Source organism: Varanus komodoensis, unplaced genomic scaffold, assembly GCF_004798865.1.
Source record: "Varanus komodoensis strain SLA01 unplaced genomic scaffold, ASM479886v1 scaffold7_3, whole genome shotgun sequence".
Classification (NCBI taxonomy): domain Eukaryota; kingdom Metazoa; phylum Chordata; class Lepidosauria; order Squamata; family Varanidae; genus Varanus; species Varanus komodoensis.
Genome location: NW_025336480.1, coordinates 16546936 through 16652192, shown reverse-complemented (window position 1 = coordinate 16652192; position 105257 = coordinate 16546936). Strand labels below are relative to the sequence as shown.

The 105257-nt window shown below is 43.2% G+C and overlaps 2 protein-coding genes across 2 annotated transcripts; one reads left to right on the top strand and one right to left on the bottom strand.

Moving 5' to 3' along the window:
- Window positions 1-11025: 11025 nt before the first annotated feature.
- On the top strand, window positions 11026-61028 carry CSF1R (colony stimulating factor 1 receptor). The gene is made up of 22 exons (XM_044454243.1): window positions 11026-11273; window positions 15982-16221; window positions 27824-28072; window positions 28724-28999; window positions 31331-31470; window positions 32040-32196; window positions 34970-35162; window positions 37324-37439; window positions 38341-38458; window positions 39113-39306; window positions 41744-41841; window positions 43362-43488; window positions 43974-44078; window positions 46123-46233; window positions 46668-46833; window positions 47620-47684; window positions 50657-50772; window positions 54018-54140; window positions 54518-54629; window positions 55271-55370; window positions 57445-57550; window positions 58570-61028. The coding sequence occupies exons 2-22, from the start codon at window positions 16149-16151 to the stop codon at window positions 58699-58701; spliced, it is 2877 nt and encodes a 958-aa protein (XP_044310178.1). The 5' UTR covers window positions 11026-11273; window positions 15982-16148; the 3' UTR covers window positions 58702-61028.
- Window positions 61029-62350: 1322 nt separating this feature from the next.
- HMGXB3 (HMG-box containing 3) lies at window positions 62351-87241 on the bottom strand. The gene is made up of 20 exons (XM_044454242.1): window positions 87065-87241; window positions 85762-85909; window positions 83959-84133; window positions 82625-83188; window positions 82020-82118; window positions 80279-80410; window positions 78701-79134; window positions 78217-78392; window positions 77768-77865; window positions 76544-76642; window positions 75552-75701; window positions 73016-73317; window positions 72212-72339; window positions 71828-71959; window positions 69975-70159; window positions 69349-69568; window positions 68310-68443; window positions 67574-67690; window positions 65421-65630; window positions 62351-64216 (listed from the first exon to the last, which is right to left on the bottom strand). Exons 2-20 carry the CDS (start codon window positions 85905-85907, stop codon window positions 63749-63751), a joined length of 3969 nt encoding a protein of 1322 aa, XP_044310177.1. The 5' UTR covers window positions 85908-85909; window positions 87065-87241; the 3' UTR covers window positions 62351-63748.
- Window positions 87242-105257: the final 18016 nt, after the last annotated feature.

Here is a 105257-nt window from a genome sequence, read left to right as displayed (position 1 = left end):
TTTCAGAGGGCACAAAAGCTTGGTCAGGGAGCGTCTCATCTCTTTTCTAAATGCTTGTTCACTGCTTGCTACAGTCCATCTGGAAGTAGATTGGTACTATGTTTTCTGTGCATGCTCCATATCCAAGTCAGACTGTTGTAGGTTCTCCAAGGCAGCAGCTGTTTTTTAAATATATAAATATTTATATAGTTTGCTTTTGAAAGCAATTCAGTGGACTTCCTTGGCTGCATGAAATGGCTGTTTTAATGTGTCTGCATGGATGTGTACTAACAACCTGTGAGTGTAGGTGAGTAATGAAACAGTTTTCTGAACCTTATCCATTGATTGTGACTATCCTTTGTCTTTAAATCATTGTACTGCTTTGCCAGAGGTATACTGAGCTGTTGTCCTCCTTCCTGCGCATGTCAGATTGTAGTCTGTTTAACAAATCCAAGATTCACAATACTGTCATGATTCATCATGGTACATATGCCTGTGTGAAATGAGGAGGACTGTAACTCTGCCTTCCTCAGCCTGGCACCCTCCGGCTGGATTGCAATTCCCACACTTTCCCACCAGCGTAGCCATTCCATCCCGGTCATCGATGCTATACGAGGCAGCCCAGCTACATAACTTTCTCATTGCTAATAGCTGATATGGCTAATCTCAGGCACAGGTGAATTGCTGCTGAGATGAGGAGAACAGCTGGATAGCTTTTGTGTGAGAGGAGAAAACCTGATTCATGTGGGGAGCTGTTGCAGTTTTGCCCATCAACAGTCAGTAAGAGTTGAGTCAACAAGAAAATAAAATCACCCATTCCCAATCCAAGAAAAAAAGAAAAAGAGAAGTGCTTACCATCTTGCATCCTCTCATTTTATGTTCAAGCTTTTTTGTGAGAAGAACTGAACTGAACAGTGAATGTGGGGGAAATCACAGGTATCCCTAACGTGTTGGAAGATAGCATGTGACCTAGCTGCGATGGCATCTTGAGACACTTTAGGTAAGGTTGAGGTTACTCCTAGAGACCTCAGGGATGTGTGGGGCATGACCGCATCCAATCTGGGAGATTCTATATGTTTTGGACTACATTTCCCAGAATTCCTAATCATGGGTGGTCCTGGCTGAGGCTAGCAGGAGTTAAAATTCAAACTTCTGGAAGGCACCATGTTGTGGGAGGCTTATATCCAGCCTGTACCAGTTGCTGGCACTTGACTAATTGGAATGAAAAGCTGGAATGTGGTAAGTCCCATAAAAGTGTGGTTAGGAATACCTGGAATATGAGTCAATGTGACTTTTGTAGCTGAACTGTGAGCTGGTTCTTCAACACCATGAATGCAATCGTTCAGCTTCTGTTTGCCTTTTCTTTCCAGTTCTCTGCATTTATTTTGAATGGGATTCTCTGAAGTTACCTGCAGCTTACCAATCAATCTGTGGGTGCGATTTGTTAGCCCTGCACCAAAGCAATCCTTAATCGAGCACATTTCTGCAAGCAGTAAGGTTCTGGCTAGTTAGGCCTAGAGCTGGCCTGGCACACTTCTGCAAGGGGCATCTCTCCAGACAGAAACCATTGATGTGCCACTGAGTGATCGTTTCCTCTCTCTGCAGATGATTTAGTACTTGTTCCTTCAAGTGAGTCAGTTCTCTTTAAGTTGGCACTTGTTCCTGGAAAATAAATAAACAGAGAAATAAGCTTTTTAAAAACTCTTCTGGTTACAAATATGACTTGAACAAGGCCTTTGAGCTTTGAGGTTTATATATATCCAATGCCAATGCAAAGAGCAGTAGGTGATCTCCACCACTGTCATGCCTCATTCTGGGTACTTTCTCCAGACAGCCTTTTTGGGCCATCTAGATTTAATGTGGGTGGGAGGAAGGGGAGTAACCAGGAATGTCAGTGGAAAACTGTGTGACTCTGTGACCCCAGCATCCTCCATTTCACCCCCTGCCCAACCCTTTTCCCCAGCCAAGGCCAGGTTCTTTGCATACCAGCTGCAAGGAGGCTTCAGCTGGTTCAGACTTCTGAGTCCAAGGTCCAAGCACACAGGACCTAAGAGCTGGAATACGAAGAATCAGTCCTATGGCCTCTCATGTGATGTCCAGATGCCCCAGGATTGCTCCTCAATGATATAAAATCTCAATTACTAACATCACTAAAGGGGTCTATCCCTTTCCTCACAGTCATTCACTGTTCACAAATTGTGATGTAGGGTAATGTACAAATTCTTTCAAGCAGACCCCATTGATACCAGCATATGTATCTTATTCACACATGTCCATGTTACACACATGTTATCAGATAAGAAGTTTTATGTGCTTGAATGTGTGAGAAAAACGTTATTTGGCCTCCCTCAGCACATAGTTTGTGGCTAACCTGCTCATGCCTCCATTTTTATGTTCTTGTATACTATTTAGTGGTTGCAACCATGTGCCTATGAAAACCCTGGCTTTTTCCGGGGGTTTTCTTTTATTCTGGTATCATGTTTTTGCTGCTGTTCTGGTTTTGCAGGGGAGGGGGAATGCCAGGTACTAATGGCACAAGAAATAACAGCATCAAAACTGTATGAAAGTCCCTCTGCTGACACAGGCTGCTAAATGAAAGAGCAAGAGGCCACACTCTCACACAACCCTACGGTCATTCAGCAGCAAATAAGAGTGACTAGGCTCCATGGGGCTTATTTCTGAGCAGGCCTCCCTAGGATTGCATTGCATGAACCCTCGCTGACCTCTGGAACAGCGCTGTGCCAAGCAGGCAGGCTGCTCTTGAACAAGTCCACCAGGGATTTTCATAACATCAAGCACTCCCACTTGGGTGATTCATTGGTTTCATGGGCTTTACATGGACAGGGACACCATAGGGTGCTTTATGGACCCCACTCCATGTCTGGATTCTGACATGCCCCTGGCAGAAGTGAAAAGAATTATTTGCCATTCCAATCTGAAATGTGAAATTTGGAATCCAAAAGGCAAATGTTGACCTCATCATGCAACGGCTCAGTAATTCCTCTTCCTCTTCTTCTTCCTCTTCAACAATAACAACAACAATAGCAAAACCAATAACAACGTTTGTACTACCAATAGCCCAAGCTCCCTCAGAAGTTTACCACTTCGCAGGGAGCTTTGTGTCCCGATGCAAGTAATGTAATGATGCAATAAAATACCAAAAAAGTTTTCCAAAATACAAAAAATTAAAATAAATGAAAAATGTATTAAATAAATGAAAAACAACAGAAACAACATATAATGCAGAGTAGGCCTGTAAAACAACTGGGAGGGGTAGACCACTCAAACCCTTGAATATCCATGTAAGTCTCTAAATGCCTCAGTATAAAGGGCTATCTTAACTAGGTGCTAAAAGGATGGCAATGTTAGTGCCAGGTCAGAATCAATGGGGAAATCATTCCATTGTTGGGGGGCCACCACAGAGAAAGTCCATGCCCTGTGGTGGCCTTCTGAGTCTCCTTCAGAAGAAGGCCCCGCATGTTGATTGCAGCGTCCAGGTAGACTGCAGTTGCAAGAGGCACTCTGTGAGGTATTGTGGCCCTAAGCAATGTCAGCCTTTATAGGTTGAAACCAGCGCCTTGAATTGGACTCAGAAGCACAGATGCAACCAATGCGAGTGGGCCAAAACTGGTGTTAGATGTTCAGACCTGCTGGTCCTGGTTATTAGTCTGGCTGACACAGTTTGCAGAAGACATTATGCAAAGTCTTAAAGGCAGCCCCACAGAAAGTGCATTCAGTAATCTAATTTGGAGATTATCAAAATCTAGATTATGGAAATCATCTTATCCCTGTCCAGATAAAGGTACAGCTGGACCACTAGCCAGAGTTGGTAGAAGACACCTGATGCCACTGAGACTACCTGAGCTTCAGGTCAGAAAGATGGTTCAAGAAGAACCCCCAAGCTATGAATTTTCAAGGGAAGGGCAATCCCATTGAGAACAGGTTGAACACACTTCATACACCCTGAGAAGCCTCCCATTGGCAGCATCTCACACTTACCTGGACTAAATTTCAGTTTTCTAGCTCTCTTTCAATCCAGTCTATCACATCCACAGCCTCACCTGATGAGGTGAGAGAAATAGAGCTGAGTGTTATCAGCATGCTGATAGCAAAACACTCTAAAACTCCGGATGACCCCAGTCAGTGGTTTCATGCAGATGTTGAATAGGATGGGGGACAGAAGAGACCTTTGAGGAACTCCATGTTGGAGAATCCATGATGTGGAACAATGTTCCCCAAAGCCACCTTCTGGAGCCAGTCCTCCAAGAAGGACAAGCATTGCACCTCTGGGTAAACCACCCATCTGGGACAGAGAACTCAGAATTAATGGTATTAACAGCCTTCAAGAGATCAGGAGTATCAATAGGGTCACATTCCCCATGTCTCTCTCGCGGGATAGGTCATCATGCAGGGTGAGCAAAGTAGCTTCAATGCCAAAAGCCATCCACAACATCTCCATAGGTTTCACTTCTGCCTCTTTCCATAGCAACTTGGGAAGGTCTGGAGGGGAATTAAATGCACATTCAGTCCAACAGGACCTCCCCTGGGCTCAGAACCCTCGTTGCAAGGGAGTTCTCAAGCACTCTCACTCATCTGGACTTGGAATGCCCCTTTCAGGCCTCAAGGGTACAGCTGACACACATGGGGCATTGTAGGACTACCAAATGCAATCCTGTCCCACTCTTCATGGGTTTGGGCTGTAATGAATGAATAAGGCTTTAGTCAGGGTCACCCAGAGAATTACATTCATTTCTTCATTTAAGGTGCCTTTTAAAGCCAAGTTCCCATAAGGTGGCTTCTACCAAACTGAAACATGACTGAGTGGAGATCTGAATGCAGGCTCCCCTAGTCCAAACTCAACAAAGGCATACAATTGCTAGACAACACTCTCCGAGCACCAACGCTGACGTTTCTGCCACAGTGGCAGCTACACCATATTGCATCACATGCTAGGTCAGATATTGCAATGCTACTGCTGTCAGTTGTATTGCACTAATATAAGTAACTGTTTGCCCAATGCTAATTGTGGCATGGTGGTAAAAGTGTTGGACTGGGGACCTGAGAAATCCAGCTTCTAGGTCTCCCTCAGCTCACTCTCGGCCAAACCCACCTCACAGGGGGTCAACTGTGGGGTGGAGGAAAGCTGTGTGAGCTGCCCCCCAAAAGAAAAATGGCTGGGATTCAAATGCAAAGTGATGACAATAGTAATACTTACTGGTGTGAATGACTTCCCCGGAAAGCTTCTCTCACCAAGGACCATCACTGGTATTGTGCTACAGGTCCTTTGTGCTAGTACAACATACTTACGTTGGCACTAGTGTCACACTAAACTGCGTGCGCTGGCCCTTCTGTAAATATTTGGCAAATGAGCCACAGGTACATTGCAAGCCTACTTATCTTTATAGTGCCCTGGAGGAAATAAAGTAGCATGAGACTGGACTGCTTAGAACACTTGGGGTATGGGGAGACAAGAAAATGAAGACTTCCTATGATTTTTGCTGTCACCATACAATACCTCACTGTTCTCTAGAAGTCTTTATGAAACACATGAATCATCCGCATGGGAGTTGCCCATTATGGAAATCTGCGGTGGGCCTGTTCCAGAGCGGACTGCCTGCTTTGCTCAGTGCTATATCTCAGCTGCAACACAAAAAATGATCACTCTTTTGGCAGCTGTCCTCTGTCTGGTGAACTGCTGCAGAGGTCAAGGAGGGTGCAGGCAATGCCATCCCAGGGATGCCTGCTCAGAAACGAGCACCACTGAGTTCCACTGATTTTATTACCCTGGTGACGGCTTTCAGAAGCTCCCCACACCATCCCAGATCAGGAGGATGTCTCTTGGTGTGGAAAATGTAGTCAAACCAACTGAACTGGCATAAAAAGGGACTGTGGTTTTAGTGAAGATATCAACCAGTGCGCACCAGTTATGAAACAGGCAAATGATGGGAAAGTCAGAATTGACAAAAGGAAGTATCTGATCTGCATAGCCTCTTCTTAAACTGACTTCCTCGCGATGTGGTGACGGCCACTAGTTTAGATGGCTTTAAAAGGGGATTGGGCACATTAATGGAAGATGTCTCTTAAATGAAGGCATCTGTTAATGGCTGCATGCCATAATAGCTTTATGGAAACTCTGTGGATAGAATGGGACTGATTACAAGCTGTGGGACAGCTGATGCAATAGACAGTTATGGCGCTCAGCATGTCCCCCTGGTGAGCTTTCTAAGTCATCCAGTTGACATCTAAAGGCATCTGTGTATGACGGAATGACCAGCTACAAACTCTTCGTCAGATTTAGCTCTCGGTCTACTTCGCAGAGCACACAGAACTTACATATGACTCTCCACAAATGGTGTGTAACCAATGTGAATGAGGCAAAATAGATAACATGGTTCTATTTGCTTGCTAATTTCTTACTTAGGGCTCAGAAATGCCATTGTTTGAGACGCTAAAGAACTGTTGCCAGCCAGTTTAATCAACCCTGAGCTGGATGGGCCATCTTGCTACTGCCCATGTGCTTCCAGAGGCATCTGGCTGACCACAGATGGAGAGAGTGCCTGCTGGACTGGAAGGGCCTTTTAAGTAACCCAGCACGATAATTCTGACATTCTCATGAAATTCACACTCTTGGTTTCCATTTAAAGGAGAGCAAATGGAAGGTCTTTATGCAGGTGCTTAAAACAAACAAACAAATTGCATGCACTATTAGTTTCATGCATGGGAACCCTCCCTCCAGGCAACAGACGAGGGTATGCCAGGTCATGTCTAAGCTTTTCAGAAGCTGGACTTGCAAACAGAAGTCTGTGTGCAAGCACATCCTAAATTAGGTGGTTCCGCTACATTCTTTGGCACCCATCAAAATAAGGCTAGATTTTTACCAGGGACCAATCCTCCATACCATCGTAAAAAGTTTCCTTGGCACCTTGCCTCAGAAAAGTTCTGTTTGGCCTCAAAAGGTAGGCCAAGCTGAGGCTGCTCTACAACAGGCCACATGGACATCTAGATTTCCCCCAAATCGGAGGTTTGAAACACAGAAATTCTTTACACTACTTGTGTTCATCCTGCCCCTAACAACTACTCTGCCTCTTCTTCCTTTGGCATTACATGCTCTCTTGGAGGGTTCAAGACGCACCCAACTTCAAAGGAACCTAAAATGGCTCAGCCTACCCTGAGTTCCCCAGCATTTTCTTTGGTTGTTTCTCCTACAGCTTGTTTTCGTGCTCAACTAATTTTGTAATGTCTATCCTGCCCATAATTGGTAAAAGGACAAGGAACAGAACCCTGGTGCTCTGGTCCAAAGATAATCATCCAGTTCACAGAAGGCCCTAGAGAAGGAAACCCCGCTTCTCCCATCCCTCTGCTTTGTGATAGGTAATACCTGCACTTCAAACCTGTATTTGTTTTCTAAGGGAATGATCCCCTGGCCCTGAAACGTTGCCTGAGGAGCCACAAGATAGTTTGGATTCCCAGTTCTGGGATTAAACAATGCACGCTCCAATCTTGGGACAGGGAAGTGGCACTCTCAAAGCCAGTGTAGAAAGAAACAGGCCGGCTGCTCTCCAAGGGTGGGAAAGAGAGCAGAGAGTAGATAAAGGGGTGGCTAGAGGGGCAGGTGAGACCTGAATTGCCAGCATAAAGTATTAAAAACTTCCCCAGCCTCCTTTCCTCCCCCTATGAGATGCTGAGTGTGAAGAAGTAGAGTGAGGAGGAAAGATCCCTTCTGGATGAGCCTGAGCTTCTGAGTTGGAAGGTTATAGGATTGCAAGATCCTAATCTTTTCCCTGTCTTGCTTTTCTACCTTTTGAATAGCTACATGTCCTACCTTAGACCAAAGTGCTACCTGGATTTTGTCTTCTATTTCCTCCCCATTCAGGCTATGTGCATTATCAGAGCTTTTCCCACAAGCCTCCATGTCCCCTGAAGAGAGTTATTGCTGGAAAAGACACCACACAGTCAAAGGTTTTATGCTCATGCTCAGTTCAGCCAAGGCTCATATCATAGACAACTCCTTTGAGATTACTCTGAAATAAAGATCCTTCCACTTCCTTACTTTCCATTTTCAACTGTTGACAGCAAGGAAGGTAAATGCTGTTTCTTCCCCATGTCAGCCTTTGTCCAAACTTCTCCCAACACCATTGTCTCATGCACACATCGAGTCTCCTCAGCTTCACCTGTCTTGCTGGTCCTATGCATGGACCAGACAATTGAAAGAAAGCAGACTTGGGCATCTTGGATCTTAATGACCTATCGAGCAACCTAAACATTGTTTCAAGGATTGCACCACTATTTCCCCATGCCACTGGTGCCGAAGTGCACCATGAATGTCGACTCCTTCCCAGCACTCTCTCTCACTCTCTATTTAGATCTGCTAACTTTGCACCAAGCAAGGTCATTGTCATCTTTCTTCCCTTAATCCTGACATCTAAAAATCCATTTCCCAGCATCCATGAGCAATAAGAATGTGTTATATCTTGTTTTGGGCACTATATCCTTAGAAGAAGAATGAAAAGAGCAACTCAGACCCATAGATGCACAGCAAAGATCCTTTCTGTACTTCACACTTTCTGCTCAGAAGAGCAATCCTCCTGCCTTTTCCCCCCCCCCCCCCCCGGTACCAGAAGCTCAATGGGCTTTATCTTCACTTCATAAATCAACAGATCAGGAAAGCTAAACATTTGCATTATTTTCTGTTTTCCTTCTGAGTGGTCCATACTCCCTGTATCCTTCCTCACTTTTTTCTAATATTCCACCCCATTCCAAAGTTCAAAATCACTTGGGATAGGATCTTTCTGTGGCTCTTTTATGCATTTTCTCTCCTCTTTCTTCCAGCAAGCCTACATTTACTCCTACTCCAAAACTCTCTCACAAGCCTGGAAAACAGCTTGCTTTCCCCACTCCATTCCAATTATCCCAAGCTGATGCTTCTCCCCACTGCCCGCTTCCGTACACACAATTTTCCATGCTTCCCAGTGTCCCTAGAGTCAACGTAGCCTTTAAATGTTTGTTATTCTTTTCTCTAAATCAACGTGGTGCAGTGATTAAAATATTGGACTGGAGATCTGAAAGGTCCTGTTCTACTCCCCACTCAGCCTGGAAGCCCCTGGGGAGACTTTGGTCAGTAACTTGCTCTCAGCTAAAAAATACTCCATAGGCTTGCTGTCGGGATAAAAATGGAGGAGACCTATGTAAGCCACCTTGGGTTCATCTCAAGATGGGAAAAAACAGGGAGATACAAATACAATGTAATGATGATAACGATGATGATGGTGGATGGTTCTAATTGTTCTGATGTATGATTTTTGTTCATTTAAAAATTTTCTTTAGCAAAACAAAATTGCATTCGAGGACCTTGTTGTCACATTCAAGGACCTTGTTGCTGTCTTTTACCTCCTTAGCCTTCGGGCTTATCAGGTTTTCCCTCTTGCCCAGAATTCAACATCAACAGATCTCTCGTATATGTGTTTGGTTTTACACACACACACACACGGACTGATGGACAGATGGAGTTCAGAACAGTCTTTTCTGGTCAGTCAGCAACTCTGTCACCAGGGTCTCCTTATATATTCCTTAAATTTTCCTTATGTGAGTGGAAAGGCAGGAGTACTGGTTGGGACTGCATACATGGAGACACACACTCAGATGCTTCTGAATCTTTCTTCAAAGCCTTTCTGGCAGAAGGAGGCTCCAGGGTTGGCACTGAGGAAAAGAGCACCTTCCCAAGAAGGCCGGAGTGTTGTGTATGGACTTGGTGAGCTATTTCTTTCCATCCGTTTATGAATTCACAGGCTTGTGCTTGCTTGATCAGAAGAGAATTATCCAATAGAGTATTGAGCAGTAATCAAAATGTAGATAGTAGAGTTTTGTTTTTGCTGCTGGGGAAGCTTATTCCAATCTATCTTTTCCCAGAACAAGAAGATAAGGCTGTATGAGAAGTGCTTTGCTTCAAAATGGTCCTGACTGGAAGGACATACAGAGCTATGGGGATTATACTCACTACTGGAATTACTCCTCCAAAAGGCTGGAAAAACCAAACAAAGACCACATATTTTTTTTTCCAGTCAAGGGAAAAGATAAGGAAGTGGAAGCAAAATCTTTACATATCCTGAATTCCATCTTAGACTTGTCTATAGGCCTTAAAAGCAGCATTCAGGGTCATAAAAATGATGCTGCTGCCATGAATCATGAAGATAGCATATGCCAAGAGCATGACATCCTCAGAGTTGGTTCAACCACCTGAGAGTGATAATTGGCTGGATAAATTGATGCTGAGACAAATCATGGAACTAGCTGGCAGTGAAGAAAATACAAATAGAGAACAGTCTCCTCTTCGAAATAAGATAAGAAAGGGAGAGGGCCTACCAATTGAAGGGTGGCTCTTTTTATTAACGAAAGCAGTTGAGCATGTTAAATGCTCCTTATCAGAATGTAAGGAGCTTTTAACCACTCTGGTAGACTTTTTTAAGGAATTGGATCCAGGCCCAGGGGAGGAGCCCAGCAAACACAGGTTTCAAACAAACAAGCCAATTGTGAAGAATGGTAAAAGATCTAAAAGAATGACAGTAAAGAAGGAGAGCAATAAATTAAAGAAGAAAAATATTGAAAAAGAAGAACACACATTTTTTAAAATGATGAATGTTAATAACCCCTTAAAGTTTTTAGATAACAGCCTTAAACAGAAATTAGAACAGATGTTGACAAAGGAATTTAAGAATAGGGAAAATGCTGATCTTCTAACTTTTCGCTTCACTCACCTATACTAGCTGAGGCTCATGATTCTGAGAAGCAGGAACCATGGTCACGTGTACTGTCAGGAATAGCAACGTGACAAAAGAAAGTTGCAAATAGTGCAAACTGGGATCTGGCATTGAACCCTCAAAAATTACTGCCATCCAACTACCCTGAACCAAAGGGTCTTCTAGCACAGAATGAACAGGCTTGCTCACTATTGCTGATGCAATTCATGTAGAATGTTCATCTTGCAATCATTTTAGTGTACATGCAGTGGTCACCTTCAGAGGAAACAGCACAGCTACAACTGTGTATAAAAATAGGGCTGCATTCAGTCAGTGGCAGAGTGGTTTCGGGATTTTTTGAGAATGTAGCACCTCCACTGGCTTTAGATGGCTGCATTACCACATGTAGAAAAAACAGCTTCTCTAGGAATGCCCACAGTTTTGGATATTTAATTGACCTGGGTGTGCCTGAAGGACTTTCTTTCATTCACAAAGAGCAAGAGAAGCAAGGGCTGAAGAGGGGTGAATACACCTGCATCCTTGGATAGCAACAAGTACAGGGTAAGTAGACTTCTCTCAGTGATGAGAAAACACATCTAAGCGCTTTCCGTGCTTTGTCCCTAGAAGCACAACCTAGCATGAAAGGAGGATGAGCCAAAGGAGGTCTGAGCATCTGGTCTGGTTTCTCTTAATAGTGAACCTTCTATCACCAAACCTGACCCCTTGACTCATCTTGCTACCACCTTAGTTATTAAGTTTAGAGCATTTTGTTTGCCATTGATAAATGTCAGTGTAGCCCGCAGCAACAAAAAACTTTGGTTCAGCACAGCTTCCAGTGAAGACAGGAAGAGCATATTAACCAAATGACAGTTTTGTATCTAGAGGCCTCTGTGTTGTGGCAAGGGAGTGGAAGGCCCAGATGATGATGCCCAGTGGGCATTTTTTCATAAAGTCCCTCCAGAAACAGAGGAAGCTCATTCACTGCCTCTTAGACTGTCTAAAGATAAGGAACATGATTGTGCTGACCTTTGTCTTTTACAAATGATAAATAAGCTGAACTTAGTTATTTTAAATAGGAGTCTAGAGGGGGATAGGTATGATGAATTTAAATTTTTATCTGGTCTTGGAGCATTCACAATTGACTATTTTATGGTGTCTTATGGTTTGTTAAATTTGGTGTCCAATTGTAAAGTGGGAAGGCAAATTGAGGGCAACTGTTTATCTCTGATCTTGTCTTTCAGTATTGGCAATCATATTGACCATTTGGCCCACAAACCAATGTCAAACATTTATTTATTCATTTGCAATATTTTTATCCCATCCTGCACAATCACATTGTCCCAGGACGGCTTACAGTAAAAATAAGCAATAAGTACACAAGCAATCAAAATACAATAACAAAATATGACTGAGAATACTGATAAAATTCTGGCACTGAAAAGAATATAAAGTCGGCGCCAGGCAAACCTCTCTGAGTAGCGCATTCCAGAGTCGGGGTGTCACCTCCGGGTGTTCACTCCTAACCACCTTCAAGGAGGGTTCCCGGAGCAGGGCCTCTGCTGCAGATCTTAGGGGGTGGGAGGACTCTTACTTAGAGAAAGAAGTAAGAGCTTCAAATGTTAGGTGGGCCAGTCAAGTTGGAGAATGTCTTAACAGAATTACTGTATTCAGAAAGCAGTCTTTGCAATCCCAATGTATTGTTGGCATCACATTCTTCTGAAACAACTCTGGGTCTGTTTCAAAGATTGATCAAAATTGTCTGAATTATAAAGCCCCTGTAAGACATACACCTTCCCCTCTAAGGCCAATGACTGGTTTGATCAAGAATGCATTGTCACGAAAAAGGCCTTAAATTAAAGATATAGGGTTGAATCTAACAACCCTTCCCTGCACAGTAGTTTAAGCTGAAGAGGAGATACAAAATCCTAATCAAAGAAGAAAGAAAGACAGAAAGACAGAGCAAGCACGCAGTCCAGTGGAAGACAATGACCATGCTTAATTGCATCCAGGGTAAATGACTCAGCTACCTTTTGAAAACTGGACTTAAGAGGTTGGCACAATACAACAGTTAATCTGCAGTACCATCTTCCTTTTGATTCTTGGGACTTGTACTGTGATCAGATATACTCAAGAGGGCAAAGTTGTCAACTGGTCACAGAAGCAGTCTTCCTGAGTTGCCCTGTCTCCACCCCCAAGATCACCTGAGCTTCCTAAGGCTAATGTGGAGTGGTGGGCTCCAGGCTTACCGGCCTTATTTGGTTTGATCATTCAGCATTGATCTTTCAATACATTCCAAGGGATTGAGGACTTGCCATTATTGTCCCAATTTTTAAGAAGGGGGAAAGATAAGTCCCCACTAATTATAGACCCATCACTCTGCTGAAAAGCATACCCCAACAGCTGGGGAGGGGGTGCAGCTTTTATTGATTTCAAGTCAGCCTCTCACTCAATTTCTAGACTGTGGAAAAAATTTGAGGCCGCAAATCCAGCAGGATTCCCATATCCACTGGTTCAATTACTGCATTCTCACTTAACTGTGGTTTGACCTCACTCCAAAAGAGAAGTTGTAAAGTGCTTCCTTTAAGTGAAAATTCTCAATTTAATAGAGAAAGAAAAAAATCATATGCTGAAGTTGCTAGCATGCATGCTAAGAATGAATCTTCTATCTGTGCAATTGTGAAAAAAGAAATGTATATGTACAGTATGTGGTGTTTGCTGTTATCCATTATTTCAGGCACCCACAGGGGAGCCTAGAACCTATCCCTGTGGATGTGGGGGCCCCTGCTGTATAGATAGGCACCTTTGAATACTTACCTGCAGCCTTTATGAAGGTACACGCCTGTGGGTAAGATACAGTAGTTTTGGTGACTTAACCAGATCTACAGCAACTTTTAATAGAGTAAAAAGGGGTACATTTTTGCTCCTACTCTGTTCAATTTTTATAGTAATTCTCTGGTCAAAGATTTAGCGGAGGTAAATCCACGTCCTTCCAGACTGGCAAATAGGTCTGTCAGTTCAGACGATGATGCAGTATTATTGTCATTGACAAGCACTGGCTGGAGACACCCAGGGGTCCTCAAGCACTTTGAATAGGGGACCAGTTGAAAGGCTGCGGTGACAGTCGCGGGCCGGTGAGGTGGGGGTGCCTGGGGGCGCGGGCCGGTGAGGTGCGAGGCGGCATCGGGCACGCGCGGCGGTGGCTCGCTCGCTCGGAGATCTCCCAGCGAGTCCAAAACCATCTCCGAGTGAATGAACCGCCACCTCCCCGCCTGCGCTGCGAGGCAGCGGTGAGCGTGCGCGCACGGGAGGCAGGTGGCGGCGGCGGCTTGCTCGCTCGGAGACCATCTCCAAGCGAGCAAGCCGCCGCCTCCCCGCCCGCGCAGCAAGCACGTGCGCGGGCGGCGGCGCGGGCTGGATGGGTGGCCATGGCGGGCCGGATGCGTCCCGCGGGCCCCAGTTTGAGGACCCATGGTCAAAGGGAACTGTTGGTAATTAACTATCCAAGTCCAAGCTCCTGGTTTTTACTAGGAGGAAGATTAAGCATAGATGGCTGATAAATGAGTCGTCCATTGAACAGGTGATAACATGCAGATATTTGGGTGTGAGTGGAGTCAGCTGGAGCTGTGGGTGGGGTGGTCAGACTAGATGGCCTGTGAGGTCCTTCTTGACTCGCTTTGTTTCTATGTTTCAGTCAATGGGCTCATGCAAAACAAACAATGTCATTGAAAATGCGTAGAAGAGTTTAAAGGCACTTCTTGGATTATTATTATTATTATTATTATTATTATTATTTGATTCCAAGGAGGACAGGATATCCCCTGGCTTTGCAAGTATTTACAGCTAAGGTCATAGCTCAGTTGCTATATGGATCACAGATTTTTTTTAATGACAACTACAGTCAAACCTTAAATTTGTGGATTTGATTATTCGTGAGTTTGCCATCAATAATTAAATGGGATGAATAAAAGATTTATTTATTTATTATATTTGTATGCTTCCCCATAGCCCAGGGCTCTCTGCAGAGAAGTGTCATCACCGTAGAGAGAGAGGAAGCAGAAGGGGCAAGGGGGAAGCCTCCAAAGCATGTCTTCTTGTCCCACCCATCTGGAGGGGGAAATTCCTCTGGGATTTCCTTGGTGCAAAGAGGAGGCACTGCTGAATGAAAGGGAGGGTGGGGAATAAGAGCATCAGAATGTAATAAATAAAGGAGGGGAGCCCTGCTGGATCTGCCCAAAGTCTGAGAGAGGGAAGAAGAAGCAATCCAGTGCACATACGGTCAACAGTATTAAGAGTTAAGGTCTGGGGGGTCGGGGCAGAGATATTTATGGTTTTTCCATTTTGGAGGGGGTCCTGCATCCCTAACACTTGTGAATGTGCAGGGCTGCTTGCATAGACAATTTGAAGTCATACAAACTAAATTTCTGAGAACCATATTTGGAACCCCAAGCTGCATGCCAAGTGCAATCCTATGTGTAGAAGGAGGACCAATTCCCATAGGGGCATGGGCATGTAAACTTGTTGATGTTTTACATATTGTGCTATTGTATTTTACATTGCTCTTCTTTGTGCTGGTCTATAGCTGAAACAAAACACGGATGCAATGGCAAGCTTTTGCACAGCTGCCCTAAACCCACATAAACTGAGATTAGCTGATGAGTAATAATTTAAAGTTCAGATTTCACTGTCTTTAGTGATTTTTCTGTACTTTATCGAGGTATTTTAATGACTTCTTTTTATTGTGTGATGTTTTAATGAATTTTTTTGGTGTGACCTGTTTCATTATTTTTGTGTTGCATTTTACTGGTCTATGACTGAAATAAAGTAATTCTCATATATGAGAATTACTTTATTTCCTATATATAAGATACACATCCCCATAAATTAAAGCATGCTTCATAACACATTCCTGTTACCCGGGACACTAGAAAGTGGAGTGTTTGAGCTTCCTCGCAGGGAAGCCAACTTTTTTCAGGTACATGCGCAGCACAGGGCTGCAGGCTTGCTGGACTCCTATATAGGTGGGAGCTGGGGACGGGCACAGCAGGCTGGAACCCCTCAGTTCTGCCTCCTACATGGCCTTCCAAGATAAACAGGCAAATGAGGCTGCCGCTCACAAGCAAGCCATGAACATGGGTAAACCCAACCAGAATGGCACAGAGCATAGAGGCTGGATTGGCAGGGAGTCCTTTAAATGGGGAATTGGGCAGCTGTACCTTCCCTATCTGTGGTGAGTTTCCTATGTCACATGTTGATGCTTTTTTTTTTCTAGAAAAATTTCCTAATGTTGTGGTCACTTAAGGAAAGAAGAAGTTTAGTCACAGAGAAGAATACAGACGAGGGTGAGCTGCAGCATCCATCTTTTCCCAGCTAAAGAAGACCCACCGGGCTCAGGCACTGGCGCTTTTCAGGCACTGCAGCACATTTGACCTGTGCTGAATGGAAATCTCCACGCCAGGGACAATGAGCCCAGCGGTCTTGGTACTCCTGGTGGCAGCTGATATCTGGCATGGTAGGTCTGCTTTTTGCCAATAGTAGAATGGGATATGCCAGCCCAATGCCTTGCAAATGTATTGTGGGAGTTGTAGTCCAACACATCTGGAAGGCACCTGGTGGCGAAGAGTGGGCTAGATAAAGCAACAATCCAAGCAGAAGGTAGCTCTTTAACTCAATTCACCAGAAACATTTCTGAATTGAGCGATTTCATTGCCTTTCTTTGTCCCAGTTAAATGGATTTTGGTGGCAGTTTCCACCCACCTCATCTTTCTCTAATGATTGCAACCCTGTTTTTGTTTTGGTTTGTTTTTGTGGTTTCAAAGTTTTTTATTGTTTTCTACTCACTAAACAAATAGTTATTCCTAAGACTTCAAACATACTGGGTCTTATTTCTCTCTGCAGTTGCTATGTATTTCAGCCCTAATTAAAATTCCAATTCTCTAGCCAATAATAGAAAAAGTCCCATGTTTGGTAGTAAGCTATATCTTCTTTTTCCTTAAGAGATAAAGTCAGTCTGTCCATTTCCGCACAGTCCAATATCTTGTCTAAGATCAAATCTTCAGTCGGTAACTCTTCATTCCTCCAACATTGTGCAAATACAATTCTCGCCGCCGTGATTACATGCAAAGTCAAATATATACTTTGTTTATCAAAATCGTCGGGGAGAATGCCTAGCAAAAATATTTCTGGTTTAAACATAACAGGTCTTTGCATTTCCCCAAGCCATCTATGTGTTTTAACCCAGTATTTTTTTGCTTTGTCACAAGTCCACCACATGTAGTAAAAAGTATCAGGTTTTTGTTTGCATTTCCAACATTTGTTTGACATTTTCGGAAACATTTTAGCTAATCTATTTGGTGACAAATACCATCTATAAAACATTTTATACAAATTTTCTTTATATGAAATTGCCAAAGTTATCTTAACATTTCTTTCCCACAACTTTTGCCACCTCTGCAATTCAATGTTATACCCGAAGTTTTGTGCCCATGATATCATAGTTTCTTTAACTTGTTCATCTTCCATTTTCATTTCTAAGAACAAGTTATACAATCTTTTAATCATTTTTGCATCTGATTTTAAAATTAATTGATCAAACATAGTTTGGTCCTTATAGAAACCATACATTTTAAAATCTTTGTCATGTCTTGATTGTATTTGCACTTGGATTGCAACTCTTGTTTTTTAAACTTGGCTTCACTCTTCCATAACTGAGCAGAATAATCAGTTGAAAGTTCATGTGTGAGGCTGGCTTTGTATATAATGGCCAATTTTGAGAGATGGGCTCTAGGAATGTCTGTATTTTTCACCTGTCCACCATATTGCATACTTAGGATGATGACTGACTCAACTTTGCTCCACGTGTAACATGGAGAGTCGGCCTTCCCATGAAACTGGACGAGGGGCCCACCTCAGGCGGTGTAGTGGGAGGAGTAGTGTGGGAGTGGTGGAGTGCTGCTCCCCACCCGGGAAGGCCAACCATAACTACTACTGCCTGTGCCCATCACCTCCGGCACGCCTTCTGGAGAGTCCCGTCAGCCGCTGTCCTGCCATGGCATTTGCTGTGGCAAGACTGCAGCGGACAGGGCACCTGGAGCAATGCCCAACCTCTTTGCCTTCATGTGGAGCAGGAAGAAGCAGCTGCTGAAGTCTAATGAGAGCCCATATCTGGGTCCTAAGACCTGGGCAAGGTTTCAGCCACACAGCTGCTTCTTCTGGCTGCATGAGAAGGCAACAGAGGGTTGGCAGCAGCGGCAAAGGCAAGTTGGGTTCTCTTTCACTTCTGGTAGGAAGAGAGCTTGCACCAGGGCAGGTAAGATAAAGGCCTTAGGTGTTGGATAAAAGACTATGTTTACATTTAGGGAAGAGAACTGATGTGATGCTATCTCTTCTGGAAGGGATTGGAATCTAGACACAGTTATTTCTTATTTTAGTTTGAAGCTTGTTAGAAAGGAAAACATTAGAGAAATCTTTGGTGCATTTCTGATCAATGGAATGTTTTCAGTCAGTCTCTAGTCATCTCCCCAACCAATCAACAGATTCCTTTTCCCTCTGAAGTATTCACTTTATTTTACCCATGAATGTCTCTTTTACTGTCCCCAAGCCAACACATAATCAAAAATGACCTCTAGTTGCAAATTTCCAACTTCTGTAAAGGCTTCTGAACACAGAATCTAGAGCATTAATTGATTATTCATCCTTTCATTGTACACAGCACTAGTAGGAAGCATCCAAGGTTTGCTAGAACATTGTTGTGGTGCTACAACATTTCAACCTGTGTAGCATTTGGGTGTGCTGGTTTTGCTTTCAAATGCGGCAGAGGCTAAGACTTCAGGACAAAGAAGCGACACACCTGGTTGTCACAGAAGGAGCCTTTCAATTCTAACTGGTGGTCACTGTTATGCAATGCAGCAATGTGGTAAAGTCAATAGCCAGCAGTTACTGGAAGTGCTAAGGAAGTGGGCAAGAAAGAGTATAGAACGTGCTGAAGCCTTGTGTAAAAATTCATTCTGGCCATTATAAGGAATGGGAGGAGAAATATTCCCCCTTATTTTGAAGAAATTGTGGAAGCTGGTTTACATTCCCCTTCATGCCTTATTGTGAAACACACCATTCTATGACCAAATCATGCCTATATAGCTGAACAGCATGACTGCTCTTAGGTTCTGTATTGGTACATTGATCACAAATTATCGAGATGAACTGTGGTGCTAAACATGGAAGATAGGTTAAGGACGTGACACCCCAGATGTCTTCTAAGAGTTCTCCTACATGTTTTGTGCACTTGTGATTCCTCACCCACAGTTGCTTACAGGCTCTTTAGACAATATCATGACCCTCCAGTTTCACTTCTGTTTTTTCAAAAGCACAATCCTGTACTTTTGTACAGCAAAAAAAAAAAAAAAAAGGAAAAATGGAGTCTTAATGGAGGTCATACAGAGTGGAAGAACTTAATAAGGTTTATTTCTGAACAAAGATATTTAGGAATGCCCCTCCTGGGGAGAAGAATGAGACATGTTCTAGGAGGGGCAGGGAAAAGTCAGATACCGTCTCCTCCCAGGAGTGTCCTGGCAGCCATACCAGCACAAAACTGGTCATTTTAATTGTTAATGTTATTTTTATTTTAAAGTTTTTTTTGGCGAGGGTGACTTATTTTATACAGTTACGTGTATTTTATATTGTTATTTATGTATTTTAATTTATTTATTTGTAAGCCGCCCCGAGGCTTCAGCAAATGGGGCGGCCTAGAAATTTTCTAAATAAACAAATAAATAAATAAAACTGAGCTCTGTATAGGAGGCAGCCAACATGGTTCAATATTGATTGAAAGAAGAACAAATGGATCTGCTGTACCTAGTAGTTAAAGAAAATTAAAACTAAGCTACTGGGAAAAGTCTGCTCCAGTTTCACTGCGTATGTACATGATGCATAGAATATGGTTGTGCAATTGTGCTTGTGAATGTTGCCATAGTTTTTACCAGCAATTTCCATGCAATTTTGTGTTCGTTTTAAGCAATTGTGCATTACTAGTAGTAGTTGTAATTTTGAGGATAAGCATTCCCTAGCTACCTCACTACTATCAGTAAGAAGTTAATAAGAAACCCTTCTCCAAGTGCAGCAGGAATTGTTTTCTCCTTCCTCACACACTCCATTTTAATGACTTTAACAAGGATTTCCAGTACTCCATCCAAGACATAGTCTAAATTTAATCTGTTCTAGATCAACAGTTTAAAATTGTGCTTTACAAAACTCCTTAGAAGATTAACAGGAGGTTTTTTTCCCAATGTGGTAATCACTAATGGCAGATAAACTTCCTTAAAAGATTGTTCATCTTTACTGTTGTTCCTCTGGTATGCATAGACATGGCGGCTGTTTGGTGTGTTCTAGGACTAAGGTGGACAGAAAACAGATTTCCAGATGTTCTAGAGTTCAACTTTAAGAATCCCTGACCATTGGCCTTGCTGGAAGGGGTTTCTAGGCATTGAAAAACAAAACATCTTGATATCTATGTTCCGTCCTCTCCTGCGCTAAGAAATTTTCATTTCTCATCAGACTAGAAAGAGGTCCAGGGATGCAGCGTTCCCCAGAAACCTCTGCAACTTGCATGGATCCTGTAGCAGGTGTGTTGGACTGCCTCAGCATAGGACACTGATCCCCTACAGGTAGAAAGGGCCCTATTGAAAATGCCTCTTTAATACTGAGGTGCCAGTTGCCTCAGTAAACCATGAAATACTTACTTTTTTCTATGATGTATGCAATTAATAGGCCAAGAAGGACTTTTTCAACTTGTACATTGTGATTTGCATATAAGGAAGCAACTGGGTTAGAACAATTAGTAATAGAAAAGAAGTTTGTCCTTCTCTCTTTTCTGAATTTTTCTAAGCAGTTTTGTTTCAGTTTCAATTATTATAATATTACTGGCACTTTGCTTTTTCTGACAGTTAACTGTAAAATAGGACAGTTATTTTTATTCCTGTGTTGTTATAAAATAGAGATTTGAGAATGGTACCAATTTGTAGATTATTTTGCTTTCTCCTTAAGGACTTAAAGTTTACTTTTGTGTCCTCCTTAGGGACATATTTTTAATCATGTATATATTTTGTCCCAGCACATGGATTATATTGAAAAGTGTACATACTTTAATTCATATTTGAACAAATATGTTAAGTTTTGACTATGGCTATACCAAATGTTTGCCCATTTCAATTTGGAGATTAAGTAGCTTTGGGGAGGCAAAATATTTCCCAGCATCCCTGCCCTGAATATGTGTCTGTTTACCACTATTTGTTTTGCCTTCCTTCTTCTATTTTGTCACCATTTGTTTTCATGCTGAGAATTCCTTTCTTCTTCCAAGAGTGATCCCAACCAATTAAGGAACACATAGCGAACATGGTGATGTCATAGACCAGGAGGAAACAAAGCTAATGGAAAGTGCAGGCAGCACATCCTGGATTGGTCATTTTATAATCATAGAATAGTAGAGTTGGGAGGGGCCAAAAAGACCATTGGGTCCAACCTGCTGCTGTTGCAGGACACCAGTTTGCACCACCCCACTCAATAAGAAGGACCTGTAAGTGTTGTGGCTTAATGATTCTTCTCCTCCTTTCCAAACTGAAAAGAGCAGTTGAAGCATCTGAGGCTTCTCAGCTGGCCCAACCTCTTAACCCAATGGCATATCTTCAGATTAATGATGTCAGATTTCCTTCATGCACCACCCCGTATCAGTTTGCCCTTAAACACCCCAAAGAATTTGGAATTATCTGAATATTAGCAACTGCCTGGTTTATCTCCGAGTCCAGTGGCCTTGGCATCTCACTGTAGATTCTGGCCCTACCCCTTCCTCTGACCCAATATCTGACTGAACAACCTCTGAAGGCTCTTCTACAGGAGGAGCCAGTCCAATCCCTGCAGGAAGCCCCTGAGATCAGACAATTCGGGAATCTTCCGCAGGGCAGGAGGAACAGGAAAATTATTTCTGTTTCCCTGCCTCTCCTCCTACCCTGCAAATCAGCTGGAGAGCCAAATGTGGCCATCTCACTTAGAGAGGGAGCCAGCATGGTTCCCTCTGTGCTGGCTACAAGGTCGGGAAGAGGGTCCAAGCCCAGATTCTGAGGTCTGAGCTATTTTCCAAAGCATCCCATGGCCTTTCAGGTGCAAGTATTAGTCTCAGTCTAATTCAACCACTCTGTCAGTCCAGTACTGTATTGCCTACTTCGCAGTCCTCCAGAGTTCCAGGCAGGACAGAATATATTCTGTACTGTACCACTGAACTATGGCTCTTCCCCATCAAACAAGATTTTATACCCCAAACTTGTGCTTTCAGGCAGTTTCCCAGACACCTTCTGTATATCTTTCTGGAAACAGAAAGGTGTCAAGGACCATCTCCTGCGCGGTTTCCTTCATAGCAACACATGTCAAAGTGTGCTGGGTACTTGTTATAACCTGTGTGCCAAATGTCATTGGTCATTGGCATCATCACCATTGCCCCAGCTCTTCTTAAAGGCATTTCTTTTAGCATCTTCAAGAGCACACAAATGAGGTTTCTATTGTGCAACCACTCGATGATACAATCCGTCATGGAATTTTACATGGTGCACAGACAGCATCATCTTCCGCTTGTACGTTTCCCATGTTTCCCACTGCTTCTTCTCATCTTCTCTTCTTTCCCGGGCTGGCGGGGGGTGGGGAGCACAATCCTATGATCACTAGAAACTGTTTAGATGGAAATTCACCTGGAAGTCACAGCTGTGACTCTTATTTTGGAGTGTCCTCCCTCTGCCTTCACTGTTGCCATGGAAAGAATCGCACCAGCTGCAGTTCCAAAGAGGAGACAGTCTTTGGGAGCATGGAGGGAAGGAAATGGACACAATACTCACCAAATGTACTCCTGATGGTGTTGGGACAGGAGCTCTTAAAACCTGGGCAAGGGCAAGGGGTTGCAGATAACTTTGTCTTCTGCTCAAACCCCTCCCATGTTTTCCCATCATGTCAATAAGTTTTCTTACCACTTCAGGGGGAACAAAGATGGAATTACAATGCATTTGTATAGTTAGGGCTAGGACCTGTCTGGCTGAACTGAGACACCACTTAAATCATCTGAAGGCTATTGATGGCTACTAGCCTTGTTGGCTGGGCTACCTCCAGTCTTAGAAGCAATGTGCCTGCATGCACCAGTTGCTAGGAGCTGGTATCCATCCCAGAGGATCCTGTGCACAGCTGTTTTGCCCCTGTGTGGATAGAGTAGTGGACTGGCTGGATCAGTGGTCTGATCCCAGCATGGGTTTTCTTAGTTTCTTTGAATCAGAGCTAATGAGCTTGCATGACTCAGGTTAATTTTTCTTACTTCTTTTAAACTCTGCTAAATCTGAGCCATATTCATTTCAACAGACGGCCATGCAGAGAAGATCTCTTAGAGGAAAGACTTCCCCCATCCCAGCCAAAATAAAAATGTTTAGCTCTAGGATCACGTATAAAAGCAGAAGTTAAAAAAAGGCAAGACCAAGGGGCTAATGTGGGGAAAAGAGGGAGGTAAGAGGAGCCACACAGCCCAGGGGAGGGCCATCTATTTCAAATGTGTTTCCTCTGCTTCTGAAGAAGTTCATATTTGTAATGCCTTAGTCAGCACATCTGTGGCACTGATTCACTTTTCAGTTCCCCATTGTCCTTGTATAAAACTCCTCAGTGACCCAAAGAAACTGGCTGAGATTGCAAAAAAGAAATGAAGAACGTGGCTTCTCCTTCACCCAACACATTATTAGTGTTTGAAATCTTTCTTTCTTTCTTTCTTTCTTTCTTTCTTTCTTTCTTTCTTTCTTTCTTTCCCTTTGATTCAGGCTATGTGTTGAGTAGATGTCAGCTTTGATCTTTATCAAATAATAAGGCTACCATTAGACCTCAGTCCTGATCCATTGTAAAAACTTGATCCTCTGATGTATTAATGAGCTAAAACCACAGAAGCTCTGATTGGCAGAAGTGCTACGCACCATGGCTGCCTTTGACTTACCAAAATCTTCAAAAGGGTCTGATGGCCCTGAAGAACTGGATAGATCTTTGGTAGGATCCAGAATGGCTTTTCTTATGTTCTTAACATTCAAACAATGGCCTGTCGATTTTACAAACTATCCCATTTCATGATACTACAGAAGAGCACCAGAAAGCCAATCTAAATTTTCTTGGTCTTAAATTCCATGGCATGGTCAGAAGCTTTCCAGAAAAATTCAGATTTAGCAGTTCTTCTTGTCTACCTTCTCTCTGCTAACACACATGATAAGCTTCAACATACAGCATACAATGAGTTCAATCTGGTTTGTCCTTTTGACAGATGAATTTCTTGGGTCAATTTTTTTCCCTTACTGCTGCCCTCCACAGTTTTCCAAACCCATGTCCTGAGTTAGTTCCCCACTTGATTTCCAGCTCTGGAAAGTTGCTTAATGGATAAGTGATTTAATCCACCTGTTGAGAAGTCACTTGCAACCATCATGCACTCATGATTAGCAAACGTTAATTGGTTTGGGCTCTCCCACACTAGAGACATTCAGAGAGAAACTGGACTGCCATCTGAGTTGGATGGTGTAAATTGGTGTCCTGCAACAGCAAGGATAGAACGTGATGGCCTTCTTGTCCACTTCCAAACCTACTATTCTATGATTCTATGAACCACCCAGAACCCATGGGCTGTTTTAAGGTTGTGAGTGATTTGTCAACCATGTCAATGACCCATCCCATTAGGGTCAAACAATGCAACAAGTTGTGGTTTTACCTTGAGTATTCAAAACCCACCAAGCATGAGCCATCATCTGCTGCAAATTACCCTGATTATTTAAGAACCCTGATTATTGTGTGAACCCAGTGTATGTGTGCTTTGCAAAGCCTAATGTCTCATGGTGAAATTTTTATGGTGCCATCACGCTGCCTCGTTCACAGGAGCAATCCAGGGCAAGAACAAGGCTGGGAAAGAATCTGCCTGAATCCCAACTGCACATTACATTGAAGGTGCAGCTAACAGCCATGCCATATATGTGTGACTTAGTTTCTCTTGTTCTTTCCATCCATCTTTCATTTGTTTGTTTTTACTGTTGAGAGGTTTCCCATTTTTACTGGAATGCCCCACATTGTGAGGGGAGATTTAGTATTTCCCTTCCCAGCTACAATTGTACTAGTGATTCCCCCCCCCCCCCCCCGGAAGAATGAGGTTTCAGAGGAAAGCCCCCATTGGTTCAATGGACTAGTCCCTCCCACTATTACGCAATTCTTTAAAAGAAAGTCTTTTCAACCAGTAACTGGCTAGGGGCTTAGCAATTCCTGAGGAAATTACAGTACTTATAAAGTGTTTGTTGGCAACAAAAGGTCCCCACTGACATGTTTAAAAGATATTCAAAAGTTCATTGTAAAACCTGTATTAAAATTCTTTCTTCTCAGGTTGGTTCTAATCAGCTTCATTGACTGCAGATTAAAACCCTGAATTCTTGAATTATGATAACTGTGAAACAAATCATGCAGATCATTTACTGGTTTGTTAGTTCAATGCCTACTCTGCCCAACAGCTGAATCTCTCTGGGAAGGTTAGAATAGGATAATGATATAATAAAAATACCCATAAATAATCTAAAAAAGTTTTTAAAATCCTTAGATGGTCAGCAACTAAACAAATATGTAATATGCAAAGTATATCTGTTCAAAACACCAGGCATGGGTACCCGTTAGCTAACTTAAGACATCCTCAAATGCTTCTGCACACAGGGGTGTCTTAACCTGGCACTGAAGGGATGGAAAAGTTAGTGCCAGGAGGGCCTCAACAGGGAGATCATTTGGCAGCTGAGAGGCCACAAATGAGAAGGCCTTCCTTGTGACCACCCACCAAGCCTCTCATGGAGATGATACTCAGAGGAAGGCCTCGGATGTTGAACATCGTGTATGGGTAATTGCAGTTGGGAGAGGCATTTGGCCAAATACTGCAGTCCCAAGCCATGTAGGTCTTTAAAAGATACAACTTTGAATTGGGCTCAGAAGCATCTAGGTACCCAGCACAGGTGGGCCACAATTGGTGCTATGTGTTCATACCATCTGCTCCCTGCTATTAATCTGGCCACCTCACTTTGCACAAGCTGCAGCCTCTGAATGATTTTCAAGGACGGTTCTACACAAAGTGAATTCAGCAATTAATTTAGAGATTACCAGAAGTGGGTTACTGAAACCAGGGTGCTCCTGTTCACATAGGGGAGCACCTTTTTACCACGTAGGAGTGAAACTGCTGCAACACAGTCCCTGGGCCCCCCTCCCAGCTCAGACACTCACTGGAGGAGGATACCAAGGTCAAGGTCTTCAAAAACCACAGCGAGATCCAGAAACATCAACAGGGTTGCACTTTCCTGTCTCTCTCCCAGCATAGACCATCATACTGAGCTACCGAAGCTGCCTCCATGCCAAAACCTGGACCTCAGCTGAAATGAATCTGGACAATAGGTCTCCTCAAGAACCTTGCCCAGGAGAGGAATATACACTACTGATCTGTGGTTACTAAAGTGTTTAGGGTCCAGAGAGGATTCTTCAGGACTAATCTCACTAACTCCTCTTTCAGTGTCATGGGGCCATCCCCTCTCTCAGGAAGGCATTGATCATCTTCCTGGCTCAGCCAGCTGCAACCTCCTTGCTGGCTCTGAGAAGCCAGGAGGGGCACAGGTCCTGTACAGGCAGGGTTACACGAACCTGCCCAAGTGCCTTGTCAGTGCCTTCAAGCTGAAATTCATCCAATAAAACTGGAACAGGCTGTGCTTTGGGTATTTGCTATAAGTACAGTTAATTACTGACATGCTCTCTACATGAGGCTGCCTTTGAAGATGATCTGGAAAGTTCAGTTGGTCCAGAATAGGGCGGTGAGGCTGCTGATGAGGACTGGCTGATGCGGCAGCCCTCTATCAACTTCATTATTTACCAGCTGAAATCTGGGCCCACTTCACAGCCCTAACAATAGTATTTAAAGCCCTTGTCTTGGGGCAAGGTTATCTAAAGGAGTGCCTCTTTATTCATTCATTAAAACTTTTATATGCTGTCCCATATGTGTGGCATTTCGGGACGGCTCACAATATGTGCCTACCAGGCCCTAAGATCATCATCTGAGGTCCTTCTCAGAGAGGCCCCTTTGAAGGAAATAAAGTGGATAGCTATGAGAAGGGCCTTCTTGATAGTGGCACCCCAGGTCTGGAACCAGTTCCCCAAAGAGGTTCTCCTGTCATTTCCTCTGTATTCTTTTTGGTGCCAGATAAAAACCTTTTTACTCACCCAATATTTTAATTTTTTAAAAAAATTAAAGAGATTTTTGTATTATATTCATCGTATTTTAGTGCTACTGTGCCTTTGGTTTAATTGAATTGTGGTTGTGATGTTTTATTGTGGGGTTCTCTTGTGTTTTATCACTTCATTTTATTGTTGTATATATGGCTAATTTAATAATATGTTTTATTGTCTATATATATTTTGTAATCACCCAGAGATTAATTTTTACTAATGGGCAGGGTAGAAATTTAATAAGTAAATAACCCTGAGGTCTTAACTTCAGATGGATACAAGGAATTATATCCTGGAAGAACCCAGCAAGTACCCTGAAAAGTCATGGATGTCCTTTGGCCAGGGTATAATAAGCTCCCAACAATCCTAATAAGCTCTGCTGGAGGGCTAAAAGTAGATACATAGAGGCAGTGAAATGTTTCTTTGCTACCTAAGGAAGCTGGGATTGAAACCTGTGATTCACAGTGTGATCACAACCATGCAGTCCATGGATACCTTTGATTCGTTTGGGGCCACTTGATTTCCCTCTCTTTCCCAGCCTCATGATGAAGCAGCTGAGCACACAGCGCTAAGCTTGCAGAAGAGTGCATGCCAGTGACCTCTCTGAGCGCATGCACGAAGCACAGACCTGCTGCTAGAGGAGCTAAGAAGGTTTTAATTCTCCCATGGAGAGTTGCCGGTTACTCAAAGTTTTACCTGGGTGGCAGTCTGGCAGATACTCAGAACTGACTTACAATAGTGTTTCATTTTACTTGTACCAAAAGTAATAGATACAAGATCTATCAACAGTACCGAAAGACACCTAGGATCCTCACTCTCCTCCTCCTTCCTAGGCTCAGCACTTCCCAGCATCAGCCCTAATGACACCACACTGGTTGTGAAATCAGGAGATCCAGTGCGCTTATTTTGCTCTGGGAACTCCCGTGTGAAATGGCTCGGCGTAACGAATGGGTCCAAAGTGACGGTGTACGAGAATGGCACCCTCTATATACCCCGGGCCACATGCAAGGATATGAGACACTACCAGTGTGCCTATGTCAGCAGAACTAATGAGACTGCATCTGTCTTTCTGTTGGTGAGAGGTAAGCGGATTATTCCTTGCATTGCGACCTCCTCTGTTCTGGTGCATAAGCCATGATACTGCTTAACTCGAGCACTACGGGGGCCTTCACTCCAGCCATGCTCTTCCAAAGAAGGCAGGCTCTGTATTCTACAGAGGACCGTCCTCTGTCCAAAGGCCTGTCCAGTTCAATTCCACTTTCAGGATGCAGGAACCTAAGAACTGCTGCCCATCGCTGCCTAGCATCTGAATGGCAGGCCGAACAGGCAGGCCCCCATGCCTCTTAGGCTTGCATGCAATGCTGAGACACTGTCCTTATTTTTAAATGATTCCTAAATTCACATCTTAACTGCAAAGCATATGCCAGTTTCAGGAAAATCACCACCTTCTCTGTGGGTGATGCCTTTCCTCATTCTTGGTGGCGGCCCTGGCAGAAGGAGAGAGTGGGGCTGTGCCTCCTGCAAATGACTCTCCCAAACCACACGCGGTGGGCAAGTGTGTGCGGAAGAGCACCTGTGAGGGGCTGCTGGAGGGCGGATACGCCATCGGGACTGGGTGCTGCTGCCGCCTTCTGCCCCAAAGTCAACAGTGAAGGGGACCATGTGCGCAGCAGGTATGCATTGGGTTCAGCTTCACCATGATCTCCTAATCTTTTTTTTTTAACCATGCACAGATCATAAATCATTCTGGTGTGTCCGCTCCACAAAGTCCATTATAGTGACAGAAGGAAAAGATGCCGTGTTCCCATGTCTGAGCACCGACCCAGCATTCAACGGCAGTGTTATGCTTCGGAAATCGAAAAAAGAGGTCCCCATGGAATTCTCTTTCAATCCTCGGGAAGGGTTACGCTTGCACAATGTAAGAAAGGCCCACGCTGACAGTTACTGGTGTTCGGCCCAGGTTGAAGGACAGTGGGTGGATTCTCTAAAGATCGGCCTTGTTGTTAATGGTAGGTTTGTGATGGCTGTTGCCCAAGTGTGGGGGTGCATTTCCAGTTATTCGAATAGCAATTTGCAGGATTAAAGCGTGTGATGGGACCAGTTCATCTTGCTGAACTGCAAACTCATTTTATGGAGTGAGCCAAGTGGAAAGATCTGAATCCAATTCCTCCCAGTGATATTCATCAGAAAGCAGGGATGTTGATGTCGGCCTCTCACTTCCACACTCCATGCCATCCTTCCATTACTGTGAGATACTGGGGTGATCTTTGCAAAGCGGTTTAGAAGGGACCAAAAAAAAAAAAAACAGCAAGGAAAAAAACAACAGCTCAGTTGAAACTTTCTTGACTGGCACCCGGTCCTATGATCTCACACAGTGAACTTACGGAATTCGGGACATAGACAGTGTTAATATTCACCAGCATAGATAGCCTTGAAAAGGAAACAGGCAAATGCTGAACTTTATTATGATGTTTGCCAAGCATGTAAGCTCTACAAAGAGGAGAGGAGCAGGCTCAAGCAGACAAGCCGTGCCCACTCTGTCCCGCAGTTTTCTTGACTGCCTGCGTCAGAGAGCCTCCTTTTTCTGGAAATGCAACCCGCATGATTCTACACGCTGGGAAACCAGGGCCTGGAATGGCACAGCAAACCTTCACATAGAGGGGAAGGTCCCTGCTGCAGACAGTCCCCCTCGACTTGTCAAATGTGACAGGAGCAAAAAGGGAGGGCGGCAGAAGTCACATGCTCATGGCTACTGCTCCTCTTTGCGTGTGCTGCCTGTGCATTTTACAGATCCCTGCATAGGATTGTGGAAGATGGGTCTGTCAACAGCTACTATCCATGATAGCCTAATGGGGCCTTCATGTTCAGAAGTGGAACACTGAGAATACCAGAAGTTGTGGACAAATGATAAGAGAGGCCTGCTGTTCACCTTCTGGACCCATCTAGTTGGCTACCACTGAAAACAGACAGTCCCTTGATCTGATACCATAGAGGGCTACTAGCATTCTTATGTTGGTTTGGCATCTGATGTCCCAAGTGGATATCCAGATGTTATAGAGGTGGCCCAGAATGTCGACCTGCCTTAGCTTCAACTCAACTGAAGAAAGGCATCACATAATTGAATAATTAAATTCTCTCCCCACATGACCAAAAAGAACCATTCCAAACCAACATAGAGCACAATCAGGCATGTATGGAAGAAGGAAGTCCCATGCCCTGCTAGATGGAGAATGCTGGGAGTTGTAGGACTTTTGTATGTCTAAATGTGCATAGCACTCTTAATGAATCAGATGATTCTGTGCTACCTCTTTGTACATCACCCTGGGTTTACCTTTGGGGAAGAAGGAGTGGCAACAACAGTTCAGAAATAAAACTAACTATATAGATGGTATATGTTGGAAAATATGGAGAATTGTCCATGATGTATCAATCAGATTCACCCTATACATCAAGGAGAATTTTTGCTATGGCACTTATATTTAGCAAGTTAACCTGATGCAATTAGAAGCGTGATCCATGAGATTGCTGTCACCCAGCCTGGATTAAACTCTCTAGGCAATAGCCCACCATTGAACAAATGGATCTCCTTCTGCATCTCTGTCTGTAGCTGTCTTCCAACTACACATGGACAGCATTCAGTGCAGCTCTGGGCTCACACCACTGACACAGCAACAGCACTAGCACTGTGCTCCAGGTCATTCATGCTAGTGCTACACCAATGGTGTAAGCAGAACGGCTGCATCGATATACTGCCCTGTCTGTATTATTAACCTACTTTTCTACCATATGCTTTGGCTGACAGAGGTAACCTAGCTAAATATGGAAAATAAAGCAGTAATGGAACATTTTGTAGAAGATGCCAGCTTTGAGCGTGCTTTTGACATCTGCAAGCATGGAGCAATAGGCAAGGCTGCGGGCCCTTGGGCAAGGATTTTTGCACAATAACAAGCTGGATCTGGCTTGAATATATATGCTGTGTGTGTATGTTTGCTCCCCTGGAAAGATGATCATGGCGTTATGTGATGGCTTCAGCACGTTCTTTGATGTCCATTACAGTTATGGTGGAAACTGGTGGGCTGATGAAATGTGGGCCGCACTGTGAAAAATCAGGAACGCTTGAAATGAAGAATAAGTCAAAATTTTGCAGAAAAGCATGGTAACAAGCTAAAGAAGTTACCTTAGCATTTTTCCAGCCAAGAGCACAGCATGGGCATAGAGTATGAGGAGGAAGAGGCAAATGGTGAAGGGTGGCAATAGATGGAGGATACCTGGCAGATTCTGACATCTGAAAATATCTCTGCTGTAGCCTGCCACTGACAGACCTTCTTGCTTTGATCTAGCGATCTCCCAGCCTATCTCCGTCACCATCAAAACAAAAGGCAAAGTGAGAATACAAGGAGAGCCTTTTGCTGTCGCCTGCCGAATAAGTTACCCTATCTCTGAGTATAAGGTCCAGATGATCCATCCTTCTACTGCAAATGTAAGTGATATTCTTTGGCCTGCCTTGCCTAAGGTAGATGAACTCTGACCTAAGAGAGAGATTTGGCAGCACAAACTAACTTGTGTGGGACTTAAACTGAACATTCTTGCACTTAGGCATTGCAGAACTGACCTTAGCTAACCACAAGCCATAGCATTTTCCAGAAGGACCACTACCCTTTCAGCCAGGCCCCCTTCCTAGAAACTCATGACACCATGCACTCATCTTCAGACAGCTCTGCAAGGATGGTCTTTGGCTCATTTTAATGAGGTTTTCATCCAAGGACTAGAGACCCTGACATTGATTTTCTGATTATTTTAATTCATTTTGAAAATTCGTCTGTGACAATTAAGGCTGATTCATGCTTCACTATCATAATCTAAGAACTGCTATAAGCATAAATAAATGCCACCACACTTTGTGTTTTCACTTATGATGCGTAAAGCAGGCCAGCAAGAGCTACATGGGATCCTAAAGGTGAGGGAATAATTAGGGGAAGATGGTGACAAGAGAAGCAATGGGTTGTATTCCAAAATGTGTCGTAACATTTCTATTTTTCTTGACTTCAGTTCAGCTTGAGTGAAAACTATACCGCCTCTGAAGGATATTTCACAGACTTATTGCTGTCCATCCCTGAAGTGCAGTTACAAGACAGTGGGGAGTATACTTGCATTGGAACCAGTTCTTCAGGATCTCGTAATTCTTCAGCTACCCTCCGGGTGATTGGTGAGCATGTCTCAAGGGACCTCTAGATAAGTGCCGAGAAGGAAGGAGGAAGCTGGCACTCCAGTAGGAATCAGCAGAGGTCCTTGGCCCCAGCCTACTTCTCCCCACCCTCTAGCACACCCCTTTTTCCTCCACTCCAAGGCACATTGGTGACCTCAGGCATGATGGTCATGAGGCCATTACCTCAAGGCAGTAGGCATGATGCTTTCCAGGCTGACTGCAGGCAGGGCAAGGGAGGGGAGGAGCTCAGCCTTGGGAGTCCCATCTTCAGGACTTCAGAGCTATCTGAATATGGAACCTCAGACAATGTCGGAAGGCTACAGTATCGCACCCTACATGTGCTAAGGAGCTGAGAAAGAACAGCATGCAGTGATGCATTTGCAGACATCCCCACACTCTTCTTTGATTTATACATTCTGGTTTCCTTCAAAAGCCCTGCAAATTGATTACTATAAGTACTTGCAGTCTTTTGGATGCAATGCAGTGCTGTCTCTGATCTCTCTTAAAGATTCTTGATCTTTCCAAGTACCTCAGGTTTCCATAAAAGTGTTTTAAATTACACAAACACCCAAATTTCCCCAACTCCCATTTTTTCTATTCAGTTTTAAACAACACTTCTGACCACAAGGATTCTGATTCTTCGATATTTCAGCCAAAGCCTATTTATGCTCTGGTTTGTGCCTTTTCTGTTCCTACCATTATTTTCTCAGAAACAACCCAGACATCATCAGTGTCAGATCACATCTGTCCACTCATTCATCACCTACTTGTGCAAGTGATCAATATGCCTGCGATAAAGCAAATTCTACAAAGCTTGATTGCATTTGTATTTTATCTTTAAATGTATATCCCGTCTTTCCATCAACAGTGACATGTACTGTTGCTAACAATAATAAAATTGAGACTGAAATAAAGTCAATTAAAACACAACATCGAAGCAAATAAATCAACCAGCAGAGATAGCTAATGGGCCATGTCTTTAATAACATTCATAACCTAGCAATCGGACAATATGACTCTCACGCTATGAATAAGGTGCTAATCTAAACAACACAAGAACAGGCCATAGCTCGGCGGAGGGGATCATCCATAGTTCATTGGGGAAGCACGTGCTTTTCATGCAGAGGGTCCCAGATTCAGCCTCCAGCATCTCTGGGTGGAGTGAGGAAAACTCCCACCTGAAACCCTGGAGAGCCACTGCTGCCAGTCAGTGTTGACAACACTAAGCTAGATGGACCAAAGGTCTGAGTCAAAATGAGGTAATTTCCCATGTTTCCTGTATTGTTGGTTCATCAGCACAAAGGTCTTTGGCCTTTTCACACTACTAGACTAGGTGCTACTTCTCAAAAAAACTGCTATTTGTTCAAAATGTCAGAGAAGCTTTAAGTAGGATTTGTCTCAGGGTGCTCTTAGGAAAGAAGCATGTGGGCTGGCAGGAGAACCAGAGGCTGGTGCAGATGCTAATGGAGGACACAGGTGAATGACTCAAGTAGTTCCTCAGAAGTCTTCAGTGTAGCAGTTCAACCACACTTTCCTTCCTTCCTTGGTGGAGGTAAATGCCACAAGTGCAAATGCAGAATTGGAAATACTGCAAAAGGGTCAAGCTATCCCTTTGATCTTGCCTGCCACCAAGGGCGGAAGTCTCTGATGTCCTGTTCAGTTCTGTATCCCTTATGCTTAGCTATTCCTTATCCTGTTCAACCCAGTGGGAAAATCAGAGCAGTCTCCTCAGTCAGCAAGCCCCAGCCTGGAGTTCCCAGGCCATTCTTGGCCACTGGTCATGCTGGCTGGGGCTGATGGCACTTGAAGTCCCAAGCCTCTGGAGGGCACCTAATTGGGGAAGTCTGCTGCAGGCACTGAGTTAGCTGAAAAACTTCCCTGACCTTCCCAGATAGGGCATGATTGCAGGAGTATTGTTCTTCACAGTGCCTTAAAAATACACTTGCCCGATGTACTTGGCAGATGCCAGCCTATTAGATAGCATCCAATAAAATGTTGGCCACATACTCTTTGATCTCATATCTTGTATCTCTGATCTTACTGAAAACTCCCTCCAGTGGTTGTAGGTTGTAGGTTGACGATACATACAAGCATCGTCAACCCAGTGTCCACCTGAGCACCTTTCTCAGAAGTGGGAGATGGGAAATCAACTGAGCAGCACTCAGCTGGGCACCACCACTGCTCCTTTCTGCAGCACCATGCAGCTGATTGCCCACTCCTGCCCCAGAGAACTATAGGGCAAGATGCAGATGCCTCTGACAGCCATGCAGAATGGCAACTGTCAGTGATGGTCTCTGCCATGCAGGTCTCTAGTTCTGGCATTTGTAGCATTATGGATTGCGTTTTCCAGGTCTGGAGGACACACACAGCCATCCTAGTATGCAGAAACCATAGAACAGACTGTTTCTGTTCATGATTTCTGAAGACCAAACGTACCATGCTGAAATACCACAATGGGTCTGGGACTACTGAAGAGACCAATAAATCTAAAACCCCACCGCAACTCATCATGCAAACCCAACCATGCTGTTGTTGCTGATGTTAAACAATTGAGAGTCAGAAACATTTGCTGGTCTATTGTAAATCACCCACAGATCCACTGTTAAATTCAGGTCTACCACCTGGCCACGCCTGGTTCAAGATGCAAAATCCCACCGTGATGCACCAAGGGAGAACTCCAGTGATAATCAGTTGTATCCTTTCCCCACAAGAAAAATGGCTCTCCTTCCACCCACCCTTCGCTATGCAATATTTTTATTCCTTCTCTTTTCAGAGAGTGGCTATTTGCATTTGGCCACCATACAGAATGTAAGCCAGGAGAGAAGTTTGCATAAAAGCCTGAAACTACAGGTGCTCATTGAGGCTTATCCTGAACCTTCTGTGTATAGATGGACACACGTGAGCTCATCAGGAAGCTCGGAGCATTCCACATACACTGGTCAGATGAGTCGTGGCGACGACAACAGGTAAGGAAGATCTGTGCTGCCACATCTTTCCTAACTGCCTTTCCAAATTATGGTTTTGTTGCATAACAGTGTCAGGACCACAAAGACAGCTGCTTTGTACAAATGTAGGGTGGCCCTCCCATGAAGCAGCGTGAAGCCCCAGCCTCTGGCAGAGTGGGAGGAGTGGCAAATCTCATACCGTGTTTCCCCGAAAATAAGACACTGTCTTTTTTTTTTTTTTTTTTGGCTCACAAAAATGCACTAGGTCTTATTTTCGGGGTAGGTCTTGTTTTTTTATTTTATTTTTTAATGTGTACAACAATCCATACTTATTCATGTACAACAGCATGAATCATGTACGTTTGGTATCACTCCACCTGTGATAGGAGTCAGCGCTATAGAGGAAGCATCGACTTATGCAGCTCTGCTCCCTCTGTGGGGAGTGGAGAGAACAGAGCTGCATAAGCATGTTTCTTCCACACAGTGCATTAAGTTAAAGTTAAGTTAAAAAATAAAGTTTAAAAAGGCTCTTTATGTTCCCCACTGGCCCTGGGAATAAACACAGCTAGGTCTTATTTTCGGGGTAGGTTTTATATTTTAGCAAGTACCAAAAATAGTATTAGGTGTTATTTTCAGAAAAACATGGTACTTCCTCACCACTGGGAGTCTCTCCCCCTTGGGTGCCACCCAGGGAGTGCTCCAAAGAGTCCTGCTGGCGGCTGTTCCACTGCAGCAAATGTCCCAAGTGGGGAAGCAACCAGTGCCCCTCTCTGGAGCTGCAGCCTGTTCTGCAGGGCACTCCAGAGGGCAAGCGGTCTGCCTGAAGAAAGCAAAGGCAGCCCAGATGCCTGCTTTGAGCAGCCCTTCCTTACACCCAGGCGTTGTGGAAGGGTTTCCTGGATCTCACCTGTCCTGAGGTGCAATGGCAAGGTGCAGGCATTCTCCAGATAACCACCCCATTGGCGCTGGGGAACAGCCCCCTCTGGACCTGGTCATCTCTCTGCAGAGCTTTCCCCGCCAGCTTTTTATGGATGACATAACTTTGTGGAGACTGGCAGCAGAAACAGACCACAGCAGTAAGGAGGAGGCAGGTGGGAGATGAGAGACGCAGCAGGGAGGAACAGCACATGGTGGGAAAGGAGATGCACTGGAAGCGTGCGTGCGTCCTCCCTCCTCAAGCACCGGGAGATCCTTTGCCAACCCCATGGAAATGGCTTGCCACAGCACTGCATTTCAAGCTGACACTGTATACTTGTTTGTCATGTTACAGTTGTTTGCTTTCTTCCTCTGGGGAACTCACAGCCTCCCCAGAACCCTGCTGAGAAACATACCGTGTCTCATGCTGTGAAGCTTACCCAATTGGGGATTTGACCCCAGGTTTTCCATGCAACTGCCTGCCCATATGGATTAAAAACACCCAAGCTCTGTTCAACATCCATAATCTCCTCTGGCTTATAATACACCTTGGAAGTTTATTTGAGTCACCATTTAGAATGGGAGCTTGAATCTATCTCTCTATACCGCTCCGCGGCCAAACCTCTCTGAATTGTTCAGGCTATGTCTCAGCAGTGTGCCAAACAGTACAGCCAAGAGCCTTGGGAGTTGCTCTCCCATGCAAGCTCACTGGTAGAGCACATGGTTTGCATGCAGAAAGTACCAGATTCAGTCCTCAGCATCTCCTGGCAGGCTAGGAAAGAACCCTGCCTGAAACTCTGGGCAACCAGGCCAGTGTGTGTCAACAATACTTGGCTGGATGGTCCGATTGTTATTGCTATTATTATTAGCCAGTGGGCTGACTCATGAAGAGGAAGCTCTTAAGTTCCTAACTTCAAGTTTGTCAGCTGACTGAAATTAAATTGCCGTCAGTTGTTGATGCATGGCAAAACTTGTTCCTTAGAGCTTTTCAAACACAATGTTTGTATAACTGACTCCAGGTGCCTCAGGCTACAACTCCCAGAATTGCTGACCATCACTGCTTGGAGTTGATAAGCGCTGAAGTCCATAGGGGCACTTTGTATTAAGTGTGCTATCAGTTATGCCTTTTTTCCCTTTTCTGCATGGCCTGTTTTGAAATACTAAGCACACTTGAGCATAAAGCACAGGTTAGAGAAGCACTCTGGGAACCCTCTGTTCAGCCTGCTCCAGAAAAGACATCATGTATCTTTGTTCTCTCTTTTGGAAGGTACAACAATACACTGAATGTGAACTGGACACTGGAAAGAAGTAGTGGAATATATACCTTTTTTGCAGATAATGGTGCAGCCAATGCATCCATTTCTTTCAACCTCTTTGTGAAAAGTAAGTGCTCCATCCACTCAGGTTCTTCCAATATCTTTCCAAGTTCAAAAGAACACCTGGCCTCAGCCAAGCAGCTAAATAAAGTGAAAGCTCAGGCTGAGAGTCGGTGTGGTGTGATGGTTAAGAGTGTTGGACCAGAGATGCAGAAAATCCAGGCCCTCCTCCCGACATGGTCATGAAGCTCCCTGGGTGATTTTTAGCCAGCTATAGACTCCCCACCCAACCTGCCTTACAGGGTTGTTGTTGAGAAGATAACATGGAACTATGTGAGTGGCCTTGAGTTCCTCACAAGAGGGAAAAAGGCTGCATAACATGCAATGTAATAATAATGTAATCATAATAATAATCTTGCTGTGCTTCCTATCAGCAAAGGAAGTGCTCCAAAGCAACAAGACCAGCACATTAATGCCAAAGTAGTTTTGGTTTCACTGAAGCCAAATATCTTCTCAGAGGTAGCTCAGGTAAACAAAGGTAAATTACAGTATACAGGGGCCAAGATACAATGCTGAACTTTATCCTTATCAGATGTAGTCTTTCCTGACGGGGTCTGAAACAATCTACAGGCAAGAGAAACCTTGACTGAGCTCTTGCCTAAATAAAGTGACCACCAACTATAGTAGTGATGGGCAGAAGGTGGAGCTCCAGGTGCTTTGGACTTCAGCTCCCAGAACCTTCTGCCAGTATGACTAGTGGTCAGGGATGCTGGGACCTGGAGTCCCAGTCATCTGGAAATCTACTTTCCACCCTTCCCTGGGCTACAGACCAGCTACCGGCCACTTCTGAAGCCAACAACATTTTATCCTCTTCCCCCATCCTCCAAGTCCCATTATATTTCATGAAATGAGGAAAATGTGTTTACATGATTGCTGGACTTCATGGCTCCTCTGCATTTGCCCTTCAGCACCACCTGAAGTTACCATGATGCCCAACAGCTCCAACAGCCTTCAGTGTAAAGCCAGTGGTTATCCTGCTCCACGCATTGAGTGGTATAAATTGCCCCATGGTAGCCACATGGAAAGGTGAGTTAACAGAATGACTCCATAACCCTGTCCACTCAAAGGTAAGGTCTCCCAGTATGACTTACTCCTGGGTAGATAAGTGTGCCCAGGTGGTGGACAAAAATTCCTCTGGCCAGCAGGAGGTAATCCCTGAATTCCCGAACAATCAAAATCAGGTTCAGGGCAATTAAAAGATACAAAGAGTTTGGGAAAAGAATGAGTTATTCAGGAAAATGGCAGAACATTGGTAAAGTGCTACCATGTTCTTAGCCTTGGGGGCTTTCATATTCCTGTCTTTGGAAGTGATCATCAAATGTCATTGCTGTTTACTGTAGGCTGTTCTGTTCCATCCACTGCAGTATCACTGCTCATTCCTAACAGCATTAGTTCAGGTAGCATAAGCACCAGTCATGCCAGTGCTAAACTCTTGTATCATCAGGTGCTTCATATTATTGTATGAAGTAACTGTTTCCTGGGGGTGGGACAAGGGAAGCTGCAGTCTGGACATAGCCCGTCTGGTCCACTGAGTCCCTAGTAGGACGTCCAGCAGTTCAGGGCAGGTGTCTTAGACATTCGCATAACACCGGGCTACACAACGTTCTGGCCCCAAGGATCACATGTGATGAGATTCTCCTGACATATTTATATCTCTAATCACCTTTGGTTGCCTGGCAGATGCCAAGAGGGTGGAATGCTGCATATGAATGAAACCAGCCCACAGATTGTACATAAAACTGATTTTGGAAGAGTGTCAGTGAAAAGTATCCTTAATGTTGAGGAAATGGAGACCAATCTGTCATTTTGCTGCCTAGCAGTTAATAGTGAAGGGAGTGATTCCAGCTTCAGTACATCACTTCAGCATGTTAAAGGTGAGCTAAATCCAACCATTTCATTGGCAAGGAGTTAGCTTTCCCATGGCAGCTCCTTAAATCCTGGTTGTGGCTGCATTTGCAGACAGTCCCTGGCTTACGAATATCCAAGTTACGAACAACCTGTACTTTCAAACAAACTACCATAAATCCTATTAATTAAAAAAAAAATACTGAAGAGTATTTTTTTTCCCTGATGACCAAACAACATGGGCCAGTCACTTAGCGTTCTATCAGAGAGACATAAGAGATTCGAAAATATAAAATAAACCTCTGCCAAGAAGGTCAGAATGTGTAAAAGATAAGCCTGGGGCCAGTTGGTTTGACACAGAAGTGTAGGTGAAGATAATCACGTACAAAAGTAACAAGATGTTTTTCTGCATGATGTTTTTCTACATCTAATCATTGCAAAAAGCTAAACACCTAGAGATGAGCTCACTCTCTATTGTTAGCATGCACTTACAATAAAGAGTTTTTTAATCTAAAAATTATTTGCTGGTGCTGTTGTCTCTCTCATGGTCAGACAACAAACAAGAGGGATCTACTTTTTCTGTCCTCAACATTACTGTGGAAAATCATCATCGCCATAGAAAGAGAAGGAGTGAAAGGGAGAGAGGAATGCCTCCACAGCATCACCAGAGAGAGGGAGGAAGGGAGGCCTCCAAAGTATGTCTTCCTGCCCTACCCTTCAGGAGAGGGAAATTTCTGCAGCATTCCCCTAATGCAAAGAGGAGAGACTGGTGAATTTGGGCAAGGGGAGTAGAGATACTCACAGTTTGTCCACTTTCACTTTACTCCTAACCTCTGCGAATGTGGAGGCCCAACTATATGTGATCCAACTTACATACAAATTCGACTTAAAGAAAACAAATTGGCTTCTCAGGAACAGAACTTGTTTGTAACCCAGGGACTGCCTGCATATTAAAGGTATAAATGTTTATTATCTGTTTGAATTACATTCAAGTGATTTTAATTCATTAATTTTTTCATTCATTTAATTTTTCACTGATTTTAATGGTAGAGCCAACCATTCTTCGGCTTCTATCTTTGAGGTTTTCCATGCAAATGAAGTAATCAAATACCTGAAAAAATCTGGATGGAAAACACCAAAGTTGTAGACATTGGAAGGTAAGCCAAGTCTTCCACTGAAGCCAATAAGAAATGAAACAGGAAAGTCAAAATGAATGGGAAGCAAATGGATTTCTATTTGGAATTCATTCTTTTCCATTCCATTTCCATTTTGGTAAGCAAATGGGGCTCATTTGTTTTATTTTGTTTTCCTTTTAAAACAGATACATACCTCTAATTTGTAATGTCAGTTGGAGCTGTTGTTTTTTTCAAAAAATATTGAACACAGTACTCTTTTTAATGGAGAAAAGATAAATTCTATTTTTATTTATTGAATTTCTTAGTCTTTAAAAAGACCCAAGGCACCTTACAAAAACATTAAAACATACAAAATATAAAACAGCGAGGACAATTTCCACTAAAAACCCAAACGTATGAATGAATGAATGTTTAATTCAGCCTTTTCCAAACCTGGCTTGCTCCAGAGACTTTCAGCTCCAACTGCCCAAAGGCCTGGCCAAAAGGTCTGTTTTCGGAGGGCTGGTTTAGTTGACTAAAGGTGTTGGGAGCAAGAGGGGTGGCAGGCTGGGGCAAGCGTTCCCGTGTGGTACTTTGCCACTGATTCAGTTCGAGTGCTAAGGAATGCCTCAGTGAGACTGGGGGGCAGGATCTGGCTCAAAGTCCTGTGATACAATGGGGTGGGGGAGGCAGAGGTCATTAGAGCAAGGGCAGAGCCTGCAAATGGAGTGAACATACAGCCAGTGGGAGGGACGACTCGGGATGAGGAGCTCCCAGGCATGGAGCAGTGCCCTCTCCCTCAGCTGAACCCTGGGGCAAGGCACCAGCAGAAGCAAGGGGCCCAATTAGGTGAGCAGCTTGCAGAAAGGAGGCGGGCCTGCCTTCAGAGAGCCCCTCCCATGCAGCCAGGGCACAGGTGCATTCATAAGGCGAGTTCTTGGAAGTAATCAGTAGATGGGGTTCAGCAAACCACTCTGTGCATGCTTAGAGATCTGGTCTGTGTGACTTGTACTAGAAGCAAAAAGAGCGTTTGTAAGGAAAATGGACTGTGGCTTGTGTTGGTTCGAAGGAGGAATATCAGTTCTTGGCAGGAGTTCATGTAATGCAGTCAGTCTTCTGGAGCAGGGGTGGAGGGGACGATACTAAATGAACTGCTATGTGTTTTACATAGCAAAGGGAAAAGGAAGCTGGATTTACCCTGCAGAAGGGAAAAATGTGCTATCTGCTGTTCTAAAGTTGTGGTTGTTTGTACCCTAAAGGACTGAGGACTAGGCAGCAGTGCTCTTCAGTGTGTTTAGGAATGATGGACCTATGCTTCAAGATTATCTTAATCTCCCTCTTGTTGTTCTAGGGGAAATCGGGTACCCCAGACCACTTATTACAGCTTTTGCAGGAACGATGATTTTTCTTATTCTGTGTATCATCATCTTAATCTACAAATACAAACAGGTCAGATTTGTGTGAGTTGTCTGTGTGGAAATGAAAGTAGCCAGAAAAAGGTTCCAGGGTCTGAAGGAAGCTCTGAAACTCTACCACTGCTGCCCTTTACCTACTTTGGCTAAGTCCCATTAAACCTTTAACTGTTAAAGTCTATGTAGCTTTCCCTCCAACTTCCATATTTTACTTGCCTTTCTGATTCCTTTGAAGCCATCTCTTGCTGGCTCAGACAGTGATTCTCAAGCAACCTCATTTCACCATCATTCTTCACTTTCCCATAACAAATGCATCTGTAGGCCAGAAAAACCCATCCTCTAACCTCCCTCCCTCTACTGCAAGAGCCATTCTCCAAGATATGGCACTGTTCAAAGTAACATTTTTGTTCCATGAGGTTTTTCCTATTCTGGAAATTCATAGAAATACTATTACCTAGATCATATATGCAGATGTCTCCCCCCCCCCCCCCCCCACACACACATTGAAGAAAGGAGCAATCAGGAAAACATCAGATGCTCCGCATCCAAGGTGTAGCAATGGGAGTTTGAGACAGTGCTGCTGCTACTGCTACTGCTGTGCACCAGCACCGGCCTGGAGAAATGGAGCAAACGCTAAGAGACCCACATCAGCTGGGAAAATGTGTAGCCATCCAGGCACCCAATACACCCTAGAAGAGTGGCCAGATTGTTTAGCCAATCAAGTTGTTTGAAGAGTTATGCGGGACAGGAGACAAGGCTCAATGTGGGGCTTCAGATTTTTAGGGGCCCCCAAATCTCTGAAGGAAATGAGATTGGCCCTGTATAAAAGTACAGCCAAGACAGTATTTTATTCATAGGGTATTTATATTGTTAGAAATATTTACAGGGATAAGACAAGTCCTGGCTGATGAATAGGTTGCTTAATCCACAGTGTGAAGGAACATCTTGACCTGAGCAAACAGCCAGGGTCTGCCATATGCAAAAGAAAAGATCTGATCACAAAGGTCTCTCTGCCCGATTTTAGAAGACCCCCTTGTGTCCTTGCACGGCAGCTCACCCCATTCCATGTGTTCTCCCCTCCCCCACCCTCCGCATGGCATGTTCGGGGAACTAAAAGAGCTGGCATGTGTGGGGAAGAATAAAGAAGTCCCCTTCACCAGGCCAGATTTTTTGCATCAATCTGGATCCAACATTTACATTTTTAATCCCATGCAGCCACATCTGATCACTGGACTTTTGACCAGCTTATTATGACTTGGATTTCAGCCTGAGGGCCTATACGTCCATGGGCTTCTGCAAGCCTAGATCTGGGCTGGGATTTTTGCTGTCACTCGCAATATCTGTGGAGCAAAAGATGGGAAGGTTTACAGACCACCCCAGGCACATTTTCTTGTAAGGGAGACCCACTAAATCATGTGGGACTTACTCCCAGGTAAAATGCATCAGAATGCAACCCAAAATTGGATGGATAAGACTGGGCTTTGTCTCTACAGAACCAGGCAAAGATGTTATGAAACAATGTATGTTAGATTAATAGATTTCTTCGTTTCTTCACAGAAACCAAAGTATCAAGTTCACTGGAAGATCATTGAGGCCCAAGAAGGAAACCATTACACCTTTATTGATCCTACCCAGCTTCCTTACAATAAGAAATGGGAATTTCCTAGGAATAACTTGCAGTTTGGTGAGCAGCAATGCTAGTAGTCTGACCCCTGGTTATTCAATCCACCAACTTTGGTCAATGGTCGAAATTACTGACCTGATGCAACATTATCTTACTTTTGTGTCAGATTGTACCATTTGTTTCCCTTGCAATGCTTTGAAATTTCCAGCATTGGCAAAATGATGCGACCTAAGAACCAACTCTTATTTACAAGCAAGCAGTAGAAGATACATTACACAGAAGGGGTCATATTGGTCTAGAGGGGCAAAAAACCCACAAGGCTGTGAGTAACAGAGAAATAACAGAACACGTACGGCATAAAAACTGCCTCCTGTTGTTCACTACAGACTTTGCCATGGTTCACTCTGGCTTGTTCACCCCTCAGAGATACTGCTTGCATTCTTTCAAGTCCCTGTATACCTGTGCATTCACAAACATGAATAAGAACTTATTCAATCTATGTCAAAAATCCGTCTTAATTCTAAGCCCTATATTTCATTTCACAGGGAAGATCCTTGGAGCTGGAGCTTTTGGGAAGGTGGTTGAAGCCACAGCTTTTGGGCTGGGAAAGGAAGATACTGTTACGAAGGTGGCAGTGAAAATGCTAAAATGTGAGTCCCAAGCTGGCACGAAAGCATCCTACAGACACAAGAGAGTGCATGATTGCGTGCCTCCACAGCCCATGCAGGTGGTATGTCCTCCTATTCCAGTAGAGAGTTTCACACAACTGAAACACAACTAACTACTGGAGCTCCCAAAGGTCAATGCAGTTGTGTACAGGATTACCAATCAATCAGGTGAAAGCTGTACATTAATTCTCTTCCCTATAGTTATGCAGAAGTTGTGATATACTCATTTAGGACTGAAAGTTTACGTCCAGAGGTTCTTTAATTTGAAGGCTGATTCTGAAAGTACAGCTTGTCAAGTACAATATTTCCTTTCGATGTGACAAGAGAACTACAGCTGACTGAAAACAAAACTCCTTTCATGTAACTCCTAAAAGTTTAGGAGACCTCTCAAAGATTAAAACTAGCAAATGATATGCATATTCTATTATTCAGAACTGGGTTTTGGCCTAATGAACATTTGCATCATTTAAACTGTGTAACAAACCATTTTTATCAAAAAGGATTTATTCCTATATATTTCATACAACAAACTGAATATTTTTGGACATTCAAATGTACAGTAAAAAAAACTAAACTCAAATCTTGCACGTTTAAGAAAAGTTAAGCATTCTTTTTATTGTCCTTACCATTGATAAATGTTTCAGTTATTAATACACCATCCTCAGTATGAGAGCTTCAGAGCCTCTCCATTCATTGGTTGCATTCACACAACACAACAACCAACCCTACATAGTTACCATGTTGCAGACAATTGAGTGGTTCCTACTTCATCTTGATTTCCATTCTATCTGCTCAGCCCTCCCATGATTGGTATGTATCCCATCAGCCACTGTACATGTAATTCAATCCCAAGGTGCATTACTCACTGCCTGTCACCTGCCTCTTCCTCATTGGTCCACACATAGAGCCTGAATAGCTAGAATGACTCCTGGAGTTGCAACTATTTCCAGAGGACTCTTTGGTAGTTGCATACCAAGACCATGGAAACCATGATCCTTGGTTCACACAACATGACAAGCTGTGGTGGTAAAGATAAATCACAGAACAAAATGTTGTTTCTATACATGGTTTTTAAAGACCAAACTTGCCATGGTGAAATACCATGACCGGGTTCAGACAATACAACAGACCAACAGTGGTTATAAAAACCCCTGACTTGTGTTATCCAAACCTAGTCATTGAAATAAGGTTTGAAAGAGATGGCAAAAAATCTGCAGTATCCAATTATAAAATTAAAATCCAACAAACGTTTCTAATAAAATTCGTTCTCTAGAAAATTACACAGACCAATTCAGATCTAGGATTTTTATTTATTTATTATTTATTTATTTAAAACATTTCTATGCCGTCCCATTCGCCGAAGCCTCAGGGCGGATCACAACATAAATTATAATAAAATACATTAAAAATATAAAACAAATTAACAATATAAAATAAGCCGCCCTGGCCTAGGATGAATGATCTCTTTGAAAGTGTGGCTGTAATTGAAATAAAGATGTGCATCAGAGTGTTTTGAACAACAATAGTTTCCATGTTAGTCTCAAAGACATAGTGATGCATTACAAATAAAACTATCTTCTGAGTGTCACAAAGCTCTTAAATGTGTAGTTAAACTTTTCTATGCAATACCAGGTCTCTCTTCCTAAGCCCAAATTCCCAGCATGACATTGATCTGACAGGGGCAAGAGTCTTTCTCTCTTTCTTTCTCTCTTTCTTTCTCTCTTTCTTTCTCTCTTTCTTTCTTTCTTTCTTTCTTTCTTTCTTTCTTCTCACACACAGTTTGCCTTCACACACACACACACACACACACACACACACACACAGTAGTGGCCAAGACAAATGAGGACTTTCCACAGGTCGGAGTTTCCCATTCCCTGTTCTAGAACATACCAATCTTGGGCAACAATTCTCTAGAGTTCTTTTTGTCCTCTCTCATCTCAGCTATTGCATTTATTCCATCTCTCTCTCTTTCCCACACCCATCTCCATGTTAGACTTTAAATATAATTCTTCTTACTTTATTTCAGCAACAGCACAGACTGATGAGCAAGAAGCCCTTATCACAGAGCTGAAGATCATGAGCCATTTAGGGTACCATGAGAACATTGTCAACCTGCTGGGAGCCTGTACTCATGGAGGTAACAGAATGTTCTGGCAGCACTCTGCTTCCCATCACTCCTCTGCTGATTGTCCCATCCCTCTCTTCTCTTCTTTTTTCTGCAATATCTCTACTATAATAGATTATAATCACTACCAGATTATAATCAAGATTATAGTCACTACTTCAATTAAATACTAATTTTCTAAAATGCTAGCTCCAAATGTTAGACACCATATCTAAAGATAATAAAAGCAAGAGGAAATTAAATTATATCATGCTGAATATTTGGGGTGGCCTAACTTGAAAGGCTATTTATAGGAAGTCATTTTACAGGACCAAACATTGAACTCTCCTTGTTAAATGTTTCAGTCCAGCAAAGAATTGCTCCCTATGATTCTAAAGTTATTAGCTATTACCTTGCAGAAACTGGTAATGTTCATTTTCTGGTAATCTTCACTTTCTGCTTTCTAGGCCCTGTTCTTGTCATTACGGAGTATTGTCCTTACGGTGACTTACTGAATTTCCTGCGAAAGAAAGTGGAGTGTCTCATAACCCAGGATGTAATTTTGGAGTCTTCTCTTGATAGCACGGCACCTGACTATAAAAATATTTACCTTGGGAAGAAATATGTCCGAAGGTAATATCTGAACACAGTCAACACAGTCATCACTCATCACCGACCCACCCCTTCTTAAGAATCACATTAACAATTTGTCAGTACTATCAAATAATTTCTTGATTTAAATGAATAACAAGCAAGCAACTGATAAGATGGAGTGGCCCTATCTATTTGAGATTATTAATAGACTTAGGCACAAACTCATGGCTGGCAGTTGCTGCCTGGTCAGCCATAGAAAAAGGTAAACTCCCCACTGGAACCTTGGAAAAATCTTCCAAGGTTGCAGTAGGGTCTCTGCCTTCCGAGGCACCCTCCTCCACTAGCAAATGTAAAACCATTTGCAAGCCAGGCACTGGGGGAGTGTTTTCAGGGGAAGGGGAGTACATCCACAAAATCGAGGCAGTGTCTCAGCCCCTTCAAAATTGGCTATTGAACTGCTTTTGAGGGCAAGGGGAGCACAGAGGCAATCCTTGTGTCTGTGCATCTTCTGAAATCGGTTGGATGCCCATAACCTTCTGAGTGTAGAAGCTTACAGGCAGCCAAATAGGGTTTCATCCTTCACCTGGATTAAGAGCTAAGTAGTCAGAGTCAAATGTATAATGGTATGTCTAAAGTGATGTTCATGAGCTTAAGTCCAGTCCAATTACCATGGACAGAGTAAAAGCAGTTTTGTACTTTCCTCAAGTCTTCTGCTTTCTCTGCATGAACCTGACCCTTTTCAAGTGTAATTGCTATTCAGCAGGCTGGACTTAAGCTGGAGGCAGTCAGAGGCTAACCTGTTAATAACTTTTCACTCTGATTCAGTGACAGTGGATTTGGAAGCCAGTGTGTGGACAACTATCTGGAAATGAAACCAGTGTTAGCAAAAGGTAATCAAGATTGATTCTAGTCATAATGACAGTTTCTTGTGGTTTAGAACTGCTGCTGAGGTTTTTACATGATGGAAGTTTGATTCTTGGTGTGTGTGTGTGTGTGTGTGTGTGTGTGTGTGTGTTTCCCTTAAAGGGAGATCAATGTCACATCTGTGATGTAAGTTAGCTGATAAATAGACTGGCCTGATGCCCCTAAGGAAGCTTAGTAACTGAAGGCTGAATTTGTGACTGAAGGAAATTTGAATTCAAATCTCCTTGATCTTAATCAATATGCTAGCCAATAAGTACTCTGGTTCATGTCATTTGGTTACTTATGCAATAGGGAACCCCTCCCCGCCTCCCCCATTTTCTCATGGTTCTAGAATTCTAGGATCATCCCATAAAGCTGAGTGGTGGGAAATTCAAGGCAGACAAAAGGAAGCAGTCTTCCACCTAACACATAGCTAAACTATGGAATTCACTTCCACAGGATGTAGTGATGACAACCAGCCTGGATAGTTGTCAAGAGTCTTAGACAAATTAATAGAGAATAATTATGTCAATGACTACTAATTATTGATGGTTATGGGTGGGTTCACAAAGCATTACAGGCAATGGAGGTAATGCTCTGTCACGTTGTCTGAACCCTTTTTTGCTCTGTTACATTGTCTGAACCCATTGTGTATTTCAGTAAAGTATGTCTGGTTTTGAGAAACCACGAACAGAAGCAGTGGGCTATTCTATGGTTTCATGGTACCATGATTGCTTGTACTGCTGCCCAAGCTAGAAATGTATAGTAGCACCACTAGCATGTTATAGGCAGCATAGCAAGAGGTTGCTTTTGAACTCCTGTCCTGCTTGTAGTCTTGTAATAGGCATCTTACTTCCACAGTGTATTATTCTTAGATAATATAATTATCTGAATATTGGTCTAGATAATCCTTTAGTCTGATCTGGTTCTTGTGTCTTTTGTATCATGCTGCCTATGCTTTTACAGGCAGCAACTGATACTCAAACATCATTTGGTGTTCCAGTAAACTGGAAACGATTTCATCTGGAAGCACTTGAGAACTATCTGAGATTAACTAAGTCTTTGTAGAGTGTAAAGATATGTTGTGGGCTTAAAGGTGTGAAGCAGCTGACGGAAGAGCTGAAGCACAATAACCTGGTTCACACGACACAACAATCCACCATAGATAAAACATGTTGTACCACAGCAATGAGTTCTCAGGGTAGATTGTTGACAAAACTTCTTGACAAGCGTTGATTTCACCCCCAGTGGTTTGCGGTGTCATCCGAAACCAGGTGAAGGTGAGGTGCTTTGGCAAAACTAGCAAAAGCCCCTGACCACTCTTGGTGACCTAGCCCAGGCTGCTGCCAGTGACATCCCTTCCAAAGTGCCCAAGGGGCACATCACACATGTTATCACTGGTTGGCCACCCCTTGCTTTTTCTTTTATACTCCAAATGTGCACATTTCTTCCTTTCTTTTTATTTAGAGTTGCACAAGTTTGGAGGTGGATGCTTCCATGGGGCTGTAATAGGAAATCTCCCTGGGTAATGTCCTGACAGTTAGTTGCTGTCAAAATGCAGCAGGTATCAACCCTAAAGATTGACCTGCAGAGCCTTTAAATTGGACAGAAGGGAGGTTCCATTTTCCTGCCCCCTGGCAGCTATAAGTATGTAAACTGTCAAAGAAAGCAAAAGGTGCAAAGGATCTTTGCTTGCAAAAAGAAGGTGGCGAGTTCTATGCCTCTTTGTGACAAAATCCTTATCTTTTTTCCCCTTTTTGTCCTGACTGTTCAGAAGGTACTGCTCATTTTGCACTTTTCTCCAAGTCTCTAACTACTTTGGGAAATGCAAAAGTGCAACCCATCCCGTTTGTTTGTTCGTTTGTTTGTAAAAAGATTAGGATACAATTTGGGTTCCCTGAAAATTCGGTTTTGACAGAATACTGGGTGATTTTTGTTAGGGTGATATGCAAGTCACTGCTGCTGCAGAGTCCTCTGGGATATTGGCTGGAGGACAGGAGGGAAGAGCAACCCACAGTGAAGCTAGTCATCTGTTGGATTTGCTCTGGGTTGCTAGTTGTCCCCCTGAAGTTCAAAACACCGGAGTAATTCATGCATTGTTCTTATGCATTATGCATTATTTATCAACCAGCACAGATGTGCAGCCTCCAGGATCAGGGTTCTTGTACCTTATGACCATTTTTTAACACTGACATCTAAATAACACAGCCAGGTTTGTGTTTTGATGAGGAAATTAATTTTTAGATACACATATTCTCCACCTTGGAATCCTATAGAAAATCAATTCATAAATGATGCTACATTATGTACTTTGTAATCAAGAATCCACTCCAAATTACAATATTACAAACCATTCCTCTTAGCTACAGGAATTATAGTAACTTCCATATGTAGGCCAATTGTGATTGAACAAAGAGAGGTTTTCCTTCTACAAAAAAGTTTCTGCTTTGATCCTATACCAGGTACAGTGGTTAGAGTGTTGAACTGGGACTCAGGCGATCCAGGTTCTAGTCCCCACTCATCCATGAAGCTCCCTGAGTGACTTTAGGCCAGTCACAGACTCTCAGCCTAACCTAACTCACAGGGTGGGGGAGGGGGAGGAGATTGGATGGTAGGGAGGAGAACCTTGTAAGCTGCCTTGGGTTCCTTGCAAGAAGAAGGAAGGCACAATATAAATGCAATACAATTTTAATAAATAATACTAATACTCAAAAATGAGCCCCACTGCTTTCAGTGGGACCTACTCTTGGGTACATCTATAGCTTTCCATGGATGGATACATCCATCTATTGTATACACATATCTTTAGTTCACAAGACCACCTCTCTTTCTCATGATGTATCTTTGTTAATGTCCCTACCATCCCCGTGTTGGGGCTATTGTTCAGCTTAAGCATCTTTTTAAAATCTCACTAGAAAGATGTCTTGTGTTGATCGCTATGAGCGTTTCCCCATTCCAGGAAGGAGCTCAGTGTCAGGAGAAGAAACAGAAGACAGCCATATTCTCGACCTGCACGACTTGCTGCTGTTCTCCAATCAAGTGGCTCAGGGAATGAACTTCCTTGCCTCAAAAAATGTGAGTGGACTCCCCCACTGATAAACAGCACCAGTCTGTTTAGAATATGGCAAGAACCAGCAAGAGAAATACAGGTAGTCATCCTGTGATAAGTCGAGTTCAGCCTCCTGTGCAGAACCCACAGAGCAGTCTTGTCATTACTCCGTAGGAAACAATTATGAGCAACCTGAACAAAGAGCTTTCACCCAAGCCTAATGCTGCACATGCGCAGCAGCTGGGGTCTGTGAGTGGGCAGCTCTCTTGGATAACCACAGCCGCACTGGGACTGCTTTTCAGACAGGAAGGAAGCAGGGAACAAGATGCAGATCGCTGCCCTGACCAGCGTGACTGGGTCTATCCCACTCCTGCCTGGGGCTGTTTATGCACGGTTCTGGCCAAAGAGCTAGATCACAAATCGGGACGCTTGTCAAGCCTTGCCATAAAGATGGGGCGGAAGAAGTTCCAAGTGGGTAGCTAGAACTTACCTGGTATCCTTTTTCAGTGGTTGCCCCTAAGCGGTGGAATGGTCTGCTGGAAAGACGCATCTGATTCCCCCAACTGCCACCCTGAAGAGGAAATTAAAGACGTATCTCTTCTGACAGGCTTTCCCAGATTAGTTCTCATGTCATTTTTATTTAATATATTGTCTTAGTCAGTTTTAATCACAGTTGATTATAATTTCTTGTAAATCTGCAGGAATGGGGTAGTATATAAATATTAAAATAAAATAAAATCAATAGTAACAAGGTGGCCAAGCCTGTGCTGTTGGTTGTCCCTCATACCATACAATTGTGCAACAGGCTCAAAGTGGGTCTTAAGCCCTTATGGAGCTGAATTCAAGCCTGGAGTGGGCTTTGGATGCAGTCTTGGAAAAGTTAGGATCATTAAGCTCCCATTGCCCATTTGCCAAACTCAGAACAGGTTTTGTTGTGAGGGCAAACACAGCCTAGGTAGAAAAGAATGCAAATTCACAATATAAAATTATTAAAGCATACTGCCATGTTTCAGTTAGAAACAGGTTCACAGGGTTATAATTCACAAACAGTGATGTTCTGCTTTATAAGACTTCTTTTTTTCCTCTTTGGAATGCTCCTTCACACAAGTTTTATCTTCCCTTTATTAGCATAGCAGATGTTCTGTTTCTCCATTACAAAATAAATACATTCAGTTATTTTTCTTGGGCTCCATAATGAAATTTAGGATTGAAAAATATTGAAGCAAAAGATGGAATGAGTGTGGGTCTGCCCAGCCATTCAAGAGGAGGTCTCACAGAAACAAGAGAACATCCTAAAGGCTAAAACCACTTCTCACCGAGGTAGTAAATTTGTGTTTGAGCAGTACCATTTCAGCCTGCAGCTGGTAGCACATATGGCCCCATGCCCCTCTGTGTGTGCATGCATGTATATATAGGTATAAAATTCAGTACGTAAGAAAAAGACTAGCATAATAGGGAGACGGCTAGAGTAGATCCCCTTCTTCCTGGCAACAAGCCTTATATATGAAAAGGATTCTTAACTTTATTTTGTGCCCAGAGAAATGTTCCACTGTGTGAGGCCTCCACATGCAGGTTTTTAGATTAGAACATGCTCTCATAAAAGTCAGAGAGAGACAGAGAGAACAAGAAGCTGACATTTATTTAGATTATACCAATGACTTAGCACACAGATATTGGTGAATTTTGACAGAAGTGAATCTGTTTGTGTATGCAGCACTTAGGCCATGCAGAAAGAGAGGCCTAGCTTGCCCCTGGAATTCAGTGGCAAGCACCTCCATGAGGCGAAGTAGCGCTAAAACAGACCGATGGAGCTTGTTTGCTTATTTTATTCTTTCTTCCAGTGTTAAGGGACAGTGGGGGATGAGAGACATCCCTTAAGTGGTATTCTGTCCACCCCTGATATAGCTATAGAGATGCTGTAGGACACCATGAACAGTGTTTTTAGTGGGTGCTTCCTCCTATTCCCTAACACACACCAGGTGTACCACTGCCCCATCTTCCTATCTGAATTGTACACATTTCTTCAGTGGCTGAAGTTCTAGGAGGGAGGCACAAAACCCTAGATTTAGAAGGCAAGGATATTAGCCCTCCCACCCGTTCCAGTAATAAGGAACTGAAAGTGACTGTTGGATTTTCCAACCCAGCATGTTATAAATATAATTGGCAAGAACAATTGCACCAACTCTTCACCATAGAATGTCCTGCTGACAGCAGGGAAGCCTGAGGGCAAGGGCACTGGCTTCTGCAAAAGAACAGCTCTCTTTTTAAGTCTGTACAGTTAAAAAGATTGCACAAGTGGCATGCAGTTAAGTGGGACACTCCACATATGACTTTCTATAGTTTAAAAAGATCTGAAAAGCATCAGGCAATTAATCCTGTGAGATCATGGCAAATGTAGCCTCAGCATTACAAATATTTATCCTTAGTATTTTGACAGTGCCAGCCTTCAAGGCAGATAATCCTCTTGATACGGTTTACCAAATTAGCAAGAACAATTTGAGCATATAGCCAACACATACGGTGTGATAGAAAAACCAAAGCATAAAATGCAAACCCAGGCCAGCAAGCCAGCAGAAAAATGACTTAAGATACAAATATCCAATTGCCTGGAGGCCAACAGCTTGTGGGAGACCAAGTTCAGTGCATGCAGCCTTCAAGACACAACCACCTCTGTGTCTGCTGACTTGACGAAGCATAGTTTTGGCATTTGTGCTGCATGTGGATATGTCAGCACAACGTATGGCTGGTCTTCCGCATGTGGTGTCCAAAATACACCATCATCCCACCTGTGTGGCTAATGGCAGTGCTGGCTGGAATCGTGAGACCACAATACATTAACAAGAAGCACTAGAGACCAGGGGTAGGAAGCCTGATGCCTCCAGACATTATAGACTACAACTCTCATGCTCCCTGGCCATGGACCATGATTTGACCTTATGGGAATTGTCCAAAATATCTGGAGGACACAAAGTTACCTGGCCCTGTTCTACAGAGTGTACCTTGACCCCAGAGTTCCAGCCTGGCTGCCCAGATGGATCAAATCATACATAAATACCATGCTGAGAATCACCTACAAACTGGGCTGAGTCTGGCACCTCCACTATCTCGCAGGATTAATGCTTCAGTGCTTGTCAAAGATTTTCCAACTATAGAAAAGTTTGGCTGGGCAGGGCACCAGTCCATCTCTATTTCACATCTTTATGGCCATGTGGCAGGAGGAAGCCAGAAAGAACAAGAATAAGCTGATTGGTCATTTATCTTTCCAATCCAGTGCATCCACCGTGATTTGGCAGCAAGAAATGTGCTTGTAGCTGATGGACAGATAGCCAAGATCTGCGACTTTGGCCTGGCGAGAGACATTATGAATGATACAAACTATGTTGTCAAAGGCAATGTAAGTAACTGAGAGGACTGCAGTGCCCTTGGCAGCTTCCGCCAAGGCAGGCCACTAGCCCTTTTAGCTCAGGCTTGCCTACACCAGCTGGCTGACTAGGAGTAGCAGCAGCCCCTCTCCAGGGTTCCAGCCACAATTCTGTCCAAGCCCCACATGGAGATGCCCAGATTGAAGCTGGGTCCTTTGGCATGCAGATGCTTGACCTGCACAAAGTTCCAGTCCTTGCAGTCCACGGGGTCGGCGAAGTTATGTTTAGATTCTCCTGGAGAATCTGAACCAAGAGGGAAATTCTGCTGGAGCCTACTGAGCAGAAAAAAATATAAATATTTCAAGCCAATAAGATGTTTCCGACCTGAATAAAGGTGTTGTCGTTCCAGGCTCGCTTGCCGGTGAAATGGATGGCACCAGAGAGCATCTTTGAATGTGTTTACACGGTACAGAGTGATGTGTGGTCCTACGGCATCCTTCTCTGGGAGATCTTTTCCCTAGGTATGGGAGGAACCAGTGGTCTGTCCATCTCTACCAGTTTGCCTGGAAAGGCCTTAGTCAGAAATGGGGTTTGAGAGAAAAATGGATCAGAAAACCAGACCATAATGCAGATTTGCAGCACGACCCCTTTGTCAAAACAAGCCTCAGATCTGTGGAGAAAAAGAATACCAGGCTATTTAAAAAGGTGGCTGGCCTGACACCAGAAATTGGTAGATGTGGATGGGGGAAAACCATGTTCCTTAGAAGGGGGAATGTGATCAGGGGATGCTGGACAGCCAGATTAGGTCAGGCTTGGCCTGCAGGCACAACAGCCCCATGTTAAGGCCTAAATCAGTTAAAAGGCCCACCATACACCCACAAAGACACAGTGCCACCACGTAGGAGCCTGGCAAGAGGCCTTAGCCGCTGTGCTGCTCTCGTCTGTAGGCCCAGTGTGAGGTGAAACCCCAAATCCCCTGTGTGAGTTAGCCTTCAATACACCCACCTCTTCAACTATCCCTCTGCTGTGCCCAAACAGCCCAGAGGCTTGTTCTCCTCGGCCACATGGGCCCCTAAGAAACTAGAGCTTGACCTACTTCAGAGACAGGATGGTGCTCAGCCTTGGCTCTAATGAAGTGCTGTTCTACTCCTTACAATCACAGGCCGGAGCCCTTATCCTGGCATGAAAGTGAACAGCAAGTTTTATAGCATGGTGAAGCAGGGATATCACATGGGCATGCCAGAGTTTGCTCCACCTAAAATGTAAGTAAAGGGGTTCCAGTACTCCAAATGTTGCAACTGGTGACACATTAGGAGCATTGAAGGAAGTGAGGGAAGCTTGATGTGCATGGAGACATGGTGCCAGAACTCCAGGAACTCATTTGTGATGAGTGTACCTTGCTGCTATAGATCCCACACAGATGCTCAGATTCATTTCAAAGTCTGACAATTAGTGCTCAGTATTGAACTGAGAAGGGACTGCAGGTGGCGCAGTGGGCTGGTTGATCGAAAGGTCGCCAGTTCGAATTTGCACAACAGGGTGAGTCTCGTTGCTCCGTCCCAGCTCCTGCCAACCTTGCAGTTCGAAAGCATGCAAATGCAAGTAGATAAAAAGGTACCACTTCGGTGGGCAGGTAACAGCGTTCAGTGCACGTCGGTGTTTAGTCATGCTGACCACATGACCACGGAGACTGTCTGTGGACAAACGCTGGCTCCTTCGGCTAGGAAACGGAGATGAGCATCACCCCCTAGAGTCAGGCATGACTGGACTTAATGTCCTTTACCTTTACCTATTGAACCTACCGACCGACCAACCACCCCCAACCAGTAAACAATTAAACCAACTGCCTCCAAGCCTGCATCCTACCAGTCTTGGCTATGCTAGCTGGGGATGATGGGAGGCATAGTTCAGTACATTTGGATGGTGCCAGACTGAGGAAGACTGACTTGGATATAAGGTAACTTCTAAATATTCTCCCAGTCAGCTAAAACCCATTTCAATGTGACTGCATTTCATGCACTGAGAGAATGTTTGAAAATGATCCAGAAAGAATAGCCTATAGTTTAGTGGCATTGCTGAATACCTCCTTCCCATTGTGCACTTCTTAATAAAAGCATCACATTTGGCACAGACTAGGTAGACAAATCTAGATTCTGGGCCATCAGCATCACTCTTGATGGTCATGGCAGCCAGTTGGCACAGTGGCTACCTGCAGCAACTTCTCTGTTGAACAAATATAAATTATTTTACAATGTTTATATAACAAAAATATAATAACACAAGTTAAATACATGCAGCCTAAACTGACATAGCCTATTATTGATATATCTCATCAAAATGTCACTGAATACAGTGACATTTTGCAGGTTCCTAATGCTTCCTAATCGAAAGGAAGCATGCAAATAAGTAAATATATAAATAGGTTGCTTTGTATTCTTAATTATGTATTTATACAGTTTTTAAACACAATCCATATTTAGCCAACTAAAGTAATTGAACGAGTGACCATTTTGCTCGATGACTAGGATGGCTACTGGGGACAAATCAGTGGTGGCCCAACACCTTGATTTGGTTATAGTAAGGTCATCTACCTCTGTGCCAGATTTGGTGCTTTTATCAAAAGGTGCACAATGGTATTGCTATGCTACCTCATTATTAGGGAAAGGTAGCATAACATAGAAAAAGGGAGGAGCTGTTACCATTGCAAGGCAGATAGTCCCCATGTCTGTTAGCCCGTTTTCAGGATTTCTGTGCTTAAGACTGTCTATGCAGAAGTTGCCTAATACTAATGAAATGCCCTGAGCTGCAAGAAATGTCTGTTGTTGGCATTTCTGAGAATGCATGTTCCTTTTTTGCATTCTAAAAATGATACAATCCCATATAATCAGGCTTGATGTCAGTGGCATCTCTTTCAGAAGGGAGGAGGCCAATTCTGGAGGCAAGACTCATGGGTGAAGAATCCTAATTCTATAGGAAGAACCCACCTCAGTGTCCCCTCCCTTCTGACCTTAAGGCACAAACAGCATGATCTTATACTGTTGAAAAAAAGTAAGTCCTGCGAAATTCCCTGCAGCTTGCTTCCAGACAAGTGAGTTCAGTATAGCTTAGCACATCTTAGATATTTCCCAGCCTAAGGAATACAGTACTCTTCCTATGAAGAAAGAGACATTAAAAGGACTTTTTTTTAGTACATAAAGGATTGCAACCTAAAGATCACTGTATGACCTGCACTGATCATGCAGTAAAATAATACAGGCCAATAACTACTGAAACATCTTTTGCACATAACGCGGCAAGAATGTGTGATACATGCATGTTTCCCTTTGTCCGTTCCAGATACAACCTTATGACAGCTTGCTGGAACTTGGAGCCCACCAAGCGGCCTACCTTTAATCAGATTTGCACTTTCCTTCAGAAGGAGCTGGATTCTATCAAGGAACAGGTGAGATGCTGGTTAGGCCTGGTGGAGATGTGGGGAAAAGCAACTTCAGGGTCACAGGTTGCCCACCCTGCTTCAGTATTGGTTGAATATTTATTAGTTCTCAATCAAGGTCAGATAATTTCTATTTAAGTTACATTAATCGTAGCATCTGGCTATCTTGACATCCAAAGAGCATTCAACACACTCCCCATCAGCTCAGGGATGGGGGAAAAATGGCGTTTCAGATGCTGGACAACTCCTATGGTGGCTGGGACTGATGAGAACTGGAGTCCCGCAACTTCTAGCAACATATCACCTGCCATGAATTCCAGTCCCCCTGTGATCCTCTCCCTTCGCTACCCCTCGTCTCTGCAGTGGCTGCAATGGTGGTGGGAAAGAATTACATTGTGTGTGGGTGGGGGGCGGGGAGATTTAGGGAGGAAGGAAGAGAGAGAATCCACAAATCTAGGGGGCGGACAGGGAGAGAATAGAGCAAATGAGATAGTGGGGAAGAAAAGTAAGAATACTACTCGTAAAATGAAATGCATTCAAAGACTGCAGGACAAATGTGTCCTTGGGCAGGAAAAAAAAAGACAAAATGTACATGTGGCCAAACTGTAGAGGGCTACAGTTTTCCCCAATCCTGTTCTCAATTAGCAAGTTGTAGGATTTGCACCATACTGAGCATACACCTAACATATTCAAAAATCGAATAGAACCAGTCCTGTCCCCCCACCCCCTGCCTCCATTCAAATACATAGTAGAAAAGCTAAACTCACTTTCCTACTTCGAATTTCCAGAGAATGTTTGTTTTGTTGGATTAAGGATCTTCAGGGTTTTGTAGATCGTATATAAGCTTGCTGAGTTATCAGTGGAGCTGGCTGAATCTCAAGGAAACCAAGAGCAGCAAAGTGTTTGGAAGTTTCTAAAGTGTCGCAGCAGCTCCCTCAGGGCCTCTGCTAAGAGTGCTTTAGCTCCAGGCAATGGTAATGTAGTCCTGTTACTGACATGCATGCATGTTTTTTCCCCTTCCTGTGAAGGATTATAAAAACTTGCCATGTACCACAGAAGAGGACAGCGGGTGTGAGCCCTCCAGCTACTGTGAGGATTCCTGCGAGCTGGGAGAGACCGGACAGCCCCTTTTGAACAGCAACAATTACCAGTTCTGCTGAAGTGTGTGTGTGTTCAGGGCCTGCTTGTTTATTCAGCTTCAGCCAAAATGCCTACTCTATGTGGACATTTTGCATCAGAAAATGTGATACTTTCATCCGTAGTCATGGGCTGTGGTCTTACCACACACTGACAGATTCCAGAATATTACAAGTGGCCTGTGATTGTATCTTTTCCCCCATCACAATTCCCAACATCATGGCTTCCATCTTTCCATTGTGATTAGTTTGGCTTATTTAAGAAGCTCCACAAGAATCCATGTAGCCTCTTTGCAGATGGGTATAGCCTGCTAAGCATCAGTCCTGTACACTGGCAAGCTTGTGAGGTTGAGGACCAGGATGAGGCTTTGAGTCCAAGTGATGTTCTGCATGTATCTCACTAGCCCTCAGCTTAGGTTGTTTTTTTTAAAGGCAGGCAGACTCCTTTCCTTACTCCAGATCTATTGTCAATACACAATAGTACCTAAGAATTTATCAGGTTAGTGAAAGGAAAATTGACATACCAGATCCAGCTCAGCTATGGTTCAGGATTTCATGGTGGTGTGGTTATGAAGAGAAAGAACTAGAATCATTCACCATCTGTGAATTGCCATTAGTTACTTCCTAGAGTGGAAATTACCTCAGCTGGATGAAAAATTGTTTAATTCACTGCAGATAAGAAACTTCAGGCAAGAAAGTAATAGCAAACTTTTACTCCCCTCCCACTGCTACACAGTATATTGATCAATTTAAGATTAACTGCATGTGTTAAACAGGTAAATAGGAAATAGTGATTTTCGGTGCTGCAACCAATCTGTTAGCTAAGATTTAAGCATAAACCTACCTGCTATGAATGTTTTACACTGCAATCCTAATATATTTACTTAGAATTAAATCCTATTTAGCTCTGTGAGGTTTACTCTTAGCAGAGAATAGGAGTGCAGTCTGAATTACTTAAGTTTTCATATTTTCAACCAATATAGTAGTTCAGTTGAGATTTTTTTTTTGTTTTGTTTTTTTGCACTGGAGCGGTGAAAATGTGCCCCCATGACACAAATTAATCCTCAGGAGGATAGCTTGCTTGTCCAGATGAGGGGGCCTTCTTTCCCTCTCCACACTCACAGCTTTTCTATAAAGGCAGAGAAAGCGGACTTGCTCCTTCTGCCCCCTGCTGGTTATATACTGAGGGACGATAAGGATGCATTAGCTGCCAATCCTTTCTGGGCAACATTCGAATTGCTGATGCTTCCCTTTAAGGATCCACTTGGCTTAGTACCTGAAGGGATCCCCTTCTAGCGCATGAACCTTCATAAATTTGACTTTCCTGGTCAGAGGCCCTCTGCTGAATCTCCCAACCAGCTCACAATCCTCAAACTCGCATTGTTCGGCATGTGGTAAACCAGGAAAGAGCTTGTGGCCTTATATATAAAATGCACACCCTGAAGAATGCCTAGCACCAGATATGTATTTTCAGTGCCAGAGTCTGCTTTTTGTTTTATTCTTTTGCTAGACTGTATCACTCTGTCATGTCCTACTGCATTATGGTTTTTAACCCAAAGTTTTCCCGTACTTAACTTGATATGTAAGCTGACCCAAGCATTTTAATAATGGAGGGTGGCTGTTGTAGCACATTAATTTCTGGACTTTGAAACGGGTAAACAAACTTCAGGCAGCTTTTTGTTACAACTACTGGTGTTTGATATTTCTTATGAACAATTCTTATAGAAGAAAAATCAATATGAATGTTTAAAAGTATATTGCAAATAAGATGAGTAATCCTGTGTAGATTAGCTAATTCATTTTTTCCTCAGTATGTTACCAGTTTTGTCATTCAAGTACTGTAGCAAATACATTTACACTGCCAATGATCTAAGCTGCCATGAGAAATGTTTTAATGTATATATTTTCAGTTTATATTTTCCATAGGTATTTTTCAAATTAGAAACAAGAACCAAACAGCTTCAGAGGAACTGTACCTTTTTTCAAGCTACTGATTTTTGTATCAGTTTTACATAAAGATTACTAGCTTTGCTAAGCTGCCACCTTCAAAATCTCATAAATGAAAAATGAAGGTCATGAAACTTAGTCTCAACTGACCATGCAACAAGATAGCAATTACAAAATACATTTGTGCTGACATAAGGATCTGTAGCTCTTTTACTGGTAATGCAGAACTAGCTAGTTGGACTTCTAGCACAAAGTACCACCACTCAGTTGCTGTCAGCTCCTTTTAAATAGTTTAGCTGCTATGTATTTAGCAATCAAGTGTAACAGTACTCCCATTATGTATTTTACAAATATGTTCACCTTTAACTGCCATGAAAATAAAATTATCTGATGAAGCAAACTAACCTGTACTCCAGATTTTGCTCCATTTATCATTCCTAAGAAAAAATATGACTTCTACTATGAACATTTTTAAAGAAGCATAGTTCAGTAGTAGTTCTGACAACCCTTTGTAAATATCACTACACTTCCGATAATGTAGTTGCATTTGAACTATGATAAGACAGGTTGATAAAAACAAGATCACCACAAAACCCAGGCACCCCACAGTCCAAACCACTGTCCAGTTGGGACTCCAGGGGCAGGCAAGCATGAGGACAGAATTCACTCGTGAGCGCTTTTCTCCTGTCCTGTGCCAGCGCTTCTGAGACAACAGCAGCTCTTAATCCTTGCAAGGGCACAATCATCAACAAGTGTGTTTGGATCACTCATGACTGGCTCTCCTGTATTTACTGAGAATCAAAAAGAACATTAGCCCAGGATGGAACAAGCTGGAAGAAACAATAAAGCAAAGCTCAAATGCTATCTTCAAATTTGTTTCTGCTGGCTAAATTTTCAAGGTGCCAACCATTGTTTTTCTGACTCAGGAAAGGAGGCTTGTTACAGTCAAGAAAAAATGCCTTTGAGCAAGACTGCATTGAGGAGGACATCAGACTAAGTGATTGCTTTGGCCCTTCCCACTCTATGGTTCTCACTAGACAAATGTGTAGGCATATTATGGTTACGGGGAACAAGAGGAAGGTTCAATGTTTCAAAGGAACCCAGCAAGCAGAAGCATGCAAGGCTCATATTTGTCTTGCTTCTTTGGTAAAACTGGATTTGCAAATGACTTCGAAAACCCATGGATTTCTTCCATGAGGGAGTGAGATTTGTAAAGTCACACTTCAGACCTGAAGGCTAGAAATAAGTCAAAAAATGTTAGATTTTCAAAGACCTGTTTTCCCTCTTCCATTGCAACATCTGAACAAACTAAAGTTAAAAAGTTAAGGAAAGCAAAAATATGTGCTTGTGTTTAAAAAAATTACCCATGGTCCAATTCCTAGCACTGCCATCAGCGCCCCCCCCACACCCACCATACAACGCAGGCTAGTCTCCACTGCAACCTGTTGTAGCGTAATTTTATGTAGAATATGTAGCACAGGCTCTTTTTAGAAAATAAATCATAGGCTGTAGGATATGCAGCATAGGCTTTTTTTTTAAGAAAAGACAGCATCCCAACACTGTTAAAGCAGATGTTTAAAACAACTCTTAAGATGGTACAGACTCTACTGGAACACCTTATGAAGATTTCCTTTTACCACATGCCTTGGTTACTGCAATCAAATGGGAGTACTTGCAATAGCTTTCAAAATCTTGAGGCTGCCAAGAAGGAAACTCACTGCACCAAAACAGTTTCATCCTCCAACACTGGAAGAGATAATTTATTAAAGTTTATCGCTGACTGAAAAAGTGTCTTTCATAAATTAGCATTTTTAACAGCAAATCATAAGCTTTGCTCAGAAATTCAATAGCATTCTTTTTTGTTTTTACAGCACAGTACACACTAGAATCCTTCACAGAAGGGAGTTTTTAAGTCCGCACCACAAATCTGAATAAACCAGTGGAAGCTAATTCCTTTCCCACATTCCAGGAAAAGTAGCAGAAATTCATCTTCACTTCCCAGTCTTACGCATGGGCAAGAGTGAACAGGAATCAGTGGACAACACAAGCATTTTACACACCATTGTTGAATGTATCACACAGGAGGAACAGTGCTGGTCTTAGGACAAAGGGCTGAGGAAATATGCCAACATGAAGCTCAGCCATGTCAATTTTGCAATGCTGGAACTGGCTACTATATAGTGGTTTGCAAAGGGCTCAGAGAGGTAAGTGTTATGTAGCCTCCCTTAACAAGCTTCAATTGGGTAGATAATCAGAAAAAATGTCCCTTGATAGCGTTCACTGAATCCAACTACTTTTGCACGAATACTTTTATCAGTATCTCTAAATAAAGTCACACACAATCTGTTAATTCCATGGATATAATATAAAGTGCCTGAAAATCCTCTCTCGACCAATAGTCCAGTTGCTTTACTGAAAAATATACAAATCCCTGAAGAACCTTTGTAATGGGTATGTTAGCCAGGGTAACCTACCACAGTCCAATCTTTAAATCCACATAGCCATTCAAAACCACGCTGGATTTCAACCATAAACAAGTGTGTAGTCTCACCTCAGGCTGAGGCAGAAGGACTTGCGGAGCAGATAGACTCTTACCCCTTCGATCCTGATGGGAGGCAAAGGGCAGCAGGCAAGTTCAAGTCTTCTCAGAACAGAACCCAGCAACAGCTGGGTTTCAAATATTCCTTGCTTAATGATGGCCACCCCTTCAGAATAACATTGAGAGATCCAAACAGGTTTTACACTCTTTCCACTCATGGTCCCAATACCCAGCCACACACCCCTCAAAAAACAAATAACAAGATTAGACAATCTTCTATAAATCCATTTGCTTTCTGCTGCCAGCAATTTGAGACCAGTAGAAGTGGTTTCTTTCCCCCTTAGAGAACATTATCCTGGCTGACTTAGGCATTCAAGCAGTCCTCTGGAGAAGAAACCTGCCCTTTTATAGCAAGCTGCCTGTGGATCAAAGACCCAATCCAGACTTCAACGGAAGCACATGACTCTTTGGTCAACGTAAGCTGTCAAAGCTATTCAGGACTGGAGCTTGTCTATGTGACAAATGGCAGGGAGCATCTGCATCCTTGCTTCTCTCTATGAATAAATAAGGCAACCTCAGAGCCAGTTATGCAACACCATTCTCCCCTTGAACCTCTTCCTCTTCATCCACTTCTGTCTTGATCTGGGCCACACCAAGACGGTACAGAGTATCCCGGATCACCACCTCCCCAGGCTGGCAGCTCTGAACAATCTCATGGATCTGCCTGTTCACAATCTCACGGCTGGAGAGGAAATCCATCAAGCGATTGTAGAGATAGTAGTGGGTTGCACTGTCAAAGGTTATAGGTCTCTGGCGGACATTATTGGTCTTGCTGTCATTGATGGCTGTAATGATGGCACCATATGGTTCTAGCTCCCGGCAAAGGGAGAGGGAACGGTGCCGGGCTGTTGGGTCATTCTGAGTGGTCTGCTCTGCCCCAGTGTGAACTATTCGGCGAGATGCTGACTTGGTGACAGGGTGCTGAACAGAATGCTCAGTGCTGCTCATATCCACATTGTAGTGTCTGTCAAGAAGTTCTGGGCAAGAAACATACTGATGAAAGAGAAAGGAGAACAAAAAAGAAAAATGATTTTCATATTGGAAAAACTTTTGCATTTTCCACCTTCAGAACAGGCTAAGCAAGCACAAAGCAAGTTACAACAACAGTCACATAAAAATGGTAGTCATAGGATTCCATGGTTAGTGCAATAAATTTGAATCCAAATTCAAAAGCCAATAGGTGAAAGATCCTTTGGTTAAATGATACAACTTCAATTCTGCAACTGTAAGGTGGGAAGTAACAGATCATTTCCACAGGAAGAATGAGGTATATAGATCAGGCAGTCAAGAAGTGATGGTTAATGGCAGAAGTAAATATCCATCCTGAGCACTTGCACTGACTGATCAATCGACTGATTAAAAGCTTTTGTATGCCGTCCTATTATACAAGATCTCAGGGCGGCTTAATTATGGGGGTTTTACTTGTGTTAATAAAACTTATACAAGTAGTATGTGTGCAAGCATGTGCATAAATATCATATTGCTTGGAGAAAGAGAGAGAAAACACCAAGACTACATCTAGGAGAAGTACAAATGTAGTGACAGTTCCCCATGATGAGGCTAAAAGTATCAAGAAATTGTTTTTACACAATTCTGAGGACCAAGCAAAATAAGCCATTTACTGTCTGTCTGCCCACCCAACTAAAAAGAACTAACTGATAGAAACACAATAGGCATTTCTCACTAGAATATTTTTCTAAATCCAGTACTGTGATCTGAACATATGGAAATAGATACTAAAAAGAAGTAAGGATGATACTACTGAGGTAAACCAGTTGTACAGGTATTAAACCGCCCCCCCAGCACACCTACCAAAAACATTTAACTGTGCAATCTAGTGCATGTTTAAACAGAAAAAGGACCTACAACTCCAAGTACACTCCAGCCAGCATAGCTTGCTTACGCATGCTTGGAGTTCTGGGACTTTATCTAACCATGCACAGAATTGCCCTCTAAGCCATATCAACTTAAAAGCAATAAGTAGTTTTAGTAAGAAAAAAAGTATTTGAAAGTTAAAACAGAAATTAGAAAAAACCCATAATGGCTCAGGTTACCCAAGCAACAGAAAGACAATCCATGCCAACTGGAGCTATCCATTGTCTCCACCTACCCTTCCTTCAAGGGTACCCCATGAGAAGAAAATCTATCACTGGTATTCTTACTAGCTTTGAAGCCAGTGCAGCAAAATGCAACTAACCCGTAACGGTTCCATGGGATCCGAGAAGCAACCCTGGTTCCTCCCCCACATCTGAGCAGTCAAGTCAGGATAGCAGATATCCGCACACAATGCCACGGAACTGGCCAGATCTGTCACATAGACAGGTGGCCAGTGGCGCGAGGAAGCTAGAAGGTCCACATGGTCCCGGGGGCTTTCGCCTCTGACAATGTATTTTGAGCCACACAAGACCTGAGGGAAAAAGGCATTAACAGAATTGGTGCAACAAAGTAGAAGAAAGGAAAGCACTCTCCAATAATCAGAATCCAGTTGAGTCATCCCAAGAGGACGATTGGTGGGAGATTCAGGACAGATCAGAGGAACACACAACACATAGTTTTACTCTGTAATTCACCTTCACAAGATGTAATGAGGTCCACTTTGGTGGCTTTGGAAGGGGACTAGACAAATTCATGAAGGATATGGCTGTTGGGGCTACTAGTCTGATGGCTACATGCTACTTACAGGATCACAGGCAGTATGCCTATGTACAGCAGGTGCTGGGGAACATGGGCAGGAGGGCACTCTTATGCTCTTGTTCTACTTCAGAGTTTTCCCATAGATGACCAGGTGGCCACTCTGTAAGCAGAAATGATGCTGCTGGACTAGAAGGGCCCTCGGTCTGATCCAGCATGGCTCTTTGGACATCTCTACATTAACACTCAAGAACAGGGATTGTCCTAGGCCCTCCTGGCATCATTCCACCCCCTCATTCTCCACATAGAGATTTTCTCCTTGACCGAACGCCTGCAAGAACAAGGCTACCCATGTCCCCTTTCAAATAACACTTAGAGGAAATAGATTACATTGAGTTCCTTGATGAAAAGGGGATATAATCAAAGGAGCATCTAAAAGTCCAGGAATGTGATTGAAGGTTCAAGCACAAGGGGAGCCTCAGATGACAAAATATTCCTGTCCCAAAGCTTCAAGGCAAATAATTAAGTAAGCAGGTAAGGTAAGCTCCTGTGAGAGAGAAGGTAAATGCCTAAAATGGTTACGCTTAGCCTTCAGTTCCACTTCCATGTAGACTCAACTTTGATTCACTGTGCAGATAATACACCAAGGGGTACTGCAGACTTAAGTTCAATTCAAAAATTCACATTGTAGTTCAATTTTAAAAATGAGACCGTAAGTATAGGAAAATAAATGTCAAGTTATTTGCATTTGCGCAGTCAAACTGCCCAGACCCTCACCTCAATTGCCACGCACTGGCCTCTCTCCTGATAACAGTCACCATTCCTGGGGGCCTCAATAAACCTAAAGACCCCTCGAGTCCCATGCATGCTAATGGAAGGCTGTAGAGGGAGAACATTCTATAGTAATGGCTGGCTTCATGAAGACTCAGTAAGTGCATGCTTCTGTTATGACAAAGTTATTTTTTTCTCAGTACCCTAGAAGACTGTGCCATAGAACAGCAGGGGCATGGAACAGAGTGAAGGACAGTCTACACTTAATCCCATGTGGTATGTAGGACTTGGTGTGAGATGTAAAAATGCTGCTGAACTTGTTGGACAGCACAATCTCAGCTGATGTGACGACTGCCCAGAAGTCCAGCACAGTCGTATTTGACTTTTAAAAAGGAACATACAAGAGGGAAGAGTTCACCACACATAATTAAACCGAGGGATTCACAAACACAAAATGTGCTGATGATCACCAACTCTGGTGTCTTCAAAAAGGGATCAGGCAGATTAATGGAGAGGTAAGATAGGATTAAGCTTTGAGCAATGGGGACTGTATACTGACCCCGGGAAAAGAGGCACCATGCCTTTGAATACTCAGATGCTGGAAAGCAGCAGGAGAACACAACTGCCCACATCTTACCTGTAGGCCTTCCAAGGCATGTATAATTGGGGAAGGCTGTTCTGTTCGGGGAAAAGGATGGTGGACTAGACAAGTCTCTCATCTGACCCAGCAGATTCTTACCCATAATTATTTAAATCATGATTCTAAACCATTTTTCACTAGCAACAGAATCCTATGCAGGTTTATCCAGATGTAAGCCTCACTGAGTTCAGTGGGATTTATTTTCAGGTAAGTGCATATCATCATAAATGTATCCTTTGCTACTACAGGACAGTCCAGTCATTCACACCTAGGAAGTGCTCTGGATTGACCTAGTGATGCCACCTCACCTGATGTGGACAGACTTTATAGATTTTTCCTCCAGTGAAGTGCGCTGGTGGCTGACTGATCCGTGTCCCATTTTGTACAAAATCATAAAGAGCCAGGAGGGAGAGACAGAGCTGCTCCTAGGAAACATCCGGGGGGGGGGGGGATAATTATATCAACAGAAGTAGCAGTGTTAGTCTCATAAACATGTTTCTGCCAGTGAATGACAAGAGACAGACAAGCTAGAAAAACAAAAAGTAGCACAGTTATAGTTTACCTATAGATTGCAAGGAAGTAAAAACCCAAGCAATCAGTTTTTAATTTAAATATAATGTTCACCAAAATTTCACACCGCTGGTGCTTTCAACATAGAAATCCAAATCTACAATAATTTTAGAATTTAAAAAAATAAAAACAAAAAATATTGGTTACTTTCCCTCAAAAATTCAAACATTTTCATGACATTTTCTTCAGCAGAAAGACGTAAGTATTGTTTCAAAACATGTAAATATTCTAAAGTTAGCTTATAGACTATGTAGGTAGTGGGGGGAAAGGGCTGTTTCCCTTCCACGATAATGCAACAATCAACTTCATGATTAATTGCACATCATTATCACCATGACATAACTTTTTCAAATATAATGAACTGATACTGAGCAAATTCAGCTATGCATTAGTAACGGATTAAGAAAATGGCAAGAAAGCAATACTCACTTTAAAAACCAGGGATTGCTATGTGCTTACTAAAACCATCATTACCTTTGACTGTTCGGCTTCCCAGGGAATGCTGCACTGAGTCAAGAAGCTCCGTAGTTCTTCCTCACTGTATGAGCCAATCTGCTCCATTTTACAGGTTTCATCCTGTATGAGCCGCACTAAAACATTTGCATTACCTAAAAAGCAAAAGGTGGATTTCAGTAGATGCACTTAGAATTTACCAGAATTGTTTCTCCAGGCCAGGAAACCATTTGTGTCTCCCACCAGAATGCTGCACATAAGCCATTTATCAGTAAGGGTCTTAATAAAGCAAGGACTTAAGAGCATTGTCTAAAATGATCTTCTCCACACCCTCAAAAAAGTTCCGTATCCTTAAGTTGCCCAGTGTTTAACACCAGCAAAACAATGTCCCTAGCAGAGACAGTGCTTGTAGGAGGCAGTTCTATGTGATTTGTGAGCATACAAACATGAACGTTTCCAAGTAACAGACTACCATTTAATTAATCCACAATTTGCCAGGTTTCCAGTTGCAGGCAAACTGCTTCCAATTTGAAAAAGTAACCTCTGATTGCAAGCTGCTTCATGACATGCAAACCTAGACATTTGAGTCAAAACAACCCAAAGTTAATGTATGCTTCATTTTTCATTTAACTTTGGGCTGTTTAACCCATTAGAAACTCTTAGGTCACAGTGAACCTGCAGATGGGCCAATCAGAGATGGAAACTGGAAAAGGCCCACATGCAATGCAGCAAATTGTAGGTTAAGTAACTCACAATGTGCCACTATTGCGTGCAAATAGGCCCAGTGTCTAAAATCAGCCCCTAGAGATGCCACAACCGAGTACTTTCTTTTAAAGCAAATGCACTATTTTCTCAATTCTTTGCATCCTTTTGGACTAGGGAGGAGAATCTCAGTACTGTGAGACTGTAAGCTAAATACACTGGTATTTCTGGTCCTGGTCCTTTAGCCAGCCACCCAAATGCAACTCCCAGGATGAAAGCAATTTGACACTCCTGCTTTGCACACTAACAGACCCATGATTCACCAAACATTACCCAAATGCCCAAGGAAACATGCTACCTGGGATGCTGTGTGCTTCAAGATTCTTCTCTCTCTCTGTGTTGACAACCACAGTGCCCCTCATCAGGGGTGGGAAGAAGGGGGCTATGATTGAGGCGTCAAACTTTGTAATGGGAATGCTGGAGGGGAATGCCACCTGCTCTATCACTTCTGTCTCCATGGTGGACCAGAAATCTTCCACATTTACTTCACTAGATGCCAAGAATTCTGGCCAGGTAAACTACCATTGGAAAAAGAGAGAAAGGAACGGATCAACCAATGTTTAATTTGTAGACAGCTATACATTCTGTTCAAACTTACACAAAGAAAATGGTTTCCCTTGCTGTGCTGAAGCTGACAGTATGGTTTGGTTCTGTGTCCCCAACCCCACCACAAATCTCCATTATCACTTTTTATGCAAGAAGAAAATAAAAAAAAAACTGAACAGAAACTGGACCCATGAGCTTCAAGCAATGAAGTGAAGAGAATGCCCTGAAGAGTATTCCATTTTTGTTGGTTCTAAAGTGTACTCTGACACAGTACATCTGTATTTCTGTACATCTGTAGTACACATTAGCCCTACAAATATACATTATGAGGAGCAGAAGTTGAGGTGAAACATGGCCATGAGGCCCAGGATAACCTACCTCAATATTTTTCAATGACAAAACATTTTCTGCATTCCTCTGGGCTATTTCAACTTTGGGTGCGATGCCACAGACTCCACAGATCATGTCATTGTAGTCTCGGACAGTGAGGCACTCAAAGGCCCAATAGCCATTGCACAGCAGCTCCTCAAGCTGAGTTAACTCTTCTGTGCTCAGGTTTCTCTCTGTGGGAGAAAACAAAAGGACATCATTTAATCAAACAAAATGATCATTAATAACATACTGCTTGAAAATTCACTTTGGTTTCAGCAGAAAGAGTCACAGAACTACTACTTGAATTAACATTTTACTTTAGCTCTCCATATAGTTTAGGCAACTCCTGACCACTTGCCCTGCTGGAAGGGCTGATGAGGTGAAGTCCAAAGCATCTGCATTTGATGGGGAGGATACCCTAGGTGCACTGTGGCAATTTAAGCCTCTGCTGCTCCCCAGAGATGACAGGGCCAGTGCAACTGATGCACCCCATGTGAGTGGCTTACTGCCCACCAGGCCAATTCACACGGCCCAAGACCTGTTAATCAGCGACAGCAGCTTGTCGACCAGCTCCACGGGTGCCACCCAATTTACCCTCCCCATGACAAATCGGTCTGCTGAGGGTAAGTGACTGGAGTGGTCGAGAAAGCACTGAGCAATCACAGAACAGGCTGGGGGTGGTTTGTTAACCAGCAAAGCCACCCACCATCCTCGGGTTCAGGTGTCACAAGCTGTGCCCAGCAAAGGTACACAGGTAAATCAGGCAGCATTGCATCTTATCAACCGTCCTTGTGTTGATCGATTGATTTATTATATTTATGGTATGCCTTTTTTCCTTTAAGGAATCCAGATGGCTTACATAATCCTCCTCACAAGGTAAGCTGAGAGTCAAAGGCACTTAATGAGCTTTGTGGACAAGTGGGGACTAGAATCCGTATCTCTTGGATCCTAGTACAAAACTGCCTGCTATGCTACACTGGCTCTCAAGCACATCAGGTTGTGCAAACCTGGTCACAGACACACAGCAAGAGTGTGCTGGCAAAGAGGTTCTTATCTTTCCTGGGGCACTTGCAGTGTGCTGGCCATAGGATAAAGAGAGAGCCCAGCCCAGATCGAGAATCTGCCAGCCAGAGACAAAGGTTCAAATGCTCTAACTGGGCTAGTGTACAAACCGTGGCTGAGCTAGAGGCCAATCAGCCTAGATCAGTACCTTTCACATCCCGCTATTACACTAGCAGAAGAAAAAGATCCAGTGGAGACACATGGCCTGCAATTCTCTCTCAGAGGCTGACAGATGATACTACTGAGCAGGAATTGTATGGAATCCAAACCTCTTCATCACTTGGGACTCTTCTGGTCTCACACACACATCCAGTTACAGCCTGCAGCACTTTATGCTTCCACGAGTCTTACAGTCAAGGCATTCAATACTAATTTCTAGCAGGCAGGCAGGCAGGCAGGCAGGCCTATCTGTCTCTCTGTTCTAGCACACCAACAGGATCTCTTGCATACCAATCTTCTCACTTGCTGAATTAAAATATCAACCTCTCTTCCACACTGTCAGTCAATTTAACCAAATACACTCCTTGAAGTGCTATTCTCTCAAGATGCAATGTGAAATGGCAGCTGAAAATTGTTTTGATTCAATCACAGCTGCTGGACAGACATCTAAACGAAGAGAGACCAGGTTCTTCACAAACAAGGAGCAGGGAAGTTTAAATTTGGACAGAGCTGATTGGAAAAGCAAATTACATGAAACCTCACTCAAAATCATCTTCTGCCTCAAGCAATCCCCCCACCCCCACCCCCAGTGAGTGCAAAGCAATTGCAAAGGAACCAGACTGGGATAATATCAATACCGGTTTGTTCCTGCACAGATTCCAAGATGCTGCTGACCACCACTTTAGGATCCTCACCAAGTTTAATATGATTTCTTATGGTGAACAGAAGGTCCAGGCTCACCAAAAGCTTGTTGCCCACATTGAACAAGCCTAGAGTTTAAGAAAACAAAAACCAAAAACAGCTCTTAACACAGACACAGGCCATAAATGCAAAATGAACTCAAAATGTTCACATAAACACTGTAGCCTCCTAGGAGAGAAAAACAGGATCCATTAGTGGAAGACTACATTGATCCATTCTGCTGGTGCAGCAGAACAAGCAGAGGTACAGCAACAGTATAGGATACTAGCTTTCAAAGCTTAAGGTGTGTGTAAACAGGTTTATTAATTATTTTTTCTTACCAGTGTAGATATCATTGAAGCTGTGGAGAGCCAAGCACTGCACATTCACACACACCTTGAGCTGAGCTGTGACCACCTGCAGCCGATTAGCTGTCAACAACCAGCACTCCTGAGGGCCTGCAAGAGAACTTTAATAATGGAGGGAGAAGAAATTACTTATTAGCCACTATCTGACAAAAAGCAAAGATGTTTTTAAAAAGTAGAATAGAAACCCTGAGCTTTCAAAATGCTTACTTAGGTAGAACTAGGATCAAAACATATTTGAGAGTAGCAAGAACCCTTGCTGAGAATCCATGAATAGCCTAGGCAGACGTACAGGTTTGCTAAATTAAACATGCTGATAATGCATTTGAAGGGGCTGAGTTCAAAACTAAGTAACAGCAATCACAATCAGATGCTATTTACATATTTCACAATTCTCCCAAAAACATGCAACTTGCTGCATTGCCCTCCCTCCCCATGAGTAAACAGGTCTTGAATCTTTTTGAACTACAGTCTATAAAAATCTGGACACTCAGCTCTTCTCTTATGATCCAATGGGGAAAATATAATTCTAATTTCAGGACCAGGACTGTGGGTAGACACAGTAGCATAGCACCCATAAGCCCTTAGGTAGATCAGTTTATACAAGTCTTTCAACAATTTCATTTAACAACAGTGAGGCATGCGACTAAAACGCAACTAATACAACCGCTTCAGATTCTAAAAGCTTGGACTGGTCTTGAGAGTAAGGTGAATTTTTTTAAAGGATGCTGCAGTATTATGCCTTGAGAAATGCGGCAGACAGTAGGATTCTCAACTTACTTTGGTCCTCCTTTGAATAAAGGGCTGCTACAGAGAAGGCACTGGGATGATGGAAACTCGTAATAGTTGGACCAAGAGGTCTGCTCGATGGTGACTGTCTCCTCGTTCATGTTGGACAGGATAAGCTGTGAGCTATTGAGTTCATGGATTAATGAAAAAACTTCAGCCAGCTCCGATTCATTTTCTGGAATCTGTATTACTTTGCGCAGAAGCTGCAGAGTAGACTGACGCTGGATCTCTTTTTGGGACTGAATTAGAGGCTCACTGGTGTTCAGTACATGTGCAGGGCTAGAGTTGACCTCCTACAGAGAAGAGTCACATCTTGATTATCTGTCAGGACATGCATACAGTCAAAGCTGAAGCATCACAATGGTCTTACTTGGAAGGTGACCTTTCCGCCATTTGGCTGGTGACTGTCATTAGGCATTAGACAGTTCATTCAGCCAAGCCAGGGGCAAGGCTATAAAAGCACACTGGAGAAGCAACTCAAGCCATTCTCCTCCACTATGCAGATTGCCTGATTAGACTTTTTTTTAAAAAAAAGAAAAAGAAAGATTTGGTGAACTGGGCCTCTGCGTATTCAGACATTCTGTCTGCTAACTCACATTCTTACTGAAGCCCCACACCAGCTTAACAAAACCCTTTGAAACAGATGAAAGTCAGAACTGAGATATGGCACTGTAAGCACCAGGTTCTGCAGAATTAGATCAGGGAACAAGCTGTTTTATGAAATATAACATTTCAACAGAACTGCACAGAACAGCAGAGTACCTAGAGGATTCAAGATTTTGGTGATACCTACATACTTCTACCTCTTCACAGCCCCAAATATCAGATGCCTGTGGACAGCTGGAAAGACTTCCAAAGTATGACAGGGTCAGTTGTACAAAGGTTCATATGTACTGCCATTTAACTGTGAAATGGGAACATCCTCTTTAATATTCATGGCCTCATGTTACAGTTAACTACAGAGCATCCTCCTCATGGGCAGGGGTTGGGGAAGCAAATGCACTGAGAAGGGTAACTTGCCACTAATTTAACTGTTCCACATAATCCCTTCATGCAAATACCATTAGATTCACAGGAAATCCAGCCCCAGGGCATTACAGCCACGGCATTCCAATAACAAGTGGATCAAGCCCAAGAAACCACAGAGAAGGAACGTTTGTGGCTGAGAGAAAATAAGTCTGAGAGCTTTAAATTTAATGTGTTTGCTACTATACTGTTGATGCAAAAGCGAACACTAGGGGGCCCTTCAGGACAGTAAGAGACAAATGCCATTTCACTAACACAACAGAAGGCATCGCACTAGTGTCTCAAAGTGCCTTCCTGTCTTAATTCTGATAGGTATTTAGACAGAGAAGTTATAATACAAAAGTTGGAGTTCCAAGTAGAGTAGTGTGGAGGGGAAAGACCAAGAGATGACAGAGGCAGCACTGGCCAGTCCCTACTCATGATTAGCAGAAAGTGTCACAGGGTCAGTTCTCCTTTCTCCATACCCTCCCCACTTGCATGCAAATTGACCCAACCTAGTGGTGAACCAATTCTGGCTGCTCTTATTGGCCAACGCTTTGGTGCTTTTATCACCAGCATCTGCCAGTCTCCTAAAATCGTGTTCCTGGCTCCACACTACACCTCAGAAACAGGAGCCCTGCTCAGGAGTTCAGAAAGGAATTAACAGCAACGTACGCCTGAGAGAAGAGCCTTCTGCATCTGTGGGGGCTGAAAATCCAATTGCCCACCCTAACGGTTCAGAGTTTGAGGGCAAGGCAGAGTCTCACTCTGGCCCTATATTCCCACGGACAGTTGATGCTTCCCTTGGGTGAACAGGGAAGTCAAAACAAGTCTAGGAGTCTGTTGAACTTTGCAGTTTGGGAGAGGCAAGCTTCCTCCTCTCTCCTCTTTAGCTGTAGGCTTAGAGGAAGCCTCAGGGTCAGTCACTTGTCAGAGCCTGGCTCCTCGACAGCCACAGTAAAGAAAGCAAGACAAGTGAATGAATCTGCCTCCAGCTAAGCTTAGGCAATCATTCACTACTAACCAGGATGTATAACCAGCTTCAAACTCCAAGTTTTGGACCTCTTCCCATCAAAACATGCATAGGATTGCACCCTGAGATGACTACTTAAATAAACTCATATATTAGAAAGCAGTTACCACTTCCACCGACAACAAAACTGCACGTTTCCAAAAGGACACAAACTAGGCCACAACCTTCTTACCATTAAGCCTAGAGAACTCTCTCTTTGCAAATTGCAGAAACTATGTCAGACTTCTGTACAGGAAGTGTCTTGTTTTACTGATGTTGTGCAAGTGGCTCTGGAAGACTTTTTGGTTAAAAAGTTGGATAACAGTAGTTTTAAAAAATCAATCTATCTATAGTGCATTGTGTACATGCACACTTTTCTCTTGCATGCAGCCCCTATACATATTAACTCAGAAGGAGGTCCATCTGGAGTTCAAAACCACACACAAATATGGAAGATTTGTAGTACACTAAGGTGGATTCCAAGGAATATTTAAAAGAGCCACAACTCACCAGGGCTTTTGCCGTTTTCTCAGCTCTGTCTTTGGCAAGGTTGTAGCCACAGCTGGGACAGATCCTTGGCTTGTGTCGATTAGTATATACATAATTGCAAGAAGGGTTCTTACATTTCCCTCTCCCACGTGATGTTGCTAACCCCAAATCCTACAGGGACAGAACAAATAATGTATCTGTTCCGCTTTATTTCACATACATCACAAGTCTACTAGAGCTTTCAGACAACTACACTACCTGTTTTCCCAAAATATATAAAAATCAGCAAGACAGGATCAGGGCACTGATGTCTGCCCAGTTAAGATCATTTGCTTCAGCATTAACTCTAAGTATCACAAGCAGTTAACTAGAAGACCCTCATGGAAGCACAACTGGAGAAGTATTAATGAAGGGGGAAATGGAGGCAGGGGAGTCCTAGAATTCCATTAGGATGCCACAGAAAACCAAATTCATAAGGGATTAATGTCAAATCAAATAACATTTTTACATTTTCCATTTCACTGCATTACTATGAGCCACCAGTGGGTGAGGAATGAATGCTGCACATGGTCTCCAAGTAGAAGCTGTGATGTTTCTGGGTAAATTAAACTGCAGATGCTTAGGAATGAAAGCTACTCCAAGATATAACCCAAGAGGAGGGGGAGGTAAAAGCTGACCTAGAAACTAAATCATAAGGGGCTGTGAAAGGGGCTGTAAATGTTTAGCAGCATCTTTCACTTTTAATAAAAGTCAGTCAAGCACAGTGGGGACATGGAGGAATTTTCATGCCATGCCAGTTAAGAAGTTCAGATAAACTGAAGAAACCCAACATTTTGGCCACTTTGCATCAGAAAGCTCTTTAAATCAACAAAGGAAAAAGTCTGAAGGACAACATCCAAGCTAAGCAGCTGCAATTCACCTGTGCCTATTTGTTAGATAAACAAGGTGCTCCTGTCTGCCTGAAACACAAGAAAACCCATGCTTGCTCTCCTTTTATGACTGAAGATTCTTACCAAGGTTACAGTGCAGCTGTACTTATAGGAAGGGAATACTTCTGGTTTGACCTCTACCACTTTGACCTGAGATCCTGAGCTGTTTGTGCTGCCAGGGAGCTTTAAATGAAACACAAGGTGGCAAGAGAAAAACAACTTCAGGTTAGATGCACTGTTAGAAATTCTGCTAGATAGCAATCTCTCCCTGAAAGACATTTGACTCTTGCCCTCCCCACATCACCAAACCTCTGGCCTCAGAGATACGGAATTTCCTATTCATTAGCATTCTACACAGCATATATGGATTAGGAAACTGCTGTCTAAGTGCCAGTTTCCATTGTGTATCAACCTGCGCATTCAACAAATGGAGGAGCACACAGATGGAATAGCAAGCCTAGAACTTTACAAATGGAAAGCCACATTAATCCTGGAAATGCAGCATCAAAAATCAGGCCTAACATTCTCCTACAGGCTCTTGACTCACAAACTGAATGCCTACAAGCACATGCTTGAACCTGAGTAAGCTCTGCACATATCAGCCATCTATCATAAAACTCAGCTGGATTAATTATTGGAGTCGCGTCTATTCATTCATGAAATCTGCACATCTATCTCTCAATTCACACCACATGGTGGAAGGGTGCCTCTTATACTTTTCTGCATATGGAAAATACATACTAAGACAAAAGTGTGATCTGGTCAAGAAAGAAAGTAATTCACTAGTCAAAGTAAAGGCCAGAACTCTTGAAGTATGTCCAACTTTCTTCTGGAGAATATACTAGCCAGTATGGTATAAAAGTGAGAATTTTTAGGACAGTTTCAAATCCTTACTAAGCCATATGGGTTAAACTAGAGGGGTGGGAATTACATACGCTGCCTCCATTTAATGAAGGATGGGATGAAAGTCTGTATCTAATGACTGGTGAAATTAAAAAATAAGGCAGTGTATCACACATTCCACTGGTGATTTTTATGTTTATAGAATAGTTATGTGGGCAGCACTTCCAAGTACTAAGCCTTTCAGGAATCCCAAGGAACTGACAGCTGTAGGCTAGAGATTATGCCTGCAGTATAAATCATGCTAAAATGTATCCCTTAGTAAACTGGTTTCATTTGTTCTCCCTCTTCATATTAGAAGAGAGAATCCAATTATGTGCTAACAAGTACACTTCATTTTACCCACAGCTGGATAGCAATATTCCAAGACAACAGAAGAGCAAATATCTGTGCAAAACCTGCCATTACCTTGTGCTCTTCCACACTGGCTGGTTGCAAGGGAGATCGACCCAGCTGCTTCAATGTACTAGGCTTCAGTCCTGAGATTCTTACAGGGGAGTTTTGTTCTTGAAGACAGACATACACAGAAGGTTTTATATAGGTAAAAATACACATCAGAATATTGAGTTTTACACTGACTGGTCTAAGAAATGCAGCAGGAGATGTATTACAGCGAAGTATTTCTGAATCTCAAGGGACTAGATCCTCTTTCTTCACAAGGATAGGTGAAACTGTTACACTGTAGAAATGGTAAGGCTGATTTTGGGGACAAATCAAAGCCTTCTCTTCAGCAAGTTTCCTAAAGTGACATTGCAAGGCATACACAGCCAACTTCTTTCTAGATGTAGCAAGTCACGGCCTATCACTGAGAAAACACAGCTTGCCCCACAAAGCATTAACTGCAGCCCTCATTTTACCATTGTTTGTAAACGACTGTCGGCCAGAAGGCTGCTCCAAATTGGATTCTCTCGCCAAGCTGGCTGGGGCAGGCAAAATTGCCCTCATGGGTCTTGCTGCAGCCAGCAGGGAAGGTTTGGGCCGTGCTTTGCTTCTCTGCTCCTGCCCTTTGGGTGCAGTGACAAAAGCATCATTTCTGAAAAAAAAAATAGATTCAGCTGAGAATGCCACGTATCACTTACGCCAATAACAGTCACAATCTGCTTGAGGGAAGCAGTTGCTGCCTTGAAGTTAATCTCCCTCTGCTAGATGTCAGAATGAGACACTGAAAAATAACTAGTTTGGGCTGATAGGCAAACAGATACAAATCTGTTACTTCTCTAAAAAGGTTGGAAAGTATCAACAATCTTGGCTGGGCTGAGAAATGCCACTGTTGCTTTATGATCCAGTTATGACTTGCGCAGCAGTAATATGACATCCATCATCTGAACAGAACTGACTTACCCTATGGGATGCTTGATGGCAGAGGCGGGGCTGGAAAGCAGGTTGGCAGCGTTCACCACCTCAGCTGATGGCTGTGTCTCCAATCCCCCATCTTCCCTCTCCTTCAGTTCTACAGGAGGGTCTGCCCGCGCAACCCCCTCTTGCAGCTGAACGAGAGCAGTGGCTTTTCCTTGCTCCTCTGGTTGCAAGTTGTTTGCAAGGATGTGAGCCTCGGATATGATGACTTCCTCCCACTCAGTCTCCTGCCCCTGCCCTCCAGCAGGGGCTGCATTCAGAAGCTGGGTTACAGCTTCAGAGCTCTCCAGTGTAGATTTAGAGGCACTGTCTTGGGTCACTGCCTTTCCCAAGGCTACTGGCTGCTGGCTTCGTTTGGGCCCCAATGTTTTTATAGGCACAGATGAAATTGGCTCAGATTTGCCTTTTGGCTGTTTTTCCTGAAATGCAAAAACAACCACTGAAAAGTCAACATCACATATGGTTCATATTCAAATTTGGCTGATTGACATGAAGCGGGGAAAATAATTTAGTATTTGGGAATGACTACTAATACCACCTACGCTGACCTGAAAGCACCTATGTCACTTTGACATTTGTCAGTCAAGACAGTATGATTTAGGTCCACTTCCTGAATCTTAGCTGCCTCATGGAAAGCTATTCAAAAGGCTTTTGTGAAGCAGCTGGTTCATGTGGTTTTCACAAAAATAACGTGGAGCAAACATAAAATACATCCTTTTGGCAAAAAGGGCAGGATATAAATTTCATAAACACATAAAACTCCAGCCATTCAGATCTTCCTTCATTGTATGTCATAATCACCTTGTAGTACACCACAGAATACAATCAGCACATGATAGTCCAGAAGCCAGAGAAATAAATTTGAACTGGGTCTTGTTAGCTGCTTTTTAAGCACCAAAAATGTGAGATAAAAATTAATTCATAACAAATATTTTGTAAAGATGCATGATGTATTTATTTGCAGCAATTAAGCTTGTTTCTAAGATGGGCTTATTTTAAAAAAATGAGACCACAAAAAATCCATAGTGAGGTTCAACTTTAATCTGGCACTAGTGCCTTGGTTTAATTTGTATTATGGGTTAACTCTTAGGAGCAATCACATTAGAAATGAAGGCAAGATACAAAATCTCTGAATGAGCATTATAAAGCAAATGGTCTAATATCATTCTTCATCTGTATGTAACTATCAAATATGTAAAGGAAAGAAATGACCTTTCAGCAGGTCAGAAAGAAATGTGACTTTTTAAAAAGGAATGAGAGCCTCAGAAAACAATAATGTATTTCAATTTATTAGACCCCACTCAGCCTGAAGCAGAAAGATGATATCCCAAAGCAATATTTAACTTGGAGAATAAACAGGTAATTCCACAGGCAGTTGCCTTAAGTATTTGTGAAAATATGGTATCAAACCTTCCAGCATCCTTCCTGGTAAATAAAGAAGGTCTGGAGTTTTACTCTTTCTATGACTAATAATTCCATAATTCATACATATTTACTTTACAGATTAAAATATGAAAATAAAAGCTAGATGCAGTGGCACATTTTCCATACTATGAAATATACCTTTGGAATCCATTTCCCTCCGAGAAAATTCCCACAAATAGGGCATTTTGGTGGCTTGTGTCTGGTCACATAAGTAAAGGAACAGGCAGGATTGGAACAATTTCCGTGACCTCTGCGGGTGTAGGTAGTTGTCTAATAAAAGGATATGAATTAATTTAAGGAAGTATATCAATATAGGAAGTTTTCTTCTGTCATAAACTCACATGAGCCTTCAAAACAATCACAGAACAAATGGCTACATGCTATATGGCTTTTAATTTTAAAAATAAATCTATAGAGGTAAGGAATTTATATTTCATTCAAGATTTGGGATGAGGAGCAGAAAAGTATAAAAAGGCAATATATCCACCCCCTAAATAATATCTAGACTGGTAAATGTGGTATTTAATATACCCTAAGAAATAGGTTTATTCATGAATAGAATAAGCATAGGCAACATGCTTGCTCAGCACATTAAACAACCAGCCAAACAGGTTTACCAACAGGTTACTGTTGAAAGACTAGAGAAAGAAAAAAAGACAGACTGGATCACATCAATTGTGCACAATCACATTCACTATTTATTTATTACATTTATACATTATATACCTTTTTCCTTTCAGGGCGGCTTACATAATTCTCCTCTTCTTCCTTTCATTCTCATCCTCACAACAACCCTGTGCAGTAAGTTGGGCTGAGAGTATGTAACTGGCCCAGAGGCACCTAGTTAGCTCCACGCCAGAAAGAAGACTAGAACCCAGAACTCGTAGGTTCCAGTCGCACAACACCACATTTGCTCTCTGTTTCGCATGGTCATATGCCAGAGTTCCCAGGTTCAACCAATGAATATGTGATAACTTTACCATTTTCATTTTGATCCTGCCAAATTGCTGACAAAAGTAACAACTCATTTTAAAATTTCACCTCATTTATGTGGCTGGAGGTCTAGGATTCTTAGACCACTCATGGTTTCTACGTAGCAGTCCTACCCTGAAAGTAACCTTGTCCTTCCGCTTAAGAATGCAAGGCTGAATGACCCTGCTTTCTACTGGAGTGGAACTAGCAAACAGGAAGCATAGCATTGTTTCAATCTTGTTATGTAACTAGAAAGCATAGGCAGGCAGTAATAAAGAACCAGAAGGTAGACCACACAGTAAAGGCTACTGCTTCTTTCACAAGTTAGGTTGAAACATTAATACTTTCTTCATGAAATAGGCAGATTTAGTTTTTTCAGGAATCATGCATTATAGTAGAAATAAACTCTATTATTTTATTCATAAAACAACTGTAAGTATATAAGCAAAGCTTAGTGGGATAGGGTGAGCAAAATGCTAAATTCTGCACTATATCTAAAGGCTGGCTGGCTGTGTCAGGCAGGGCAGGAAGGGTGCTTTCAACTGGAATTTCAGCCCATTAGATCTTCATTATTCAGAATTTGAAATCAAAGAAGAGCAGGTATTCATTATGCCAGCTACAGGATATACATTTGTTTCTTTCCTCCCAACTCTTTCCATTCTTCTTTGGAAATTTATTCTCACAATATTATGCATGATTTAGCCAATACTCGGTGCTGGAATGCATATCCTGCAAATATCCAAGGGTTAGAATTCAAACTCCAGTATCTCAGGATGGAGAACTGCTTCAAGTCATTAAAGGCTCTAATCAGTCTAAAAAACGATCTGGACTGCTTCTTAGTGTAACCGACACATATCTAATATAATACATTTCACAGCAAGACAGCATCAGCATTTCTTTCACTGACCAGTTTGATTGATGCTGGATTTTCCATAATAGTATGGGCTGGCAGAGGTAGCATAATGAACTGTGCAGTAGGTGCAGAAGCATTACTTTCTTCTCTATCCTATAAAATGAAGAGAGAAAACACTAATTAAGTTGATTGTATTCTATATTCTGGTCGTGTGTTTCTCTTTTGTTATTCTTGACACATGCAAAAACTATCAATATAAATCTTGCAAAGCATATTACACAAGGACAGGAAGACAGCAGATCTACAGATGCAGCCATCCTGAAATGCCAGGTTACCTTCCAGCAAAAGGGATTTACCAGTGTACATACCCCAAAGCATCCTTGTCTATAGTAGCCTTCCCCAGCCTATTGCTCTCCAGAAGTTTTGGAATTCAATTCCCATCCGCCCTAGCCAGCATGGCCAATGATCTGGAACTCTGCGACCTGAGAATCAAAACTTTGGGAGAACCAGGGAATTCTCCTGTACAGTAATAACGCTGCAATTCAACGGACTGGGGATAGGTCCCATTAGCATCAGTGGTATTTACATCTCAGCAGATCAGCACTGCATCAGGTACTAAGCCTGTCAAAAGAGGAAATGCTATCATCAGGTTTACTTACTCTTCTAGTAACCACAGTTACCACAGAAAGGCCATCTGAAGCCTGTGGTTGTGCTACAGTGATGGCTCCTCTGGATGCATCCGAGCTGTTAACTAGTGTCTCTTCAATGACCACACTGGCTCCGTGATAGGGATAGCTGTCCCCTACTTCCAAAGGGGCTTCATCCACAAGGACCTCACCAGCTCCTTTATGCGCAGCAGGTCGTACATAATGAGACAAGATCTCTGATGCAACAACTTCTTCTATAGCGTCTGATTGAACAAATGATGCTGGGTCTTCTGAAACTCCTTCAATAGCAATGCACTGTTCAGAAATGCCAATATGGCTGGAGTCTACCGAAACGATGTTATGCACGGTACCATGAGAAACATTTGTGACATTAGGAGAGGCTGTTAGTCCTTCTGATGCTGCTTGGCCCTGCGTCACACAAAGTTCCAAGTGCTGCTTGTTCCGCTCCTCCTGGAGACTGCCTTTAGGAATTATTATATAATCCGAACGAGGGAGGATTTTACGAAAACCTGGAATGTCTGGAACGACAGCCGTCAGGGAAGACAACTTTGAGTTCTACAGAAAAAAGCAGATAGGGAACAGGGGGACATCAATGGTTGCAATCTGGAAGCCTACAACAACCTCCAACTGCAAAATGCTATGAAGACCTCCTTAGAAACACTTTCATGCTTTCCCTCACTTTAATTCCATTTGATCCTTCAAAGCCACAAAGTTTGTGGGAGATCCTCCATTAAAATCTACCATGGTACTTTTTCTGTAACATGTGTAACTGGAACATGCTAACATCCAGTCATTTCCCACACAGACAAGTATTTTGCATCATCAATTTTTGTAAATGGTTATGCACACTTCTCATAAATCCATTATATTTGATGAAAATCCAATGCTCTATAATAGTAGCATACAGTATAAAATAATCATCTAGTTGGTTGCCCTCTTAAAATGCACTCCTCATTTTTTGTTACAGTAAGAATCCTAACACTGATATTTCTGCAGCCCCATTTACAGTATATTTAAATTCCCAAATGCTTGCACCAGATGTTTTAGGTACCTTGATTACAAGGCAACTGGGATGTTTCCTTGCAGTGTCATCAAGAGACCATAAAGTAATAGTAGAAAATGAAGAAACCAAATGCTTCTCCACAACACACACAGAGTTCACACAACAATCTCTAAAACAGCACTAGACCACTGGCAGCATTTGAGATTAAGTTAAAAGACCAAAATATTTAATATTTTGTTTATTTGAAGCTTTCAGTATGTAGTAAAACACACCATAACGTGTTACATGCCTGCAAATGGCATGTGCCATGAAAATAATTTACCGAGTCTAGACCTTCTTTTTCCAACTTTGCCTTCTCCAGATAGTAACTCTTCTCAGCCACACTGAGCAATCTCCAACTCTCACTGATTTTCTTATTAATTTCAGACTGGGGAAGATGTGGAAGCTCTTGCTGAACCTTCAAATATATATCATAGTAATATAGAAGGTATGCAGATCTGAAAAACAAGTAAAACCCAGATTTACACTGTCTACTCATAAATCCCATCAGAAGGCAATGAGAATTTGGGTCAACATCTGAAGTTTTGCTTTTCAATGAACAGTCAGAAACTACAAGAAGTATTTCATTAAGAGAAGTGTTGGAAGATTAGGACCACAACCTTTATTCTGTTAATCACAATCCTACACATTTTCAATGAATTCAGTGGGACTTACTCCAAAGTAAGTGTGCAGGCTTAGGTTGCTGTCCTATGCACTTTTACTTGCGATCTCAGAAGTGATAATTTCCAAGCAAACATATACACAACCAGGCTATAAATGAATTAATGCATTTGTTGGTCAAATAATGAGACTGCAAGTTAAGGACACTTTTGTTTATGCTCAAGGCCATTTTAGTTCTAATGTAACCAACACAGAAGTTTTTTTTAAAGAAAACTAAATAGCATTACTTCACAATTAACAGTACAATTTGTTCAGTGAATTAGTTGCAAGCATATGCAATGTCTGAAGACAGCTGATGCAACCATTATGCCAAAGCTAAGCAGGTCTGAGTCTGGTCACTGCACAGATGAAAGACAGCCTAGGAATCCCATTTATGCTACCTCAAGTTCCATGATGGAAGAAAAGCAGGCTGTAAGTCAGTGGTTTTCAACTGCTAGTCAGCAGGCAATTTCCTGCCAGTTCATGCAAAAAAGCCCTGCGGAGGAGCTGCTGAGTGGCGGCATAGGAGAGCAGCAACTTGCTCCAGCTCTTTCCCTCCTCCTGCTATGATTGGCTCAGTTCTCCTGGTGACAGCAGCAGCCCCGAGCAAGCAGAAAGAGCGGGCTGAGTGTGAGTTGCTGCCCTCCTATGCAGCTCTGAGAATACCGCTGCCGCCGCCACCTCCTCAGTGTGCCATGCAACTGGCCCCAAGCTGCCTGGTTCTCATCTTGCGTCACCTGACAAGGTGAGCAGCATGGCCATCTTCCAGGCGTTGCTGCTGATCGTAGCTCCTTTCAGGCAGCACAAGACCCAAGCGAGGGAAAGAGCTATGATGTCATTCTGGTGTCCAAACATAAAATGCAATCATTGTTACAGTTTTGGATATCACTGGAAAAAGAATATCCATCTCTAAGTTACAGAGCTATTAAATTATTACTTGTTTTTTCTACCACATATTTGTGTGAAAAGAGTTTTTCAGCCCTGTCACTGCTAAAAACCAAACAGAGAAACAGAATGGATGTCAGTGCAGTGCTTCATCTCTCAAAAACAACACTGCAGCCACAGCTATCAAGTATTCTTGAAAAGAAGCAACAGCAGATTTCACATTAGCCTTACTTGAATTAAATATTGCTCTCCAGAAATTTCAGTTGTATTTGATTACATTTAATTTTAATTTTTTATTCTTTTGTTAGCATTTTTTTACTGCTCAGCTTCTGGTTATTTTAGAGAATTATCATTTTTGGTATTATTTTTAAAAACTAATACACAAAATACTATATTGGCTATATAATGCTTTTTATTCCTGCCTTGGCAGTTCCCAAAAACATTTTCCTATTTTTTTAGACAAAAGCAAGCACACTAAAGAACTCTCAGCCCAAGAAAAAGATGTTCATATCATATACACTCATTAGGAGAACTCGCTCACCTGGGTTTTTTAGCCTTTTCTCCTTGATCTCCAGGACCTCTATATTTCTTCTTCTTTTTAGATGGGACAGGAGATGCATAGGTGTATGCACTTTCTATTTCCTCCATTACTACAGTTACTTCACTGCCATCATATGTAGCCTCCATTGCTAAAAAGAAAGTCTAAGAAGTCATACATTCCCTGTACACCAGACATTGATCTTCTTATCTTCCAAAACCTTTAAAAGCTGAAAGGTCCAAATTCAGTATATTTTGAGATACAGTTTCAAACACTGGTTAGTTTGAATATTAGTTAAGGAGTGTGGGATACTGGTTCCAAGCATCAGAGATTAAATATAGTCCTGACAGCCTCCTGCCCAATAAATAGCATACAAATCTTCAGCCCTAAGCAACTGAAGGCCAATGGTCTTTAGGGATTTGTAAAACAAGCCTAAGATTACTTCACACATAACTATCTTATACAGATAGCACTTCTGCAACAGGAGGACACATATATGAGCTTCTATACTATATGATTGAGAAACCTAACTATTTTGTTGCATTCAAAGAATCCACAATAGACTGAAAATTAGACACAGATGTGAAGATATATGGGCACATTTCACATGACAAGATGCACTGGTGTAACAGAAATGAGTATTGCATATTAGGCAGCCATTAGAAACCTGAACTGCTTTGCTACAGTGAAACATTCATTACAAAACCTTGTTGTTCTTTCATTAATATTATTTCAAAAAAGAGACTCAACATGAAGCTCAGGCATTCTGTCTGCAGCACACTACAGTTTTGGAGGCTAAGCAGATTGCATCTATCTTTCTGCTTCCTTGATAGTTTCTCCTTTTATGACTGTCCTGAAAAATCTGCAAGACAGTTGTTCACAATATAATGAATAAGTGAGAAGTGCCACGAATAACAGTATGTAAAAATTTGAAATGGAGAAAAATATTAACACCAAGCCGCGTATAGAAGTTGAACATAAAGTCCTTTCCCACTAAATCAAAAGGAGCTCGTCCAGGACAACAAAACAAAGAAGTGAAAGAATTTAGATGTGCTTTTGTCCAGGTAGAGGAAGTTTCTTATTTACTCAGGACAGACTATTTTAAGCCTCCCCCTTTCTTGAAGAGGCATTGATCTGCCGAAGTCCCATCTCCCTCCCCAAAGCTGACACCCGCATTTCCTAAGATACTGCAGCACCGAGCTGACACAGAGGTCGGCCTATGGCACCGCCGCCGCTCTTACTAAAATCGCCGCGACCCAAACTTGTCCTACTCGGGTTCCTAAGGACGGGGCGTGCCAGGACTCACTTGAGGGCGCGGGACAAGACGGTCATATCCCAGCAGAGAGTAATTCCGCGGCCCGAGCATGCCTAGACGCAGGGCCAGGTCACCCCGCTCACGGCTTGCCAAGCAGGTGGAGCGATCCCGAACGGAACGCGCCTGATAATTATGCCGGGAGTGTATCTTATGCCTGGCACCATGCCGGAAGTTGTACTTCGACAAGTTCTTCTTCCGGTAGCCATAGGTCACCCTATTAGGGAACGTTGGGGAGGTAGAGCCGCGAGAGGGCATCATCATCGTGGGCGAAACCATAGAGCGAAGCCAGCAGTGAGCGTGAGAGAAGATAGAGCCTGTCTAGGCGGGCGAGATAGATATAGAGTCACAGGGATTTCCGTCGGGCGGGGGTGAGCAGGGCGGCGCTACGTGCCAGTGAAGTTCTGCGCGTTTGAACGCCGCCGTTTTGGATTTAAAGGCGGAGGTTGATCGCCTGATCTCAAACTCTCCTTCCCCGTTCCCCGTTCAACAGAGGCCCCAAAAAAACCAGGGATGGGGCAGGTATCCCCAGCCGGGAAGCTTCCCGGGAAACTCCCCTACCGCGATGCTTTCTTCTCCGAGTTGGACCGCTGCTGCCTCCTCCTCCTCCTCCTCCTCTTCAGTCTTGCTCACCCTCTGGACGCCGTGGCTGGGCGCGGGCTGGGCCTGGGCCCGGGCCCATGGCACTACCGCCTGCGCAGTGGGAGCGCTCACTTAGCCCCTTGGTGCTGGGGCGCAGAGGACTGCTCATGGAAGCGTTGGGCACCCTGCCCTCTCGGTCCCTTCTCTGGATTCTCCTTCCCTCTGAGCAGTGCAGTGATGGGGTTCTTCCTCTTGAACCAGACACTCCTGGCTATGCCATCCCAAAGGGGTGGGTGGGCTGGAGCAGCCTGTGCTTACACATGGCCTCTTTCCCACAGCGGCAGTGGTTGCCACTGTCTCTGGGATGCTGACCTGGCATCTCCCTCTGCAACACTCACTACCTGCTTGTGTATCTCTTTGGGTGATGCAGCAGAAAGGGCTGCGCTTAGTGGAGGTCTTCGAATGGGATGACTTTGGAGCCAGTGGTCTGGGCACTTCTGTCTCTTCATCCTCTTTCACTGAGTAGTATATTGGGCTAGTTGGGCCCAATCACCACCATCTAATCAGAGGGAGGGTGCAGGTGAAGTGGAGAAGCTGGCTGTATCTTCAGTGATCCACCTTTTATGCAACAGTGCTCAGAAAGTGAGGGTGAGCAAAAAGATGGTCTGCCTCATTTCACAGCACTCTGGCCTCAGTCTTCCCGAACAGACCTGAACATTCACCACTACTTTCATGCATATTTCCATACCTGCCCCAAACATGCCAAAGCTCAGAAGTGGAGGCATTACAAGAAAGATCTGACTTTTTCTTTGCCAGCATCTGCTGAAAGGACAGAGGAAAAGAGGAGAGATTGCTATATTCTGTTCACCTTTTTGATTGTCTCCATTCAGTTGCATACTTTTCCTTCAAAATAAAAGGAAATAAAATGCCATCTGGAGTTAGACCCTTAATGTGGGGCAACAGAAGGGTCTCTGATCCAATCACAAAATGTCATGAAAGGTTGAGCTGAGCGTAAATGGTTATTAAAACATTGTGTTATACTGTACTGTTGTTTTTTTTTTCTTTTCTTTTGCATGAAACACTGGGAGGTTGTCTTTCAAGGTGCCAGATTAAAAGCCTAATACCCATTTCTGCAGAGCAGGGCCTTGTAAGGTTCCAAAGAGGCAGGAGGCTGAATGTCAGAGAAGAGACAGTCAGTACAAGCCAGCAGACCTTGCCTTTTTATACATCAGCTTACAGAAACAATGAGCTTCCGTAGCAGGGCTTATTTGTTTATTTTGCCCCACCCTTCAGACAAAAAGTCTCCCAACAAGGCTTACAGAGTGATTTTAAAAAATAGCCTATCCTCCGGTTTACAATCTAACAGACACAACACAACAGAAAAAAGGAGGAGGGCAAGAAGAGGGGGAAACCAGCCATCACTGGTTTAATTTTAATTGTAATTTACCAAGTTCTCATAATGACCAGCTGGGATGGAATGAAACAGCAGGAGCCAAAAGCAACTAAACTGATGTGGTGGTCCTCACTCTGATGCAACCTGATGGAATGACCTCAGCTGGGTGATAATTAAGGCAAAGAGAAGCAAGTTCAAAAGAATTTTTGATTTGTTCTTGTACTGGCTCAGACAAAGCTTCATGGGAGAGTAAAGCTGCCACTTGCCCACTACATATAGCACAGCTTTGAAAAATTGACGTTTAAGTACTTCCTACAAAGTACATGAGGGCTGGATGTGGCCATCAAAGACTGTTCACAGCCTTTCCCTATCCTAGAGCCATAGAATAGAGTTGGAAGAAGCCATGAAGGCCATTGGGTCCAACCCCCCGCTGTTGCAGGACACCAGTTTGCAACATCCCACTCAGGTGACTGTCTAGTTCTTGAATGTCTCTAGTGTGGGAGAGCCCCATGGTGTGATTGGGCATGAGAGACCATAGTTTTCCTTATTATATTAAAAAAGAATCTGCAACCATAATCCAATTTATTTGCATTTGCCTCTTACTAAGCATTAACTGCATTTTCAAATTGTCCCTTAACAGCTTCCATACCATCGATCCAAAGCATTATGCAAAAGTATTTTGAAAGCTTGAGACTCTCTCTGGGATTTGCTTTCTAAATATTTCTCTGCTACAGTATATTTTCTGTGTCTTCTAGGCAGGACAGTAGAGTCAATGAATGCCAGTTGGAAACAGGAACTATGAACGAAACCAACTCCATAACCAGTTTTTAGAAAATAAAGTTTTGAAGAAATTTGCCCTCCACAACTTCCAACAGATTATGCAAAGTGTTCATTTTTAAAACAGGCTTCCTTCACTTGCTTGCTAAAGGCTTCTGGACCACTCTTTTCCTTCGGTGCACTCCAGCCAACTAACATCATCTTGCACAGTGTCAACACATCAGATGGTATTTGTCAAAAACATGAGCTCTGAATAAATCCAATTTCATTCCCAGTTCTTAGAAAATAATGCATTAAGGGCAAAGCATTATACTATAATGCTTCTAATTTACTTGTATCCTTTTCAAAGCATTACACTGGCCAAAGGTGGGTTAGGCCTAGTCCAGAAGCTTAAACCATAAGTTTGGTCTGGGTAGCCATATGATTTCTGGACTCCTGTCATTGGGCCAGCATCCCAGTGCAAAGAAGGAGTTTTCAGTGTTGGAGTGGGCAATTCACAGCCTTCTTGATGTTGTAGCAGACAACTCCCATGATCCTTGGCTAAAACTTCTGGAGGGCATAAGTTGCCCACCCCTGTTTTATGTCCTTAATAACTGTAGACCAATTAGGGAGGTAAAGAATTCACTCAGTTCTTGTGTTACTGATTGAAGTGCAGCTTTTATGCTTCCAGTCTGCCACAACTATTTCATCACAAGAACTGAAGTACATTATAGTATTTCAGAAGAAAATTGTGAGGATAGTAGCTGAACATAACTGTACTCACTTTTCCCATTTCTGCTACCATTTCTTGGACAAGTTTCACTTCCACACGTTCTCCAGATAGCTGCAGAAGGGGGGCCCATACACTCCTTCCACCCAAAACTTCTGGCTTCAGCCTCAGCCTTCACACTTTGAATCGGAAGGTGGATCTCTGGCACATTTAGCTGAGCAGTCTTAGAATCCCCTACACTGTCAGCCATCCTGTGCAATTGAAATTCAGTTGCAGCCTCACTCAAACATTGATTCTCCCTTCATACCCTGCTACTGTATGCAACCAAAAGAGCAAGAACATCTGCACTGCGCGTGTATGAGTAATAGGGTTACTCAGTCACTGAATAGGGTTAAAGCTATACAATTGGACAGGAGAACCAAAGTACTACTAAAGATTCCTTTTAACCATCAATGGCAGAGTTGCCAGACACATCTTTTATTAGGGAAGCAACTCTAGCTTAAACTCTCGGGTTAAAAGCCCAAGACAAGAAGAATCTTTGTTCCTCATCCTGTCCTGCAGTTGGCGGTCAGTGGCAAACTACAGTAGCAGCTTTTGAGAGAGAGACACCAAGAAAGAGGGAGAGCAAGAGATTCTGGGCAGCTGGTTCCCTCTGCCATTTGGATGCAGGGCTATCTGTTGGAGTAATAACCTGTGCACATCTGGCTTTATTCAACCCGGCCATATTCCTCTAGTGACCTCCTTCCAAAGTGCTGTGACCCTCAAAGTTGTCACCCCTCAAAGATGTCACCCCCTGCTGTGACCCTCTCAGGAACTGAAGTGTAGAGATCAATATCCTGCTGAAACCGATGGCGCCCCCCTCATTTAGAGATCATGTTACTGATAAGATTAAATATAATAAGAATAATCTGGCTGGCTATCGATATTGCTTCTGAGTTCTGCTTAAGGAATGATCACATTAATTCCTTTATGCACATTAACTGCACTATTGGAACTCCTCCTCTCAGCCTTCTCCAACCTGGTGCCATCCAACTCTGTTAACTACAGTTCCTATCACCCTCATGATAATGGGAGCTGTAGTTAAACACATCTGGATGGCATCCATTTGGGGAGGGACGCCAGCCCTTTCTTGTCACTCATGCAGATTTTGAAAACTGAAAGAACCCGAGCAGAAAAATAATTTATTTGCATGGTCACCTATGAACACAACAACTAGTATTTAATGACGGGAAGCCCCATAGGAAATGTAAGTGACAGCATCCAATCCAGGGTCAATGACTTAGCCTGTCAAAGTCCCACTGCAGGTGGTCTGTAGATACCATAATTGGCGACAAGCTGTCTGTTCTGTGTCAAGCATTACTTGGTTTGCTTTTAAGTCATGCAGTTTATTTATTCTCAACTCCTGGGGGAATTTTGTTGGCTGATCCACAGTAGACCGTGTTCGTTTGATTCACAGACAAAACTAATTGAGTTTATGGAGCTGACCTGTAAATTAGGAGAGAAACTGAAGACAAAGATGTCACTCGGGAGCACCTACTTGAAAGTGCAGCCCTCTAATATACTCTTCACAGCCCGATTATAAATATTCCCAGTTCCAAATGAAATGGTGTTTCTTCAGCTAAATGGTGCCTGGTTCCCAAATCTCCTGCAGGCAGGGAACAGCATCATGATGCAAGGACCACAGGAGTAGATCTATCTGGGTTCTGCCGTAATGAGTTATAGAAGAAGGGAATGTATTAGCCACTCCAGGTGTTTTCATAGAGTTGTTTGTTTTCGCTGTTTTAAGGTTAAACATAAAAGTTGATGTTAACTTTTTAATGTTCATCTGGTTTTATTATATTTAATCATCTTGTTTGCTAGAGAAAGTTGAAGGCAAAAGAAGAAAAGGAAGACCAAATAGGAGATAGACTGACTTCATAAAGGAAGCCACAGCCTTGAATTTAAACAAGCTGAGCAGGTCTGCCATGGACAAGACATTTTGGAGGGCTTTCATGCATTGCCTCATCCTAAGTTTGAGATGCCTTGATGGTAGGTAACATCATCTGGTTTTTATGCACTTCAGCTATGGGGCAGTATCAAAATGAGACAAATCATTACTGAAATGGAAGGGCTTCCACGGGAGGTGGTTGAGGCCCCATCGGTGAGGGTGGTCAAAGATAGGCTGGACATGCACATGGTGGGCATGTCATGAGCGGAGCTGGCCGGAGCCGGGGGCCAGGCTAGATGGCCCGGGAGACCCCTTCTAGCACTCTGTTTCTATGTTTCTATTATAGTAATAGCTTGAAGTTGAATGTTATGCACCCCATTTCTGAGAGGTGAGAAGTTTCAGGAGCTCCATGAGCTACCCAGAGCTCAGCTTCCTGAGAAAGGAGGAAGATAAGAAGAGCCCTGCTAGCTCAGCCCGAGGGTCCGTCTAGTGCAGGATTCTGTTCACACAGTGGCCAACCAGCTGCCCACAAGCAGACCATGAGTGCAACAGCCCCCTGCTGCCCGAGTTCCCCAGCGACTGGGAGTTCCTGATGTGGGAGGCGGGACAGTGCCCTCAGGACTGGTAGCCACTGATAGCCTTCTGCTCCAGGAATCCATCCAATCCCCTTCTAAAGCCATGCACTGCATCCTTGCGGAAATGAATTCCATAGTCATTGAATATAATTTTATATAACATATATAGTTATTCCATAGTGCATCTATGAGCTGTGTGATAAAGTGCTTTCATATGTTTATCAAACTGTGCACCACATCCCCAAAATCTGTTTTCTGTCACCACTAGCTCAGATCCTATCAGTCAATACTTGAATTGGGGATTTTTTGCCCCAATGCACAATGATTTACACTTGCTTACAGTGAAGTGCATTTTTCATTTTGGGGCCCATTTTTCCAGTCTGAAGAGATCCTTTTGGAGTTCCTCCCATCCCCTTTTGTTTGAAGAACACTGAATAATTTGGTTTCATCAACAAGACTGGCTATTTCACTGCTCTCTTTGTGGCTATTTATAAGCAAGCCATTTCACATTTGAAAGCTATTTGTGCTATTAGTCACAATACAGAATCCTGTGCAACCTCACCACTTACATCCCTCCACAGGGAGTATTTGCTATTTGTTCCTACTCTCTGCTTTCCTACTCCTTAATGAATTACTTGATCCATAAGAGGCTCCTTCCTCTTATTCTATGACTGCTGCATTTGTTCAGATGAGGTACTTAGTCAAAAGCCAAGTAACCCAGGTCCATCAGATCACCCCTTACATCCTCAGAAGACTCTGAAGAGTTCATGGGATAGGACTTATCTTTACAGAAACCATGTTAATTCTGTTCCAGCAGGTCACCTTCTATATGCTTACTGATGTTTATTGAATGATGCTTTCCACCAGCCTGTTCTGCACCTCGACAGGGCATGTGGCATGGTTGGATTCCTCTCACTGTCGTCTTTTCTCCTGCCCTTCCCACTCCCTCTCTGTTCTTAAGCCAGATCAAAGAAAGCCTCCCCCTCCCTCCCTCTCACTTGCATCTCTCCATTTCTGTATTTGAGGTGAGTAGCGCAGGCCACAGAGGTTCGTATTCAAAGCCAAAGCATTATGAGGCATGGGAACATTTCCAGTGACCCACATGATCTATGCTTCTCTTTTAGTAGCTATGATATAATTAGTTCCAAATCTTAATTTCCTCAAATACAGTTTTGCAATTTCCTGTTTCAGTGTCTCCAGAAAGGATGCATTTCTTTTCTCTGTAGCACTGTAGAAGGCCCTTCACAATTATAATCAATGCTGCACCAAAAACGGTGAAGAAGATTGATGTCTGATAAAGGAAATAACACTGATAACAGGTGTCACCATTTCTAAAATGGCACCCGCTTAATAGGTAAAAATGGGGTAGCTATTCTTTTCTGTCATTCTGTTGTGCTCTGGAAGCATTAACAAAGACAAGGATTATAATCCACAGGAATGCTAACATTTTCAATACTTTTGTTAAAAACATGACATAAGATTTAGGGGAGGGAGAATACCTACAACATTTGTGTTATTAGAGCAGAGAGTTTAGTCAAGTAAAACATTCCGATAAAATCTGACTGTGAGAGTCGTCTTTGTTTTAAAATACTTATTTGGAAGGCGTCTTACCTTATATAGCTTTCCTTATGCTTTTTTCAGAAGCCTGCTTGTCTCCATTAAGCAAAAACAAACGATCAAGACAAGTGATGGGATCTTTGGAACCGCAAGAGTTCATCTTGTGCTTTCTACCAAATGTGGATTCATTCAAACCTTTATGCAGCCCTGTCTTGTGAGCAGCTCCAGTCATCCATTTGAAGAGCCTATTCATTTTCATGGGACTTAATTCCAAATAAATGTATTTAGGATAAGAGACCTCATCCCTTTAGCTCCAATCAAGCAATGCCATTTGTAACAGTTAAGCTAATGGAAGCGATACCCATTTTGGTATCCCATTACCGTGCCTTGGCAAAGAGGTCGTGTCAATTTCCTCTGATTGAGGCTATTTGAACGTGGAGCCAATCTGAGAGGACACACATGGTGTGCACTGAGACTGAAATAGGTTAAATCTAATTCCATCATAGCTTTCAATAGACTGCCCAAGAAGCCCGTTCTGCCATTAGGGTTATAGTTCTCTCCCATACACCTTTACTAAGAAGCACCCCCCCACACACACACACACACACACACCCAGTTGGGGTAGAAACAACTCCTGCTAGGTAAGCACGTACACTGACTGTTTCTGCAAAACCAGTCCTTGGCTTTAAAAACTCAAAACAATGTTGAAGTCTGGTCTGAGCCTAGGGGCTTCTCTGCAGAAGGCATTTGCTGAGCATTCATGATCCTCATTTGCAGAAGTTTGCAGCTCCCAGAAGCTATCATCCTCCAAGGCCCCTTCTGTACTTTCAGCCATTTTACAGCTCTTTTAGAGTGAGGGAAACAAGTCCCATGTTTCCTTGGATGCCACTATTGGCTTCTGGCTGCAGAAGCCTAGTGTACTTTTGCAATAGGCCCAGCTTCATAGCACAGCGCCACCTTGTGTTGTGTAATGGAACACGTGAAAGGCCAAGAGCAAAAGCCATGTAGAAAATCCAACCAAGCTGCCTGGGGAAGGACACTCTAGTCCCTGAAAGGACAGCAAAAGAAGTCTCAGTAAAGCACAGGATTAAGTGCCTCATGCAGAAAAGCCCTAGAAGGCTGTCAAGGAGTCAGCATAGCTAGATTCAGGCTAAACACTATTCTTTCTTTCTTTCGTTCTTTTACAATAGTTAGACTTTGGAAGAGCTGCCTCTCTATTAAGGAGGCCTGACGTGTTGGCACAAATCAGTTTGCATTATAATGGATAATGCTTTAACCAAGCAAGCCCGTGTGCAATGTGGCATGGACGCTTCATGTGTCTGAATACTTCCACTGTCATATAGAAAGCTTCCAAAACCTGTCTCAAGAGTGAGCAGAAGGGAGATGTCAAAATGTTGGGATCCACCCTCTGGAGCAGCTCCAGCCAGCGAATGCTCTGGTCACTGCCTCTCCGTTGCCCCCCCCCCCCCCCCCCCCCCCCTCCCCCCCCCCCCCCCCCCACAGCCTCTGTTGCCTTCTCCCTTCCTAGAAGAAAGAGCAGCTTCAGAATCACTTCCAGATTCGTGAGGACTCCTGTGCATATGCAAAGCATTCTTCTCTCCAGTATGCAGAGGGTCTGTCAACTGCCTGGTGGCCAGGCCCAGACTGTGCTGGCACTCCTTTTCAGCAGGAAAGCACAACTGGGGGGGGAGGTTTAGCTGTGGCTGTAAGGCTGAGCTGGCCACCTGGCTATTGGGCAAGGCTGATGTGGCCAGCCAGCAATCCAGACTCTGCCTGTCTTTCTTGACTGAGATGATCTGAGGAGCAGGTCCAGCAGCTCTCTGTTCCTTACTCTTTGCTAGTGTGTGTGTGTCTGACTGTGAGCACATGTGTGTGGTACGATCTGGGGTATGAGTGTATGGTCTGGGGTTTGTGTGTATGGTTGGCTTTGTGTGTGTGTGTGTGTAGCCTTCTTGTGGTCTGAGGCTTGAGAGTGTGCATATGTGCGCATGTTCTGACAGGCATGTGTTGGCATATGTTCCAGAAGCTGCTTTTCTGTGTGGCTCTGAGAAGATCGTGTCTAATTTTAATTATTATAACTCTCCTTGTTATTATCATACTTATGGTTTGTGGTTAATGTGTATCTGTAGGGTTTGCAGTGTGTGTGTAGGAATGAGGGGTCCTTTTGTGAGTGTGTGTGCGTGAAAAGGGAGGCCTCTCTGTTTTAAAAAATGTTCCTGCAGGCTTTCCAAAGGATTTCAACATCATTGCATCCATACTTTTTTCTGGAGCAATCCAGTCCTTCTTACAAGACATGGAATGTTCTACTGTGTTATTTCTGAGTAAGCCTATTCTGGATGTTTTCAGGACTTGTTCGTGTGTTCCGAAGGATGCTTTTCGGTGTGGCTCTGAGAACATCGTATCCCATTTTAATTATCATTATCATTGTTGATAGGGTTGTGTGGCTGCTATCCACCCACACATTTACACACAGTCACTTGATTCTCCATGGAATGGGAGTCATTGCTGGAATAGGAGACTTTTGTGCTCAAAGGAATACATTATGTGGCTACATGATCTGCCACCTGACTGCACATACCGTCCCTCAGTTTTCTCTTGGTATGGTACCAGTAGCCCACAGTTGGGTTTTCAAAGACTGCTCCACCTTTCATGACCCCTTGAGTCTGCCTTCGCTGACCTTGCTCCACTCCCATCTCACCACTCAAATCGAGCACTGGACTCCCCTGCCAGCAGGGCCAGAGGCCAGGAATACTGGGGCAAAGTCCAGATCTCTTCTTTCTGGGCACCCCAAGCCTATCCAGTTACTACAAGAGACTCTCCTGAGCCGACAAACACACGGTGCTCATATTATGGGGAGAAAGGCAGGAAGGTTCATTATGAACACCACCAACTCTCACCACTGACATAGAGAAGGAAGGCAAGCATTGATCATTTTGCCCTTCAAAATCTCACTGTCAACTTATTTTCCTTCTGCATATAAAATGTGAAATCTTAAAGGTCTTGATATAATTGTTATTAAAATGATTTTATAGGCAGATGAAGAGCTCGAGCTACTGTTGCAAGTGAACAGAGAGATTATGCCAAAAAGCTTTTTACAGAGAGAGCAAAGCCTACTCGTTTTGTGATTTTTTTTTTTAAAGAGCACTTTAAAAACTCTTCAATTGCCTTCCTTCATCACCTTGGAGGGTCATAAACATTTTCATTTATTAACTAGAGGTTATAGCTTCTTGGATATCCTCTATCCAGATTATTGTAAATTTTGAAAATAGACGATGGCCTGCCTATTATCTTGAAATGTCTTTCCCTAGCGTCCTCAGAATGGCCAGCAGTGGTCAGGCACAGACATATTTCACAGTAAGCTCACATAATTTGTTTCAAGGAACTTAAGCAAAGCTTTGTCCAAAAATCTCTCCATGCATTCAGATAAGGCGACAAGCTCATATTGTGTTTCTCCAATACTGAACATTTCTTCCATTTCTGCCCATTCTGAATAGTTCTATTTCAAATGTGGAAAATTATGAGAGGACATGGAATTTCATATGCAAAATATTAAACAGATTTAGACAATTCACAGATGAGCCAGTGAAGTATTGATGTACAATGATGGATAATGCAACTCAGGTCAAGTACAGAAGCTGAGGGCTTCTACAGATAGTTAGCAGATGGCTACCATTCTGTCCTGTCCTGTTCTAAGACAGATCTCAAAATTTTTCAACCATATTCTAGAATGTATGGAACTGGTGTGGAGTGGAATAATGTAATAAAGCCTATTTCACTAGGGAAGTATCATATCATTCCTCACAGAACAGGAAAATATGCACATGTACTATTTGAACTTCTCCTTGCCATGGTAAAGGGGATTGTGTAGCGCAATGAAGCTATGAGCTATGCTGTGCAGGGACACCCAAGATGGTCAGGTCATAGCAGAGAGCTCTGACAAAAGGTGATCCACTGAAGAAGGAAATGGCAACCCACTACAGTAACTTTCCCATGAAAACCCCATGGACAGAATCATAAAGATGAAGATATGACGCTGGAAGATGAGCCCCTCAGGTCTACTGGGGAAGAGCAGTGGGCTAGTACTAGTAGCGCCAGAAAGAATGAAGTGACTGGGTCAAAGCCAAAAGGACACTCAGTTGCAGATGTATCTGGTGGTGAAAGGAAAGTCCAATGCTTCAAAGATCTATACTCCATAGGAACCTGGAATGTGAGATCCATGAATCAAGGCAAGCTGGACATGGTCAAACATGAGATGACAAGACTGATCATTGACATCTTGGGAATCAGTGAACTAAAATGGACAGGAATGGGTGAATTTATTTTTGATGACCATCAGGTATACTACTGTGGGCAAGAATCCCTCAGAAGAAATGGAGTAGCCTTCATAGTCAATAAAAGAGTAGGACGAGCAGTACTGAGATACAATCTCCAAAATGACAGAATGGTCTCAGTTCGAATCCAAGGCAAACCATTCAACATCACAGTAGTCCAAGTCTGTGCCCCTACCACTGATGCTGAAGAGGCTGAAGTTGATCAGTTCTATGAAGGCCTACAACACCTTCTAGAAATAACACCAAAAATGATGTCCTTATCATCACTGGGGATTGGAATGCTAAGAAGGAAGCCAAAAGATAACAGGCAAGTTTGGCCTTGGAGTACAAAATGAAGCAGGGCAAAGGCTGACAGAATTTTGTCAAGAAAACATGCTGGTCATAGCAAACACTCTATTCCAACAACCCAAGAGATGACTCTACACATGGACATCACCAGAAGGTCAACATAGAAATCAGATTGACTATGTGCTCTGCAGCCAAAGATGGAGAAGCTCTATACAGTCAGTAAAAACAAGACCGAGAGCTGACTGTGGCTCAGATCATGAGCTTCTGGTTGCAAAATTTAGGCTTAAATTGAAGAAAGTAGGGAAAAGCATCAGGGCACTCAGGTATGACCTAAATTATATTCCTGATGAATATACAGTAGAGGTGACAAATAGATTTAAGGAATTAGATCTGATAGACAGAGTGCCTGAAGAACTACGGACAGAGGTTCGCAACATTGTACAAGAGGTAGCAACTAAAACCATCCCAAAGAAAAAGAAATGCAAAAAAGCAAAATGGCTGTCTGAGGAAGCTTTACAAATAGCTGAGGAAAGAAGGGAAGCAAAAGGAAAGGGAGAAAGGGAAAGATACACCAATTGAATGCAGAATTCCAGAGAATAGCTAGAAGAGATAAGAATGCCTTCTTAAATGAACAGTACAAAGAAATAGAAGAAAACAATAGAATAGGGAGGACCAGAGGTCTCTTCAAGAAAATTGGAGATATGAAGGGAACATTTCCTGCAAAGATGGGCATGATAAAGGACCAAAATGGCAGGGACCTAACAGAGGCAGAAGAGATTAAGAAGAGGTGGAAAGATTACATAGACGAACTATACAAGAAAGAGCTTAACATCTCTGATAACCATGATGGGGTGGTCCCTGACCTCAAGCCAGTCATCCTGGAATGTGAAGTCAAGTGGGCCTTAGGAAGTCTTAGCAACAACAAAGCTAGTGGAGGAGACAGTATTCCAGCTGAGCTATTCAAAATCCTAAAAGACGATGCAGTAAAAGTGCTACACTCAATATGCCAGCAAATTTGGAAAACTCAACAGTGGCCACAGGATTGGAAAAGGTCAGTTTACATTCCAATTCCAAAGAAGGGCAATGCCAAAGAATGTTCAAACTACCGCACCATTGCACTCATTTCACATGCTAGCAAAGTTATGCTCAAAATCCTACAAGCTAGGCTCCAGCAGTAGGTGGACCAAGAACTACCAGAAGTACAGGCAGGGTTTTGAACAGGCAGAGGAACCAGAGATCAAATTGCCAACATACAGTGGTACCTCAGTTCACGAACCCTCAGTTCACGACCAAATCGGGTCACAAACAGAAATTTAGGAAAAAAATTTCCTCAGGTCACAAACTCCGCATCAGTTAATGATCACAGACATGCTCGGGGGGGGGGGGGGGATGGCCACAGTCACGCTCCTGCAGGGAAGAAAACCACGATCATGGTCATGCTTGGGGGGGAAGATGGCCATGATCGCACCCGTCTGCCCCCCGCCCGAGCGCACCTGCGATCACACCCGTCTCCTCCCCAAGCATGCCCACGATTGTGCCCATCTCCCCCCCAAGCGCACCTGCAATCATGCCCATCTCTCTGCTGAGTGCACCCATGATCACGCTCATCTCCCCCCACCCCAGTGTGGCCATGATCGTGCCCATCTTCCTTGTGATTAAAAAAAATATTTACAGAACGGATTAACCTTATTTACATTGAATCTTATGGGGAAATTTGACTTGACTCACGACCAGTTTGGGTCACGACCAGCATCCTGGAATGGATTAAGTTCCTGAGCCAAGGTACCACTGTACGCTGGATCATGGAGAAAGCTAGGGAGTTCCAGAAAAACATCTACTTCTACTTCATTGACTATGCTAAAGACTTTGATTGTGTGGATCACAACAAATTGTGGTAAGTACTTAAAGAGATGGGAGTATCAAACCATCCTATTTGTCTCTTGAGAAACCTATATGCGGGTCAAGAAGCAACAGTGAGAACTGGACACGGAACCACTGATTGGTTCAAAATTGAGAAAGGAGTTCGGCAGGGCTGTATACTATCGCCCTGCCTATTTAACTTATATGCAGAGCATATTATTAGAAGGGCAGGGCTAGATGAATCACCAGTTGGAATTAAGATTGCTGGGAGAAATATCAACAACCTCAGATATGCAGATGATACCACTCTCATGGCAGAAAGTGAAGAGGAACTAAAGAGCCTCTTGATGTGGGTGAAGGAGGAAAGCACAAAAGTTGGCTTGAAACTCAACATCAAGAAAACGAAGATCATGGCAACCGGTCCTATCACTTCCTGGCAAATAGATGGTGAAGAAATGGAGGTAGTGACAGATTTTAGTTTCCTGGGCTCCAAGATCACCCACAGATGGGGACTGCAGCCAAGAAATTAAAAGACGCTTGCTCCTTGGGAGGAAAGCTATGGCAAATGTAGACAGCATACTAAAAAGCAGAGACATCACGCTGCCGACAAAAGTTTGCATAGCCAAAAAGCCGTTTGGCTATCGTTTTCCCAGTTGCAATGTATGGCCCTGAAAGTTGGACCATGAGAAAGGCTGAGCGCCAAAGAATTGAGGCCTTTGAATTGTGGTGCTGGAGGAGACTCCTGCGAGTCCCTTGGACCGCAAGATGAGCAAACCAGTCAGTCCTAGAGGAGATCAACCTTGACTGCTCTTTAGAAGGCCAGATCCTGAAAATGAAACTCAAATACTTTGGCCACCTAATGAGAAGGAAGGACTCACTGGAGAATTGTGAACAAGACTGTAAAAACACAGGAGAGGCTCTGGAAAACAGCAACTTCATGAAAAGTCCTCTCAAACTTCTCTGAGTGATGGATCATCAATGCACAATAGATGTTTGTGCAGAGAAGCCCTAAGTATTACAATATACCTCCAAGCACTTGAAAACATAGTATATATACTATTTAAAGAGAGACAGAAAATACATCTTTGCAATGCCAGAAATACTGCCTTTTGGGTACCAATAAAATGCAATGCCCCAGCCCAGCACACACAGGTGTTCCTCCTGAAAGAGAGACATATGGGACTTGCACAAAAATTTAGTAGCAACTATCCTTTCATTGTGTTATGAACTGATCATCTGGAACAAAGAAACAAATAGTGTAAAGAATACATTCTTATGCAAGTTTAGACAGAAAACACTCTTTTACCTCCCAGAATTCTACAGCAAGCATGACTTGTTGGGGAATGCTGGGAACTGTAAGCTTTCTTTTGCTGAGGGTTGTGCCTTATGCTACCTTTGTCTGGGAAAACAAAGAAGGACCTAATAACAACAAATGAAAATAGAGCCATGTGTGGTATAAAAATGTTTTTTAAGCACAATATATGGTTGGTGTCATAATGCATCCATTATTTTGTAGGTAGTAAGGTCCTAAACACACATTTATGCAAATAAATAAAATCATTTGAAATACTTAAAAGAGCTTAAAATTATATATGGGGGGGTCAGTCCTTATAGATATTCTAAAAATCTGCATTAGTACAGTATTAATGACTACCATTTCATTAGAATGAAGTCACTGTAAACGCAAATGAGATCTTTTCAGTTCTATAAGCACAGAAAGATTCCGAAAGTGTGCTACATTATTTCTGAGGAATATATCACCCCATTGGTGTTGCCTTCTAGACTTGAAGATAAACTGTCCCTCCACTTTTGTTTAAGGATTTGCGGGCAGTGCAGATAAGGCAGAGAGAAGCAGTGCCTCTGGAATAAAGTCTGGGCCCAAGATCTGTCTTTCATGGGAGGTATGGACCTTTGGCCAGGGGTAGGGCTCCATCCATGGAACATCTTTCCACCCAAGTTTCAGGACTCTCCACTGCTTGACACATGACAGCTCATGTCATTCTGCTCCATCCTGATTGTCCTTTAACATTCTCAGAAATTGGAGAAACTGCAATATGTGGGAGGAGCAGGGGAATTCCGCTTCCTTCAGTACAGCTGATCCTGCTTAAACCTGGACCGCTCCCATGCTTTTAAAGTGCAATTGCCGTACTTCATTCACTGAATTTTACAGAGGGGCAACATTGCCATCCACTGGCTATTCCCCCATCTTTTCCCACTGCTGCATTGGACAAGACTGTGTGGAGAGATAATTCCTAAGGAACTAGGGTAGCTCTAAGGAATTAGGCTTACCAGTGCAGGGGACAGAACTGGCTCATCACTGTGAGTTTTCCATTTCTGATCTCCAGCACAGAGGAATATTTCGCACACCAGAAGCTCTCGCTTGCTAAGTCAGAAAATTGGTCCATCTCATTCAGTGTTATCGATACCCTCCAGATGGCTTGGCCTACAACTCCCATCAGCTCTAGCAAGCAAAAGCAGTGAGAAGAGGGTTGTAAGCCAAAACATTGGAGGGCCACCAGTTGGCCCACCTCTGGACTGTACCGACGGTGCCTCTCTTTGATTTCAGGCTGGTCTGTTTTGCAGCCCTACTCAGGGATGCAAGGAATTGGCCTGCAGCCACTTCAGTGAAATAAAGCATGTGCTTGCCTACTATGGACCTTCCCTGATGGGTTGTCCTTCTTTATTAGGCCAGTCTGCTGAAGCCTGTAGCATCCAGAAGGTGCAAAAAGGTATCTGAGTTGTGCAGCGAGAATGTTTGGCTTGCATTGCCCTGGCTGTTAGGGTGACTTGGGCCCGTCCTCAGGCAGCAAGGTGCTTGGGCTGGCCCTCTCCACTCTCCTCGGGAAAAGGACATCAGTGCACCCTGGGAACACCCTGCTGGTGGAGGCAGGGGCAGACTTTCTCCACTGACGGGGGCCCCACAAACACAGGGGCATCGCCATCATCAGGACTCCTGTAACTCACATGCCCATGGCCCCCTCACACCACTTGTAATGTCAGCCATGAATTGGATACTCACTTATCTAGTTTAATTGTGAATTGCATAAGGCATAAAGAAAAGATGGAGGAAAGTCTGATAAAGTTTGTGAGTGTTGCTCCTATGTTTGCATGCGATGGGGCTTTGATGGGCTGAGTCAGCCTGGAATGCACCTTTCCGAGGCAGGAGTGAGGAAAAGCCAAGCGAGCTGAACTAACCTGGGGGACCAAACTGGGCCTTCCAGGAGGGTCCCGGTCCAGCCCTCTGGCATTCCCCAGTTGGCCACATATCCTTCCCTTGCCCCACTCCTTTTCCCCAACCACCAGTTGTTTACTGGGTGTTTTGGCTCTTGTAAGGTGTCTCTCCCCGTTCTGAAAGGCTGATATAAGCTTAACTAAGAGCTTTAAGTTGAAATATGTTTATATTTGCTCCTGCCCTTTTTGCGCTTGGCCCCCCACCACTGGAATACAGTCCCCGAGAGCTTCTCTAAATTGGAATTGGGTCCCAGGGTTCTGCACCCCTGGCCGCAGCTTTGTCAAATACCATGGGGCATTTTCCTTCTTCGAAACAATGAAGACTCTACACAGCCCTTCCTTGGTTAATATATGGATGAATTGGGGGTCTGTGGCAACAGTTTCATGCTGTCCTGCCTAAATATTTTTCATAGCATGAACTGCAGGCTTAGACCTCAGTGAACTGGCAAATAGGAGAGAGGTCAGTGCCTTGTGAAATTGAATTGCCCTTTGAAAGAATGGCAAGTCTGCTGCAGAAATTTGTGTACTTTGGAATGAAGGATGTGTCTGGTGATCCCGCATCAGATTTAAGAAATAGCTTGTTATTGAGGTAATAGCATTTCTATAACTCTAAACGAGGGTTCTGACGATTAAGTAGTAATAACTACTGACCGTACTAACAGTACTTTTACTACTGTAGGAAAGTGTCTTTGGGACCACCCCTCCAATTTCGCTTCCCTTTTCAGCAATTTTCCAATGAGGTGTCCCCAAAATCCCTTTGCTTTTGCAAAAGGCCAGGGGTGGGTTGTACTTCAGGGAGCTGCAACAGTTGGCAGGATTCCCACTGATGGGAGTGAACGCCCTTTGCAGTTCCAGTAGCCTGAACTGTCAGAGTTCACAACGGTCCTTTTGAAGTCGAACTGGGAAGTGGTCAAACCTTTCTGTTTGGTGGGAAAGTATACAGGTCTATGGAGTCTA

What these genes read in the sequence shown, in the direction of transcription:
- CSF1R (XM_044454243.1), top strand. Translation starts at nt 16,149, where the DNA reads ATGGAAATCTCCACGCCAGGGACAATGAGCCCAGCGGTCTTGGTACTC. An exon ending in GATCGGCCTTGTTGTTAATG is followed by an intron (nt 29,000 to 31,330) that starts GTAGGTTTGTGA and finishes GCTTTGATCTAG; the next exon opens with CGATCTCCCAGCCTATCTCC. An exon ending in ATCACTTCAGCATGTTAAAG is followed by an intron (nt 39,307 to 41,743) that starts GTGAGCTAAATC and finishes TTGTTGTTCTAG; the next exon opens with GGGAAATCGGGTACCCCAGA.
- HMGXB3 (XM_044454242.1), bottom strand. Translation starts at nt 85,907, where the DNA reads ATGGAGGCTACATATGATGGCAGTGAAGTAACTGTAGTAATGGAGGAA. An exon ending in AAAAAGAAGGTCTAGACTCG is followed by an intron (nt 83,189 to 83,958) that starts GTAAATTATTTT and finishes TTTTTTCTGTAG; the next exon opens with AACTCAAAGTTGTCTTCCCT. An exon ending in ATCTGTGCAGGAACAAACCG is followed by an intron (nt 70,160 to 71,827) that starts GTATTGATATTA and finishes TTTCTCCCACAG; the next exon opens with AGAGAAACCTGAGCACAGAA.